The sequence below is a fragment of the Brachypodium distachyon genome, chromosome 1 (genome assembly GCF_000005505.3).
Source record: "Brachypodium distachyon strain Bd21 chromosome 1, Brachypodium_distachyon_v3.0, whole genome shotgun sequence".
NCBI classification, from domain to species: domain Eukaryota; kingdom Viridiplantae; phylum Streptophyta; class Magnoliopsida; order Poales; family Poaceae; genus Brachypodium; species Brachypodium distachyon.
In genome coordinates, this window is record NC_016131.3 from 30766443 (window position 1) to 30904524 (window position 138082).

Below are 138082 nucleotides of genomic sequence, written 5' to 3' on the forward strand. Positions count from 1 at the left end.
TGCCGACGCACCACGCTTCAATTCTTCCTCCTCGCTGCCGTCAGGATTGGGGTCTTTCTTCCTGTATCGGAATGCTTTGCATACTGGACAGCTGTGCATGTCTTTGTAGTCGCCCTTGTATATGATGCAGTCCAGCGGACAAGCATGATATCTGATGACCTCTAACCCGAGGGGGCATGTAACTTTCTTCGCCTCGTACGTGTTCTTAGGCAACTTGTTGCCCGGAGGAAGTACCGTACGTAGGTAACTCAGAATCTCTGTGAATCCCGAGTCCACGATGTTGTATATTGCCTTTATACGCAAAAGCTCGAGCGTTACTTCTAGCACACTGTTATCCACGCCGGCATTTTCATATAACGGTGTCTCGGCATCCTCCCTTAGCTTCTCGAACTTACGAGACACCCTCTCATCCTCGGGGTCATCCAACTGATTCTGCAGATGCTGATCGTCCAGCATTTCAACCATCCTACTGGTTGGAACGTACTGTACTGGATCCTCGCCACGGTATGCTTTTTCACCAGGCTGGTCATCAGACTCCATGTTTTCCATCTCAATGCCGTCATCGATTTCAATGCCATCCTCCCCGTGAGAAGTCCACCTTGAATAACCAGACACAAATCCCCGCATGAGCAAGTGCATCTCGACATCCTCTAGCTCGTACAGCTTGATGTTCCGACATCTCACACAGGGACAACACATCTTATCACCCCCTTTCCTATGCATATCTTCCACGCCGACATCGACAAAAGTCTTCAGCCGCTCTATCCACTCAACACGTAACCTGTCCTCGTACATCCAAGCACGGCCCATCGAGCTACAACACAATTTTTTGAAGAAAATAAACAAATCAGCTTGATCGACAAAAATGGAAAATTTCGGCATGACCTTTGCTAAAAAAATATCATTTTGCACTACGAAATTCGATGCCTGCATCAAAAACAAATTACCCCACCCACATCGGCACGACGGCCGGTATCACATCACATACATAAAAAATACACGGCACGAAGGCCGGTGTCAACACACATTTAATATGCTTAACATGCACGTACACCGGTCCCGAGGTTAAGCTTAACCCTAGGGCTAACCCCCAGGGGTTAAGCTCCCGCATAAGCAGCTAGAGAGAGAGCTGCAGAGAGAGAGAGAGCTAGAGAGAGAGGGAGCTCATCGGAGCAAAATTAAAACGAGAGAGAGAGAGGGATCCGGGAGGGAGGGCCCTCACTAGGGTGAGGGGGATCTCCAGAGACAGCGGGGGCAGCCCGGGAGAGCCGTCAGAGAGAGATCGGGGCCGAATTTCCTGCCAGCGGACACGGCGCCATTAATGGAGATTTTGCCAAATTGGAGAAGAAGAAGCGGAGGAATAAGGGAGAGAAAGAAGAAGGAGATGGGGGGAGAGCTACCTTCGAGCCGCTGCCATCGATTTTGGCAGGGCTTCGCCGTCGGTGAGGAGCAGAGCCGCAGCTGACCCAAGACAGACGCGCGAGCTCGAACAGCTTCGGGCTCACACAGTGCTTATATATAGGAAGGTCACCAGTGACGGGTGTACGGATAAACCGCCACTGGAAACCTCCAGCGGCGGGCGGAAAAATAAACCACCACTGGAGGCGTCACCAGTGGCGGGTAACATTAGGCCCGCCACTGATGCTCTCCCACTAGTTTCCCCTGTTTAGTCCCACCTCGCTAGTTTATAGGAGTTCCGACCAGCATAAAAGGGATTCCGCCGTCCCACCTACCGGTGGTTACTACTCAGTGCTCAGTGCGTTTCCCGTTCCGGTTGAGTTCTAAACGAGTGATCGGGCGGTGCTTAAGGGGTTCAGGGAAGGGCACTGAGACTGAGTAGTACCATCATGTATCGAGTGGTCTACTAGTGACGGGTTTTTTTTACGGCCGCCACTGGTGATTGTTAGGGTTTCCATGGTCATTTTCAGTGGCGGTGAGTTGTTTCAGAACAATATTCACCGCCACTGGTGGCGCTCGTGGATGCCTCGAGAGGCCTCCAGTGGCGGTGTGTTTTTTGGTCCGTTTTAACCGTCACTGGAGGAGAATCACGGATGGGGTTTTCTGTAGTAGTGTTACAGCCAGCAGCAGACTATAACTATTAATCTTGTGATGGCTGTAGCTGACATGGCACAACCTTATAGCCATTAGTGGGCTACATTATTAATCATGCTCTAAACACAGGACAGCTAGGGAGGGATTTGGAGAAGACCCACGATTTTATATGTCACAAAAGCAGGGGAAAGTTCTGCCGGAGAAGATCAAATCAATGCGGCGCAAGTTACTGGGGCTAGAAGTACTAAAATGAATGTCCTTTGACTCTCTCTAGGCAATTTCCAATGTGTGACGTCATACGCCTCAAAAACCTCACGTGCATGCATGCTGAGTTTTCTTTTGAAAAACTCACACGAATGTCGGCATGTGTTGCATTTTCTTTACGCTCTTGTCTGACGACAGTCAAACATGTTAGCCTTTTGGTCATGTTCCATTCAGGGCAGAAGTCCTTTATAAAGCACGTGCTCTTATTTCGTCTTGAGGTATGGACAGTTCTTAAAATTACAAAGTTTCTTCTAGATGCAGCGTATATATTGTAGTGTGCAAAACCTGCAAATTTCCATGAAAAACTGGCTACTTTTTCGTTCACAAAAGAATTTCGCAGCCATAATATAAAGGTCTCTTCTTTCTATGAGCTACAAAATGATCGAGAGTGTCTATTTCTAAGTCAAATGATAAATTCTAATTTACAAGTTGACAATGCTACTGTTGATTCTCTATCCAACAGAATTTGAGTAAATGGACTAGACATTGAAGACATTGTGTGTAACTTGGTCAACCTAGAAACTATCTCCAAAAATTCAATATCACTAGGTGAATTAAAAATAGTAAAACATATTTGAAGTTTTTTTGCATCTTAAGCATTTTTACTACATGACATTTATGAAAAGAAAACCCTAGAATACCCAAAATTTCAGAGTGGCTCCAAACAAGACCAGAGCAGGAGTTGTTAGCGAAAACCCGTTTTGCAATTTGGTGGCATCTAACCTAGGCATACCTCAGGCCGGGCCAGGTTTTGGGTCATATGCTTGGCAAAAACCGGTAGTAAAATGCCAAGCCCAAACCCACTTCAAGGCCAGAAAATAGCTTTCATCAGTTCAAAAAATAATTAAATAATATTTGACCGGGTCAATTTTTTAATAATATCTGCCTCTACAAAAAATGAATTAATTATTGCAAGTTTTGGACAGAAATCTGGAGCCCCAGCCCAGCCCGGGCTTTCAGGACGGGCCTTCGAGGCCTGGTTGCCCAGGGCACAGGTCGAGGTCATTTTAATCACCAAGAATTAGGACAGGGTTGCGGAAATAAAATAAGGTAGTGTATCCATCCGCACGCGTAGTCGGTACCACCTTGCTTTCTCGTACTGCCTGTTCTTCCGGCCGAAGAAGCTTTGTCTCACTCCATCAGTACGGGATAAACCCATATCCTTCCTTCCTACTGCGGCGCCGCCCTCACTGTCAGATTGTCAGATAGTAGACCCTTCTCTTCTGACTGAGCCAGGCAGGCAGGCCTCTCTGCCACAAGAATCTGCTCGCAGTTCCCGAAATGAATTAACCCCGATGTTTTCAAATGGGGCATGTTGTACACATATGGTGGCCTACGTACGTACACTTGTCCATCAGTTTCGTACCGTAGGTTCCAGTAGTAGAGAATAAGTAATCATGAGCCAGCACTAATCCCTTGCTTGATCATATTAGGGGCGGAATTAATGGAGAGAGACAGGAGAGATGAGGACAAATGAAAGATGAGAGTCATAGAACGCCCAAAAAAGAAAGAAAAATGAGGCTTTGCTAGCTAAGCTCCAGACTTCGAACTCTCTTTGTTTTTCTTTCCTGTTTGTGTCTCAACTTGGAGTACTCGCTTGGAAATTAATTAACCTCTTAATAATATTCTTAATTTGCGTACTTATATTAGTTGCACCTCCATCCGTATGTGTGTATGTATCTGTCTGTATGATACATATCCTGAAGAAGAAGAAGTACTATCCTTCCAAGGAATGGTTTTTGCTTTGAAAAGAGGGTACTACCAACCACACGATCCGAAAGCAAAAGGAATTCGCAAAAGGAAACTAGGAAAGGAACAGAACAAGAGTACAGCATCTGGTTACTCTAGCTAATTGAGCAGCACTGGAGATTAAATTAACATGACGATCCTTTTGATCTTCAGTTTTTCACCATTATCATCAGTAACACAACCTGTAAACACAGACAGGACCCTAGTGATCCGTCGATTTCCCAGGAAGACGCAGATCTATCCGCGGGCGACTACTACAACTCAACCATGCATGATCGTACCCTTGATTCGATCATACTATCGCTCCCCCATCTAACTTAAACTCTAAGAAAAGCTAGCCCTGGTTTTATTAACCGGAGCGAGATCCCGACGACGACAGACTAGCAGAACAGAAGACGCGACTTAACAACGAAGGCAGCATTAAGACGACGACGACGCGCGACCGATCCTCAAGCCCTGAAGCAGGCGGCGATGTGGGAGTGGAGGTTCCCGGAGGAGCCGCCGCCATGGCCGGAGCCGCCGAGGCCGCCGGAGCCGCCGCCGAGGTGGGAGGAGATGATGCGCTGGGCGCGGCGGAAGTTGTCGACGCCGCAGGGGATGGTGATGGCGCCCTGCTGCTCGAATCCGTACTCCTCCTCGGCCGCCTTGAGCAGCGCCACGAACAGCGGGTGCTTCAGGTACCCCACGGGCACCACGAACCTCTCCTCCTCCTCCCCGGGCCCAACAACCCTCACCGCCATGCACCCTTTCGGCGGCATCCCCCCGCCGCCGCTCGACCCCGCCGTCGACGACTGCTGCTTCCTCAGCAGGTGCTTTGCACCCATGTATAGGTCCAACCAACAAACACGCCTAATTTCTAGCTGCTAGTCAAAATTGGGCCGGCCGGACGGACGGCGAGAGGACCACGGAACGGCTGCTATATACTAGGCCCGCTTCATGGTGATCGAGATCGAAGAGCCTTGGGGATGCGTGCTTAATTGGCTTTGTTTGGGGTTCGGGCTATACGGCGCCTGAGGCTCTAGATAGCAGCTACTACCCTGGCTCTGTGTGTGTGTGTGTTTGCCGGGACCGGGAGGAAGGGAAGCGCGTGGTATATGAGGAGGGGGGATGGACTGCTGCCTTTTGTTGCCATCCGGGGACTATTAATTATTATCCTCTTTTTTCTTTCTTTTTTTTCGATTTTGTTTTTTCGGTATCTAGAAAAAAATATTTTTGCTGCTCATCAATGTTGCATGCACAGCGCCGCATCAGGATTCAGGCAGATGAATCTTGCTAATCAATTTCCTTCATTGATGATTTACCCCGGCCGTGTTAATTTACGTCCTGTTTTGTGTCGATTTTGTAGATCTTCAGAAACTGAGCTTCTCCTTCCCGTTTCTTCCCACAAATAAGCCCCCCGGTTCTTTCTAAAGATAGCCAATTCCTCATTTGTGTTATTTATTTAGTACTCCCGGTGTCTTTGAGTAGAGAGTGAAAGAGAGCGAGAGGGCAGCAGCTGGCGTGCATGATTATACCGTGTGTTGCACTGCATGGTCTTAAATTCTGGCGATGCTGCAGCTACGGATCTACAGTGTAGAGCTCTAGATGCTGGCTCTATCAACGGCACGCAATTCATTTGATGTTTGTCCGTGGCACGAAGCGCGGCCACAGAAATGGTAAACTAGAAAACTTGGAATATACTGCATGTAGTAGGAAGCGTCTTCCTCGGGCATTGGCTTCGATCGACTGCATGGCCGATGCACTTGCCAAGTGTACTTGTTAATTTTCGCATTGAAGAACACAATGTCCATATTGTTATCGTTGCGCCAACAGTCAACACGAAAACCACGTGGTTTGGAAATTTCACTTTGAGAACATTGATTTTCTTTTTCTCTTCCAAAGCATAGATTGCTCTGTTCTTTCTGACTAGAAGGCGCGAACATTTTTCACGTGTAGATTGTTCATATTTCTAATCACATTTCGGTATCTATGCATGTCTATATGCACATACATAGTTATACTGGAAAGTTTGACCAGCCGTATAATACAAAATATGAACGTCTACGGTGCCAAATGATCCTTAGAATTAGATCATTACATTTTCATTAGTTTGGAGGGCTAACTATGAACCCTACATGCACATTGTACTCGCTTTCCCATGTCATCGCCATCGATCAAATACGACATGCTGAGAAGTATGCTGTCTCTAGAAAACGACACCATTCTAAATAGGAAGGGGGTGATGCAAGTGCATCGCTTGCCCAAATATTATTGGGCGTGACTACAATATGACCATTCAACGAGGCAACCTATGCCTTGGCCACCTTCCATGTCACCCTACTCGTTTCCGCTAACCATCATGTGCATGAACACGAACAAAACGACAACATGGAGAGTGGTTGCGCCGAAAGACACTAGCTATTCTGAACTTATGCGTAGGAGATTTAGGAAAGTTTATTTTGGAACAATCATGTTGGACCCACCGATCCATCGCCAGCATCGGACGCGTGGGAGGCGATTGATCTGATATGATCATGGGTGAATGATGAGCTTGCCACCGCATGTTATCCTCCCACACCCGTTATAAATAGATTGCCTATCTCGCACCATTTCCGTTATCGTCTCTCTATCGTGTTTCGCCCTCTCTCGCTTGCCTCCTCCTCTTCCTCCTCCAATCACCACCACCCCAGAAAGAGCTCACGGAGCTTGTTTCCATAGCCTCACTATGCACATGGAGTTGGAGGTCCAACAGCAAATTCACTCATCGTCGAGCTCGGGAGAGACGGTGAACGAGTGGACGGAGTCGGGCTAGCTTGTTGTGGCAGGGCTCTATCGCACCGGATTCATCGCATCCGAGCACGAGTTGACAAGGTTGGTGCTCCAAAATGGATGTTGACATGTAAAAGGTTGGAGTTGATGAGGATGCATTCCACCTGGAGCAAACATGTGCCGCCCGTGCGGTGCGGCTGTGCGAGATAGAGATGGAGATCTCTCTCGGGCGGGGGCTCCAAGGGGGGCGGCTCGATCGCGGCTTCTTCTGCCAAAAACGGACGCGGCGCCCGTGTCATTTGTGCTCCGTACATGTTGTCGCGGAGCTTGATCGTGGGTTTTGCTTTGGTCATCATCGTCTGGCCTCGTCCGGAAATCGTGCGGGGGTTGAATTGAGCGGTGGGCGGTGGCCGATGAGGGGTCAAAGCTGCTTTCGTTGGCGTAGCACGTAGCAGAAATGATTAAATGGATCGGTCAGACGCCACGTATGCCATGTTTGCAGTTCGGCGTCTAGGAAGTTCTGGTTGGTCCTGTAATAATGAGCCCCTGTTCTTCGGCTCAATCGGCAGTTCAAGTTACAGAGGCGCGCGTGTACCACACGACCCGTGTAAATTTTCGTAAGTGCGCGTGCAAAACTCCAACGGTCCTTTTTTTATCTCACATAATTCACACGTTCATTGAGTAATACTTGGTCAAAGGTTCGATCAAAGAAAACAAAATACACATTCATCAGAGCCGAAGAATCTCGGTTCGGTGAAAAGAGAGAAAGACCTTGTATCGATCTTGTTCTTGTCCTTTGTTCTTCTCGAGATTCTTCGTGCTCTGACGAATGACGAATGAAGAATGATCTTGGATTATTATTTTTCATGTCGCGTGGATTGTTTCGACAATTTTGCTTCAACATGCTGCGATTATTTTTGGAGTGGTGCTTTCGCGTTGCAGAGTGTTTTTCTATCGTTGCATACGAGATGACAAGGGCGGCGCTTCAAGTTAAACGAATGACGACAGAGTAAATTAAGGTTAGCGTTTCACGATTATTATTTCCATGTCGCACGGATTGTTTCGGCGTTCTTGCTTAAACATGTTGCGATTATTCTTGGAGTCTTACACGAAAGGGTGTGTTAAAGTTGCGAGGGCGTCTTTCTGTCGTTGCATACGTTCGATTTCCATGTTGCGATTTGCTTTTTTTTGGATGACGTTCCATTTTCTCAACATGATGGGGATTTGTTATGCGCGAATTAACTTAAATCATTGCAAAACACTCTTGCAAATATTTTTTTTGACGGGGCCGGCTGCAGCGAGGAGAGTTACATCAGTGAAGTATGTGTGTCTGTCTAAAAGCACAATGATTGCCATATTTTGTTCTCGTTGAGACGATCAGAACAGAAGCTGCAGAAGAAGTACCATAGTGCCCTTGGAACACACGTGTGTCCTCGGGAGCAACGCTGGCACGCAGGCGCGCAAATCCAAGATCCAACCACCAACGGTACCGCCGCAGACGCGAGAGAGAGCGGTGCGGTGTTGGCACCGCTGACCGAACTACGTACCGGAACACGACGCACGATACGTACAAGGATTCATTCCACCTGGAGCACACGTGTGCCGCGCGTGCGGTGCGGCGGTGCGAGATAGAGATGGAGATCTCTCTCGGGCGGGGGCTCCAAGGGGGGCGGCTCGATCGCGGCTTCTTCTGCCAAAAACGGACGCGGCGCCCGTGTCATTTGTGCTCCGTACGTGTTGTCGCGGAGCTTGATCGTGGGTTTTGCTTTGGTCATCGTTGTCTGGCCTCGTCCGGAAATCGTGCGGGGGTTGAATTGAGCGGTGGGCGGTGGCCGATGAGGGGTCAAAGCTGCTTTCGTTGGCGTAGCACGTAGCAGAAATGATTAAATGGATCGGTCAGACGCCACGTATGCCATGTTTGCAGTTCGGCGTCTAGGAAGTTCTGGTTGGTCCTGTAATAATGAGCCCCTGTTCTTCGGCTCAATCTGCAGTTCAAGTTAGAGAGGCGCGCGTGTACCACACTACCCGTGTAAATTTTCGTATGTGCGCGTGCAAAACTCCAACGGTCCTTTTTTATCTCACATAATTCACACGTTCATCGAGTAATACTTGGTCAAAAGTTCGATAAAAAAACAAAATACACATTCATCAGAGCCGAAGAATCTCGGTTCGGTGAAAAGAGAGAACCTGGTATCGATCTTGTTCTTTTCCTAGAAGTCATTCATCGTTCGTCAGAGCGCGAAGAATCTCGAGAAGAACAAAGGACAAGAAGGACGTAAAGGGAGAAAATGACGCACGTCACGCACGTCTGTTATGTCCCGACACAAACAAGACGGCACTTGCATTTTAGCAGTGTTTGAACTGCGCACTCCAACCACCAGTATTTCCATAGATTTGTCGTAGAGGTCTATAGGAGTACCTTTTATGGGTTTAGGCTCTCCTTTTGCCAATAATTGACGTACAATATCAAGGTCTGGAGACTCTGGACGCCGGCTAGCATAATAGATTCGATGGGTATGGATATAGTTGTACAAGCATGCACTCGGTTCTGCCGGCCGAAAAGAAACGGAAGACTGTCCCGGTCTGATTGTCTCAACGGAAACAAAAAATACTATGTTGAATCCTGATTTTGCAGAATAGAACTATGTTGTTTGATAATAAAAAATGTGTTTGCTTACAAAAGAATTGACCTACAGAAATTCTCGCTAATTTACCCCCTTGAGTTTTCAGTTAAAATGTCATTGACCTACAGATAGGCTAGATTGAATTTTCTCCAGGGCTGTCCCCCCTCCTTCAATGATGTATCAAAGGACAGAGTACAGGAAGGACAACAAGAATCCTGGGCTGTACTGCAGGGGCAGCTACACCAAAAACCATCAGGTATGGTCCTGGGTCACTCACAATCACTTTGCTTTGCTTTGGCCCAATAATTCAGCCAAAGTTAGCCGCGGAAAGAAACAAAGCAGCAGCTAAGGTTTTCGCTGGTGGGTGCTTGTGCTAGTCAAACATCCAGCCCCTCCCTCATGTGCCTCCATTATTACAAAGGAAATTTGTCAACAACAGAAAAGAAAAATTCTCTCCCGGATAGGGACTTTGAAACTGTGTAGTATGCTAAATTACAGTTATAATGTGAAAGTTCAATTGTCAACCCCGCTCCTCGTCTCGTTGCTAAATTTGTCCAGCACAGGAAGCTCGATGCAGATGCCACAATAGTTCTCTCTTCTAATTAACTACTCCGTATCTAAAAGGACAGGAAGCACATTTTGGTTTTGCTTTGTGCCTTTGTATTCTGGAAAAACATTGCGGTTTTGCTTCCTCCTCCAAAGAGTACTACTCACTAATGAACAGTTTTGCAGAAGTTTTATTATTTGGTCAAAAACAAATTATATTGTCGGAGAAACAAGGAATACTGAAACTGTAATGTCCATGTCCACGTGCTAAATTCGGGGGAAATCCTTGGGCTTAATCTGAAAGACTTCAGAAGAGAGAAAGGTTGCGATCAGATAACAAATGGAAGGAAGGAAAGATCAATCTAATAATGAGAAGGACTAAGCATGGAACGAGACTTGGCCTTCCATTTTTCCTTTAAGTTTGCACTTTGAGAATAATTGCAGCTGGGAAAGCAAAAGCTCCCAGCCATCCATCTGCCAAGTGCTGGTAGCAGTAGACAATGCTACTGCAGCTGCATCATGGCTGTCTGCCTAAGAGTAAGATAGCTTAGCTCTCATGCAACAACGACAAGCCTTTACTACACCGATCCGTAGCCCATAATTCAGTGATGAGAAGAACAAACACGCTTACGCCTCGTGGATCTTCGATTCGGTTTATCTGGGGAAGATCTCTTATGCTGCCAAAGGTGAATGATTGGGGCACTTTGGGTGATAGGTTTTATAGGGACAGTGTATGCAACACTGACTGACTGATGAAACACTGCTGCTGTGTATGCTGAACAGTTATGATTTTTTTTGTATGGAGATACTACAGTCTATAGGCGATGCTGCAAGATGGATTGATGGATACATCACGAATGTTTTAATCGAGTATTCGAGTGTTGTGGTATCTTTGTACTCCGTAGTTCATGGTTCAGATGTGCTGAGGGTTCTAAACCTGAAACAAAAGATCGATCGACTGGGCCTGGGCCAGGGCCCTCGGGGAACACTCGATCCGCGTTGCGCAGCGGGCTAAGAAGGAGCTGACAGGATTTGGTCCGCGGCCGAATCATGTGAAGGCCGAAATCCCCTAAACAAAACGTGAAGGCCGAAATAGGCCGAGCACAGACTTTACTAGCAGGAATAAGGGCTGTTTCGGCTTTCAAAACATTGTGCAACGCTCGCAGCGTGGGGATGTCAAACACATAGCCCGCCTTTTGTATTTTGACAGGACACATAGCCCGCTGATCGAACTTCTAACCATGAAAATCAGCCCAACAGTCTTCCTCCCGTAAAAAAAAAAAAATCCCCGCAGCCTTCACCAAGATTTTGGCAACCCATGTTTGTTTTGGCAAGAAAACGTCGGTCCTGCATGTGAGTGGCAGGCTGACCCTAAAATCTTGCCTTCCTTCTGTCCGTGCTGTTGCCAAGAAAAGAGAGATCGTGAGAGAGCAGCAGCACAGCAGCGAAGAGAAGTTGAGTTGCAGATTCCTGCCGCGGCAGAAAAACCTGCTGCTCCAACTGGTTTTGCTCTGAGCTAAGCTTGGCTTAATTCTTTGCATACACCGTACATTATATATGGTTCTCATAATCGGTTTTCTTTATGAACAGAGTGAAAAAAAAATTCTACTGAGTTGCAGGAACACCCGCCGTCGAAATTTAGGAGATTCCGGGGGAAGGAAAAAAAAAACCAGTATTGCAATCCACGATGCACAGTCCACACCGTCCGTGCCATGCATGCATTGGTTGGGCCCAAACCAGCTGGCATGCATATGCAGAAGCCAGCAGGCATCGCACTGTTCCCTCTTGAATGACATGAAGGCCGGGCGCTGGGCGCCGGATCGTGCAAGACGCGATCGATGCGTGGATATGGAAGCTGCTTTGGCTCTTCTCTTGTCTTCTCTTCTGGCACCCGGGCTGCATGGCTGCATGGCTGCATGAACACTCACGTCAAGACATCGATGGCCGAGCGAGCTAGATTCTCCACGATCCTACGGCCACCGGCTAGCTGAGCGGCTTGCCTGCTTCTACTCCTGCTAGCGGCCGGCCGGCCGTCTGCATGCCCGTACGTTCCCCAGATGAGACTTGAGAATTGCGTGTGAAAGAATTAATTAAATAGATAAAAAATTCTCCGTAGAGTCGTAGACGACCTAGCTAGGCTGACGTACGTGTACGTATATACGTGCACAGCAGTCCTCTAGCTTGTTGCTTGTGTACCACGTACTGCTGCACGTCAAGGTATGCGTGTACCGTGTACGTGAAAAGGAAAAGGTTTAGCATTACCGTTTGTGTAGGCCGGCGTTTAGCTCTCTCGCACACACTCACACATGCATGTACCTGCAGACACTTGCCCTAACCTGCATGGTGATTTGACCAGTCAATGGCACCCTCATGAAAAGGTGAAAGATTCTGACTAGTCAATGTGTCCCGACTCTGGAAGCGAAATACACTATTTTCTTGTCGCCACATGATATGGTAAATGTACGTATTTGTTGCCAAGCGCAATTTACTCCCTGCCAACAAAACCACGACAAGAATTTTGTATGAGAAGTAGTTTCGAGAGTAGTTTTGTCATGGGTGTTCCATTTCGTGGCCATGCTGACGTGGGCATTGCGTGGAATTTGCTAAATTTATTGTTTTTGCTGGACTTCAATTTTATAGAGATTATAAATTGGTACTCCGTCCATTCTAAATTACTTGCCTGCAAAAAAAATTACTACTTTAAACAGAAATAACCGAGAAATTTCCTGATTTCAAGCAAATTTATATTCTTTCTGAACTGATAAAAACATAAATGTTTGACCATCAAATATTTTAAAAAGGACGAGTATTATTTTCAAATGGAGGGGGTGCTAGCTATATATCTACTGTATATGTATTTATCTGCAGCTCATATACAAAATACCGATTTTTTTTTCACGAAACTATATGTGGATGAAGTATAAATGTACAAGTATGCAGCGTAAACACTAATTCTCATATATTCAGACCGTACGTCCTGCAAGAACCAGGGGGTGCCCCTCTCTTTCCTGCAGACACATCACACAATACTAGCGCTATATAGACCTACAGTGTTCTGCCTCATCACATTGCAATAGAACCAGATCAGAACTACAAAAAGGAGGCGAATCCGTAAAACTTTAATTTACTCCTCCCTCAAAGATAATAGACCAATTTTAAGAGAGCGATCAAGAGGAAATGAAGGAGTAGTAACTCATCAGGGTAATTAAGTATAGTTAACAGAACGTGTAACATAACAAGAGAATCTTTAGGAGTTTGGGTGGGCATTGGAAACAACATTCTGCGTGTAGCTTATATGTACAAGCTAGCTGACCAAAGGATGAGCATCTTAGCACAAAAAATAATAGGAGTAGTACTCTTACCAAGCTAGCTAGAGAGTGCAATGGCTTGAAATAGCAAACAAAGTCCGAGCTGTGTGCTCCACATCAAGCTAGGCCGCACCAACATCAATGTATACATATGCATTGGCATGCCAAAACAGAAGACTTGAATAATCTTAACTGTTCCACGTACGCATATAGTCGGGAGGTACTATTCTGGGTGAGTTCTGACATGCATATGCTCCAATTTAATACAGATGTTCAAAAAAAATCAGACTCCCTTTTCTGGAGTGGTACTGGTACTGCATTTCATGTTCCAGTGATTAACTGGGCCAATTCTGAATCATCGGTACCAGTCTTGCTGGTAGCTCATCAAGGATATATATTTTGAATAATTGAGTGAAGTAAAGTCTCACGAACTACTTTCATGATTATAGTGTGGCTCTACAAGATTAAAACAATATACCCAACAAAACCTCATTATCTTAATTGATTCATTGTGTGTGACAATCATGATCTTCTAATATCAATTCCTTGACTTGAACCAGTTTTACAAGATGAATTACTAGTTGAAAGATCAATCAATCAATGGAAGTGCATTTACCATTCGCACATATTTGAATATGACTAACTAATACCAGTGCAGAATTTTCTTGCAAGAATACTGCCAACAATGCATCATCTCGAGAGCATGGAAAAGATTGTTACAAAAAAAATTAATTGCACATTGCTAATAGGGAAGCGCTGTCTTAGATCTAGTCCACGTATATAACAGCAAACATATGCATGGATGTATGGATATTCTTTTCGTTCACGGTGATTGTGTTTCAGATGGTTTCTGCTGAGAAAACTAATCGTGGACAAATTCATAGAGGGCACATACATGTATATATGCGAGTATGCTCATCTTAATCCTCCCAGGAACGGTGAGAAACATGTAAACACATGACAATCAAATTAAGGCACAGACGAAAGCTATTCCAAAGAAAACATAGTATATCTATCCTTAAATCGAAAAATAGGACATATATATTCGGGCTATACGGATTAGAACCGTAGACCTCCTCGATAAAACATATCAAGCAGATTATCATCGAAGAATGAAAGTTAAAACAAGAAAACGTGAAGGAATTAGAAGTTATAAACATGAAAACTTACTGGAAAAGGCAGATGACCGAAAGAAATAAAGGGACGATGATCAGATGATGACAACTTTTCACCCAACCCTCTCATCAGAGGCTAATTATTGCAGAGGAAAGAGAAAGAAGGGGAAGAGATCCCCAGTGTGAGGAGAAGCTGTGATAAGTGTGCAACTGCACAACCATGCAGTCATGCTCCCTCATCATTACACCAATCTGCATCTCATGCAACATGCAGTTCTTTCTATATGCCACCCAAAAAGATCCATTAATTCGCCCAAACAAACAGAAAATTACCCGAATAACAGAAAATTAAGGAGATACAGAGATTAATCGGCTAGCTCACCCACAGGTCAGATTTGGAAGAAGGCAAAAGGAGAATCCTGGCGGAGGCAGAGATCATGGGAGCCCTTGTATTTGGGGGGAATGAAGCCTGGTCCGAGATCTACACACATACGTCTACTCTCTTCATCCCCCTTCTCAGAACTCTTCTTGGATCGATCGATCGATCTTCTCTCGATCCAATCAAAGCTAGAGAGATTGAGGAGGGGGGGATAGAGAGAGGCATAGAAATAAAGAGAACCCCGAGCCAGACAACATTCCCCTCAAAACGAAAAAGGCTCCCTCTCTAGCCAACTTTTCGCCATCTCTCATCTTCCTGCTGATACTACCTGCCCCTCTCTCTCATCCTCCTTTCTTTTCTCTTACTTTTTCTGGCCTTTTGGAGCGTGTGACTGAGTGGATGGAAGAGGGCAGGGGAGGAGAGGGGAGAAGGGTATATATGGAGGAGTGGCTCCCAAAGAAGAAGGGCTGGGCCGGGAGAGGGAGAGGCCCCCCATGAGCCACGGCTGGTTTCCGGGGCAGGGAGAGAGTTGTCCGAAGGAAGCGGGGTGGCGCTAGGTGGGGAAGAAGAGGAGGAGCTTTTAATTCGGAGAGTATTAATGGTGGACCCTCTGTCCACAAGAATTGCTAGCCTCACCTACCCACCATTGCCTTGCCTACCATCTCTAGTCCTCTTCTGGCTACACACATGGCAAATTTGATATTTTGGTGTGCCAAAACATGGATGCAAATTCATGTGTCTCCCTGCAGACATTCGGTTTCCACCCTAATAACCCCACTGCTCGGGTATGTATATATATAAGGTCCATGTGTATTCCTGTATCATCAATTTGACTAACGAAATATGTGTTAGATTAAAAAAGAGTTTTTAATGACATATTGTACTTTTTTTGGGGGGGTATGTGTCCCTTTTTATTAAGAACGGGCAGAAGCATTGCCTTTTCATTAAGAAGAGAGCAATAAACATTTACAGAGAGGTGACGTTTAAATTGGTAACTTAAAAATGCGCATGGGCCTTAAGTACCCGGACAGAGGGAGTACCCGTTTAAAATAAAAATAAATATTCGTGTATCTAGATCAGGCAACAGCTTGGAAGCTATACCTTTACACAATATATGTTGGTCTCGTCTTTGTAGCCAATCCTACAGTGACATGCGCTCCTTTAAAATTTTGCCAAAACACCAGGATGAATATTGAATTGGTCACATTAAAATACCACCATTTTTTCCAAGATTTTGATGCTACTCTGCACCTTTTTCCTCCTGTGAAGTTCGAATATTGTGTTAGGCCTGAAAATCGTAGCATCGTGTTTCGCCGGTTCAATCTGGAACACTATGTCAAAAATCACGAGCAATTGGACACTTGTACCTTCTTGAAAGATCAAGTACGTCATAGATGGGGGATGAATGTGACTAGTTTTAAGTTTTCTTCAAAAATAAAGACTGAAGACAGTCACAGTACTTCAACAACAGAGATTTTACTTAGCAAATTTTAGAGTTGCAGCGGAATGAAGAAAGATTAACAATTTAAGCAGTAGCAATGAAGACAAGAACAATAAGAACAGAGTTACTTCAGCAGAAAGTATGAGATTGAGGAACGATATCATCAGAACACGAAGAGACGGGAATTTGTTTTTCGAAGTTCAGATTGTTGGCACAATCCTACGTCTCCGTTGAGGGGGCTGAGTCACACAAGACTCGCGGACACACAAGTCCACCCAATTCTCCTGAGCTAAGACCAAAGTCTCGCCCAGTTACTCGTGGTAGATCTTGAGGTGATCTCCGGACCTTCACAGACTGGTTGATGATAAATCACAAGCTTCGATTTTTTTTCAACACTGACTCTTAGCCGTCTAGGTGATGCCAATCACCAAGAGTAACAAGCTTCAAGTGTTCAGCTAGAGAGGGCATCTCATTCTTCACGCTCAGTTCAGCTCTAAGGGTTTCTCAGGTGTACTTCAAAACATTTCCTTGGGGATCACCACCGAACCCATTCGGGGTGGGTCGTCTTACATAGCCTTGGCCACGGCCGATCTAGCCGTTGTGACCCGTTAGATAAAGTGATCCCTGAGACTCCAGCTCACACTTTATCTCTTTGTCTCACAACGGTTGGATTATGTGGTCAAAACGTAAAGCGACAAGAGTTTTTCAAACACATTTGAAATCAGAGTGAAGACTTCACGCGAAAGTTTATGTGAAACCTGAAATGCTTCATTCTTCACTCCGACGAAAAACACTCATACAAAAATGATTTTTGACTAAGCTGAACATGAAGAATAGGTTTCACCTGAACCAGCTCCACACTTCAAACCCCCCTTAATAGTACGGCGTTCCTATACTCAAGTGAAGAAAACGCTACGGAAAGACCTATGAAGAAAGCTACGCTTCACATTCTTCTCCGTTCTTCACTGAGTTCTTCATACTTCAAGCCGGTACCTGTACTTGAATTTTTAGGGGTCGTCGACGCTGGTTAAACCAACTATTCTGAAGAACTTAAACCTTAAACACTCCGTGTAACTCATTAGTTCCTCAATCATATTGTCATCATTCATCAAAACCCATACAGGGACAAGGTTTCCCTTTCACTTCTTATTCTTTGAAATCTCTGTGTAGATTTTTGTCCGTACGATTGATATTCAAATATTTCAAACAATGACATCAGATTCTAGAGGCAGCAAAGACCAGATTAGAAAATCCAGTTCGTTCTCTAGACAAAGACCACTCTTTAGACCCCCTCAAATTGATATGCGCCATTCATTTCTAGGTAAGATATGATCATCGATTGTGCAGGCTAACATATATGGACTTTGCACTTGTATAAATAAGGAAGTAAATTATAGCATCATTGAATTAAGGAAATAAATTATAGTGTCATTAAAGTAAGAAAGCAAACAAGGCAAGTCATAACAATGCTAACAGAACTGATCATAACAGACCAATGCTAAAATTGGTGTGCATTTTGTTAAATTCCAGTACTGGTTTACCTTCTGCTCACTCCGTTGCACAAAACACTTTATATAGATTTGTGCACTTAGACCAATGAATTGAGTAGTACTTCCTCCGTTACTAAATACTTGCCATTTTTTAGTGCAAACTTGAACTAAAACAACGACAAGTATTTAGAAACCGAAGGATTACTTTTCCTCATAAAATTGTACGCATTTGCATGCTATGGATTAATAATATATTTTAGATTAAAAAATTATATGAAGTGTTTTGTGTAACGAGGGGTACAACGAACAATGTATTGAGTAGAAGTAGTACTTTTCCTCATCACATTGCACGCATTTGCAGGCAATGAGTTAATGATGTATGTTAGATTAAAAAGTTGTGAAAACAAAAACGTAAACGAAACAAAAGACGATCCAATTCATTCCGAGAAAATAACAAAAGTAGTGGAGTGCGTACTCACATGAGCCTAGAGCTGCAAGTTTGTGACCCTTAGGGTACCCTCTGACCCTGCTTAGTTCAAACAAATGAACTAGTTTTTCAAAAAGTTGTGTCATTTTAAAAATTTAGTTTCTTTCGTTGAACTAAAGAGGCTCAAAGGACACCCTGAGTGTCACCATGTTGCACCTCTAATGGGCCACATCCACATGCATGTTTTGATTCGTTTTGGTTTATCCACATGAAGTTGCATTGATTCATCGTGACAGCTACTGTAGCAATGTATTCCGACATTGACGGACCACCAATAATATCTTGTGATCATTGATCAATATATAAACCAACTTAATTGAATCGCTTCCTTTCTTTGATTCTATATACTATACGTATACGGCCGTTTATCGGGACAAACATTTTTTTTCCAAACCAGCCCGCCGTGTTTTGAAACTCCCTTCACAAGTGTGAATTGTGAAGTATACAGATCGATTTGAATCAGCCCCGCCGATTACGTGATTCAACATTTTTCTTTACAGACGATCGAGTCTACATCAAACCTAAGCTAGCTACGGAGTAGATGCGTATATATGGTCACATGAATGTCTTCGATCCTGAGCGCCACGCTACGAAACAGTAAAGATTTGTAAAAAGGCATCTTTATGTACTAGCCTTTTCCAAGTCTATCTAAAAGTCGCCCTACTAGAAATTTCAAGTTTCAGTGCCCATGCCTACCCTACCCCACCTGTCTGCGTTCCTAGATAAAGACCATAAAGAAAGCAGGGGGAGGAAAAGGAACATGCACCCACGACGACACTCGGAAAGCTGGGCCTTTCTCTTGCTCCAACTTTTCATCCATCGCTCCCTGTCTGTCTTGTCAGACACTCGCTTAAATGCTGAGTTTATGATGAAAGACATGATTGAGAGAGAGAGAGGTGTGTGTGTGTCAGGTGTGGGCCCCGGCCTGGATGGAAAGAAAGAAAGAAGACGAGGTAAAAGACAGGACAGGACGGGGCAGGGGAGGCTGGCCATGGCCGCTTTGCTCTGCCACTGCATGTTTATCGCAAAAACGTACTCGTAGCAACGCAGACAAGCAAAGTGCCAGGGAAAGGGGACACGAAAGGAGAGCAATTTCTCTGCATGATAGTAATGCAGATGCACAGCACAAAGACGCGCAGCCCATGCACGTCCCCCGTGCCCGTGGCACACATATTGCTCCTTCTACGTACCCCCCCCCCCCCCCCCCCTGCTTGCGCCCACAGGCCGGCATGCGTATCCTTTCCCGGCTCTTGCCCTGCATGCCGCTCAGCGCTCAATCTAAGCCAACATGCCATGCATGTATGCGTCCGTCTCTTTTTCAGATTCGTTCCTTTGCCGTGAATCGGCACCCGGCGATCATTTCTCTCCGGTCGGCTAGCGGCTACCGCTGCGTGCTGCCTGCGATTATTAACAGCGGTTTGCTTGAAACGTGTATGCATGGCTGCAGGGCCTTTCTGGTCAGAGCCGCACAGTGTTGTGATTCAGCAAATGCACATGTGTAATGTATAATGCTTTGGCTGCATGCAGGCAAGCCATGTCATGCATGGCCGGCCGGCCGGCCGGCAGTGTCATAGATCGAATCTTGCCGCAAGAAGGATGCATGCATGCAACTATGCAAGATGGATGCGTGCACGGATTGAGTAATGGCAAGCCCGCTTTTTTTACATGACCGCCGGTGGCTGTATTGACAGTACCTTTCAGTATTCCAAGCTTATTCTCAAAAAAAAAAGTATTCCAAGCTTAGGCCTCTTCGCATGCGCGCGTGTAGAAGAAGCCCGGCTAGTTGTGTTGCCGCTTGGGCCTCAGAGGCTAAGAGCATGGCCATGGGCTGTTTTCAAGCGTTGGGCTTAGTCCGGAGGAGGAGTAAGATCAGAGCTGCCGGAGAATTGGGCTGGCCAGAACGTGGGTCTGGGCCACGTAGCACTGATCTGTCCTACCTAGTTACGGCTTCGGTGTTTCGAGTATGATATTTGCAATTCGGTCTATGAATAAATATAAAATTGTTAAGATGTAATATACGGAGCATGAATTAAGAGACATTGGTATAAGCCCTAAATGAATTTTTACCGGTCATGAAAGGGAACATCAGAACGGATTGCAAACAAATGAGAAAAGATGTTGCATGGGATTAATACCGCAGGAATCGATGGAACCGTTGTAAAGATATTAAAGAACCGGTGATGTTTTCACTAAATCGAGTCCTCACCTTTGAGTGCAGCTTCACGGGCGCACCTGGTTGCTGTACCTTTGAAGCGTGGGATCCCATTCCCATCACGTCTGCCGAAGAAAAGTCGCGAGCAAAAGAAACTCGGAGCAAGTGACATCCTAGTCAAACACACAAGGAGAAAAGGAAAGGCAACAATTAATCCACCCCCGTCGAGAGAAAAGACCCAATCCAATCCATTTCTTCTTCTTTTCCTTTTTCCCAAAACAACATTCTACAGCAAGGCCGGTGCACGGCACAGCGCAACAGCTACCAGAAGCACCCGCAGGGACCAAACCCTTGCGCAAGCCACAAGGCCGAACGAAGAGACCAACCCAGCTGAACCCGACCGCCTCCTAAAATCCCAATCCCTTCGTCTCCCTTCATCCCTTTCCTCACGAACGAATCGAATCACCCCTCCTCCTCCTCCTCTTCCACCGCGAATCCCGAGCCCTCTCTCCCTTCGCCCGCAAGCAACGGCCGGAGGGGGTGTGCGTGCGGGCGGGAGATGAGGTCGACGGACTCGCCGAGGTTCGTGCAGGAGCTGGTGCTCTACGCGGCCAGCGCCGCGCTCAGCTGCCTCGTCCTCTTCGCGGGCCTCCGCCAGCTCGACCCCAACCGCGAGTCCTCCAAGAAGGCGCTCCAGCAGAAGAAGGAGATCGCCAAGCGCCTCGGCAGGCCGCTCGTCCAGACCACCCCCTACGAGGTATGCATACCCGAGACCCAATCCCAGGTCAATCCAATCCGACCCCCTCTAGCGCCCTAATTTCGAATTGATGTGTCGCGTCGCAGGATGTGATTGCGTGCGATGTCATCAACCCCGACGAGATCAACGTCGAGTTCGACTCCGTCGGCGGCCTCGACGAGGTCAAGCAGGCGCTCTACGAGCTCGTCATCCTGCCCCTGCGCCGCCCCGAGCTCTTCGCCTTCGGCAAGCTCCTCTCCCCGCAGAAAGGGGTGCTCCTCTACGGCCCGCCCGGCACCGGCAAGACCATGCTGGCCAAAGCCATAGCCAAGGAGTCGGGCGCCGTCTTCATCAACCTCAGGGTATCCAATCTCATGAGCAAGTGGTTCGGTGACGCCCAGAAGCTTGGTAAGCGTCCCACACAATGTTGTACCGGGCTAATCCTCTTGCTAACGGTTTCCTGGAACTTTCAAGTTTGCTCCGTGTATGTCTGATCTAAAGATGCTGATATTGTGAAACTATGCCAGTGGCCGCCGTTTTTAGTCTCGCTCACAAGCTCCAGCCCGCTATCATCTTCATCGATGAGGTTGATAGTTTTTTGGGGCAGCGACGCAATACAGACCATGAAGCTATGACTAATATGAAGACAGAGTTCATGTCACTATGGGATGGTTTCACCACCGACCGTGAGTACCCTCCCTTTTTCTGTTCTGGCACGGTACATTTGTATATTACATAGTATTTGACACGCATACTATGAAAAGTAGCCGTATCTTAGGAAGCCTATGAGCATAGCATTTGTTACGCAGATAACAATTCAACACATGTCCCATCTTAGGGTTTTACATGACCACATGTCTGTCTGAAATTTCCTTATCGAAACTACTATTAATATATTAATGTCCGACAAAAGGTATTCTAATATTTCTAGTGTGAACATATGTATTCTAATATTCTAATATTTACTCCCGTGTTCAGTTCAGCTCAGTACTTAGTCTGACACATGCCGGTCTGAGGATTTGCATGGTTTCATCGCAATCAAGTATTTACTTTAACAAATTTACCTCGTAAAAGCGTGTATGGTTTAAAAATTGATCATTCTGCCATTCAAATGTTTTCATTTTGTGGTATTAGAAATATGTGCAAATTTACTTGCATGTTCGGTTGAACTTGGTTCCACACATTCCCATCTGAGGATTACATCATAGTTACCTGATTCGCAATTCTTTTGGTTTGCGATTCGCAATTCACTACCTCATACAAATCGGATTTGTTCGGGGCTATACCAGATCGGGTTCGCGGTTCACCACATGCAACTATATATACAGTATAACTGCAATAAAAAGAACAAATTTATTGTTTGCTAAACAAACAACTAACAGATGTAAAAGTGCCTAAGTCTAAATTGTAAAATAAATAAATAGCCCAAGCATTATTGGGCCAGAACAGCCTGACCAGCCAACATATTACATACAACTGGCACAATCCTGGACCACACACGTGCAATTGCACCCCGCTGCTAAACGCTGTTGCGGCGCCATGGCTGCCATCAAGGCTGCAGCCGTCTCCCCTTCACCACTTCTTCCTCCCAGGCTGCCTCCCCGTACACCCATCGCCGCAACTCTAGTTTCCTCTCTGCAAGAACCACCAGCTGCAGCCTGCTTATCCGGGAGGTGGTTTCCAGCACTGATGCTTCTGCTGCAGCCTGGGCGAGGAGACTCCCGTCCTGCTGACTCGTGTATTCCTCGCATACATAAATACTCGGCGTGGCAGAGGGCCGAGCCAACTCCAACAATGACCAAAACCATGTGTGTGGTGAGATTGGTTCTGTTTTGGATTCGCCTTGATTTGACGAATTGGGGGAGCAAAGTCACGGCGACCGGTAGCGAATTCGTACCCGGAAATGGTTTGAACAATCTAGATCGGGGTTCGGCGTCTCTTGTAACGAATCCTGTAACTATAGGTTACACATGATAGTACCCCATGAAAGCATGTATAGATGTATTGGCACAATCTAATTTTGATCGCTCACACCATGTGAATGTTTTTGCTTGTGTCATTAGAGTTTATATGCTAATTTACCATAAATACTGTGTCCCAATGGGGGAAGATGACTTCACACTAGCTGTATGCTTCATTCCCTGTATAACATTAGTTTTACTGCCTAATTTTGTTCTGTTCTGTTACGCTGCCGGATATGTTTATTAATGCCAACAATTTTCGTAGATTTTCAAGTATGCTTTATAACATTTGGCTCTATAGAAAGTTTCTGTATCTGTAACCGCCATTTTGCACATCATATTATTCCTGGACCTTACACCTCTGTTCGGACATCTCTAGTTAAAAAATTAGATAGCAGTTGCACGTTATGTGACAAAGGTATAGTTGTAAGAATAAAAATGAGCAGATAGGAGTCTGTTAAGTGTTTTTGTGCACATGTACTTAATGTATTGATGTGGCTAGTGTTGTTGCTCTGAACTGCCTATATTGATATGTATCTGATCTGTGATGCTAACTGCAAGCTATGGTAGTATGGCAATAGCATGTTTGCAAATTATATTTATCTGTGATGCTAACTGCAAGACAGTATCAGATACAGAAAGGATGCTGTAAACTTAAGAGAAAATAAACTACTCCCTCCGACCCATATTACTTGTCGAAATATTACATGTATCTAGACGCTTTTTAAACATAGATACATCCATATTTGGACAAATTTGAGACAAGTAATATGGGTTGGAGGGAGTAATAAAAAAGTAGTTTGGTTGATACTAATTTCTCATGTCTAAAATGGACATGAGATGGAAACGATTGTATCAAACAAACTTGCTGTGGTGCCCAGTTGGTTACATTGTACATCCAACTTACTATGAACAAAGTTCCTTACATAGTACTGAGCATCTTATGATTTATTTTTTATGGTTATGTAGAGAATGCTCGTGTGATGGTGCTTGCTGCTACAAACAGACCTTCTGAGCTAGATGAGGCCATTCTCAGGCGCTTTACGCAGATATTTGAAATTGGGGTTCCTGTTAGGGTTGAAAGAAGCAAGATACTTCAGGTTATATTGAAGGGAGAAAATATCGAGCCTAACATTGACTACGATTATATTGCCAGTTTGTGCGAGGGCTTTACTGGATCAGACATCCTAGAACTGTGCAAGCAGGCTGCATTCTACCCTATCAGGGAGATCTTGAACAGCGAAAAAGATGGGAGGAGAGCAGATGTGAGTATTGAGTAGTCCTCTATACGTCAATTAACTTCCCTTGGGCAATTTTTATATTTTGCTAATATCTACCAGAAGCATGGCATTTTTGGTGACCTGTGCTGTTAATTATCTACTCCCTCCAATCCATAATAAGTGTCTCATACTTAGTGCAACTTTGTACTAAATCTGAGACACTTATTATGGATCGAGGGAGTATTATATAATGCCAGACATGAACATCAGTTAAAATATTTAGTTGATATCTGTTAGGAATTCTGGCATTTATCTTTGGATAGTAACTCTGTAGCCATTAAAATAATTCTTCTTTACATATTGGTCCTAATGTTTTGTTTGTGATTGCTGGCTCAGAGTCCAAGACCCTTGAAGCAATCAGATTTGGAGAAAGCTTTGTCAACATCTAGGAAGGGAAAGAAGACTGCAAGCGGTACAATGTCAGGTCTACAGTCTCCTGTGTGGATTCGGCCATCAGATCCTGAAGATGACCAGGTACAGAATGCAATTTCTGAGATATCTAAGCTGATGTCTCGCATAGTTCAGAACAGTCAGTCGGAACCTCAAGAGCCATCTTCTCCTTAATCTAAAACCAGAAGGTTTTCGTTTTGCTAGATCTCGTGAAAAATCTGCAGTGGAGTAAGCGCTGGCATTACACCAATATCGTTAGGTTTTCTTACGCAGCATGCAAGATTCAGCATATGTATTGATTCAGTTAGCGTCATGGGGCTGCTCTGGTTTTTGAAGTTCCTGCAGCGGACAAGCTTGCACTGATGTCTAATTTTTATCTTGTGTGTCAAAGCATCAGAATTCTATCGTTATGTAGAAATAGTTGCCTATTCACCTTGTAATATCTTTTGAAGTTTGACTGCTGTAGCCTGTAGCAGCTGTAGGTCAGACAATACATAATGAAGAAATGAGCATCGTTCCATGGTTCACAAACACAATATTTCTTCTCATTCATATTGCCTGACTATTTACACTATATCTGTATTGATTGATATATTTTTTCTCAATGTGAGAGAGAACATTTCTCTCCTTGACGAAAGTGAGCAGTTCAGCTCAACATAAAGTAGCCAAGTGAGGAAGAAACGCTTCTGTCAAATCGATAATCGATGAATGAATTCACCATCCATGACATCCATGAGCTAGGACGAGCAAGAAGAACACCTGCTTGGTGTCTTCATGGCGCTGGTTTCCATCATGGACAGCTCTTGGGATAGCGACAGCCTCGTGCCCTTGAGCATCAGCTCGCCATCTCCTCCCGCACCCCCGTCGTCCACCTCCAGCGGTCTCCTGGACACGGCAGCATGAATCTCCTCAAGCAATCCCAGGAAAGCCGCCTCAACGTTATCCCCGCTAAGCGCAGACGCCTCGTAGAAGAAGAGCCCTTGCTCCTCAGCAAAGGCAGTCGCCTCCTCGACATCCACCGCCCGGCGTCCTACCGCCGCAACGGCAAGGTCGGCCTTGTTGCCGATGAGCACGACGACGATGGACTTATCGGCGTGGGCGCGGAGCTCGGCGACCCAGCGCGCGGCGTGCTCGAAGGAGTCCCGGCGCGTGACGTCGTAGACGAGCATGGCGCCGAGCGCGCCGCGGTAGTAGGCGCTGGTGACGGCCCGGTACCGCTCCTGGCCGGCGGTGTCCCAGATCTGGGCCTTGACGCGCTTGCCGGCGAGGAGAACGGTGCGGGTCTGGAACTCGATGCCGATGGTGGACTTGGAGTCGAGGCAGAACTCGTCCCGAGTGAAGCGCCCCAGCAGCTGCGTCTTCCCCACCCCGGAATCGCCGATCACCACCACCTTGAACACGTAGTCCTCCTCCATCGATCACCTGCAATTGCCAAAGGGGCTCTGCTGATGATGCTGGCTTGGTTTGGCTAGCTAAGTTAACTAGCACTAGCTGCACCTGTGACTTACGATCAGTGGTGGCATGCATCATCCTGGGGTACAACATATAAATAAGTTGGTGGTGACATGGGAAAGAGGGAGTGGTTGGGAGCAGAGGTTGCTTTGCTTGCTCTTGCATTGCTGTGCTAGCTCCTCCTGCCTGCCATCAGAGGTGCTGGTACTGATATTTTGTATATGTATTTTACTTTAAGGGTTATTTTCATATGGAGGGTGCTTTGGTTAACTGGAGCACTTGTGGTGATGAAAGGGAGGTCACAAATGATCCCTTGTCTCGTACAGGTCAGGCACCCCCGTGTCTCTTTTGGCACTCATTGTAGAGTACAGAGTACGCAGCACGAACACGTCTCAGACAAGCAGATTTGGTTTCTCTTTCGAAGATCAATATGGCTTTTCTCTCATGCATCGGTATCTATCAGTATTCACGAAAGTTGATTCGCCAGAATTTAAGGCGCCACGTTACTTCAATATTCTAAAATCCGTATAAGGCCATCCATGCGTGTCCACTCATCCGTTCATATCCAATTAATACTAGTAGTTGCTTTTGATAGGAAAGGACTTCGATGTGAAAACAATTACGGCGTGTCACCATGTGGCTATACAACACATCTTTAGCGGTTGAGGCTTGTCATAGAAAAACACCAGAATTGCAGGAAAGCTGGGACGATGTAAAGAAATCACCAGCAGTCAGCAGATGTCTTCACGGGCCTGATCCGAGAGTCCAATGCCACCCGGTGCTTAATTAACCTGATCACGGTCGACCACGCAGGGATGATCGAGCGATGGACGATACGTAAGTCTGCGTTGGCATGATTAATCCAAATGCCAAGTTGTACTTGTACAATCCTTTTTCTTTTCGAAACTAATCTGTACAATCCCTCAACTGCTCCTGCTCCCTAGCAAACAGTGCAGCAGCTGCCTGATTGGCGTATAAGTCTCGTCTTGTTTAATGTTTCAGTTGGTCTTGTACGCAACGGCTCAAGTATATGACAAGGCCGGCATTATCCATGCATAATGCCATAATGGGGCTAATGCGACGCGCAAAACAATAATTGTTTGTTTTAGTTGTGAGTACTCACTATCCAGAGAGAGACCCCTGGGTTCCGAGTTTGACTTTGTTGAACAGGATATGGACAGACATCTGGACGGCGTCAACAAATTTTAGGCATATTTGGAATCAAAAGAATTCTAAAACATAAGAATGGAAAAGATGGAATAGAATACCATGACATGACAGTGTCCTGCAGTGATTGAAAACAGAGATCATTAATAGAAGTTCTCTGGTTGCACCATAGAAAAAATATAAGTAGTACTGTACATAAAAACCAGTGTATACCACGGTTGTTATCAAAGGATTTTTTTTTTTCCAAAAAGTAAGAGCCCATGCTAGAATTCTTATGAGATTGGGTATGACAAAGCAACCAATAGAAATTTTGACGAATAATGTCTTTCGAGCCAAAAGTATCTATACAAAATTTCCTATGAGGAAAAATTCTACAAAATGTTGCGAACCGGTCAGTTCCTTGCGGTGGAACCATCACACCTTGGTTCAAATTCAAGTCATAAACTTGGCATGAGTGGTCGCATTTTCTTGAATTTATTTCAGGATTTAACTAGCAATGTTGCTTCAGTGGAAGTGATGTATCACTCAACTACAAGATGTGCATCATGGTGTGACGAGGACATTCCCTAGTCCTTTATTATCAACTCCAATTGATGATGTTGCTGCACAAGACAAGCCCGATGAAGTAGACTTGAGCCAATAACAAGAGCACGTGCAAAGCTACTTGAACAACAGGCGAACTCACTCTTAATTGAATCTGATGTTTTAATTGATGAGAGCTTTATACTACCTAAGTCTATGCATTTATGTATGATCAGATTTGAAGATTCAAGTATTGCACGTAGAGGAGGAGAGTTGCAGCAAGATCCACTGCTGTTGATTTCCAATATCAAGAAGAGCACGAGGGAGGAGAGGGAGGCCGGCGCACCACATGAAGAGGAGGAAATCAACCAGTAATAGAAGTTGTCGTGGCTGATGCTAGGACAAGTCATACGACACGTCAAACATGTCTAAGGCATCAGCGCACGTCGAGGAGCATGTCACACACATAGAGCTGCCTACGACAAGGTTTATTTGCCTAAGTGTGAGTTGGACCTGTGTGCTCATAGTTGGGCTGAACCCAACATTTTGGGTCAGTTTGTATTAAGTTTGGGTTGAACCAAGTTCGAGTCCAAGACCTTCTAGGTTGCTGGACGTCCACCACCTCTATATAAGTTGAGGGGTGCCCACGATTAGGGTTAGACCACGTTTAGATTATTCAGAACATTTCGTTGAACTGCTACAAGCATTCATCTGAATATTCCTCTTTGATTCGATCATGCATTTATCTTCACCACTTTGTTGCGATCTGGTGTTTTTGCTACTGAAGATTCAAGTGCTATCTATTGTTCCACTGGGAATTGGTAGATTGCAGAACCGCTTCGTGGTCGGCGGCTACGTGCGCAAGCGTGTGGTGTTGCGAATATCAAATAGGGTTGAGAATTGTTGCATTGGCAGCAAGAGACCAGCCAGAGATTCGTCAGCGTCTCGCGAGTTATCATCCATCCACAACGAGCTCAACAAGAAGATCGGCCCACCCCTTATCATCTTGGTATCAGATTTCTAGCGTTTACTCGGTGAGCGAATTCCATCCCATAGATTAGTTTTATTTTCGTCCGATACAGAAAGAGCCAAAAAAATATTAGGATTAGATTTTTGCCATAGCCTAGTTTCATCGGTTCATCTAGTTCTTGTGCTGGTCGTAGTCCTTCCTTTGTGTAACTTTATCTTCCTGTCGTAGATAGGTTAGGGTTTGTTTCGTGGAGTCCTTGTTCTAGTTGGAGTCGACGAGATCTATACTGCTTTCGTCCACGTCAAGTTGCAGTTTGAGTCCTTTTTCAAATCCGAGTTGAGTTAGTTTCCTACTCGAGATCGTTTTGTTCCAATCCGAATCAGCTTAGAGATCGTTTTCCTTTTCCTTTTCCGTTTGTTAACCCTAGACACAACATTTCTAACATAGAAGTGTAGGAACCTTCCCACGTGACTAGCATATTTGTGCTCTACGGGCTGCTCTTTGCTTTACCTTTATACAAGTTTGCTTCCCATACCAATCCGATCTATAAGTTGATCTGAGTCCGGAAAGTTCGGCCGCAAGGAAAGAGGAGAGGGACAGCAAAAAAAAAAGGTCTGGAACCCTCTCCAAATTTTTTTCGAGCCTATACTGATACACTTTCGAGATTGTTTTTAGCCATCCGCCGTTGTAGCGGGAAAATTTTGAGCAGAAACGTGGCCGAAATCTGTGCTACGAATTTGCTGTTTTGAGTTGTTCTACCTACTAGTTGGAGCAATCTTGTGCCCGGATACTTTGAGCTTTGCTAGCGTCTCTTCTAGTGCATTTGCAACACGAGCGTTACTCCGACATATATCATAATTCTCAGCTCGTTCTTTTGGTTGCTTTTGCCCCATTTATCTTTGTGTGTGTGTTTTCGGTGAGTTGTGTGTCATACGATCAGCACTTGGATTTATGAATTGGTGTTGTTAGATATACTCACCAAACTCCACCATATACCCTGGTTTGTCGTGTGATAATCTCTCTCTTGGTATTTGCTTCATGACATCCGAGCACGTTCTGCCCATACACCGGTGAATGAGGATCTGGAGTATCGTGTTTACTAAAAAAAATATCTACAAAATTCCTTCAATCCAAATCCAAAGAGGCCCTTAAGCTGGAAACCGTAAGCCATCGAGCGAGCCAGGATTCATATATACAACTCGTAACGAAGCATAGGAATAGGAGAAATACGTGCAGGCAGCAGGTAGGCAGGCACCAGTACTAGTAGGCGCGGGCGCGGGCGGGGCCGCTGGAGGAGGAAGGGCGCAGGACGAGCAGGTGGTCGCAGATGGCGGCGAACTCGGCCATGACCTCGGCGACCAAGCCGGCCTTGCCCTTCCGAACCAGCATCCGCACCAGCGCCCCCACCCTCGCGTCGAACACCTCCTCCTCCGGATCATGCCGCCCGCGACCGCGACCGCGAGGTGCTTGGAGGAGGAGGGCGCGCGCGTGGCGGGAAGCGCCGAGCAGCGTGCCGGCGCGGATGGACGCGTCGGCCAGCGCGGCCGCATATCCCGTGGCGGCGCGGGTGCTGCTGCTTCTGCTGCTGAACTGCGCCGGGAGGGACGCCGGAGCAGCGGAGGATGATGACGAGCGAGCGGGTGCCCTGGGCCGGGGCGCGGCTGTGGCGGTTAGGCGGGCGGAGATGGAGGAGGGAGGCGGGTGCCTGAGGTGGAGCGCGCGGTGGTGGTGAGGTGGCGGCGGCGGGAAGGAGGGGAGCGGCGCCCCGTGGTGCAGGGAGACGGCCGCGTCCATGGCAGCAGATCAGATGTGGCACCGCGCGCTTGGTGGGAAACCAACGAGTGGTTGTTTTGAGCCGGGCGCGTGCTCCCGGAGTGGATTGGATTGGACTGGACTGGACTGGGAATTTCGGTGGGTGGACGGGTGGAGTCGACGAGGCGGACACGGCACGACGGCCCACGGACTGGACAGAACCGCGGCCCACGTATGGTCCAGAGCGGAAAGGGCCGCCGTTTTCCTTCTTTTCCTGGCGGGTTCAGTTCATCCGGGCCGTTTTTCCACGCAGCTCTCGTTAGCCGTGACAGCTACGGCACTGGACTCCCTTTTCCTCCTCTCCCTGCTCCCTTGAAAAAAGGAAGCGTTTCTCCGTTTGGTGGTAAGTTGTCTTAAAATTATCAGACGGAGATACGAACTCCGACCACCCGTGTCAGCCACCACGAAAAGGAAAAGGAAAAGGATACAGCAAAATGGCGGGCAAGTGACCCAAGTGTAACAGAGACACACACAAGCTTGTTTGCTGACCCGGAAGGTCGCGTGCAGCTCCAGAGAGGATCCTCCACGTACTCCCCCACCTGAAGTTTTCAGGGGATCGGATCGTTTTGCACCGTGCGTTTGCTCTGCACGACTGCACGTCTATATATTCAGTTCAGGGAGCCATAGCCAAGTGGTGGTCAGTAATAAAAAAGTACTACTTGATCACTGCAGCCAGCCTGCAGGGTCTGTCAACCAGATCACTGATCAGGCCTGACCCATTTTTATAAATCAACCGATGCTGCATCGGGGGCCCCTCTCCACAGGGTCACACGTACGATTGCTTGATTCGATTCGATTCCAGCCAACAGGTTCCATCACTCTCCACTCCCACCACCCATGGTTTTCGCCTCAAGCCTCGTATATAACGCTGGTTTGGCTTGGTCCGTTAGCTAGCTGCCACCGTCTACCAAACAATTAAGCGTGCATAGAAACAAGCACGCATCGCTCACCATCTTCCCTGGTCTCCTCCTACTCCCCACCCCAAGAAGAAAGAAAGAAAGAAAACAGCCATGAAAGAGGTCGCCTCCACGGCAGCGTTGGCAGTGGAGGAGGAAGAGGAGCGGTACGTGAAGGTGGCGTCGAGGTTCTTCCGGGTGAAGCCGGCGGCCGGCGAGACCCGTCCCCGGCGCCACCACTACCTCGACTCCTGCTTCCTCTGCAAGAACTGCATCCTCCGCAGCCGCGACATCTTCATGTACAAGTAGGCGACAATTACTCACGGATTGATTCCTTCCTTCATCTTTCTTTCTTTCTTTCTTTTTTCTACGGGGAGATCACGGCTGATTCCTTAGCGGCGTGGCTGATTTGTGTTTTCCCGTGCGCAGAGGGGACGCGGCGTTCTGCAGCGAGGAGTGCAGGCAGGAGCAGATCGACATGGACGACGCGCTCCACGCGGTGGCGCGCCGGCACAGCCGCCGCCTCCTGAAAAGCGAGCCGGCTGGCACGGCGGCGGTGGCGGCGTCGAGGCCGCCGGCGATGATGCACCGCCGCCCGACCATCGCCAACCTCGGCGCCGCGCGCACTCCGGTGGCCGCCAGCTAGCTAGCTTGACGGCGTGCAGCTGCGCACCATGGATGCTAAAAATGAACTGATCGGCGTAGCGGCGATTCGGTCAAGTACTAGCAAAGAGGGGAGAGATGTATGATAAAGACTCGAGAGCTTTAGTTCAACGGGTGTTTAAGGTACACAAGTTATGATGATCGGGCGACATGTACAAGGTTAAGAAAAGGGAAATCTCCCATGTTATTGCCGCCCGGGAGTCAGTGTGGAAGTAGATCATCAGCTGTGCATATATACGATCGATCTGGTTGGCACACCTCCCAGATTCGAGTTGGATTTGAGTGTGTGTTCTTGACAATGGTTGCTGCCTAAAAGAGTGTCGTCATTCCGACTTCCAAGCATGCACGACACACTTTTCTGAGCTTGTGTTGAAGCTTCAAGTTTGGTCGTGTCGGACTTCACTTCAAATGTTCCGTCTATCTTTTGCTTCCTTTTACTTTCATATGGATAATTTTGGAATCCGCCAGATATTTAAAGCAGCGAGGAATTCATGATGCTGAGACATTAAAAAGAAGGTCCAACGACAATTCATGATGCCATGACATTAAAAAGAAGTTCCAACAACAACTTGTCAAGTGGCTATCGTATAAATGCTATGTATATACGTTTTCATTTGGAATGAAGCAAATCACATGAAATTTTTTGTATACAACCAGCAGCATTCTTTAGATCCTATAGGAGGTTTGCAACCTCCGTTCCTAAATGTAAAAAGTCTTAACTTTGTCTTAAGCCAAGACATGGTGGAGTTTTCTTTTTTGACATCTCTGCCAGCATAATGCATCAGTCTGCAACAAGACATGTAGGAAAACAAAACTAACAGACATGAATGATCGTGCTACTTGCACACAACCAAGCGCGCCAATTGGCAATCTATTTTCTACGACCCAAATTAACAAACTTATCACGCACCAGCAGGAATCAGTTACTTAAGATATTCTTGGAGCTGATGATTGACGAGAATGATCACACACAGAAGAAAAAATAAATGAACAAATAAGCGATAAATATAAGGCGTTGAAGGCTGATTCAGTTTTACCCCCAAAAAAAGGGTACAAGAATCCATCATGATCTCATCCATATTTCCAAATCCAACGGGCCATTAACAATTTTACACGCAATCAAATAAAATAACGTGTCTACTTGAGATGTTCCAAGAGCTGGAGTGTGACTGCCAGCAGAGGGCAAGTCATGGGCCCTCCATGACCTCTAGCTAGTTCACCAGCCTGAGAATGACTGGAGAGCCTATCAAATTTGGAGCAAACGCTTGCAAATGAGATGAATAATGAGAGTGCACATCAGTACAGAAAGAGAGAGAACTAGAAAGAAAAGAGATCCTTCTGTTTGATAGCAAAGTGCACTTTATTCTAACCTTCTCTTGTGTAGTAGTAGTTGATCTTATCACCCCAAGAGAGGGACTTATCAGTGCTCTCCATTTGGTGGCAGCCCCATTCTAAAGTTCTACTCTTTCTTTTCCTTTTTTTGCGCCACATTCTAAAGTTCTACTGGTACCGTGGAAGGGTACAAGTTATAAATTGTGTGATCCACTGTTTCCTTCTATACAGACAAATTGTTATGATCCTATAGTAGTTTATCTAATTCCAACATACATATTATGCTCTCTTTGTTACTTGCCAAGAGTACATTTAATACTATGAGGAGACAGCCATGTGCAAGATTTTCGAAAAGGTACGGTGATATCATGAATAGATTGAATAAAAGATAAATCAAAAACGGATCAAAAAAGAAACAAATAAAAGCAGAGAAAGAAATAGACAATCACGCGCATTCAGGATCATGACAGGGTATGCAAAAGACAAAAGGGTACACAAAAAGAGCACGATAGTTCTCTATTCTACAGCAATATCCAATTGTAACCCTGTCCTGTTCCTCTCCAACCTGGAGTGAACGATAATAAGAACCAATCCTTTCAGTCAGAATGGTAGACTTTAGACATGGCCAGCTGTTTTGATTTGATGAAAAGTGCATCTAGTCAAATCATAGAATTATTATTTAGCAACCATAAGGTGGATTGCTACACAAATGGTCATTTCCTTGAATGCTAGGACCAATAGAGACTAAAGTGAATAAGCAATACAGATATCAGATAGTTCATTCCCTGTTTACAGTAGATTTTATAAACCTAAGGCCAGGTTTGGAAGAGAGACCTTTGAAGAAACAAATGTTTCCTTCAACGCCTTCTCAAATAGACAATATGCATCTACTCCTCTTGCCTCCTCCTAGTCAACCAGCTACTAACAACACTGGTCGATTTGCATCCGACGGTCCATATATTTGTGGCATACTCACCCATGTTAAAGCATGCTGACACAAAACAGATCAGCAAGAAAGATGCCAAAAGATACTTCACGTGTAAGCTTTAGAATGGAACTTCAAAGCTCGACCAGCTAAACAGAAAACTGACTTGCAAGAATGAATTATGGCGTGAAAATGACGCACACTTGGGTGCGGTGCGGTTCAAGAGAAAAATGATTTATTGCCCTGCGAGTGGCATCTTTTTTCAAAGGGCTCAAAGCACACAGAGAAAGACTACAGATATTTCAAAAAGATCCCAGCCGGTAGATGGTTCAAATCAAAATCATCCTTGCTCGTGCAGGCAGTCACAAACAAAAATGAAAAATCACGGAAACGAAAACTCGCCATGACAGCATATTGTCATCAAGTTTTTCGGAAGATGAGGTAAGCCAAAGCCATATGATCAAACTGGCAGAACCAGGAGTTCATTAATTTCATGGTGTGTAAATCTGATCATGGTCAGCAGTACAATGCATCGGTAATTCTGGTACACCTGAAGAGAGCATGTACAACATTTTTATACATGGCAAGAAAAGGTTTTGATGACCCATACCAAACTGTAGCATAATTCATTTGCATTAAAATAGCCACAAAAAGGAAACGTACTAAACACAAGTGTACTAGTTGCTTAGATCTTCATTTGACAATGCCACTACTTGGTAAACTCTGCTAATAGCTGACCTCGTATTTATGATGACCCTTTTTGTTCTTGACATTGTAGATCTGGATTTGTAAACATCACAAAAAATCACACAATTAGTCCTCCAGTACAGTCAGGTTGATTACAATTTGTACCACTTGCGGGAACAACACTGACGCATGATGAATAAGCCGGAATCATAAGTATGCTTAGAAACTCTTGATTACCAAGTTCTTGTCTTGAACAACACTCCTATACCAAACTTAATTTCCTCTGTGATTAATATTATCAACAAACTTTAGCTGTTTTCTGCAATATAAAACACAAAGCCATATTTGCTGCTTGTGGTCTTCATAGTCCACCCCGCTCGCAAATGCTAAAAACAAACAACTAAATTCACCATCGAAAAAGAAATTGGTTACAGCAACTAACTCATCACTAACATAACTGACTGCTTACTGTCTTACTGGATGAGATAACCCGTGGCTGAATAGACATGCCAATTTCACCGCCTTCCCTTTCTTTTGAAATACTACCATCAATCAATGTGTTTACAACTTCACATTCAAGTAGCTTATTATCTAAAAAGATCCAGAATTTCAATTAAAAAACTGACCCAAAATGTTGGTCCGGTGTCATTATTGAAAAGCATTCGCTAGGGAGCAAAAGTCCCTTTTAAGCCCATCTACCGTAGATTGTTTTTAAGTGCGAGAGTGTAAAATTAAACCATATGTAGTACAGATGTATACAAGCAGCATAATACCCAGCCTCAGAGACAGGAAACTGCGATCTAACAACGGAACTCCCAAAATGCTACAGGCACTGATGAGGCACAAATTTCTCGAGCGGGGCAGGCCTTTTACTCAACGAAAAAGAACAAGATCACACATACCACACTAGCGTTTGGATGGAGTGTGGGAGTCAGGAGACGCAGCAGAGCCAGTCGAAGAGCTGTTGCGGAGGTCGTCAATGATGCCACCAAGCTCGCGCCTGGCAGACTCCCTCCCAAACATGAAGCCGTACCTGCAGCACGGGAGATGGGGAATCTTGAAACCCTATGAACATATATTCGACTGGGGAATGCTACAGCTACATCTGATTACGTATTACCAGCAGGAGACGGCTGAGAAGACTCCTGCAGCCGCCACCGTCTGCAGCAGCGTTAGCTTCTTCGCCGCCATCTTTCGCTAGGATTCGGTACCGTAGGGAGTTTGTCAGCAGCAGCTAGCTGCGGTGCGCAAACCCTGGCCCAGACCCCGGTAAACCCTGGCTTCGTGGTCCCAGAAGCTTCGTCTAGGAGCACCGGGCACCGGCGGCGGCGAGAGTCGACGAAGGAAGGGGAGGTTCCTGGAGGCGGAAGCACAGGAGCAGGTACAAGGGGATCCAGTATTCTTCTTTCCGTAGAGTGGAGTGGGCCAGTTCTCGAACACCAAAGATACTGGGCCGGATCGACATTTTGAGCCAAGCCATATGCGTCACGTGAAGTTTTTATTTTTTTTAACACGAGCGTCACGTGAAGCTTGGAGAGCTTTCCACCATTTTTCACCGTGTTAGGGCCTTTTTAGATTGTACGCCCTGATTTTAAAAAGAATTTTGGAAGATTCTAATTCTTAGGATTTTTTTAAAATAACTATTTGGATCATAAGAATGGAGTTATAAGAATTCTATGAAATCCATTTCTTTGGTCTTAATTTCATATAAATTCTACAATGAGCTCAATCTCAATTTTTTTCCTTTAAAATTTCCAAAGCATATTATCTCTTTACTCTTCTCCCCTAATTATTGTAAAATTTGTATGTTTATTTTCTGTGCACCATCCAAAAACACCACTATTCAAATTTCTGTGTTTCAGATCCTACAGAAATTCAATGTGCATGTCATTCTAATTCTCTGTTTTTTTTATTGCCACGTTTTCTAATCCTGCAATCCAAAGAAGTGCTTAGTTTGGCATCGAGGAGTTTGGGAGGAGGTTTTTTTTTTCAATTGGGCTATTTTAGCAACAAAAAATATATCCCTACCAAGCAGCAAAGAAATACTAACAGAACCGGTTGCTTCATGCTCATTGCGTCATACTCCATCTCATGTAATATTTCGACGAAAATTATGAAACGGACAGGGTATAATATATTCACCGTCATTGTCCGTATGGTATGGACAATTGTGCATAACCAAACTTTTTAAACTAGTTTTACAGCCTTCATTCCGTCAGATCTCTCTGCAACTCTCACTCTGCCAATATCTCCTCTTTGTGTCCTCCGAATGAATCACTGCTACTAGCATTCAGCCTGTCATCCTGCAGCCATCGTCCAGGTTCCGTCACCCCCTAGCCGCCGCCGGAGGAGCCGCCTCCATCTTGAGCACCCTTTCGAGCTCCTCCGCGACCTCCGCCATGCCAGGCCGCTCCTTGGGGTTCTTGACAAGGCACCGGTCGGCGAGCCTGGCCACGTCACGGGCGGCCCCCGCCGGGTACCGCCCCCCGAGGCGCGGGTCCATGATGGACCTGAAGCTGTCCCCGTCCGGCGGGTGGCGGCGCACCCATCCCAGCAGCTTCTGCTCGTCCGCCGGCCGGCTCCGCTCCACGGACCGCCGCCCCGTGAGGATCTCGTACAGCACCACCCCGAACCCCCACACGTCGCTCTTCACCGTCAGGTGCCCCGTCTCGATGTAGTCCGGCGCCGCGTACCCCTGCGTCCCCACCACCTGCCATTCATTCATTCATTCATTCACCATGGAGCTTTGCTTTGTTGCCAGATTTCGTTGTAACAATTGATGGAGAGATATAGAATACAGACCGCGGTGGAGACGTGTGTTCTTCCTTCCGTTGGCCCTTCCCTGGCCAGCCCGAAATCCGACAGCTTGGGCTTGAAATCGGCGTCCAGCAGCACGTTGGACGCCTTGAAATCCCTGTATATCACCTGCCAGGCTAAACCACCACGGATCAAGATCCTTGAAAAAACCCTGCCATTCTTGAACGATGTCAGTGCAGAGCAGAGAGTTTCAGACGGAACCTGGACTTCTTGGACTCCTTGGTGGAGGTAATCGAGGCCGCGGGCGGCGCCGATCATGACCTGCAGCCTGGTTCGCCAGGGGAGCGGGGGGTGGGCTCGGCTGAAGAGATGGTCGTCCAGGGTCTTGTTGGGCATGAACTCGTACACCAGCAGCCTGTGCTTGCCTTCTTCTGAATCCACGGCGCAGTAGCCGATGAGCCTCACCAGGTTCGGGTGCTCCAGAACGCCCAGGAACTGGACTTCGGCGAGCCACTGCTTATGCCCCTGAAAATGATCGAGAAAAAAAAATCCATCCACAACTTTGATTAAGCTACTGAATCTGTCGATTGTTTGTTACTAGTACTGTACATTTGTTTTTTTTCCCCTTGCAAAGCCGATGAAATCTTTTTGCAGTGATTGTGAGTTCTACAGTTTAATAGTTTGACTTGTGATGTGATGATATGCGATTCGTTAATTGAAGTTGACACGAGTGGATGTCCTTGTCCCGGCGAATTTGTGTATTCTCATTCCAAGATTTTTCATGGAGCTCCAAAGTTTTTTCACTGCAATCACAAAGGACTATAGTGGAGTATACTACTAAAGAATCTGGTCTGGCTTTTCGATGAATTCTGACCTGCAGGCTGCGCTGGTTGAGGCGCTTGACGGCGAGGACGACCCGGCCGCCGGCGCCGGCGGAGCGGAAGAAGGCGCGGTAGACGGAGCCGAAGCCGCCCTCGCCGACCTTGAGCGCGCGGCTGAAGCCGTTGGTGGCGCTGCCGAGCTCCTCCAGCCCGAACACACGAAGCCGCTGCGCGCCCCTCTCCTCCGACAGCTCCTGTATGCTCCTCGTCGGCGTCGACGCCGACGAAGCCTTGCTCTTCGTCTCCCCGCCCGACGACGTGGGCGCCGGCGACTCGGTGCCGCTAGCAGGCCGCTTCCGCGGCTCCTTCTGCTTCTTCTTGCCGGCGCTCGTGAAGGCGAAGCACCCCATCGAACCCCGGTCCCGAATTCAGCAAAAAGGCTTTCGTCAGGGAGGAGCTAGATGCCTAGATGTCCATGGAGTGAACGCGAAGCGATTCAAGAACCGGCTAAGATGAAGAAACAGAGGACAGACGAGGAAGAACACTGGCAGGGAATATTTTGGAATGGATCAAAAAGAGAAGTGGGTTGAATTTTGACAAAGAGTCAAAGACAACCAAAGGTGCATGGGAACACGCTCACATATGTATGACGGACGCCGTGAGATCACATAAAAATCGCCGGAAATCGTGTGAGGAATGAGGAATCAGGAGAGGGGGCGGCAGGCAGCCCTCGTGGCGCAGCGTTGGTTAAAAGCCCGGTTGGTGTGCAAATGCCGAAGATATATATACGCGCGCACACACACGGACACGGCAGCTCGTACTCAGTTCAGTCAGCGAAGGGGTGGGGCGATGGAGGAATTATGGGCCTTTTCATCTTCTTTTTTGACCAAACAAGAAGAAGATTGCTCAAACTTGCAAGAATGACTCATGCCTCTGCTCGGCTGGCCCTCCACGGAGAAGGGAAACGATATTTTCGGCGGGAAAGCAGAAAAAAATTATGTGACGTGCTGCATGCTCCAAAAGACGAAACAAGTGGTCATTTTAGTCGTGTGTGACGAGAGTCAACGTTTCCTTTGGGCCTTTTTAGTTTGGTCAAATCACAAGAAGGTTTTCCTATCGGTGGATGCACGTTTCACTGCTGAGGCAGTCAAACCTTTTTTTTTTTGACAGCAGGTGGGGCAGTCAAACTAGTTTGTTGATTTGATCCGAAGGAAAGAACTCATGGATCAGTACTAGCGGCTGTGCATGGCTCGATCGTCAAAAGAAAAATGCGAGCAAACTGTGTGGTTCTGTGAGAAGCTAATCGGTCTGAGAAGAGATCCAGACAAGTCTGTCCCCTTCAAATGATGCCTCTTCCTGGAGGCTCGTGACGGCAACGGGATGCTCGCCTGGCTGGCTGGCTCATCATGGCTCCGTCGTTGATCAAGCGACGGATCGATGGCTGTGATTAACCTCAGGTGGGAGCAGGCTGCAAATACAAGAAGTTTTTATCGTTTACAAAAAAAAACATCTTCCGAAAATAGTTTTTTTTTGTCATTTTCTTCTCAGGTATGCTACCGTGTTTTTTACTCCTCTGTCCGGGATTAAGTGACGTTGATTTGTAAAAGAGTCTATACAATTTCATATCACTTGTTTTGAAACGGAGAGAGTACTATTTTCAAATTTAAATATCACACGGGCTAAAGGTTTTTCGCCTAGAACTCTTCTACGCCCTAGGTTTAATTCACAAAAACTCGATATGATGATGCTCATTTTTTTTATGCTCACTTGGTTGGGGAATGGATGTATAATCCCATCATTTGGGTTCGGTTCCTCACTTCTTATTTATATCGTAGCGGTTTTCCGTACAATTTTCTTTCAAAAAACAAATAGATTGTAATACAGCGTAATGTTTATAGAGAGTGAACAAACAAGGGTAAAGATAAGGCTTGATCCAGCAGCGGATGCGAGACCACGACACCATACGCGAGAGTAGTTGATCCGACTGCGACCTGTCAGAGGTGAGCAGCGGCGAGAGGATGGAGTTCAGTGAATCGAGAATTTAAGAAAAACACGAACTCCCTTTGTTTCAAACTAGTTGTAATGCAGCATTTTAGAGACAAAACAAACAAAAGGGACAAAATACTACTTGCTCTACCTTTTCGTATTTTCCATGCAATTTGTTGCATTTTCACCCAATATCTGCTTAGCCCAACCTCTCTCTATCCAATAGGATTGTAATATTAAAATCGTTTGCATTTGAAAAATCTAAATAACTTGCAAATCCTGCATGTACAATTAATTTGAAATAAAGAAAATACTATTGAAATATGCACGTTTAGGCATTTTCTTCTCTTTCTGCTACTCGACTGCGTCGTCATATCGAGTTGATGTTAATGTCAGGGTGTCCCTGGCATTGCACACCCTGTGTTGTCTTGTCTGTCTGTCCTAAACTCGTCGCAAATCATTGCATCCACCCATGCTATTTAAGAAAAAGGAAAAAAAAAGAAAAGAGAGAGGAAAAAATTAGACCATCTCACCGTTAATTCAGTGGTATTATTTTGCTTGGCACACAAATAAAAATATAGTTCTTTTTTCTAGTGTTAATTGCTGCAGAATTAACATTAGTTGGCAGATTACCCGCTTACCAATGGTCGGTGAACCTTCCGAGGGATAGGCTAAATTCGACGATGACACCATTGTAATATATAAATCGGCAAGTGCCCGCTGGAAGCACTAATGTATTATATTTTATTTTTGTCTTAGGTTGCTACAAATTACCAATAAAAGCATCGAGTTAAGTTAATTGCACATGCGATACATAAACTTGGCACGGTCGATCTAAAAAATAAACTTGGTACCTGCAAAAAAAAAAAAACTTGGCACGCGATAACAGTTTGATCCATCGACTTGCTAAATGTATGGACTAGTCCTTAATGTAGCAACGCGCGGGCACACCTGCTAGTCTTGATTAACGTTCGTCTTGGTCCAAAATGACCCATCTCGGCCTAAATCCGTTGACGTGGCTAAAATTGAAAGGGAGGAGGTCGAGGGTTTGGTCTTGGGACGGAGCCGGCCTACAATCTCATGTGTCATGGAACCGCGTCGTTGTCTTACGGTTGATCCTGCAATGAATGACTTATGGTGAGTTTCTCTCCGGCCTCTTTGTCTACCACTTATGCTTTGTGCCTTTTTGACATCAAAACAAGTAACCGGGAGAGAAAGCATCAGCCGCATAACCCTCGACGTCCTCTTCGGCTCCGTCGGTAATTGATTTGATCTCCCCTCCTTCCCCAAAATGTATCAGACTCTCCTTCCGCATACACTTTCTACTCAGGCATGTTTCTGTTATAAGCAAGGGCAAGTTTGTTGTGAGCTTAGGATCTAGCAAGATCATGCATATGTACAACTCTTGTTCATCAATGAGGATTCATTGATCATCATAGCTAGCTTTTTATTTTTTGTTATGGTATAAGCAAGGCATTGTCATTCATATTAGTTAGCTATTCATCAATAAACATGTCTGGGAAACCATAACCTAATTTTTTTTGTTTCTGACTGTACTTCCATTTCTTGTTTTATGTGCATTCTTATTAGCTTCTCTATATGCAGATAATGGTGAGCTATGACTTGAATTGTTCTGAACAACAGAATTTTCTTGTTGTAATCTATATTACACTCATCATACATGAAACCTGCAACCATGACGGAGATTTTAAGTTCTAAGTTTGCTTTTTGTCTTGTATTTTGGTAAAAATATTTCTTCTCTGCGTATGGCGGTGATTTGCATAGCTGGTTGATCCTTTCCTTTTGCTGGGCTATTGGAGCTTTCTAATTTCAAGCAAGTTGATGACACATAATCCACACACTCATACCACAAATGATCTGATTTAGTTTAGTGAACATCAGTTGTCAAAGCACATTTGAATTCTGGTCTCTGAATTTAAAAAATTAGTAGTACTGGTTACTTTTATTTGATTCCTGTCTGTTAGCTTTCTGTGGTGCTACCATGTTAAGTAACTATACCAAATTTATCAAATGTAATAAGCAGAACCTGATATGTCATTATCAAATTTCATGTCTCCTATATGTGGCATCTTCAGCATCAGCATTCCCATGGACAGATAATGTTTGGGCTTACCTGCTGGTCCTGGTGCAATGGTAAGCTATATGGGATTAATTTCCTCCTGTTTAATTGTTATTGCCTCATATGGCATTTGTGTGTTGTTGCCGTGTTATATTTATTTTCAGATCGTTCTAGGGAGGCTTTATTTCCTCTGATGATGATTTATTTTGTCTCATGAAAGGCATGAGGGTTGGTTCCAATTCTGATGAAGGTTCGCATATTAGGATCCGCAGACGAACTCATCTTTTGTTGTCTTAAGTTTTCCAGTTTGCTATGTTTAAAGTCAATGGCATTTGATATTTTAAAAGTTTGGTCGCTAAATACATGTGAAGTATAGGGTGTTGCATAAAATTATCATTATTACATCTTTTTTTCAATAAGTTGGTAACTGGAGATGCAGATGCAGTTGTCTTCGCGGTTCATTGAAACAAATTGCGTATCGTTGCTCATCGCCTATAAGACACATCAAGTTCGGTAAAACCACCCTAATTCCCTAAATCAAATATTGTTACCGTTTCTGTGATTTCAAAATATCATATCTTCGCTTCTCTCATTTTATATTGAATCTCATACATGCTGTCGTCTGTTGGCGGCACCTGTTGGCTAAATGTTTTGAAATAAGCATGAAGACTCATCCTCATGCACCTGCACTCACCTAGCCTTAGAATCTTCTTATGTTCTCTATTGCCTGCCTAGAAAAGCAGCTTCTGTCTATTATATCATAATGTGCAGCAGCGCACTTGGCGAAATATCTCTTTTGGTGCCAATGCTTATCTATCGAAATACATTAATTACTGCCCTTCAGTTCGTTTGGTCCTCTGTAATAAACCAGCAACCTAGAAGAAAGGGAACAGACGTGACTGCATGTCTGCATGCATGCATGTCTGCATGCATGCCTGTTATTAATGAGCAAGCAAAACAATCAATCCATCCAATGAATCTATGCCTCTTGACCACTTAATCTTTTATATTTTATGTTTCATGAAGTCTGCTGCCGTGCTTTGCCAATGAATACTCATTTGCGCTCAGGTGGTGCGCCCCAGCGATTTATGTTCTTGCATCAGGTCAAGCCCAATGCCATAGCCTTAGTTATATGTTTTTTAGTGTCTTCAACAACTCTGGTTGTTGTTGCCCCTGTTTATTTGCTAATTAGCTTGCAGTCTGGGACACCTGGTATCCAATGATCTAACCAGATGGGTTGATCTTCCATCTCCCATATCTAGAGCTTTCTTTCCATTTAAAAATGCTTGCCATACATGTGAGTTGCCCCTCTTTTACGCGTTCATAAAATCTGAATTGTGGTAGTATTGATGCGAGTACAAAGAGATTCTTCCAAGGCTTTTCTTTTATAAAAGTGCATTCTGCATTGACAGGGAATGGCAATATCGAACTATCCAGTCAGTTTATTACTCCTATATGGATTTCTACAGTTTTGCAAGATAGCATAACACCAAGAGATTGTGTTCTTCTTTGATTTTTGAATAAAAAATTACATGTGTTCCATGCCTTTATTAACATGTGTTCCTGGAATACATGAAGGAGATATGATTGCATTTGTCTTCAAGGTTCATTGAAACAAACTGCGCCTCATTACTCACCGCCTATAAGGCACATCAAGTTCAGTAAAACCACCATATCTTCTTGCCATTCATTTCATGTATATTTGCTGTTCAGAATGTTATATGTTCCCCTGTTTCATTTTCCTTTGAATTTCATACAGGATTGCCGCTGCCGTCGACCTAAATTGCCTGCATGTGTTACATGAAGGCTGAAGACTCGTCCTGATGCAGCTAGCAAAAATTAGATGCTTCTCTAATGCTTCTCTATCAAAATAGAGTCTCGCTATCCTTCGATTTGTTGGTTCTCTGTAATTTAACTGCAATCTACAGGACATGGAACAAATGTGCCTCCATGAATGTCCTATGTTGGTAGGCTGTCCAACTCTACCTCTTAGGCATGTAATCCTTTTTACCACCATGCAATTGCCCATGAACACTCATTTGTGCTCAGGCGCACGCAAGGGCGTGCCCCAGCCCCTAGTCTATGATCAAGGACATGGCGTACTAGATGATGGGTTTCAAAGCTCAATCCGACGTCAGGTTAACGGGCCGGGTCGGGTTTCAATTCGACGTGGCACCAGACAGCAGGCTCCACATGGCAGGAAAACTGTCAAACATGCCTAAACATCATATTTGGGTAAAGTGAGACAATTTGCTCGAAGAATTGTGGTTTTGCGAGCAGATTACCGAAATCTGTGGCTCCGTGAGAAGGCTGCCCCAATAACCGTGGTTCTGTGAAATTTACTCTTTTTTTATGAAGCTCTTCAAAGGTTGCACTTGACTTTGTTTCTCCGAAAAATGTACATGAGTGCATCCGGCTCATGGAAGAACTCTGTCCACTTCCAAAAAAACATAGTGTGAATGAAGATAGGCGAGAGGTTTGCTAATATTCTTAAAAGAAGGAAGAATTCTTGTTGTATGTGTATAAAAATAGTTATCTTCTTCCAAAAAATCAGGCGTAGTTCAAACTGGGGTTGAAACTCAACTGAATTTCCTATATTAGCTTTGGCCCGCACCCGAGGTGCACGCACATGCCTCTTTGGTAGCATGAGTCACGTATAACCTGGCATTTGGCTCGGATCCAAAAATTGTGCGGATCGACCATTTTTTCGATATGAGTTCGGCTTGTCCACAAAGGGACACCCGCAATACAAGTCAATCTGCATAAATACTGAGCCAGGTTTACCACCCTTGGCAATCTCTCACTCCCGATCCGCCTCCATCTCTCGTTCACCGCTCTCCTCCCCCGAGCTCTCACCACAATTGTCTGTTCGAATGACGAAAGTTCCTAGGGCCATGAGTTCATCAAGCTGTCCGCAAGCTCGCGCTGGCCTTCTTCTGCCTGCCCATCCGCCCTATCCGACCACTTGTTGGTGGAGGTGAGTTCATCGTGCCTTTTGGCGTGCGAGATCTCCTCTGATTTGCCATGTTTCTTTTAGGCCGTATCAGGAAAATTTAAAAATTTGGTGGGTAATGGGGATAGGGTTTGTCAACCTTGTTTTCTACAAACATCCAATCTATAACTCAATAAACAAAGTTGAAAAGCCGAATACACTAAAGCAAAAACCAACCACAAAGATCTTCGCTAAACTAAAGGTCATAAACTAAACTAAAAGATACTCCTTCCCATTCATAATAACTGTCGCAGATTTAGTACAATTGTACTAAGTTAGTACAAAATATGAGACACCTTATTATGTATCCAAGGGAGTACAAAAATTAACACAAGAGATGTTCTTGATCGCAAAATGAAAAATGCACGAGAGTGTTTTGTTTAGGGGAATGATAAAATCAGGCACAATTCCATTCAAAACAAATCTCAGGCCCTAGGGTTGTTTTTTTTACCGCGTGAGGGCCGGCGGGGTAATTTTCGATTCTTTTCCATCGATCGATCTCCAAAAATTTTCAAACGCGTTCCCGCGAAACGGGAAGCAGCCGCAAATATTTACCTCTCCATTATTACCTTCCGCGGTGAACATTGCGCCCCGTCCGATTCGCTGACAGCGCGGGTCCCTCCAGCACGACTTACCGCTTGAGCCCCGATCGCCCACGGGATCCCAGGGGCCGCTCACTGACGCGTGGGCCCCGTGCCGCGGTATAAAGAACCGGACACCTCTGTTCATTGAGTCCAGACCAGAGGAACCGACCCTCGGGCAAACCGACTTCTGTTCTCTTCTCCGGCGAATCCTCTTCCGATTCCGGCCAGCCGCCGCCGCCGGGATGCAGCCGAAGAGTGGGAGGGGAAGGCGGCCCAAGGACCCGGCCGCCGACGCCGAGGTGAGCAGCTAATTCGCTAATTAGGTCGTCTCCCCTCCCCTTTGAGGCGAGCTCCCCCCAAAGCCTCTCAAGTCGCCACGGGAACGAAGGGAGCTATGCCGGGTGATTTTGTTCCTCGGTGCTACTCGTAATCGAGCGAATTTCCCGGTTGCTGCTTCCCGTGTTCGCTTTGCTGGTTGTGTGAGCGTGAGGTGTTCGCTTGTTTTTGGCAGTGAGTTGGAGAGGCAGTAATGGGGGATATCTTCGTGGTTCTGAGGTCGAATTTCCAAACGCCGTGCTCCTTTTGCTTCGGCGTTATTCGGAATCGAGCGATTGCTTTGGTTTTAGGGGTTCCGGAGGTTCTGTGGCTGTGGAATTTCTCGGGCGGCCAGGCCAGCCTCCCCGCTAGGGTTCGGTGGATTGGGGGACGCTCAATTTGTTTTTAACAACTTGCTATTGGGAAGTAATCCGAATTTTGAACAAATGTTAAGTGAATTCCCCTGTTTCTCAAAGCAATTTTTCTTCTTTCAGACCAGCTTGCTATGATTTATCTGAAATGCTTTAATGGTTGTTGGTTGTGGCGGCAGGAGAACGGTGAGAAGGAGTTCGGGGAGGAGATACCGCAGGCTTCTGGTGTGGTGGTCAGTACTCAGTAGTCCCCACGAACTTTTCTTCTCGTTCTGAAACACCTTGCACTGTTTTTCTTCTTCTGAAAATGCTTAGTCATTGTTTTGTTGTGGTTGCAGGAGAATGATGAGAACAAGGAAGAGGAGATACCGCAGGCTTCTTCCGAGGTCAGTATTACTATTTCCCTGCCTGTTTTTGCTTACATGAACTTCTTTTCCTTCTGAAAGAGTCTGCGCTGAGATTTCTGAAAATGCTTAATCGTTGTTGGTCGTGGGTTGCAGGAGCACGGTGAGAACAAGGGCACCGAAGAGATGCCACAGGCTTCTTCTGAGGTCCGTATTTTCTTGCATGCAGTTTGTTTTTGAAAACGACAATCGTCAAGGCTTTTCACCCTTGTGCTGCGTTTTGCATTCCAGGAGAATGGCGCAGATGAGAGAACTGAGGCCTCAAAACCCACAAGAAAGCGCAGGGGGGATCCTCTTGCTGACCCCTCTTCTCTTGAGATTATGACCAGGCAACTTAGGACGAGGCGCAGCGCTCCGGTGATAGATGTGCCTGTGCCTAATCCCAAGCCTAAGGTGAAAGTTCTTACCTGTCTTGCTGATGCTACCATCTCTTCAGTTATCAGAATTCAGGAGTGGTGGATGAATGGTCAGGACTATATGTGCTTATGTATGCTTTATTCATAAGAAAATGTTGGGTTGTTTGTGCGTTCTTCCTATAACTGGGAGATGCGTATTCCACACTTTTATTCACTTCCTATATATGTACAATCGAAGCAGAACGGGCAATATATACGCTTCAAGCCTTACATTTCAGAGTACCTGCTTGAATTGTAGCCTTTACCCCCAATATTTGACTGCATTATATAGTTCGTCTGTTGCTGGAATTTGCAGAATACAAAAAGGATGGATGGAACTTCAACCATGTGTCATCAATGCCAGAGGAAGGACAAAGGAAGAGTTGTACGTTGTCTAGGGTGCAAACAGAAAAAATCTAGGAGGAGATACTGTGTGCCATGCATGACTCGCTGGTTGGTGCCCTTCTAAAAACATTTATGTTGATCACATGATTTGGTTACATTTGCCTGCCTGTTTATGTACAGTGATAGCTCTTTTGTTTGTGTGATCTCTTATTTTGTAGTACTCCCCTTTCAGTCACCATCCCTTATATCATTTTACATTGATGTGTTTGTTATCAAAATGGTCACTCCCTTGCGTCCTGAACAGGTATCCTCAATTAACAGAAGATAACTTTGTGAATAATTGTCCATTTTGTCGCAATAATTGCAACTGCAAGACTTGTCTGCGGAGAAACATAATAGAGAAGGTATGCCTTATCTTTTGGGCTTCATTGCTAATTTGTTTCCTAGCTGCAGGGTGTTTCATACTCCTCTGCCTTTATAGACTTGCACAATACCTGAAGCAACATGAAGGGGCAAGTAACATACATTGTTATTGCTCTAAAATCATGTTTTCACTATAGTCCGGTGTATAATCAAAACTGTTTTTTTGGTGTGTGTGATGAGCTGTCAGGAGTTCTGCTCATTCATTAAGATCAGAAATTGTTAGCCACTAAGAATAAGAGCACACAATTAAATTCTATGTTAATTTTCTCATGGTCTAACCCCCTTCCCCCTAAATTTGTTCCACAGGTTGACAATTGGATCCCTAACAAAGATACAACTAAATTCTCTCTCCTGCACATTTTTTACTCCCTTGGCTGAAAGACTTTCACCGCGAGCAGATGCTGGAGAAAAGTGTTGAAGCCACACTTAGAGGTATTATTATCGGGTTGCTGATTTGCTACCTTTTGAATATCTATCGCAAGAAGATTGTGCTTTCAGATGTTAGCTCAGTCTCTGATGCAAACCATTGAGCATTACTTCCTCTCTTCTATTAAACATGTACTAAATTTTGTAAAAATTATACTACTATCTTTTTGTGTGGTAAATCAACATAGTTTTGTGCATTTTTGTTGTCCATTTTTTCAAATTTTTTTTGACTGCACACACTGCAGGATCTCCTGTGATCCATTTAGGAATGGAGTAGCACTCTATTGCATCTGATATTCCTAATTTTTCTTCTATGACAGGCATTGACACGTGCGGCGTGAGGGTTCCTCAAGCTAATGTTGATAAAGATGAGCGCATATACTGGTTAGTCTTGCTTTGCTTATGACGTGTGCTAATTATCTGTTCCTTTGTGTCTAATTCATAGTTTTCTTGAACAGCGACAACTGCAGGACATCTATTGTTGATTTTCACAGAAGCTGCAGTAAATGCTCCTATGATCTCTGCCTCAGTTGCTGCCAGGAGGTTCGTCAAGGTCTTACTTCTGGGTGTGGTACTGCAAGTGACATGGTCCTTAGGAAACCTGTGGTAGAAGGCAAGAAGGATTTGCAAAAAGGTAGTGATCATGATATTGTTGTAAGTGAAAGGTCTTCTTATGGGCAAAGTTGCATGCTGAGTGATAATACAGTGCCTGTTGAGGCCAGTGCTCCTAGTTTGAAACAATGGAGATTAGATAGCAATGGAAGCATACAATGCCCGCCAAATGCATTTGGTGGTTGTGGAGATTCTGTGCTTGAACTTAAGTGCTTGTTGGAGGAGAATCTTATTCCTGACTTACTGGAGAAAGCCGACTCAGTGGTCAACAAGGAAACAGTGCTGGAGGTGGGAAGTTCAAAATGTTCTTGTTTTGCTGACTCTGGTGAGATGATCAATGGAATGTCGCGGAAATTGGCCTATAGAGAGAACTCCAGTGATAACTACATGTATTGCCCAACTGCTAGAGATGTTCAAAATGGAGACTTGGATCATTTTCAGGAGCACTGGTTGAAGGGTCAGCCTGTTATTGTTCGCAATGTGCTTGAGTTAACTTCTGGGTTGAGTTGGGAACCAATGGTAATGTGGCGGGCCTTACGAGAAAAGAAAGACAAGGACGAGTATGAGCGGCTGGCAGTTACAGCTCTTGAATGCCTGACTTGGTTTGAGGTAACTGACATCATGATGGTTATTGATTTTCTAATAGCGTTTCTATAAGCTATGAGTGACAAAACCGTGGTGGAGGATGACTAGGTGCATAGATCTTCTAAATTCATAAGACCCTGAGATGCAGAGTATCTTTAAAAAAAGTAGATAAGTATCTTCCACAATCATTAAATAGGTGCTTCTGTTTCTCTCGTGATTTTCTTGAATGTGGCTTGTTTCCTTTTGCCATGTCTATATAACAGCATAAATGTATTATATTTGAATATTTTGCTCAATTCTTGTTCTTGTTAGTTGTTTCAACTTAGGTATTCACATCGCCTGAGTTTCAATGAATATGCAATTTTTTTGGGTGCTTTGACACCAAAACAGTATTCTCATGTACTACAGGATTAGTGTTCCCCCCAAGTCAATACCTGGGTTACGTAGGGGGCTCTGTGGTTACCTCTACTGAAATCAATTTCCTATGTTGCTCTTACCAAAGGATCATTTTTATTCTGAAATGAATGATTCGCAAGACTACTGCTGATTTCATCTAACCCCTATGCAGGTTGACGTAAACATTCACAAGTTTTTTGAAGGGTATTCCCGTGGAGCTATTGGTCCACAGAATTTGCCCTTGTTACTTAAACTTAAAGATTGGCCACAACATAGCTCATTCGAGGAGCGACTGCCACGGCATGGTGCTGAATTCATGTCTGCGTTGCCATTTCGTGTATATACAGATCATACATCTGGCCCACTTAATCTGGCAGTGAAGCTTCCAAAAGAGGTTATAAAGCCAGACCTTGGTCCAAAGACTTATATTGCTTATGGTGTGTCCCAAGAACTGGGAATTGGTGATTCTGTTACGAAGCTTCATTGTGACATGTCTGATGCGGTAAATAACTGGAGATTCTTATGCTTCCTGCAGTCCATATATGCAAATTTATTTGATCAACACCTTGTTCATTTTGAACCTGAAATTGACATGATTAACTTTCCTTGCATAGTATTTCCACACCTGTACCTTGAAGTTAAGGTAGAAATGAGACTTGAAAGTCAACCTCGTGTGCCCACCACCACAGTCTGTTGAGTTAGATACTGCATGATGATATTGATTGCCTATAGAAGCTTTAGTAGGTTTAGTTTTAGTTTTCTCCTGAATACCAAAGAGGTCTCGTTTGGTAGCTTTAGCGTTTGTTTTTTCTCGTGGAAGGCAGATTGCGTGGGTGCTGGCTGCATTCAATTTTGCATGCAAACGTGTGGGCGGCCGTGCATGTGTGGTGCTGGGCCGATGCATGCCCATGCATGCAATTGAGAGCCTTATGTTTAGGGCCTTAATACTGTTAGCGACAGTCTTAACTAGCGCTAGGGGCAGGTGGGCCTTGATTATTCCTGATCTGACTCTTTTGTGGGGAAAATAGAAAAAAAAACTAAAATGACTTGTAAATTGGGAAGGAGGGAGTAACTGTTTGTGCGCTTGAGATTGCTCTTGTTGTTCAATCTACGCTGCATCCCTTGATTTCTATTTTTATGCTAGCCATAGTAGCTCACAATGTTCGACTGGTTATTGTTGACCATTTATCCATAGTAAGCACTTCTGTTGGAAAAACTGAGAAACCATTAATCAAAATTGTGAAGGTGTATTTGCCACATTCTTCACTCAGTTGCATTGTTGCACTATACCCCTGATTTTAAGTCTTTGTATAACCTTCTGCTTTCTTTGTTCAATTTTACAAATTACTCTGTTTTTCCTATTGTACAAACAGGTCAATATCCTTACACATACTGATGAAATAAAGCTCAAAACACAAAGGATTACAGCAGTTCAGAAAAAGAAAGAGAGCCTGACCATGCATAAAGGCAGTGGAAATCTCCAAGCTTCATGAACAGATCCTGATTGCGACATGTCGATGCCTCTCAGCAAATCAACCAAGGTGGCAATACCTGAAGGATTTGGACATGGCTCAAGCATTACACAGCCAGTGCCAGATGTTTTACAGGAGCAGGAAGGTGACGTAGTAGCTGATGAAGCTGAAGGAAACTTGACTGTGAATGGCCAATCATCCATTCAAGGTAATACAGATCCTATGGATATGAATGGAATCGAGAAGGAGAAAGCAGAAAAAAAATTCTGTGATATGAATGGAATCGAGAAGGTTGGTAATGGATCCAGCAGTGACTATAAAAGTGAACCTCCTAATGATGTAGAAGGAACATCTGAACCTACTGGTCCTCGAACACGCCGCAAGCGACACTCAATGAAGGAATTAAATGAAACAAGCACAGAAAGTGAGGTAGCAGATGAAGCTGAAACACGCCGCAAGCGACGCAAGCTACGCTCAACAGAGGAATTAAATGAAACAAGTACGGGGGGTGAGGTGCCTGAAATTGACATAACTCTAGAGACAAAAGATGATGACCCATTCATAGAGGAAAACCAGCCAGAGGGTGGTGCATTGTGGGATATATTTCGATGAGAAGATGTCAGCAAACTACATGATTATCTAATGAAGCATTCGGATGAGTTTAAGCATTACAATTATGAACCAGTGAAGCAGGTGATTAGCTCTATTTACTATCTGACTATGGAATGCAATATGACATCTTATTCTTATGTTCCATAACTCTCATATCTTGGCAGGTTGCTCATCCTATTCATGATCAATGCTTTTATCTAACAAATGAGCACAAGAGAAAGCTTAAAGAAGAATATGGTCAGTTAAAAATATTGATGTCTTTTGGAATATGCATCTTTTCTCGGTGATTTATTTGCTGGTTTTTATCCACTGCATATGCAGGAATTGAGCCCTGGACATTTGAACAGAAGCTTGGTGATGCGGTCTTTATCCCTGCAGGATGCCCCCACCAAGTTAGAAATTTGAAGGTATCATGTGACAGACACTAAATCAGCTGTCCATTTCCATTCCTTTAGTCCTGTCTCATGGTTTAAACTCATTGCTATCATCGGTGCCATTTCTCTTTTTATGAACCTCTTCTTTTACTATTGGGCAGTCATGTATAAAGGTTGCACTTGACTTTGTTTCTCCGGAAAATGTAAATGAGTGCATCAGGCTGACGAAGAATTCTGTTTGCTTCCAAAAGGACATAGGGTGAATGAAGACAAGCTAGAGGTATACTAATATTCTTTTTAGACTCCTGTTTTATGTATATAAATATCCTCCCACTATTTGTTTATGCAATTGCTTATTGTGATTGCATATTAGATTATTCTTGTTCGTACCATGTCGCTTGTGATAGCTCCAGAACTGCTACATTTCTCTTTTGACATTCTTTTCTAATTCGGTGTGAATCTATGAATCTGAATTGCCAGGTTAAGAAGATGGCTCTTTATGCACTGAAAGAAACAATTCGGGATGTAACAAAAACTAATGGCAATGAAAGGTCAGTGCCAACAACTCTCTGAATCGTCTCAACCTGCTACTGCTTTGTGATTATCTTCCTATCTTAATTGTGCTAATGGGTACTCGCTCCAGTTTGCTTATGTTCAGAGGCCATGTATTAACCCCCTATTATATCTGATTCGGGCAAACTTTTTTTTACTTAACGTTTATAATCTCAATACTGTTTTGTTAAACTTAGCAATGTTGGTTTGGTTTATTTGCATACCTACTTTTTTTAGGTACAAAATTTATGCTGCATAAGTGGTAATAATTGTCAAGTGATGTTGTATTAGTGATTGTGTGTATCCTTTACGCAATGCAATATGCTATACATGAAATCTCTATCTGAAGTCTCAGCAGATAAGTAATGCTACGTCAGTGTGTACTGCTAACAGTCTTTTTTGAAAATGAATTAAAGGGAACTCCAATTGCCTGTTCATTATTCTGCAGAACTGTGGTGCTTGATGCTGTTAGAATATATTCTCAAAGCATTCTAGCAGCTCCTTTGCTGATCCAGGCTGGATACTTGAGAATTTGCTTTATAATATGCTGCATGTCATGATTTGGCGAGATTTCATTTCATCTATGTCTAGGTAGGTTAAGTTTGATTTATGCAACTCTCTAGTAACATATGCATATGTGATTGTGTGTTTGCTTAAAAAACGTTTGGGTTTTGCCATAAATAATGATATCGTTATTTTCTTTACCAGCAATAATGATCTCGGAAATGGAAGAGCACAGAAAAAACCCAGCTCACGCGGTGTCTCCCAGAAGGAAAAAAGAAAGCTTGCAGAAATGGGGAAGCACGAAACACAACCAGCTGAGCCCATGTCAACCATGCCATAGGCGGCACCACCCGCTTCCTCTAGATTTTGCTGTCATCGTCGCCTGTCCGCCCGATGATTTCTGTGGCGGCCTGTTTTGGTTTAGCTCCACTGTCCATATGTTCGACAAGATATATTTGTTGGTAACATTTGGAAGGAGCACGGATAACTAGAGAATCCTGTACTTAGACCACAGAACAAGCCAGGCAGCTGATGTTCCAGCTTTCTCAGGACATATCTTCACCTGAGATATCTACTGAAAGAGCTTTGTTGTAGCTGTTGTATCTGGTGTTCCTTTTGATGGTGCCGTACTGATGATTACCTGTAGCTGTAGGGCTGTGAAATTGAAAGGGCTCTCCGCTGACTTGGCTGCAGTTTGCCTGTAAATTACCTTTGTGGTAGTGGTGGTGGTATTTTGCATGTAGTCTGAAGACAGGTTGCTGTAACTTGTAAGCTGGTATTTTAAAGATGGAAGCATGGTGTTGACCTCTATCACTCTGGTATTATCAGGTTGGCTGTTAATTGGTAAATCCTTGCATGTGTTTGAGTTCATCCATCCTCCTCAATGTACTGGTCCCTTCATCATTTGCCCGTTTGCGCCGTACGTGTGTACTTGTTTTAATTTCCCCACTTATTGGTTTTAGGAGAAATTGTGTGCTCTTCTCCCCTGGCTTACCTGAACATTGTTTGTCTATACCTATTTTGTTTCTGTTCCACGTCTCTTGTGCATATATCATCTAAATAAGCAGATTGTATCTTCCATGTCATTGCAGTTCTAACGTCAATATTCATGGCACAAACAAAAGGAAAAGAAAAACTGTTTTTTTTCTTTTAAATTAACTGTTTGCTTGAGCTATCTAACCACACGTTTTGTTTTGAGATCCCGAAAAGATTGAGAGCTCAGATGTCCCGGGCTACCCCTTGGGTACAAATCTAAATATTTGAAATCTACAATTCATTCAAATTTAATTCTAAAAGCACAACATCATGCATGTTGCAATTTAAGCCTTTTTTTCTTTTCTTTTGAGTAGCATTATTCGCGGGAAGTGAAGGATTGGAAACAATATTAAGTTATCAACTGGTATACCGCAGCTGAAGCTGAGGAATGTTTCATCATCCACACTACATGATGAACAAAATGACAATCCATAACACGTTATGTTGCAATTCTAGCATCAAATTGGTATACATTGTTGAAAATCTTATCAATTAGCATGAGTTCACATCATGTTATCCTCCACTTCACACAAGAAAACTTGATTTAGTTTGCAAAAAAAAACTCTCAGGCACTTCCCATGCTTTCAATCGGAGCTCTCTTGAGGTAGGCGTAGTGGGGTCCAAGAGGTTCGCAGGTGGATGAAGCTAGAGCCACCAGAGCAAAATTCCCGAACACATTTGGTAAACAAAAATGACAGCTCTCAAGCAAAATAGGCCAGCTCTCGTGAAAATGCTCGAATACTTGCAAATTCGACGGGTATTTAAAATTTCACTCAAAATGGGCCTTGCTTCTAGTTCAAATGTTTTACTCCGCGATTTACCCCAAGCGGCCACCACCCGAAAACTCCCTCACCGTCCCGAAAAAAAAAGGAAGTAAATCGCTAGGTTTTATCTCCGAACCCCACACGGCCACCACCGAGCTCGCGGTTGCCGCCCCTCTTTCTGCTCCACGTCCATCCCTCCCCCGCGGAATCCAGCTTCTGCCCCTGGCAGTGGTCCTCCCGTGCACCGGTTTCCCCCCTTCCCCGCCCGGCGTCGAGTCCTCGTGCCCCGTCGCCCCCCACCTGCTCCTTCCCCGACGACACCACGAGCCAAGGTGAGCCCGTGCTCTCCCCCTCTCTCCCTCTCTGACTCTCCCTCCAATTTTTTTAGAGGAACGTGTAATGATACTTACATAAGCATTGGCGGAGGACATACAAATTTTGAGGTAGGGACGTGTAATGATACTTACGTGTAATAAATATTTTTCTAAGTTTGCAAAATATATTTCAATAAATTTGTTTTCAGACTTTTTAGGAGACATTTTTTTATTGTTACATCTTATGATATATCATATAGTGATATTTATTTTAATTATTAATTTTCATCATATTATATGCCAAATCAACCATAATCGAAAGATCATAATACAAATATCTATACATAAAATATACGGCAATTATTATGATTTGTAAAAGCAGTTCTTCGGTGGGGTGAGCAGAGATTAACAACTCAAATCTGTATAAGAGTAAAACTATAGTTATATTTTGATTACAAAGATATTTTCATACATACTGACTTAAAAATATCAAGTAGATTTTTTGCTAATAAACAACACCCTTTCTCCATAGTTCGAGAGATATGCTATCTTATGAAAAATAGCTACACGATCTGAAACATAGTTTGTGAGTCTGTCAAAATCAGAACTCATAAAACAATAATACACCACGTGGACATCAACAGTAGATAGCCAAAATAACTAAGAGTGCAGAAGTTGCGTCTCCCGAAGAACCCGTCTTTGCGGGCTATATTGTCGTCGATTGCGCAAAGTCACGTTGGAACGCCACACACACCACCTCACACGGGCGTTGAAGACTGGCTGCCGATGTAGGGGACAATTGACCCGTCGTCACTGCCTCCTACGACGTCTTTCTCAGACCCCATCCAAATGCATAGCTTGGCAAGTCATCGCCATCGCTGCCTCAGAGTTAAATTAGTTGAAAATTTGCAGATTTATTTTATATAAAGACGCAAATGGAAAATCTAAAGGACCAAACAAATGTACATCTAGCAACGATTTAATAATTTGTCTTAAAATTAATCCGAATAGAAGTAACTTGATGCAATGGTTACGTCATCCAACACAAGCTTGTCCTTCCTTCGTCTTAAACATTACGAGTAATCATGTTACTTTCATTTGCTCCTTGGGTAGTTTGCCCATGGCCCGAGCGCGGCCCGGTGAAGCCCGCCGGGCAGGCCCGAAAATGCAACCTCCAGGCACTGGAGCGGCACCAAGCCCGGTCGAGCCGGCCCGGGCCCGTTAAGGCCCCGCGGGCCTCGGGAAAGCCCTTGGGCACCGACCACCAGCCCAGGCAGCCCAATAGCCTTTTTTTGTCCGTGCCAGCGAGAAATTGGGTCAAAAGGTGGGCTGGTGTGTATTCTGGCACAAGTGCGAATGTGGTCAGCGCCGGGCTTGGACAAAAAGATCGAAGTTCGATAAAGTTATTAAATGCTCGCTAATTCGATTCATTAACTAAAGAACCAAACATGACTTTCTTTTGAGATCGTTAAGCTTAACGATCTGAACGAGCGAGCTCGGCGAGCGCTCGTTAAGCTCGTTAGCGAGCTCGTCTCGTACATCACTTGCGAGTGGTTACTGAAACTTATTTTGCTGTTGGAATTGAGTTGTTATTTCTCTTTTGTTGTGTTATATTTCCAATCTTTATAGCCTTGTTTAACTTTTGATATATTTTGTCTGCTACCAAAATTTATCCCAAACGAATAGGTAATGCCCAAAAATTTAGATCAATGACATCTATTATCTTAACGAGTTTTTAACGAGCTTAACGAGCGCTCGCGAGCTCTTAACGAACCGAGCCGAACAATGGTCTCAAATCGTTAACGATAATGATCTTAACGTACCGCGCTCTTAACGAACCGAGCGTGCTCGTTAGTCAGCCCTTACTCAGCGCTTGCAGGGGAGGTATCGGGTCTGAACCTGCTAGCCCCCGTATTTTTACTCCCACGAGATGAGTGCAGCATTTAGATTAAAAAAAAAGAAGTTAATCGGGCCGTGCCATGCCAGCCCGACGGGCCTGGGGTGAGGCTCAGTCTAGGCACAAACGGGCAAGTCCGCCGGGCTTCCGGGCTTTTCAGAAAAGCCCGGCCCGATAGCCACCTGTACGAGCGACCCAGCCCCCTCGCTCCGCGGATCTTCTTCCTCCTGGCGCGAGCGCCGCCACTCATCACGCTGCCGTGTGCCCGAGCCCCCTAGCTCGTCTTCCTCCTTGCTCGAGCGCCTCCACCGCAGGTTAATCTCCCCTTCGATTCTCTCGCTCCCGACCGTTTCCCCTCCCTTCACCCCACGAACGGATTCCGCCCTTTAGATCCCGGTTTCATAATCTTCCCCAATTCGTAACTGAGGCAAAAATCAAGGTAGGGCGGCCTACTGGGTCCTCCGCCATTGTACGTAAGGCAAACAAAGGTCACCAATCACCTAAATCGTAGCATCTCGGTTGCTGGTTTGGAAAATTAAGACTGCAGAAGGCCAAACGGGTGTTCAAATTTTCATTGCAATATCGTGCCGTGGCCAAATTAGATTAGATGGTGTCCCAGCAGTTACCTGATTTTCGCTCAGATTCGTGAAATCGTGATTCGTCACTTCTCTATTTTATCATAGGTGATGCATTGCTGCTGCCTTTTGAAGCTGCGATGTTTATCTTCGGTGGTTTCTCGCAGGTCTAAATAGTTTTCTTGGAAACCGTAGCGGTGCTTGGACATGATTGATGACGAGGCTGACTTGGCCAACATCGCGGATGCCCTGGAAGAAGATGTGCAAGCCGCTGCAAAGTTTCGTCCCAAGCCTCGGGCCAAGTCCCGAAAGCCATCCATGGCATCCAGATCTCAATTGCCCAATCCTCGTGTGGAAAAACCCGATGAGAAGGTCGAGGCATCAAACCAGGATAATTTGTCTCAAGAAATAACGCCGTCGACCCTCCCTGCCAGCGAAATTACTGGTGCTGCAGCAGCAGCTTCCGAGGGTGGTTTTGGCACACTTTCTGATGATGTGTCGACAGTCTCTGCTGTAGGTAGAGTTTCTCCAAGTGAAGACCGCAGTCACGATCTGTCTGAAGTGCATACGCACCAAGGAAACTTGGTGGTTTCAGATAGCCAAGCATCATCCTCCCATTTAGGTGGCAAGACAATTGATGATTTGGCTGATTTTGAAGGTCTGTGTGACTCAAATGCTGAACAGGAAAGGGTTGCAAAGTTCAAGCCAAAGAATCAGCTGAAACTCAGCAAGGCAGCATCCAAGTCACGGAAGGTGGACCAAAAGGCGGTAGCTTCCACTATAGACGTGGCCTCACAAAGTAAAGATACTAATCAAGCTCGTACAGATCAAGAACCTGTACATACCTCAGATTCTCAAACATCTTTGGGAACCAGTAATAGTGTAGTTGACAATTTAGCTGACCAGGAGAGCATCCTTGAGGAACCTGTTCAAGAGGAAACGGTTGCAAAAATAGTCTCTGAATCGCGAGGTAGGTCTTCACTCAGGGTTGTTGGTACTTTGTAGCAGTGATAATTCTACTGAAGCTAATATAAAGGCCAATATTTTTACTTTAGATGTGGTATCTCAAGATGCAAGAATTGACAGCCCTGATGAAGTCCTCACCAGTGATATACATCCAAAACCTAGAGATCAAGAAGCCATTGCAGTTCCAGACTCTTGGCCACCACAGGTTAGTGGGTAACAAAAGGTTCAGTAAAAATATCCATTATAATTTCGAATAACTGCTCAAATAGTGTATACCTTAGGCTTGTCATTTGATTGCTTTTAGGACGATACTAACATTGATTTAGACTCTCAAGAGGAGCTTATAAATCATCACATTGATGATACTCAACAGATCGTTGAAGAACCCTCAGGTTGGTGCTTATTTACTTCTGGAACTTCTTTTCCACGTTGCATCTTGTAGTCCAAAGAAATGGCATTGACCTCTTTATTGGCTCATTAGTGTGTTTTTCTGGAGTTTTGAAAAAAGTCCTTAAAGTAAATGAGACTCAAGCTAATCCTATTAGAGAAAATTGACACAGTACCACTACGTGAAACTTATGATTCCAAAATACCACTCAAAAAAGGTAACTCTCCAAATACCACTACAACTCAGTTTTTTGGTTCCAGGATACCACCACCGTTACATCCCGTTAGTCAAACTGTCAAAACCATCGTCAGTTTTTAACTTATACCGAAATTACCCTCCGGTTGGCCTAAAAAAAATAAAATTCTGCCCTAACACCTTCCTGCAGCGCGGTCGCCGGCTCCTCCCATAATGCCCCGCCCGCTCCCACGCCACACCGCCGCCGGCTGCGCCATCGGCTCCCCCGACCCCGCGCAGCTCGCCCCCGCCGCTGGACTGCCGCAAGCCGACCCTCCCGCCACTGAGCTCGCCGACAGGCACCACCACGAGGCCAGCAGCAGCCGTTTTCCTCCCACGACCAGCAGCAGCAGCTCTCGTCCTCCTCGGTTCCTCGGTAATGGCTGCTTGTTTCCCTAAGTCACTGAGTATGTCAACCCTGCTTGTAGCTACTGAAATGTTGTTGTATTCAGCTGATTTTTGTTGTTCAAACGATGTCCAAATTAGGACTGAAATGCTGTCCTAATTTGTATTGAAGTGCTGCCCAAATATTTTCTGAAATCTCGAGAGAATCTGGACATATATGCTGTTCAAGTTTGAAGAGGTAAGGGTATATTTTGGCTCCTTTAGTGGCTGTTAGAGACCGTTAGTCAATAGTGGCATTTTGGGTTGAAAAACTGAGTTGTAGTGCTATTTTGGAGAGCTAGGTTTTTTGAGTGGTATTTTGGAATCACAAGTTTCACATAGTGGTATTGTGTCAATTTTCTCATCCTATTATAAACCCATGCTTATTGTTTTCTACTATCAGTTTAAGATTTTCTCACCAAATTCTGAGTGATATTAATGGGGCTACCTGGCATTACTTTCATTCAGATCGGACCAGACCGCATGAGTTGTTGACTGCTTTATTATTTTGTATAGCTTTGGCCAGCTTTCCTGGTACTTATCTTCTCACGAGGAACAAACATATATCTCTGTTACAGCTGAAGCAACTGCTAAATTTCAACCGAATGTTAAAAGGAAAAAGGGCAAAGGTAAATCAGTAACGTTTATTCTACCGAATGCTTCTGACGGGGTGGCTCCTGCTGATACCAGTTCCGAATGGAGCAACATCAACCATTATTGTAATGACTTAGGGGCGGACGAAAGTTTGAACAACTTGCTTGAGCAAACAGCTCAAAAGGTAAGTTTTTGCTGAAATTTGCACCTTTGACTAGAGAAATTTGCAATGTCTCTACTCTTACATTATTCTTTTTCCAGCATTCTCTTGCTGAAAGACAACACTCAAATGATCAGGAATGTACTAACAGGGAGAGCCAGTACCATGAGGGGGGACCATCAGATCATGCTGTTGAAAAACAACCAGATTTATCTATGAATCTAAGAAGCAGGAAAAAAGTCCTGAAAGTTGGGATGTCTGAGCACACCACTGATAATAATTTTGATGAAGACTACGTCGAACCTTTAGCAGCCGAACAAGATAATGATAGTGGCGAAGAGTACATTGCTGGAGGAAAGCTGAAGGTCAGGAGAAAGTCAAGGGCGAAAGATACAAATAAAGAACCTTTGAGGGGTTCCAAGCGCACCTCGAAGGATTCCACTGTAGAAGAATCACAACAGCAGAAGCTTCAGAAAGAAAAAGGTGAAGTAACACCACGGGGTCGTAAGAGAGCCTCAAAAGATACATTGGCAGAACAGCCTGCAAAGAAGCTTGCTCACAGAATTCGTCAAAAAAGAACAAAAGGTATCGAGCCAAAATAACTAAGCCAACAACTTTACATAATATAAGCTCGTAACTCTTGTATTTTTGGTCTTTGTTGTTTTAGAATTCAGAACTTTATTGGAAAAACCTGATCATGAGATAGATCGCATGAAGCTAAGTGTGACGCATCTCAGGTTGTTACAAGAAGCGAGAGAGCGAATTAAGGTGAGTTTTGATGATGTGCATTTGGTAATTTTATGTGTGAAAGAGTTCTTATGCTGTTAGCTCATGATTTTTTTTTGGGCTCTTCCTAGAGTAAAACAATTCCGTCAGGCCCATCCTACTCTAATCAAAGGTCTGTTTTTTTGTTTCACTTCAAATATTGTACACATATTTTTTTTCTCTGTATAATGTTTAGCCATATCTTATTTTCGATCCTGATATTTTAGGTAAATGTAGTAAAATACCGATGGCAATAATGCTATGGATTGATTTTGCAAACTTTCTATTTTATTATGGGGATACTTAAACTTTTCAGATAGATTATTTGAACATAGCATTGTTGCTGTAGTTGTTTGGTTCCAGCATCTAGATTTGCATTTTTCTTTTTGATGGGCTGGCTGCTATGCTATAGCTATACAACTTCAATCACGTTGTTACTGACTTTTTCCCTGCCGTGTTCTTTGTTGGTGTGTTTTCTTTTGTTTATGCAAAGCAGCTCCCAGTTTGGAGATACGGATGATTTTGATCCTTTTGGAGAGTATGATAACGGGAGAACAGAGAATCACATGTTTGAAAATACCAAACTTAATTATCATTCATACATGAACAAACAAACACGAGCCAAATGGTCAAAAACTGACACTGACTTATTTTACCAGGTATTTAAGAAATCAACCACTCAGGCATTCATTTCAATGTTTTTGTGGCTTCCTTATCTGTTGGTGACATTTCAAATTGTTTTTTATCTATTTATTCTGGTCTAGGGTCTTCAACAGTTTGGTAGTGACTTCGCCATGATACAACAACTATTCCCTGACAAGACCCGCGATCAGGTGAGGCAAAAGTTTAAAACCGAGGAGAAAAAGCATCCAATGCAAGTTCACGACGCTATCCTACATCGCTCGAGAGGTAAGAAGTTGCTCCATGAGTGGTCCAGACCTAAATTTGCGACTTTGCTCAAATTAATGCTTCTGTTTTACAAAACTGTACGCAGATAATTCATATTTAAAACAAGTGATAAAAAACCTCAACATCGAAGATTTGCCGATAGGCATCAACAAAAGTACGCATAAACAAGAGGACACATCGAATGAAGTAAACCCTGGAAACGAGGTATTTCTGATAAATGACAACTGTTTATTATGTTTGTGATAATTCCATTAAACCTCGCTTTATTTTTCTGTTTTAAAGAATATGCTGGATGATATCATCGACGGCGAGGAAGAGAATGACCCGAATTGGTCGGATAAAGGGCAGGGCACGCAGGTGGGGTCAGAGGTCGAGGAAGCGGGGGAGCCTGTTTCTTCTGCAAAAGCTGATCCCGACCTTGATGTGTTTGATTGGTACTAGCCCGGCAACCAATCGTGGTAACATCGATTCGTGCTCTCATGATTCTGCCAATACTGTGATCTAGAGACATACAATTTCCCTTGTGAAATTTTTTTTTGGCTCACGGGATTGCTTAGATAACTGATGCAAACTGTACATTAACCAGGCCGAATACAATTTTGTTGTACTCTTGCTTCTATGATGTCTAGAACCAGAACATATGGGTATAGTAGTGTGATTTTCTTGATGCATCATAAAACAGCCATGTTGTGTCATCCTCTTAGCCGAGGAACTTAAAGACAAGTTCTGGTCAGATCATCTGAAGGACGTGAAATCTTGCTGCTGTGCTCAATATGTGTCAGCATTAAGAGCTTATCAGAGGCTAAAATGTGGGTCAACATTTGGTTTCAAGGCCTGGGTCACTCCAAAACGATAGGCCCATTATGACCAACCACCAGCCATCATCAGGCCAAAATGTGACTCAGAGTCACCATCTTTCTTTCTCTCTTTTTTTTTTACATCCTCAGAGTCACCATCTTGGCTTGAATTGATTTTTTTTTCCCAATAGACTGGCGCCTGGACTGGTTAATTGCGATGGTTGGATGGATGTTTACAGCCAGTAGTAGTAGATAGATTGCTTTGCTTTGCTTGCCTTTTGAGTCTTGAGTTCTTGACCTTGCCGCGTGGATCCATCGAGATCGATCAATACTGGCCGTCCAAATAAGTACGGAGTACGTATGTATGTATACGTACGTCGAGATCGAAGGCGACGTACGGTTAAATTCCTTCTTGGTAAAAGACGTGTAGATCGATGGATCCTGTGTGCGATTTCCAGCGGTTAACATCTCTGATGACATGACAGAAGCAAGCAGCCAATGATAGCATATATGTGTGTCCATTCACCGGGAGCTACGCTACCGTATATACGGCCGGCAACTGGTCGCCAATTTATGTCATTTCATCGTAACAAAAAAAAATACAACTTTGACCGATAATTACTAGATGGTACTAGTACGATATTCTTATGACAAAACATGGTACCATGTATTGAATTTTCTTTTTTTGATTATATCGGTTTTTAAGAGATGTACTCCCTCCGATCCATAAGTGTCGTCATTTTGCACTAAATTAGTATAAAGTTTGTAAGTGGACGACACTTTTTATGAATCGGAGGTAGTAGTATGTTTTAAGAGACGGTGCTATCGCCTTTTTTTTTCGGGATCTGTGTACATGTATGTAGTGGAGTGTGTTTACATATATACCTCATTCTTGCAGTAAGTACTACGGAGTACTCCATAGTTTTTTCCCCCGAAAAGAATGGATTCCTCCCGGCCTTTGCATCCATAGTCGAGCCCGTTGACATGTACATATGTTATCTTGGTAGTTAAAAACAGAAAAGAAAAGAAAAGAAAAGCGAGATGACATTGAAAGGTAAAGAGAAAAAGAACAAGAAAAAGTTGTAGAGGACTTTTTTTTTATCTTGAGACGGTACAGAATAAAAATACAGAATAGAGAGGAGCTGGGATGACTTGGTCGTCGTCTACGTATCACCATGGGGATCCCCAACACGGCAGCACGTTGACGTGGTCGAGCCAGGAGCTCTACCGGTGACACGTCACCGTCCAAGTGGCTGACACACGCACGCATGCCACCGTCCAAGTGGCTGACACACGCACGCATGCCACGATGGCTTATCCGACGGCTGCGATACGTCCATGTGGCGAATCGGACGGTGGATCGTTTTTCTTTTTGCTAGGTGCTGCGGCTGATCCAGGGCGCCTGACCACGACCAGACCGGGCACGCAGCTGAGCACGTTAATTCTTAATTCCTTCCTTTGTGCAACAAATTGACTTGTCACCAGCTTAATTTGCCCCCAAATTATGGTTGTTCATTTCCTGTTGGACCAAGTTTTTAATTAAGCAAAAGTTGTTGCTGCTATTTTTTTTAATGATATGTTGAGCCGTTGGCTTAAGCAGTTGGCAGTTGTGCGCGACAGTTAACACTGGTAGCCGATGATAGTATTTATTTGTTTGTTTGTGTGTGTGTGTTAATTAGTGGATCCAAACACTTGTAACAACAGGAGGACATGAGACAAGCTAATGTTGTGTTTTTCTTTGTCTTGTTGCTATCGGATGTTAGCCACGTGGTGCTCTTTTCTTAATTTTGCATCATCACTGACCTGTCTTTCACGGGTCTATCATCCCAAGGTACACAAATACGTTGCTCTCATCTGGGATTCACAAATGGAGTGCTTAGCGAGTACCATATATACGCTGTAGCTGCTTGCTAGGGAGCAAAAAAGAAGAAGAAAATCTCAAATTAACACATCCTCCTTGCATCTCCGGATGGCAATTGGTGCATCTCCTTGTAATGTGGGCCTAAGTTGTCATACACTCAAATTGAACAAACCCTAGGTAGAAATAGCATCCCCTGACCATAAATTTTGCTCGAACCACCATGAAATTTGATTCCTCTTTTGGTGTCATCATGTCTGTAGATCCAGGTGTGCGAGACCACCTTGTTTGCGAGATCGGCCGTGTCCAGGCGGGGTCTGGTATTCTTTCCTTTTTTTTGCGACAGATGCCGGGTTCGATGTATGTCGAGTGGTAGCTCGGCAAGGATGAGGTATTGCCAGGCCCGAACTCGATGAGCCCGAGTGCCATCCCTACTTGTTATGCCGTTGCAAACTTTTCTCAAATACGAAACCAACAATATACATTCATAGCACGTAATTAACATTGTTTCAGTTCTTGGTGAAAGATAAGCCTCGATCGGAACACATTGACGCTGTTTTTCGGGAAAAAAAAGGAGCGAGTATATACTTATCATCCTTTTGGCAGGTTTCAAAAGGTTGTGCTTTGCGGCAACCAAATCTTGCAGATCGCAATAACTATCAGCAAGAAATGATATAGGAAAAAGGCAGAAATGTGGATTAGGAAAAAGGGAAAAAAAGGGAAAAATGTACACCAAATCCACCTATTAGTGGCAGCCAACCAAGTCAGCCCCTTCTCCTCCCCACTGGAGGCAGGGTTGTTTTCTCAGACAAGTAAGGCGTCTGCGTGCCCATGACCTGCTGATGTATCCAAGTTCCCAACCTCATCTCCACAGGCTCCACCCAGACAAATGAGAATGCAAAGCCCAGTTGACCATAGTGTGCAGTGCTCGCTTCCCGGCGATAGGTAGGAACGCGGTATCACCGGCCAGCAACAGCATTAGCTAGAATGAGAGCGTCAGAGCATGTGAGGAATGGGGTGACTCAGCCTTCTCTCAGCGATGTCACATAGGATAAAATCTGTTGTGGAAGAAAGAGAAACGAAAAAAACCACAAGCCTTCTCTTAATTAAGAGATGATCTCTTCACAAGAATAATAAGGCAAAGATAAGACAAATTTACCATTGTACTAGATTTCACTTTTTATTAGCATTTATTTAGTTAATTTTATTCATCTAAACATTAATTCTAAAATAGAACCCTAAGAAATAACCCATTGTATAACATGTTTTGTTGTCTTTTCTATTGACGTGGAATGCTTAAGATAAGACAGTCTTATCAACCATTGTACGTTCTGGCTTGATCTCGGCAGTCTTGTAGTCTCGTTGACCATGCAATGAGATGCATTTAATCTGTGGAAACGCACAAACATGATGAAGTGATCAAGTGGGTGGACAACTGGTGCCGCCGTGGTGGGTTCCAACGAGGACAAAGACCGGCCTATCCATCGCCGTTTCTGCTTAATCTTTCCAGCAGAGCACGCGAATTTCAAAGGCTGGCACTTTCTTCTTGTCCTATCCTTTGTTTTCTCTGAACTTATTTGCTAAACAAATTTGGCCTTCTCAAGGCTACTTGGCTGGAACAGGAACAGGTACCAAAACCATGTGGATTAAGTGCCGGCTGCTCAGTGCTTTTTGACGGGAAAGGGCACACAATTGGAGCACCATGAACTGGGAAAGGTACAAGTGATCCAGAACTCCATATAAGGTAAGAGTGACCAGGTTCTTGGGAGTCATTAGTCATTACCAAGATTGACTGCACAGCAGTTAAGCACAAGCTAATATTCTATCTGCAATTCAAGTATGTGTCAAATCCATAGCTTCATATGTCGTGTCAGTCTTAGCGAGCTGATGGCTTTTGTACACATGTGAATGAATGTTCACAGAGGAAATGTTTTTTGCAAAAACAAATTAACCTCAACCTGCTTTCTTGTCAGGAGAATAAGAACATACAATTTTACAGTGTGTTTGGTTTGGTACATGGATTCCTGTGGGTGTGGCGTTACAAGTTTACAACACCACACACGAAACAAAGTTTACAACAATACGCCCAAAATAATACTTCACGCGACTGCAGAAGGCGCCTCATCAATTTTCTTTTTTACAGATGTGCGAAACTCACTTGTTCTCTACAATACTCAATAGCCTTCTGCTAACCGGTGGAGCGAGTCCGGGAATGTCAGGAATGTCCTTGTTATGTGGGTTTACAATCTGCAATGTAACACTACAGTCGTCAAAAGGGCACAGTAAAACCAGAACACCAAGACAAAAAGAAAATCCCTGTTGCTGTAATACAAGTTGTTTCTAGTTTATTTCATAGCCAATGTGCAATGCACTCCCCATTAAGGCAGTGTAACAACTAGTCATTCTGAAGAAGACACAAATATTCATGCACCAACAGTTGTTTGGCTGATATCTATCGTTATGGTGTCTCACTGTCTCGTCCTGAACTAGTGTATGAAAAGTATTTTAGTCCACAAACAACGGCCATGGAAACCATGATATGGGCAGTTTACCCAAGGATGGATAACTCAAGAAATAAATGGTTGCCTGATCTACTCCCTCCGTCCACAAATAAGTGTACTTTCGGGTTTTGTCCTAAGTCAAATATTTTTAGATTTGACCAACTTTGTTGAAAAGAGTAGCAACACATATGAAAAGCACAGGTGTGGAAGTTTGTGTTCCACACAGCCTAGCGATGGCAACCATGAACCACTAAATCAGGCCACTTCATCCCCGTAGACCACAATAATAACATACTGTTTGAGCAAGAATTCATCCCACTTTGACTTCTGTAAACCTCATATCAAACCAAAAACGCCAAAAGGCAAGGAAGTAGTAATTTAACTATGCAGGTCGCTGAAGAATTTAAGCACTCACCTTAACAATGATTACAGCTATGACTCCGATTACAATGAGAAAAAGCAAGGCCATGATGCAACGATCAGTTGCAACCTGTATTATTTAAGAAAAGTGACAGTAAATAAAAGCGGAGCTGATAAACAGAAAAAAAAAATGAAATTTGAGAGCGGTACTTACCTGCCTACCAATTTCTTTCACCAATTTTGATGCCTTTTTCAAGGAGAAATGGATCGAATCAAGCTCATTAACAACCCTGCTCATTTGCTCCGTCTGATCAGGAAATAACCAGTAGTTAGCTCTGGTATGTCCAGGTTAGACAACATAACAGAATGATTGACTGCTTCTGAGAATCAGAAGGGACGCCTTGCCTGTGCTTTAAGAGCAGCTGCAGTTTCTGTACCCACATTGATCGTCTCTTGGACGGTCTACAAAAAATGACAACCGATCAGTTTTGGAAGTAGTAGTAAATTATGAATGCAAGAGCACTGCCATTCAGATAAGACTTTTAAGGGTTCTGTTCCAACAAGTTGTTTCATATCAGTTAAAGCAATTAAAAGTATAAATGCTGAGGAGTCAAGAAATAGTCTCATCCCCACACTCAGAACATAACTGTCCAACAGGTGACCACTCCTTTGCTAATAACGTTGTCTATATCTAGATGAATATCTAACTGCATGAGAAAAACTTCCTAGTGGATAGCAAGACCAACATAACAGTAGAGCACATATGGTGCTATTGTCCAGGACGAATGAAGAGAAACAACGGGGCGTTCATTTCGTAACTAGTCAGCACATAGCAACTTAATAGTATAACAATCCTGCAACCTAGCAGGACAACTTTTGTATAAGAGCAAGCAACAATGCAATGGTAGTCACTGTGAGCAACAATGCAACTTTTGTATAGAAAACCAGTTAACAAATGATCACGTAGTGGTTATTTTTATGCATTTTCTTTCGGAGGTAGATAGGCCCACTCAAAGAAAGTAAACTAAACACAGCTAAATATATACTGTGTGGATCTACCACAAATGACACCATGCACATTACAAGATATAAATATCAGCAGTAATGAAATTTAGATACAGGTGAAACACACAACCAGACTGCTTCCAGTTAATTAACAGACAATGTAGACAACCAAGCCAAATATCAAAATAATATGGCATATTGTACTACACAGAGATGTGAGTAGTTAGGTTCACTTCATCATTTATATAAAAAGAATACAAGATCGGGTCAAGTTGCCTGATGAGAATATATAAGAGCTTTGATATTTGAGAGCTCATACATAAAAAGAGAGGACTGACTGTTAAATTGCACACATATTTCATAAAAGGCCTCTTACAAATATCGATGTATAATTCAAATTTACATGCAGAATGTGATTCCAATAAGGCTGAACTGCTGACCCAACGTGAATCCAAAAAGGTACCAACAGGACAAAGCTAACCTGCTTAGATCGTGCGAGAGCCTGATCAGTCTCATCCATTAGATGGCCTCCATGGTCCATCAGCTGCTGGTTTGACATATCTAAAAAAGGGATAAATGGAGGGTTCAATAATCTAACAGATTTACAAATCCACATTGGACATGTCACAGAATTTGTTTTCCTTTAGCGCATTGATTAACCATGTATAAGATCAAAAAGAAGGAAAGTTTGTAGCCTTCGATCCTGAAAGAGATCATTCTATCACGATTTTGCATGCAGGGCCTATAACGTTGCAACTTACTTGATGCTAACATGGCATTTTCTTCACCAAATCCATCTTCAACGCTTGGACCATCAAAAAGATCAACTCGCTTGTTTTCGCTTGCATGTCTGCACTCCAAACAATATTTATATGTATCATGAGATGCTAAACGAGATAGATGAAAGATACTCCAAAGTTTACAAGCAATTATAGTGCACAAGTGGGTAAGACTAGGACCAATCATTGTGGGTGCAGAATATAGTACAAGCCAAAGACATTATCAGGACCAATCATATAGGTAGAAACTAACTGTTTCTTTAGAGCAACATAAGAGTTCAACTCCTTGATCTGCAAAATTGGACAACTCCAGTTAGTCATGTTTAGTGGAAGTTGCGGAATCACAAAAGGAATGCTGTTTAAATAAATTCGCAGGGCCAATGAGTTTCCGTAACAGTACCAGTGACTGCTTTTTATCATTCAGCGCTTTAGCAGTCTCTTGATCAGTACGGCCTGCCTCATCTTTGACAACTCGTTCAAAGTCTTTGATAAGTCTAGAAAAGTGCATACAATGATCAAAATGTGTTAAGATTCCAAAATAAGAGCCACATCTCTACTCTGGCAAGTGCAACGCAGCGTCAACTGTTTCTCAATTCCAAACAGTCTTTATAAAGAAGTGCTCCTACGCTGTATGATGTAGAAGGAAAAGAAGGATGGATAACCTTTTGCAATCTCGCATCTTGTCAGTAAGCTCTTCGAGCTGTCTGCTCCGGCGGTTGGCATCCTTGATCTTGTCAAGCTTTTGGAACCCATTTCTGCAGCAAACATCAACCAGTTCACCCCTCCTTTCTTAGGCACCTATACTATAATTTTTCTTCTTCCGAAGATCAGCAAATGGAGGTCTGGGGACCTCAAAGAAAGCTTTTCCAGAGGTCAACAATTCGATCTCCATACACCATATCGCAGAAAGCGAAGGAGACTCTACCGGGCACAGCACCAGAGCACGCCCAAATCCGAACAGAAAAAAAAAAAACGAAAATCGCTCGAGCTTACTGCAATGTGCGGAAGATATCGGCGATCTGTCCGTCGATCTCCGCGAGCTCCTCGTTGACCGACGCCAAATCCATCCCCTCCTCCGGGACAAACACGCCGGCAGTCTAGCCCCGCTGGGGGACCAAAAAATCCGAAACAAAATGGATCCGCGAGGACCAATCCAAACTAAACCCCCACAAAAGCCGATCGATGGGGACCCCGTCCCCACCCCAGTGCTGATGCAGCGGGGTCTAGTGGGCTCGCCGCGCGTCGCAGATCCGGGAGGGATCGATCCCCACGCCGGTGACGGTGGTCGGGTGGTGGCCTCCGACAGGCTCGGTCGGAGGGAGACGCGGCGCTCTTGTTTTTTTGGCCTTTTTGTTTTTGTTTGGTTTCGCTTTGCGCTTTCGGTATCTTCCTCCGCTCCTTGTTGGATCCGACCTTTTCCGAGTTCCGGCCGGCACCACCGTTCCTTGTCCGCCCGATCTATATCCGACGCTGCACATTGGAATCAGTTCGACATTTTCCAGCGACAGGAGACCAGATGCTACTAGTAGTTCTTTACCATGCAAATTTCAGCTGAATTTTAATTCAAAGTTTACGTTGCATACTTGCATTTGTGGTGTGTGAATTTGGTCGTGTTTGACTCGGCAATGTCCTAGCTAGGAGAATGAACGTGCATGGTTGTTGGGACGTACCAATCCAACCTAGCACGAGCACAAATGAAGATTTCTGAAATTCAGTCATTGTGTTGGTCACTGGATCACAGCTAATTAAAAGGGCCGCATGCGAGCAGTTGGCAGAGGAGGACCGGGGTGCATGTTTGTGTCTACTGCTCCGTGGTATTCAGATCACTCACTCATGTTGTCTGCTACTCCTTCCATCTCATACTAAGGTTGTGTTTGTTTGCGCTTTACAGCTGCAGATTTCACGGTTGCAGATTACAAAATCAGCTGTAGCTGCCATCTGCAGCTAGAAGGTTGTGAAATGTGTTGAAATGACCCTATAAATGCTGAATTTGCCATTTTAACGACAAACAACACGTTTAAGAGTTATTTTGGCTACTGATGACCAACTTTGCACTGGAGGTTGAAGTTGTCTGATGTCTATTTGACACGTTTAAGAGTTATTTTGGTTACTGATGACCAACACATTCAGATTTATTCTCGCTTGCACTTTTCTTTGAGCAAGTGTTGGCATTTCACACAGGTATTGGAGTCTTCATCTAAACAAGTATACATCAACACAAAAATAGAGGAGAGCATTTGGACTAAATCATCAAATGACAGTGAGTTGTTTTAGAGAATGCCACCTAATTTCACAGGATCTACACATCACAAAGCATACACTATATTCCTAAAAAATAAAGCATACATTATACCTAGCAGCAGCAATACACAATCAGTATTCAATAACAATTTCAGAGAATTTACATCACCAATTTGCTGGACATGAGAGAAAAAAAAAGATCAGAAAGAAGAGGGAGCAGTGCAGTGCGTGCGTGCTTCGCGGCTGCGACTAGAGGAGGGGAGGGGAGCAGCGGCAGCCGGAGTTGGGGCGGGAGCGGCGTGACCGGAGTAAGGGAGGGTCGTGAGGACTATGGCGGCCAGAGGAGGGGAGGGTAGTGGAGGCGGCCGGAGTTGGAGGCAGACGGGGTGGGAACAGGGCGCAGCGGAAGCTCGGTGAGGTGGTGTTCGGGCGTTGGCGTCGGTGGCAGGCCACGTCGCAAAGGAGGAGGTCTGTGAGTCGCCTACATAGACGGCAGAGACGAGGGCGTGCTGGCGTGGTAGAGGTCGGGGACGGAGACGGTGAAAGATCGGTATGGTCGACTAGAGGGGGGGTGAATAGGAGACTAACAAATTTTAGCTTTTCTTTTTCAATTCTTGAAAGATACAAACACTTAATCTTAGGGTTATCTAAATTCTCTAGAGTAAATGCAACCCTAGAATGAAATGCAATAGCCGAAGCAACAATACATATAACAAAAATGTAAAGAGGAAATGATACCACACGTGGAGACAAAGATTTCACCGGAGTTCCACCTATTGGGATTGGTGTACGTCTCCGTTTGGAGGAGTGCTCTACCACAAAGGTAGAGACGCCACGAAGGCTCACTCTATTCTTCAACTCACCACACCACAAAGGTGGGATGAGCTCTCACAACACCACAAAGGTGAGGTGAGTTCCACTAATGGCTTCCTTGAGGACGAACGCCGAACCCTTACAAACTTGACCGGGGCAAACTCCACACTTCAATAGGAGGCTTCCAATCCAAGCCTCAAGCTCCTCGCACCAAGGGAGAGCTCGAGGTGACCGCTTCTGTCTAGGGTTCCAACAACCCAAGAGAAACGAAATCCACAAAGAAAATAAGGAGAATCAACTTTTTGACTTGGTGAAACCCTAGGGCAAGATCTTCTCCTCCAATTTTCAAAGAATCAAGAGTAGGGAGTGGCTAGGGAGGGAGATCTTGAAGATTTAAGCTTGAGGTGTTCTTGAATGGTGTTGGGGTGTTCTTGGCTGTGGAAACGGTCTATTGGCTCGTTGGGGACGAAGGGGTACTTATATGGGATCCCAAAAATCGAGCCGTTATGCACTGCGCTGGGATAGGCCGGAACTTCCGGCTGACCGAAAGTTCCAGTTATTCGCCGGAAGTTCCGCATATTCCTCCGGGACTAACAGAGAGCACTCGGAGGTTCGGGCGGAAGTTCACCCAGAACTTCCGCCGCTTGGAATCCAAAACAGCCAGAACACTTCCTGAAATGTGTTTTTCAACTCACACCTTTTTGGGTAGGGTGCAATTTGGTGTAGATGTGTACGTGAAATTGATTCGCCCGTTACCTTCCCTTGTGGATCCCCTCTTAATAGTACGGATGTCTTACGACTCAAATCAACCGAAAAAGCCGCTAAACACCGCTACGCTTCTTTCCTTTTTAGGGGTCCACAACTCATCTTGTGTCGAGTTCTTTATAAACCTGAAATACATAGCACAAGATAAGATCATCACACGTGTTGTCATCACCACCAAAACTACTTAGGGAGAACTGCCCTTTCAGGCGGTGGGTGCTGGGAGGAAAGGACCTTAGGGTGGATCCATTTCATAGGACACCAGAGGGCGGTGGCGTCGGCGAGGGGAGATCGAGAGGCGGCGGCGGTGCTGTTCCGCTCGGGATGGGGAGGGATGAGGCCGTTGAGATGGGGGAGTGGGGAAAAAAAGGAACAAAACGTTTTGTGGCAGTTTTGATGTTGTATGGGATTTGGTGGGAGGGTATTCCGGTAAAAATAGAAGTTGGAAGCTGTAGCTGCTGCGGGAAGCAGCGAAATCGTAGATTCTTGCTCGCAATAGGGTTTCGTGGAGCGCTCCATCGAAGCAGCTGGTAGAAGTTGGCCCGAAAACACCTGTTTGTTTGGGCTCCAGCTTCCACAGCCCAGAAGCTGTTGGAGCAGCTGCTGGCAGCCCAAACAAACAGACCCTAAGTGTCTCAAATTTTTCCAAACATGGATTTATCTATAACTAAAAAACGTCTGGATACATGTAATATTTTGACACTTAATATGGGACGGAAGGAGTATTTGTTGGGTTATCTCGAAGGCTACAAATCATGAAAAGAAAATTGATTAAAAAAAAAACAATTGATCTTGTTTGTGTTCTGCTTGTGCATTTTTAAAATATTGGGCAAATCTTCAAAATCAGGGGGCAAGGTCCGGAAAGGGCCAGGAAGCTGCAACAAGAGGCGCTGCAGACATATGAGAGGAGATCCTAGCAAGCGTCCTCATCACTGATGCTACCTGATGTATTGCGAATGTATTGGCAGGTGCCGCGAAAACTGGTGATTTGCTTGCTAGGCCCTGAGATTTGTTCTGGCTTCGGGGAAGTCGAGGGGGTAGACACTCATTCGAGTTGATGAAAAGTTATATGTTGTGAGGCGGGTTATGCTGACGTCTGATTACGCTCACTTTATAGAAGAGAGCTAGTTGGCGGACGACCGTGCTGGACGGACGAATTCCGACCGGTGTGAACGCGGTCGTTCCAGTCAGCCACCACGAAGGAGGAAAGTTGTCGCCGCTGTTGACCTGCCGCCGGCACAAGGCAACCGGCTGTCTCTCGCCACCGCGTCCGGCACACTACCTCGCTGCACCGCCTTGCTCCGGCCGCCACCACCGCGGTCTGCCGCCGCCCCCAGCCATCCCTCGAAGCACATCATCTTCTCCGTCGCCGGCCAGCCCCTCCCCCCTAACCCTAAGCGGGTCATCCAAACTTCCCTCGTTGGCTTGTCACCTCCTCGCCTCCGCCGTCGCCGCCGCGACCCGTCGCTCTGGCTCGACCTCCGCCTCGCCTTCGCCCTCGCCGATGCGGCCTGCCGTGCCGTTGCTGGCTCCGGCCCGGCCACGACTCGCCTATGCCGTCGCCGCCGCGGCTGCCAACGGCGCCGCCGGCTCCGACTCGGTGTCCCGTCTTCCGCGTCGGCCGCCTCATCGCTTCGATGAGAGATGATCAGCAGCGAAAGAGAGACGAAGGGATTTGGATTGGAAAGAAGAGATAAGGTAGTTGGAGATAATTTCGGGTGGGGCCCACCGGTATTTGTTTGCAACAACTTCGTCCGCGCGGAACGGTTCGGGCGCGTAAGCGCCAAAGCCTGTTTGCTTTATTACCTGAACTTCGTACTCGTAGCTTAGTTTTGTGTATTCAAAACTTAAGTTGCATGTTCCGCTGCTTTTAATTGAATCTGGTCATGTTCATTTGAGCGTTTTTAAAACAATTGGTAGAGGAAGCCTTGTAATTTTTCAAAATTATACTATGCATCTAGAAGATTCGTTCCGTCGCCCTTTCTGCCATCCAACATCAAATGACAGCAATTCTAGCACTAACACGGTAGCTTAGAAAAAATTAAACTTCTGGTGATGCTTAAATTACAAAGAAAAGATATCTCGTAAGTATAATAATTGGAGAAAAATATGTCTCGTATATCTGGGCCGTTGAAGGGCCGTGCAGTGCAGCTGATCATGCCGTCCTCATCGGACCATCGACGGGCTGGGCAGACGTGCAGCTGATCATCCCGTCCCCAGAATATCCCCAGCCACCCAAACCCCATCGTCAAAGCGGCGCCGAAGAACTCAGAAGCCATCCGGCCCGGCCACGCCATGAATCACCTCCTGCTCCCCTCCCCGCTCCCTCTCCTCCTCCACCGCCCCTCCAGCTCCAAGCCTCTCCTCCTCCCGCACACCCTCCACCGCCGCCACTTCACCCCCAAAGCCGCACCGGACGGCAACTCCGGCGACAGCCCCACGGCCGCCGCGCCCGAGCCCACCACGGACGCCGCACCCTCTGCCGCGCCCGCGTCCAGCTCCAAGCCCACCAACGTCAAGGACCGCCTCCGGTCCAGGAACCAGTCCCGCCGCGTGCAGGACGCGTACCCCGTGGAGGTGAGGATGATGAAGGGCAAGGAGAAGAGGAACGATTCCGCGGGGCCGAGGAGGGAGAAGCCGCAGGCGCAGCGGCGGAGGAAGGAGTGGGACGAGATGAGCCTGGGCGAGAAGGCCCTGGAGCTGTACGTCGGCGAGAAGGGCGCGCTCTTCTGGCTCAACAAGTTCGCCTACGCCTCCATCTTCATCATGGCCGGCGCCTGGATCCTGTTCCGCTTCGTCGGCCCCGCCACCGGGCTCTACCAACTCGACGCGCCGCCGCTGGCGCCCACGGACGTCTTGCGTGGCTCGTAGAGACTAGAGAGAGCGTCGTTTCGAGTGCCCCCCTAGCTTTCTAGATAGATAGTGCGGCGGATAAGGGGATGGATGGATCAGCGAAGAAGAGGACTAATTGTGTCTCAATTAGCTTTCATGAGCTGCTCTTATGCTGATGTGATTATGAACTTACCATGGATCGATGAATGTATGATTTCCCTGCGCAGTTTTGGGTTCGATCTTTTGGTGGCAATTGTGTATGTAATGTAAGTAGGGTACCGTGCATCCTGAGTTCCTCTGAATAATTTATACAGTTTTACATACCGTGCAGCTCTGTTTCGTTTTCCGGAGTTTATAAGCAAGTTTGCCAGTAGATTGAGAGGCCTGACCCTACCATTCGATCGATCAGTGTTCAGTTCAGTTCGGATATAACGGCTATATACACAAAAGGAATCAGTCGGTTAGCAATCGAGCAGGAGACGGAATGAATGGATCAGGACAAGGACTGCGCGACGGGGGATGTGGAGAGGATGCCGGAGAGGAGGCCGACGATGAGCGCGCTGTTGTACGTGGTGGCCTCGTTCTGCATCACGTTGTCCCGCTTGTCCACGAAGGAGTCGTTCCTGAAGGGACCCCCGACGAGCGCCCCCGTGGCCACGTTCGGGTTGGGCTCCGGCGACTCCAGCCACTCCTGCCCGCCGCAGCCCGTGTCCACGTCCGCCGGGATCGACGCGCCGCGGTGGTGCACCTGCTGCGGGTAGCTGTCGCCGTACCCGACCAGGTAGCTCACCTTCATCGGGTTCTCCCCCAGCACGTAGTCGGCCTGGCCATGCCAAGCGAGAACGATCAGCACATGTTCAGGTTATAGCCATTAGCCATTTCTCTGCTCAATCTCTGAAGGCAGACAGGAGTGTTTAATTCGTTACCTGGGACTTGGCGAACTTGCGCAGATCGGCCGGCGAGAAGGTCTGGCTGCCGCAGCTGAGCTCCGTCTTCCCGGAGGTCAGCATGTAGTCGCTGTAAACGGCGGCGAGGAAGGCGGAGGCCACCGGGTGCTGAAGCGAGTTCCAGTCGGCTACATACAGCAACCCCCCTGAAATCGTGTTGCAAAGCCATGCCAATTATACTTCGTTACTCCATCCATAGCTTTTACAATAACTTGGTAAGAAGATACGGAGTACATTACAGTTTCAGTTAATACATACCTTCTGTTCTGGGAGCGGCAGTCTCAGAGTCCGGCAGGAGAATGCACATGACGGCGTCGGCGGTCTGCTTGTACGACTCAACCCCATCAAGACTATCTTGCTCAATGCCAGATCCTTGCGAGGCAAAGAAGCTCACCCTTGACAAAAGAACCTATGAAATGCCGCAGAAAATTTCCACTTCAGATTTCAGAACGAACAACCGAGTTTCAGGAATCTCAAGTCCGGGCCTAGCTATCGTTGTTTGTACCTGGGTGCCCGGGCGCTTGTCGTCCCAGCTGAAATACCTGGGGTTGCCGAGGTCGGCGAACTCCTGGCCGTTCTCGCCGGTGGCGTAGGAGAGGTAGCTGCCGTTGCCGGTGGCGTGGAAGAGCCAGCCGGCGGCCCAGAGGAGCTCGTCCTGGTACGTGGTGGAGTTGTAGTAGGCGCTGAGCTTGGGGAAGGTGTGGGTGTAGGATCCCCTGTGCCGGTCGGCGAAGGCGAAGAGCTGCTCGGCGTGCCGGAGCAGGGACGAGGAGTAGGTCCCGTCGATGGGCTTGTACACCAGCGACGCGGCCGCCATGGCCGCCGCGGTCTCGGCGGCCACGTCGCTCCCGGGGGACTTGGCGGTGATCTTGGTCAGCGGCCGCTTCTCCGACATCGTCTCCGGCCTCTCCCAGCACTTGTGGTCAGCTTCAGGGTCGCCTACCTGATGAATGCAAACATCATCATATTCATAGCCCTATTCCGGTTTCAGAATTCGGTTCTGGTGACATTGTACAAATGCATTTTGATTTTGGGGCTAGTTTTCCTCACGTTTTTGCAGAATCGTGGCCAAATGAACGTTCTAATGCTTTGGATTAACATCTTTGTGTATTACATTTATAAATAAAAACACTAACGTTTGTATCAGCAAAGGTCCCATGGTCTAGTGGTTAGGACATTGGACTCTGAATCCAGTAACCCGAGTTCAAGTCTCGGTGGGACCTAATATTTTGCTGCCCGCTCAATATTTTCATTTTTGTCGCTTCAGGAAACAAGAACTCTAAACATGATGATGTATTGATGTGGACCAAAATTTCTTTGCAGGAGGATCACCAGAATTTTGCTGCCCCGTTCAATATTTCTCTGTTTCGCTTCTGGAGTAATAAAAACACGATGATGTGGACCAAAATTTCCTTTGCAGGATGATCACCTGAATGTAGAGCTCATCGTCGGAGGGGTGCGCGTTGAGGAGGTAATCCATGATCCAGCGCAGCGCGTCCAGGGCGGAGTCCCGCTGCCTGGCGGCGCGCATGGCGCCGCCGTACTCGAGCACGGACCACGACAGCATGGTGGCCGTGAACGCCATGGGGAAGCCGAACTTGATGTGGTCGCCGGCGTCGTACATCCCCTTGGACAGGTCCAGCCCGGCCTCCTGCCCGTCGTCCACCGCCGAGTCCCCCCTCCACGGGATCTCGTTCTTCACCAGCTTCCCGGCTATATAATTCAGAAGAGAAATTCCATTCAGATGAATGATGAACACACGCGAAAATCGCGAAGAATTGGATTGGATCATGTGCGTACATTTCTGGACCTGGAAGAACTGGAGGGCGACGGCGAGGGCCTCGGCGTACTTGGGGTCGACGGAGCCCGGCACGCCGCCGCCGCCGTTCTTGTGGCGGACGAACACGACGGCCGCCGTGATGCCGAGCGCCACCAGCGTCAGCACCAGGAGCCAGCAGCAGCACCGCACGGATTGCGCCATTATCGGTGATCGCTCTCTCCCGCCCGCGCGGACGGAATCAGCAGCGGCGGCTCGATGATCCCCCACGGTGGATCGGTGGTCGCACCATGAAGAAATCAACGGATTATAATTGGGAAAGCGTGTCGAACTGACTAATTAACCGCGCGCCCCTGCGCTGCGCGCAAAAACGGCGAGGGGATTAACCGACAGCGGGCGCAGACGTGCCGCCGGTGACGGGAAGGAAGGAAAGGAGGGAAGTTAGAGGCTGGCCACGACCGTCTCCATCATCAGTTTTGCTGACACGTGTGATGGTTCTGTTTTCTACGGGTGCAGTTTTCGCGATGCCTTGTTGTAGATGGAGCAGTTGCAAGGAGGCTGGCTCTAAACTGATGTCCCAGTGCAAAAGGTCGATGAAGAAAAAAACCATGGCAATAATGGATGGAAATTCAAAGATACAAGCCAAAAGAAATTCGCAAAATCGATTAGTACAACGTTATATAAAAAGAAGAAGATAAAAGAAGTACTGCTGTTCGATAAAATAATACCTACTTTCTTATTTTGCACCACACAGTTTTGGCACAAATATTTGCATTTACTCCCTTACATTTATATGTACTCCCTCCGATTCTTTTGTCATAATTTGTACTACTCACGACAAGAATTTAGGATCGGAGGTAATACCATCTAGCACAAAGAATTTGTCAAATATACTTTAAATAGCATAAATCCATAGATCGGCCATAAAATTTTGCTTGTTGGACTACATTGTGTTCAATTTATATACACACGGTACCTTTGGTGGAAACTTGGTGAGATTCGTAAGTCGGTTTTTGTTCTTTGTAAGCATATGTTCGTGGAGTGTGTGCATGTGTGAAAGGACATCTTATCCCCTAAGTGGGTTTTGGTGTAAATGACATCATGTGTAGGTATTTAACCATGTGTGCTAAGTGAGTGAACAGGTTTTAATTTGACAAGATCATCAAAGCATATGTGGTGTATTGGCTACAAGGATGAAGGATGAATAAGGCGGTACATTTAAATTTGTGTTATTTTACCTTCTTTGAGTCATAGGAAAGCCGTACTATTAAGGGGGATCATGTGATGAACTTCAATTGGATTTACGTCTCCTTTACACATCCCTAATTCATATACTTACCCCTACAAACAGCCACAACAATGTCTAGTTCAATTCCAAACATAATTCCTATTGAAACATATCTTTTGTGCTGTTTCTGTGAAGGTCGGAAGCCTGCCAGAGGTTCCGGGCGTCCTCCGGATGCGATCTGTGCTGGCCGGAATCCGGACGGCCCTCCGGGCATTCCTCCGGATGGGTCCAGTAGCTTCTGGACTCACCCGGAGGCTCCTCCGGAAGCCACCCGGAATCCGAACTGTACAGGCTTCTTTCGGAGGAATTCCGGGCAGTGCACTTTAGCACCAACGGGCAGATTTCTGGGTGGACCTTTAAATAGGCCCCACCCTTCTTCTTTGTGGGTGCCTTCTTCCCCACTCGAGCCGAGCCTAATCCCAAGCTTCTCCATTGTTGCCCAAAGCTCAAAAGCTCAAATAGCTCCCATTCCCTCGCTCAAATCGAATCAATCCTTTGAGGGAAAAGAGAGAGGAGCCTTCCACCAAAGGGATTCGTCCCTCTTGGAGTTCATCACTTGATTTGTTACTCTTGGAGTTGTGGGGACTCCTAGACGGTTGGAGTCACCTCGGAAGCATTTATTCTCCGTGGATTTGCCCCGTGAAGTTTGTGAAGGTCCGGTGGCCACCTCAAAGCCAACCACTTAGTGATTGAGCTCCTACTTTGGTGTGGGAGGCTCAAGGAGATTGGGTGTGCCCTCTCACGGCTATTAGGGATACCTATCGTGGTTCCCTCATCCCTCCAACGGTGACTAGCTTCCTCCCAAGGAAGTGAACATCGGGAAAAATCCGTGTCTCCTTTGAGCCCTTCGGTTACTCCTTTACCCGAGCTTAATTACTTTGTGTTTGTTCTTGTTGCTTGTTTATATTGCATCATATAGGTTGTTTCACTTAGTTGCATTTAGAAAACCTTTATATTCCGCTACGCCTAAATTGCTAAAAATAAGTGAAAATTTGTAGTTGCCTATTCACCCCCCCCCCTCTAGTCAACATCTCGATCCTCTCAATGTGGTGATTTATGTACAACTTAATTTATTTTCAAAGCTAAATAAAAGGTGATCAATTACCTTTCCTGCTTATCAAGTTTAGAGTTGATAGTTGTCCGTTCATTTTTTTTCTCAACCCTAACAACTTCAGTCCATGCAAACCACCTAGTTGGACCAGAAAGACATAACCTTTCCTTTCCCTGTCTTCTACTGAGGTTCATTTGCCCTGCAGTCTACATGAGGCTCGTAGTTCAAATCTAACAAACCATATCATCAGACTTTTGTCGTGTTTGGCTATAATGCGACTATCATGTTACTTTTACATGTAAAAATTCTTTTATCAATAATTTCGTAGCAAAGGACGTACACCGTGCTAGTTTGAGACAAAGCACCGAAGGGAACAATCTTGGCTTGAAGAGCATGAAGGGCGTTTTGGCTACACCTAAAGAAAGGAAAAGAAGCCATGCTCGATCAAGAAAATCAAGTCCTGCGTCGAGTTTTTATGTAAGTTTGATCAAATTTAAGAAATTTAACTTAGAAGATAGAGAATCTTATATTTAGGAACAAAGGTAGTACAATTCTTATGACTACGTGGATAATACGAGGTTTGATGGAAGTCATTCATTTGGGTGGATATCAAAGCCTTGAACGCACTTGTTTGGTAATCAATATCTAGAGGAGTTGGGGATTGTGAATCACCGGCGAATGCAAATCATTGTGACCACAAGTGTTGTTCATGAAGCAAACAGGTATCATAACTAGACAATGTGATCAAGTCTAATGTGAATGGTGCGATGTCTAGATCAATGGGCAAGGGAGCAACTTATGTACTTTGTCGTGATCATTTATGCGCCTTCCTGGAAGCTTCGACACATGATTCCCAATGTTGTAAATCCTATAACTCTAGAGTTATGGTATGTGGCAAAGCTTTGATTCTTGCGGGCTTGCAACATACTTACATAAGATTGTGTTTGCCACTAATTGTGTGGTGGAAATCCAAAAACATTATGTATGAAACGAGAGGTACATACTAGGTCTTTATTCTCTAGATCAATGTTCGACACCAAGAATACTTATTTTGTTCAGAAAACAAGTGCATTTTCAAGTCTTCAAGTCCATGACACCGCTAACACGTCTATAGGCCTACCAAGAGTGTTATGTGTGGATTTCTTATTTTGTTCAGAAAACAAGTGTGCGTATCTTCTTGAGAATTGAGATTGCACTTGTGTATACATCACATTTGAATGGATAAAGCAATCTTGCCCTAAATAATAGAAAAATCCTCCCACTGATCCATAATAAGGTTACAAAATGTTGTACTAAATCCCGACACTTATTATGAATAGGAGGAAGTACCAAAAAACTTTTATTAAAAAAATTCATCAGGAAAGAAAAACATTTTCTTTTCTAACCAAACAAAACGAAAAATAGAAGAAAGCAAAGCAAAAGCCAATCAATTCGGTCGGAGAAGGGGATAGCCGGGAGGTGGGGAAAGGCAAGAAGAGAAGAGACGTGGCCACCGAACGCGAGCGAGCGAAGCAGTAGAAGAGAAAGCAGCCCACCCCCAAAGGCGAATAGAGCAGCTCAACGGAGCCCGTACGGTTCGCCGCCGCCGGCCTCCTCCTCCTCGGCTGCGATCCGAAGGTACGCCCGGACGCCCCCACCCCCAAATCCCCTGTACTTCTGCGCAAATAGAATTTATATTTCCCCCTGTCAAATTGGGCGGTAGATCCATCTTTAGCCCAATCAGAAATTCAGAATGTTTTCTGGTCCCCCAAATTTTAGGGCTTCCATGGAGGATGCCCCTGACCAGAGCGGCCTGCCGGTTGGGGAGTGCGAATGGAGGGAGGAGCTGAGGCAGCAGCAGTCCCAGGTCGAGGCGCTGCGCGAAAGGCTTGTGGAGGTGAAGGTTGGGATGAGGCGCTCCGAGGACGATTCCGGCCGGGAGCTTGACCACCTGTGCCGCAGGGTGAAGACCATCGCCACCCTGCTGGCTTACCTCAAATCCAAGGCGCGGATCATGGCGATACCACACCTCGCGCACACGTCGTGCGGGATTAGGAACCAGGACGGCGTGGGGTTCGTCGACCGGCATGGGGTGCCGCTGGCTGACTGGTCCAAGGTTGCTGAGTCTGCTTCCTGTGGTGGAGGTTTGGATGACAGATCGGTGGTAGAGGGTAGCGGCGCTCCCAAGCATGGTGATGCAAATGAGGGGGATGGAGATGTCGATGACATTCTGAAGTCCATCCGTGTGGTGACCGACGTCATGGAGTCTCTTGTGAAGAGAGTGATTATGGCTGAATCTGAAACTGCTAATGAGAAGGAAAAGGTGAGAATTGGGTTGGAAGAGATCAGGAGGAAGACCATACAGGTTGAGTCCATGTCGGTGAAAGTCGAGGAGATGGAGAAATTTGCAGTGGGTACAAACGGTATGCTGAATGAGATGAGGCAGCGGGTTGAAGATATGGTGTTGGAGACCACTCGACAGAGGCAGCGTGCTGCTGAAAATGAGCAGGAGCTTAGTCGTGTGAAGAACGACTTTGAGTCTCTCAGAACTTATGTCAGCACACTTGTTAGTGTCAGAGAAACTCTTCTTTCGTCGGAGAAGCAATTCGAAACAATGGAGAAGCTTTTTGACAGGTACTTTCACAATTCTCATGCTGTTTCTAGCACTTACTTTTTGTATAAGTTGATTGGAATGGGTTAATTTTGCTCTGAAAACTTTGTAAAGTTTGGTAAAGGAAACTTCAAGAAAATGTCGGATGAAGGAAGATTAGAAGTAGTTCATTTCAACCTCCCAATCGGCCAATCCTGAACAAAGCAGCCATAGCTTTTTAGATAATGGAAGAGAGAACTACCCTGGACTCTGCAAAAGCAGACACACTAGCCATTCTCATGTCTTCCTTCCTAAATTATAAGTCATATAGCTTTTGTCCTAAGTCACACTTTTATAAGTTTAACCAACTGTATAGACAAATATTAACATCTACAATACCAAATCAATATCAATAGATCTATCATAAAATATGTTCGGAGTGTATCTATTTGGTATTGTAGATGTTGATATTTTGTTTTATAAACTTGGTCAAACTTAAAAAGTTTAGTTAGGACAAAAATCAGAAATGACTTATATTTTGTGAAGTAGGGAGTGCGTGTTATGATATGCTTCTGCTGTTGCATGGTTTGTACTTTGATGATTAGTGACCATAAAGTCCTGGTACAGTTCAGTAAAACTCACAATATGCTGTGATGTGTGAGTTACTATAACCATGCTGATGATCTTAACAATATAAATTAATATATTCAGTCAACGAAACAAACTTCTCTTCCTGGATATTTAACCCCCAACTACCCCCAGTAAAACCATTTTTTTTCCAGCAGGGTATATGATTTTAATATGTTTTGTAGCATTTGTTGGATTCTTCTGACCAGTTCCAATCTACTTTTGACTAAATGGGCTCTGCCTTATGTACAGACTATAGGGCATCCCACATATATTCTGTTCTAAATTAGCACATAAAGTTATATGGCATCTTCAGGGGCTTCCCTCTCTATCACATATTATCATCAGTTTCTTCACCCACTTCATCATTTGTTAGGGATTTGGGTGATGGGATAACTAATGCTTGTTCTGAATCCAGTTCACTACCATGTAACCTTTGATTAAAATTGTCATACGGCAGATTTTACTTTTATGTTATCGTATAGACGATTCTCATCGAACATTTAATTTCCTGTTGCCATCAAATGTTTGAGGTCGATTCAATTACTTCTCACTTGAGACGGCAGTTCTGTACTTTGATCATAATGGACATTTAGAGTCGCGAGAAGATGCAGATATAGACCTGATTTTCTGCTGATCTGCACTTGCTCCAAATTGCAGCTGCTGCTTCTTCCTGATCCTGTCAGGTCTTTTAGTTCCATATTTGTCATTTTATCATTAATCTTTGTACTGCTTGTATGGCCTTCAAAGTGGAACGTCTACCCAAGGAAATGCCCATGAGCTGTGAAACTATACGGAACCACATTCTAGGGGAGAAACAGATAATTCATATACCTCATCCATTGTCCTCCCCCTACTTCCTCCTTCTGGTGTCTACTTGATACATGTGTAGTCAGCATATAATAGTCATAGAATAATAGAGCGAAGTTTGCTGGTAAATTATACAGGTAGCTCATTTAGCTTAGGTCTTTTTGTATGCAGCTGGCAGTGCAATTGAGGGTTAGTACTCGCTTTGGTTTGTGAGTTTTCAGACTTTCTTCCCTTCTAAAAAAGGGCCAACTCTGTAAATAAGATCCACTCTTGATTTAAACGAATAGGCAGTGTTCCTCCCACCCTTTGCTTGTACTGGTGGGTAACCTTTTTTTTACCTGGGAAATGGTCTAGTATGTACTGTTCAGCAAGCATCGAGTCTGTTGTCTATCACCAATACAGTGCTTCTCATGTTTGTGCACAGACTAGTCGCGAGGACTAACCAGCTGGAGACTGAGAAAGCACAAAAAGAGGCTGAAGTCCAGAAGGTGATGGAGGAAAATGTGAGGCTACGGGCCATGGTTGATAAGAAGGACGCGCAGCTCCAGGCGATGAGTGAGCAGTGCAAGTTCATGGCACTGAACCATCCAAACTAGGGGGAGTTACACCGGAGGAACCTGCACTTGTCCAACTGATGTCACTTACAAATTACAGTTACGTCGCCGTGATAGCGAAAAGCAAAATCCCCGGACATTGCAAAGTATCCGATGATGTTCTCAAGTTCCAGGGTCTGTGGTTCGTGGTTCGAAACACAGTTGTTTACTTTAGGTGTTTGGTGTGTTGAAATTGCAACCCTGACATCTTGTATCCCGAAGCGTGTGTAATATCTGGGCGCATTTGCCCAGGTTCGTAAATCCATTGAATTGTATAAGTATAACCATAGTTTCATTGGTCTGCCTGAACTCCTATTCGGCTGCCGTTTCACTGTGGCGCTGGTAAAATTTCATGACTGAAATGTTGGCTTATAGTAGTAGTAGTACACATTTCTATCCAGTTCCGTAAATCCGTTGGATTGTATAGCTGCAGTTTCATTGGTCTGCCTGAACTCTGATTGCTTCATCTGCTCTATTCTCTTCTTCGCTTTCAACTGCTTAGCGTATTGTGTTCGCCCTGCATGTTTTCACTTGTTCGATCGGAGCCGAGCAGATAGCCCCCCCACTCGTCAGAGGATTTACGATGCGGATCACGATCCCCTGGCACGGAAATGAATGCAACAACCAAAAAAAGCCCGAGGAAAAAGAACGGAAAACCCAACGCAGCAGGTAAGGACGACGCCGGCTTCGGCCTCACTCTGCAAAGCCGTGGACCTCGTGGGAGGCAAGGCAACTCTCTACTAGTAGTAGCCTCGCCACGCCCAGCCCCTGCAAAAACCCACCCGCCCAAGACGACCCTTACCACCTCCTCCTCCTGATCCGATCTGAGCCGGCCATGGCGGTTAGGGTTTGGCTCTCCGCCATCCTCCTCGCCTTCCTCCTCGCCGCTTCCCCTTTCGCACAAGGTAACGACGCCACATCCCCCATCCCTGCCCCCGCCCCTCTCGATCTCCGCCAGTTAGATCCGCTCTTCCCTCTCGCGCTCCCGATAATTCTGCGGCGGTGCAGCGGTAGATCTGTCGGTCTCGAGCCTCCGCGGTGCGGGGATGGTACCGATCGGGCTCTCCAGGGGACGTTGTTGCGCCGGAGCTGGCTGGATTTAGAGCGAGCGGGATTAGATCGGTGCGCTCGTCGGGGTTTAGCGGCGTTGGTGGGATGCGGCGGTTGTGCGGTCTTGGGTGCGTCGGGCCGAGGCTTGAGACTAGTTGGTTGGCAGGGGTCTTGGGCGAAATTTACAGGAGGACACTATTTTGAGTGCCTGTTTTTTCTGTGTTTGCATGCTGGGAAATTAGCAGCTTCTGAAATGCTCCGAGTTCTCATTATTTTGTGGCCAGCATCGGTAGATTGGTGTAATAGACTTTTTTTAACCACGCTAAAATGGTGTAACTATACTGTTGACTGTTGAAGGATAGATTAATTGATCGGTGTTATTTTTTTACCGTGGTAAAATGTTGTAACTATGCTGTTGGCTGTTGAAGGATAGATTAATTGGCTAAAATCACTGTCCCAGCGAGCAGTTTAAGAATTGGGATATATTAGTTTGATTGTGTTTGTAAAAGGAAATTGAAGTCAAAAGCATGACTTATAAAAAGTTCCTATTCTTAAGCCCTCTCATTTTTTGCACACTATCCTGTTTTTAGTGAAATGCCTTACAGTAGATGCTTCAAGTAGTTTTTGACATTTTGTTGCTCACCTTATTGGATAATTTCTATTGGTGAAGAATCTGATATCTTGTTATCTGCCCTAATATTGCTAGCTTTGCTGCATGCATAAATTTCTGCAATCACCTAGCATACAAATATACAGTTGATTTTTCTTTATGGATATGTACAAGTGATAATTTCATTCTTTCCTGCCACATTTCATCTTGACTGATTTATATTACTTCTGTTCCTGCAGTCGGGAGAGCCCAGTCGGAGGAAGATGATGCTATGGCTGAAGTTGTCGAAGGTGCTGATCTTGGAATTGTGGGTGATGACACTCCAGTTTCCAGTGATGGACCTTTAAGCCCGGCTTCTGGTGTGGAAACAGTATGTGTCTTCCCCAAAAATGCTGGCAAAAGTAAGTAGTACCATGCACTTTTGTTGAACCTTTTTTTCTTCATCAATCACTCATAAGAATTGTACTCATATTATCATTTCTAAGCTATTGCAAGTATGTATCATGATGTTCAATACGAGCCTGTACATTCGTCTGTCATGATACTTTCAAAGATGATAAACTACGTAATTTTATTCATCTGAAAAGAATCCATGAATATCTGTAGACTTTGCAGTATACATTTAATATTTGCATGAGAGAATGCGAAAATACTTAATATGCTGTAGAGTAACATTTTTTGTTGAAAATCTGCGTTATATCCTGACTTCAGTATTCAAGAATTTGTTCATTTTATTTTATTGTTGGTTGCAGTTGTACCAGCAGGTGAAGAAACTGAGCTATTGGTTGGCCTGCAAAATGAGGGTAATTCCAGTTCTTTTCTCTGGCACTTGCAGTTGCTAGCCTAGGAATTGTGGTGGGCGTGGGATACCTCCATTTAGCTATTTAGTGGAGGTTCTTTTCATAATTTCATCCGTGCACATGTGGGCTGTCAGCTGTTTACTTTATGTGTAGTAACTAATTGCAAGTTAATCCATCTTTGGTTGGTATCATCTACATTCAGTTGGTATGTAGTGTATGAGATTGTTGAGTAGTTCAGTACCTCAGTTTTCTGTCATCCTACCTTGTATATTGCTAACTAAATACATGTGCATTACTACAGATAAAAACAAATTCTACTTCTTGCTATAGAAAATTAGACCACAAAAAACCACAATTACATGACAGTAGCATTTGCTTGTATTTTGTTTCCCAATTTCGGTTTCAAACAAAATAACCATTGCATCAGAAGGTGGATTTTTTTATGACATAAGGCGGACTTGGTGGACTGCCACCACTGATTCACTCTTTTATAGGAGTAAGAATAAAGACTACAGCATTACTCTTATGTAAACTGCCATGTTTGTGATAACATCAAATTTTGCTGGACTCAATATTTTATCAGCTTGTTAGTGTTCCTATTGACTGGGCTCACAACCTTCTTGTACATCGTGTTAACAGGTGAATCAACTCTGAATGTTGTTGCTGTCCATTCAACTCTGCATCTTCCTTATGATCATCGTATGTACGGCCAAAACCTTACAGTTCAGGTTAGCGATTGTATGAGTTTTGTTGCTTTTATATCATATGTACTAGCTGAAGTGACTGAAACCTGCGTTTAGTGGATGGATGCACCATCCAACTGTCCTACTCATCCATCATTTACTTACTTCTTATTGCCAAGAAATATTTTTTTACCTGTGTAATGCTGAGAAATAGTTGTAGCCTTGTAGGTACTTTGTTGATTTTTCTTCAGATCACTGTTTTCCTTGTTCACATGCATTAATGGACATTTTCCTCTTGAATTTATATTGATTGGACAAAAAGATAGAGCTCGTTCAGGAGGAAGTTGTATAGATGTGTGGTGAGGTGCAGGGTCGGAGGGAGCAAGGGTAGTAGGAAAATGTGGATCCTACTAATTCTGAAACTATTTTATGTGATATACGTGATCTATCCGTTTTTGTATTGGCCGTGAAATGAATGGAGGGGCAGGCTGCAGGAGCAAATGCTAGAGCTAGTGTCTGGCAATTCTGGGGGTGGGGGTGGATGCGTAAGAAAAAGTGACGACCTGCTGTTAAATAAGCATCTGGGGGGGGGGGGGGGGGATTCATGTGTGATGCCTCCAACCCCCATAAGGAAAAATCATTCATGTGTTGGGACACCTCCAGAAATTGCGGGTTTTGTTTCCTGAGATACAGGTGGCAAGTTAGAAAAGATATATGTTTGTTGCTACATGCTTTTGGAAGATTTCATGTTTTTTTCTTGCAGAACTTCTTCAATGCATCAGTCCCTGTCTCTGTGCAAGCAACCTTTCCCTATACATTTGCCGTGAGCAAGTTCTTGCAGGTTTCACCACAATCTCATTCTTTTCATTACCTCTGAAACTGAAAACTGAAGATGCTCCTTTGTTATTTCCTGGATATCTGATGCCTGTGTCCTTGCAGCCTGGGGCATATGATCTTGTTGGTTACATAGTATATGAGATCGACCAGCACCCCTATCAGAACGTCTTCTACAACGGCACCATTGAGGTTGTTGAGGTTGGAGGCCTACTGAGTGTTGAGTCTGTCTTCCTTATTACCCTTGGAATTGCACTTCTTGGTCTCCTAGGATTGTGGGCTTATGGACAAGTGCAACAGCTCTCGAAGGTAATTATCTTTTTGACAGTGATATGCTTTGCTGAACTGGACTTTGAAATTTGTACATTTGCACTCCCTTCTGTTTCCATTTTTCTTTTTGTGAGAACCACTTTCTGTGACTGTTGACCTGAATCCTCTTAAGATCCAGTAGCTGCCAGATTGTAAGCGGTGAACACCATAACAGTTTCTTAGTCCTGGTGTCACCAGATATTCATTGCAGAAAGGCTTAAAGTAATATATGAACAAAAGTTGTACACATGCTGGGAGGCTAAGTCTTGGGTTATGTATTTATTCTCACCAAATTGCTTGTGTGCTGTAGAAAACAAAGAAGGCCCCCAAGGTGGAACTGGGAACTGGAACAACTGATGCCAACATGGATGAGTGGCTGGAGGTATCTTTCTACACACCACTAATATCTTTGTCCAGCCAAGTCTGGCGCCGAATATTAAGAACATAATATCAATTCATTGTCTTGCAGGGTACTGCTTTTGCAAAGGGCAAATCCAAGAAAAACAAATAGATTCAAGGTTGCTGAGCCTAGTTAATCCTTTAAGGATCTAGAATGAGACAATTGAGGATAGGCCTTGAAAAGTAACTTGTCAGAATGATAGATGAGAATGCAGAGGTGTTTGAATTAGTCCTGTGGCTGCAAATCTTGTTGACACCATTTTCGACCTTGTTGTGTACTTTACATGAAAGTTCTCTTGAATCACAATTTTGTTGAAGGTATATGTTATCGATGGGATTTCTGATCTTAGAGCTGCATGATTTCATCTGTGTATTTATCATTATCGCATTATCCCGTTGTCATGGAGGACGAGATATTTGTTTTTCCTATGTTTTCAACTATTCTTTATCAAATAGAATCAACCAGCGTATGAATGCATTTTATCTCATAAAAGTTTGGATATATATTCTAAAAGTGATTGGTAGCTGTGTTGCCCTTGTGCGCAGTTTTTTTCCAATTTTTTTTGAGCGATTCTTAATTTTTAGGCTTGCATCCGGATCGCCACAAATCACGTCAGTGGAGCACATTTCCTAATTATGTACACTACAAATTCAACCAGCGTATAGATGTAACGTTGCTTGAGAAATAAAGCTGGCTCGTTGAGTATAAAAAAAAGGGAGAGAATGTTGTTACACCACATTTGTTAAACCTGGAGTCAGGTGAGATTTAGCTCGTCTGATTTCCGAAATGTACAATGGTTTTCGGTAGGTCCGCTGGGAGCTTGCTGAATCGAAACAAAACCTGGATGGTAGAGTGCCTAATTCTGACGAAGAAAGAAGGGTCAGTGTTTGCCTGGCCTTGCGCTTGGCAAATAATTCCATTTCTATTGGTGAGGAACGTATGGAGCGCAACATGGTGGACAGCATTGTATGTTTGATTTATTTATTTTTTGAAAGAATGGTGCTACGTTTTATTTGCAAAACTGCTGAAGATGTTGCTGCGGACCTCCGGGCACCCGATGGGTACGGGTATGGTAGAGCCATACCCGTGACCCAGCGATCCGACCCTCAACTGTTACCTGTACCCATACCCGTGGTCGGGTATGAAATTTTCCCATACCCGCCACCCGCCACGGGTACGGATAACCGCGGGTATTTTTATCCGACCCGCCAAGCAGCAACATTCTGAAATCAGCAACATTCTGCAATAGCAATAAGCAGCATTCAGCACTTCAGCAGCAGCAGAATAACAGCAGGATAAACAGCATGCAAACAGCAGCATTCAGCAGCATTACAGCAGCAAAAACAGCAGGATAAACAGCAGCATTACAGCAACAAAACAGCAGCAAAACAACAGGTAAACAGCAACACAAATAGCTAAGATTTCAGCGACATAAACATCCAAGTAGCACGCATACAACACAAGGACGTAGCACGGTAGTAGCATAAACATCAGCTTACAACAGCTCAGCTGCAAAGTCTCCAACATCAATAGTTTCACAAGTTCATAAATCATAACTCAATCAGCTAACAAAAAGACGTAAAGCAAATGTTCAAGGACGTAACAACGCAGCTCCAACTCCAAGCCTCCAACATCAATGGTTCCACAACTCAATCAGCCAAGTCCTAGTAATAAATCAAAGAATGACAAAACATGAGTATGTAATTACTAAATAGGCTCACAAAAGTCGTATTTGAAGCATAAATACTAACCTGATTTCCTTCTTGGATGTCTTGAAGACAAGTCCAGAAATTTGTTTCACTTGTATGAGCATCTACAACAGATTTTATACATGAATAAAGACAAATTGTTAGTACCATGAAAGTGAAGAGAAGTGTTAAGTAATTGCATTATTTGCTCACCTTTTAATTTGTTCCTAAGCCAATCTTGAGAGCACATCAATGTTTCAAGCATAAGAGAGGTGAGGCGGCTCCTATGTTCATTGACTATTCTGCCACTTGTACTAAATGTAGATTCAGAAGCAACAGTTGTTATTGGGATAGCAAATATATCTTTTGCAACCTTCCTTAATGTTGGATATCGTGTGCCAGCAACTTCAAGTGTGCTAGCAACATCCTTTGAGTACAGGTTTTCAGATGCTCCTTCAAGTGTGTAGTGCCACTCTTCGATGTTGCAATAAGTTGCTTGTGACAATAGTTGCAGATGGCCTTCCACTCTCCATTGATGTTCTTCTTTTCCATCTCTTTCTAGACCTTAGAAGTTAGCCTACGCTTGGTTGCAGGAGTTATGTCCTTAACATCATCTTCATCTTCATCCGAAATGACCACACGTTCTCCATCTTCATTCACCGATTCAGATTGACCATCTTGTAAGGCTTGGCTATTGCAGCTTGTAACACTTGCAATTTTGAGACTAGAAATAGCAGCATAAATAAATCTCATTCATTCCATGATTCAGATTTCAGAAATTCATGCATATCAAGTATAAATAAGGGCATAATATGAAACAACTAGCTAGACATTCATGCATACACTACACAGGCCATACAAAAGTTCAATAAACCAACTACTGCCACTACAATAAGACAACTAGCTTAATATTAAATAGGAGCTTGCACAATTACACATTATCAAAAAATCAGAACATGTGAACAAAATACCACAATTACTGGATTACACAGTACAAAACAACTAATTTTCATTCACAAAATTTTCAGAAATTTGCTCACCATGTAACTTTGCCTTTCCCCTTGTCGCTGTCCACCTTCCCCTTCCCCTTGTCGCTGTTCTTGGCATCGCTTGCGCCACCAAGTGGGCTAGGGCGCTTCTTTGGTCTAGCCCTGGCCACCACGCCGGCAGGTTGCAAACGCGGTGGAGCTGACATGCTGGAGCCGCCACGTTGCACCTTGGTCGAGTTGGGACGAACACCAAGTAGATACCCCAATCGCTTCCCTGATCCAGGTGGTGGCAGTGGCACCGGCGGCCGAGGGACAGAGGAGGAAGGTGCATCTGGGGAAGGGCTTGCTGTCGGCGATGTACTCGGGGTCGGGGTGAATACTGAAAGGGCATTTCAATCCTTAAGTGTTTTGGTGTTAATGACAACATGACTCGTGGACTAACCGTGTGCTCGAGTGTTTCAGATTTGAGATCATATGGCACAAGATGGTTCGTTGCCCTCAAAAAGGAAAGAAGCGTAGCGGTGTTTAGCAGCTTTTTATTTATATTGAGTCGTAGGAACTCCGTACTATTAAGAGGGAGTCCACATGGGAAGGTAATGGGCGAATCAACTTCACGTACACAAACTACCATATTTGCACCCACATAAAGCCTACCCGTGCGAGAGAGAGCCACCCAAAGTCTAACTGTGTTGCCAGGTCTGTTCCAGGCCCAGAACTTCCGGCCTACCTCCGTGATGCTACTGGAATTCATTTGTGTTTTCCGAGGTATGACCAGAACTTACTCCCCTGACAGACTTAGTGCATAACAGTTAGATTTCGGGACCCCCATAAATAGTCATCCCCTATCTCGGGATGAACTTATCCGAACCCCAACTCTCTCCACACCATTTCTAAAGCTTCAAAGTACTATATCTCCCTCCATAGAGCCCCCCCCCCCCTTGTTAATTCTTTGAGGATTGGAGGAGGAGATCTAGATCTAGGGTTTCACCAAAGGAAATGGTTGATTCCCCTTGTTTCCTTTGTGGATTTTGTTACTCTTTGGATTTTGGGATCCCTAGCCGGAAGGTGTCTCTTCAAGGCCTCCAATTTTGTGAGGAGGTGCTTGAGGATTCGGGAAGGAGCCTCCAATTAAGTTGTGTAGTTGTGCCCTTCTCCTTGTTTGTAAGGGTTCGGTGTTCGCCCTCAAAGAAGCCACTAGTGGAACTCACCTCACCTTTGTGGTGTTGTGAGAGCTCATCCCACCTTTGTGGTGTGGTGAGTTGGAAAATAGAATGAGCCTTTGTGGCGCCTCTATCTTTGTGATAGAGCACTTCTCCAAACGGAGACGTACACCGACCCCAATAGGTGGAACTCCGGTGAAATCTTCGTCTCCCCGTGTGGTATCATTCTTGCCCCTTTACTTACTCGCAAAGCTTAATTGTTTATCTTGTGTTTCGGCTAGTGCTTCGGCTATCGCATCATACTAGGGGTGTTCATCATTTAGATGTTTTAGTGAACCCTTGTATTGATGCTTGTATCCTTAAAAGTGAAAAGAAAAAGTAAAATTGTTAGTCGCCTATTCACCCCCCCTCTAGTTGACCATACCGATCTTTCAAATACCTCGTGATTTCTGAGGTCAAAGGGCTCCGGCGAGGGGCTTGGAGTCGGCGTTGGAGTCGTGTGGTCGCTCTTGCCGTCGCATCCGGAGCCGTCGCCGGTGTCGCTGCCTTTGAGCTCGAAGTCGATGTCCATGTCGGACTGGAGGAGGGAGGAGGCGGCTCGCCGGTCAGCCGGTCGCGGAGGGAGCAGTGAGGGAGGTGGGCGCGGGGCTTCGGCGGAGGGAGCTGTGGCCCGTGGAGGAGGGAGAAGGTGAGGCGACGGTGGACGGGGAGGAGGCGGGGCGACGGTCGACGGACGACTGGCCCTGGCGGCGGCGGAGGGAAGAGGAGGGTGGAGGGAGGAGGCGGCCGCAGCCCGCCCGCGGGGGCGCATGGCGTCTGGTGGAGGATTTAGGGTTAGGTCTGGAGAGTGGAGATTTCGGGATTATATATCAATGTTATTGGGTTGGGCCTAGGCAAGATTTACTGGGCTTTTGAAGTGGGCTATCTATGCAGGTGTGGGTATACGGATTCGGGTACCCCAATACCATACCCGTACCCGCCAAACCCGTCGGGTACAGGATTTTACCAATTACATACCCGCGGATATTTTTTTTTACCATACCCGTATCTTAAACGGATACATACCCGTCGGGTATGCGGGTATCGGGTACCCATTGCCATCCGGATGCGGACCTACTCTCCTAGCCTAGAACTCTAGAAGCAGCAAAGATTAAGAGAAGATTAAAAAACGAGGCAACATCTAAACATGGCACCCTCTGGATCCCGGTGCTGTTGAAGTGAGCGATGATGACAGCCTTTAGAGGGACTAGCTAAATACGCATGTGATGTTACGGATAAAATAAGAGAAATTGAACTATTTGTTATAGATAAATTAAACTAAGAACTCGTATTATATATTTTAAAGACACCAGGTACTAATTTTATCCTAACTAGTATACCGTCCGTCGTTGCCACGGATTTTTAAACATAAACGCCATACACTAACAAATAGATCATGAAAACTTCTTACTACTCTTGCTAATTAGCAGAGAAGAGAAACAGTACCGATCCGGAGGCTCGTGCGCAGGAAAACAGTGCAGCAGTTGATTTGGTGGCGCGCGTGCGGATTTGAGGTCGGGCTCAACATCTCGCGCGCGTCAGGGATGGACGAAGCGACTTTTTCTTTCGGACTCTGGTTCGGTGGGCCGGCCAGACCGATCACCCCAATCAGGCTGGGCCCAGGTCGAAGCCCAAATCGCGCGACGGACGACGACCGACGAAGGAAACACTAATTCCTAAAAGAGAAACATTACCGATCCGGAGGCTCGTGGGGGCCACTGGAGCGTGCGGGGAGGCAGTGCAGCAGCGGATTTGGCGGCGCGCGTGCGGATTTGAGGTCGGGCTCAGTATCTCGCGTGTGTCAGGGACAGACGAGATTTTTTCTTTCGGAATCGTGGTTCGATGGGCCGGCCAGACCGATCCCCCAATTGGGCTGGGCCCGGTCCGAAGCCCAAATCGCGCGACGGACGACGACCGATGAAACACTATTCCCTTTATTATTAGTTGTAGATTTTGTGGCAAACATCATTACCATCCTTGCAATAGAATTATTGTTTAGTTTATTCTATATTTTTTATAATACAAGGAACTGAGGAGTTGACATATCGCTGGCCACAGATGTTTGTCAGGGAGCGTCTGTAGTCGTTGAGACACATGGCGAACTCAGCATATATCATGTCAGGGCCAGATGACGCTCCAAGCCTCCAACCAATGGCTTGTTGTAGCGAGGCTCTCTCGCTTGCTTTTGATCCGAAACTGCGCTCAATCCGGGTTACATCAAACTGCGCACGTTGGTCAGGATAATAACGGTTTCATAGCGGGAGAAACGCGTGTTCTTTTCCGGTCTTGTTTTGCTTCGAACGTCAGGAGTCCAATGAATGCCTAAAAAAAGGCGCACTCCTGAATCGTAGATTTTCCACTGTACCCACTTTCACAAACTTGACAACAGGAGGGAGATCCTGTAAAAGCCAACCTTGAGAAAACCGACGAAATTTCTTCATCCGGTTGGGTCTTGGATGCATACTTTCATGCTCTGCCCTTCCCACTTGTTCGTTAGGTCGTTCCGCCTCGAATTTGAGGCACGGAGTCACGTACAGGTTCTTATTGCTGTTTAATTCTTTAGACACGCCGTGACGGTATACTTTTAACATTTTAGCATCTTTAATCCGTAACAGAAAGCAAACAAAAATATTCGAAGTAACTGAAGGAAGCACAATTAGAAAGCTAGGATTTCTGAAAACAAAACGAAAGATCAATGACTGTTATTTTAAGACCCTCTAACGAAAACAACGAAGAAAACCAAAGATAATCACGCAAATATTTTCTCGAGTAGTGGGGAGAAGAGATGCATCAGAGTCATGGAAGTAGAGCAACACGGCTTGCTTCGGAAAGCCAGCTTCTGCTCCTTAAGCAGGATATGCAAGTCGTCATCTGCATCAACTCGCCTTCTCTCCCACAAATAAACATGCGAAACAAAAACAACCTCAAGTTGAATCGGAGAAAAGAAACGCAAGTGGGCACACGCAAGTAGGCGATTACAAAATGGAGATTGGAAAATCCATGGCGAAACCAATTCTCCACAGAAGAGAGAAACAAGTTGCTGATAAAAAATTAGGGGAAGAGAGAGACAATGGGCGAACAGGTGACGGCGGCGGCGAGAGGCATTGTGGGGGCGGTATTTATTGACGAGGGGGTGCGTGCTAGGGTTTAGCGGGTGCCTCTCCCACCCGTTCGATCTGCGAGGCCTAGCGGCTGAGATTGCATCTGTAGTTCTGTACTGATTACACGCGCTTGTATGACGCGCCAGCCGCCTCTCGCGTCGGCGAATATCATGCGGGTTTCCGCAAAACTTAACATTCTCCTTTAAAAAAAACTTAACATTCTCAACAGGAGAGCTCATTTGGCTCACATATGGCTGGCATTAAATTGCACACACGAATTCAGTACGAAATTCATAAACTCGCACATATACCCTTTTTTTAACAATCTAAAATTATTAATCAAGGGAGAAATTTCAAGCTTTGACAATATCAGGTAATATTTCATCAGGGGTCGTAGAAAACAAAGGAACATCAGGAACATTCCTCCGGCTAAACTGAGAAAAAGATGTGCTCCTTTGTTCGCCGGTCGATCTTCACAACGCCACGACACCAGGGAAGTGCCAGGATTTCTTTTGACTGTTTGGTAACACCAAGCCCATCCAACTTGTTAGTTTCAGTTGCGTTTAGGTGTCTGACGACATTCGTGCCGTCAACTTCCGGAGTGAAGGGCGGGTTCAGCCGTTCAGGTGTCCCTAGCTAGACGCAGCCCCTGATAGCAGGCAGCAGCTTCGGCTTCACGGGTATTGCCCAAATTTTGCGGAACATCGTAGGCCGCTAGAACAATGCGCATGTTTACACTTATATCTAACCCCAGTTCTCCTCTAAAAGGCATAATCACTTTGGATTTGCATTTTATTCTACAAAACCACGTGACAGACAAACATGATTTTTGAATTTGAAATTCAAGTTCAACTAAATGAAATTCAATCAGTTATTTTATTTCTATCATAAAATGAAATGATGGTTGCCGAATGAGCCATGGGAGAAATAACCTTCACAGAGGGGGTTGGGCTTGTTAGCGGCATGACGCCATACATTGAGTGATTTTGTATGATGATTTATTTTTAGAGTAAAAGGCTTCCACTCTGTTTCGTTTCGGCTTGAAATGAACAAATTACAATTTAATCTCCTGTACAGTGCAGCTCAGCCATCCGGCACAAAAACAAAAATACGGAACCAAAACAACATTTTTTTTAAGGAAAACAATAAAACAGCTCTACAGAGCACAAAACGCGACGGTGCTGATATCAATGAAAATACTGCACTACGAAGCACATCACCAATGGCGAACGCAGCGATTCTACCGTCACCGGTACCTGCCAGCGTCCTCCAGCTCCATCCGCATGTCCGTTACCTCGAACCGCACGTGCGCTCTCCGGGCACGAATCTCATGGCGAAATTGGGCGGTCGGCCGCTCACTGCTACATACCGGCGCCGCTAGAAAACATTATGCCCAATCTTGGCTCCATCAGTCTGGCCGTGGTTGTAGTTCTCTGTTTTTTCTTCAAGTGAACCTCGGAGTCTCCATCACTTTCACCTCCAACAGCAACAAACATCTGTTCAAGCGACCGGCATCTTCTTTCTCTTCAGTAGTTCAGCAGCCGCCACCAGAACATCCGCAAATTTAACCACGTACAGCACCAGAAAAATATGTCATTCCGGAGCTACCAAATACTCCCTCCGTTAGATAATTCTTGTCTCAAATTTTACCTAAAAATGGATGTATCTATTCCTAAAAAACGTCTAGATACATGTAATATTTCGACAAGAATTATAAAACGGGGGAAGTATTCCACAGCATAGCTGCCGATACCATATTAGCAAGCGCGTGTTTTCTACTCCGTCTGTGGAACAGAGGTACTGTAGTGTATTACTTAACCAGCGTGAGGGCACCACCTCATAGTTCTTTAACATGAAAAATTAAGCATCAAGGTATCTCAGCTCACGCTAACTGAATAACATTAAAATCTACTGGAGCATGTTTGATGCTAGGGTATAATCAAGGTTATGAAGTTGTAATTTTTTTCCGAGAAAACACAAAGCTGAAAATACATTGATGGAAATGTATCTGCCCGTTAGGGCTTGTAGTTGCATCACAACAACTGCTCCTTTAAATTGATGATCCACCTGCTAGGGTTTATTCTAGAAAAAAAAATGCATTGATGGAAACAATGTAATTAGAAGACCAGGCCGACACAACGGAACATTCGAAACAAGACCACAATCATCAGCCGTTAGACAAACACACAACCGGTGCCACCAAACATCACAGCTGAAGTGGTAATGATCAACTAAGTGAAACAACTTTAACAGAATTTAAAAACGTTACCAATCTTTAGAAAGAAATGGTAACAAGGTGATCAGTTCACTTGTTCATCATGACGGGCAATGGAGCATTGATTTTTATGCAGACAAGTACTTGAGATCTTTCGATTTCACACTCATAATGTCATAGATATCAGCAAACATGGTTCACCTGCAGCAAACTTCCCAATTTAGAAAGATAATTCAACGACCATTATCCATATATACAAGCTACTCTACAAGACAGGGAGAACTGGATTGCTAATTATCCCCCAAACCACCACTGGCAGCATGGGTGTAATGACCCAACGATGCTGCTTTGCTTCGGTGTATTGTACATGATTTACTTGCCAAATAGAAGCACTCCCACCCTATGGGTTCTACTGACTGATCAGGCAGCTTCCTTGCTCCTCGCTTGTCGCACAAAAGTTGAGGACTACAGGTTACAATCAGAGCATTGCATGTCGCGTACATATTTGAGGCCTGCATGTTACAAACAGAGCACGCAAGCCACATGGGTAGAGATGCTGCCTAAACAGAGAAGATACACGTTAATCAAGGGTTGCACTTCTGCGACAAAAGAAGCATGAATAAAAATCAATGAGAAAAGTTTGATCTTAAGAACATCACCCGCATTGGCTATCTCGTCTGAGAGCAACCATCACTGCAGAGCTTCTTGAAATTCTGGCATTCGTCAACCAGGAAGTCGCTGTAAATTTGTTGAAGAAATATTGGATTAGATTCTGGAAATCACTGTAGCTGCAAGACAGCTGGCATGCAGACTTACTAGATACGTTCAACCATTTCTGTCGGATCCCATCTAGGGCTCCAGGGATAGTCATTTATAGGATGTGATGTAATAGGTATCCCTTGGGAATTACAGTGCTGCAGAGGAATCAGGAATGAGAATGTTGCTGCCCAAAGAGCGAAAAGAATAACAGACGAAGTTACTTGTACCACCCATCCCGATCTATATGCAAAAAACAATAAGAGCATACAAGACCTTTGTAAATCAGAAATAGCCATTAAGCGGTAAGTGCACAGTTAATAAATACCTGAGAACTCTGCAACGTCAGGATAGGTTGCTGTTTTGGGAATTGAAGGGGGATCGCAAAGTGAACCTGCATAACATTGTGTTTCAAGTCACTGATTAGTTGTCAATCAACAAATACAAGTATATATAAGTGCACGAGATAAAAGAATGGAAAGATGTCAAAATAATAATGTATATAAAGCATTATTTATTTACTAACGGGTGACATAAAAAGGTAGGAATAGGCAATGTAGGAAGAAATGTACAAATGATGTTTCACATTCTACAACATTTCATTGTTTTCGGATGTAGTTGTGGTTCCATGTGCACGATTTTACATTGTAAATGTACCATATGCATGATTTTATTTTGTAAATGTAACCCAGCAATCTTTGAGTTAACAGTTTGGGTTTGTGTGTTGGTCGTTCTGATTTGATGAGTTGAAAGCCGGTGGTTAGAGTTAAAGGTCAGGATTTCACAACTTACAATTTTGTGACTATTTAAGTACTCTTAAAACGTGGTTGTTTTGTCAGTTAAAGAGAGTGGATTTTTGGCCTGTACATTCAATGGCTTGTACTATCTGGCCGTCCAGTGTTGTTCCAAGATCCGTGCCTCGGCATGTCAGGTGAGAGGAGCGGCCGGCCTACAACCGGCTAGGGGCAGATGCTACAAGCCGTATGTCCTGTCTCCCGCGCGAATCCGACTACGACCTAATACCTATAGAAGTGTCCACGACATGTTCTCACAGTGAATTCGAGGGTCCCACCACCGCCCCGCTCCATCGCTTCCGGCACAGGCTAATTCGGCTCCAGGAAAAATTCCACGGACAGCCGCCACTCCCCTCCCCCCTGCACAATCCCGCTAGCTTGCTTCTCCAGCCGCCGTTCCTTCTGAAACAGAGGAGGCGGATCAGTTTCGACTTCGCCCACGCCGGTGATGCACTGATAAATCTTTTCTACAGTCGGCATCTCCTTGTCCCCAACTCATGCCCGAAGTTGTGTGAGCGTTTTTGTTCTTTCTGTGTCCTACAGGAAAATGGTGGAGGAGGCGGATGGACCAGACGCGCGGGCCAGATGGAGCTGCTGGAGCCTTTGTTGATGCGGCCGACCCATCCGGATCCATCTGTGGGCTGGACACTGCGGATGGCCAGCTGAGCTGTCCCGCCGGTGACAACGGCACTGGCAATGGAGTAGCTGCTGAGCAGGAAAATGACAGCGGCCGTGATGGGAGACCGGGGGCTCGGCACGGGCGGACGGCATGTTCCCGATGCAGCAGACCTGATCCATTTCGCCGACATTGGGGGCGCTCACCGGGGTCGGTGGCTGGGCGAAAGGCATGCTAAGTGGTGATGGAGCCAGCGAAGATGCTCAGCCACCGGGTTCACAGCAGATCGGCTCCCCTGTGCGAGCCACCTCCCTCCGCGTCGCTGCCACCTCCTCCTCCGGCTCTCAAATCTGAATCCAGCCGTCACGCCTTCTTTGTCTGCGCAAGCTGCCGCCTCCCTCCACGCGTTGCTGGCCTCAACGGACGACAACAGCTGCTGGAAGAGGAGTTCCGGCGAGGAGGGCGTACCGGCGGTCGCCGCCGACGACAACGAGCGAGGGGCTTGATGAAGCATCACGACGACAAGACTGAAGCAAATGCTCAGCAGGCTGGGAACGCACCATGAGATCAGTGAGTGCGCTGACGATCTGCAGGTTTGATATGGATGCGGATTAGGTCGTTAGCTTCAATGAGTTCAAAACCATGATGGATTCGTATCAGATTGGTTCTTGGTGATGGAAGAAATGGATAGGATTGGGTCGTTAGCTTCAATGAATTCAAAACTAAGTTCTTGGCAAGCATTGAATCCAATTCATTCTCCAACTGGATGCACAACCGTTTCTATTTGCTTTTTCCCCCTAAGTTATTGGCACGCGTTGGATCCAGCTCGAACTCAGGACGAACTGTCTCAGTTCTTGGGTCTTTTTCTCTTCTCTTTTTTCCTCAAGTTCCTGCTGTACAGTAGAAATCTTCCAGTCCACCAAATGATGTTCTTGGTGTAACTGTGGTTTTCTCCCCGTCGATCTTGCATGAGCATACAGGATGTTCTCGATCAATTAAGTAATGTTTCTTTGCTAAGATCTGATGGTTTGTTTGCTTGGTGAAGAATAGTACTCATACCCAGTTTCCCAGTGGCAGAAACGAACAGGATGGGTCAAAACAGACCAAATCACAAATTTATACACATTCTCCATCTGTCCCTGTGCTAGTTAACAACGAGAACAAGCCGAAGAAGGCAGATCGATCCTAGCTAGGAACAGGGGGTAGGGGGAAGATTGATTAGTCGATCGATCGACTCGGCCGTTGTCGTCGTCGATCAGGCCGCGACCGGCCGCTCGATCGACCGATCACGTGGGGGACGCCGAGGAAGTCGAGCGCGGGCCTGGCCATGACGGTGATGAACTCGTGGAAGCTAATGACGTCGTCCCTGTCTGCGTCGGTCTCCCACATCGTGGCCGTCAGCTCTCAGAACGTGAGCGGCTGGCCGATCCAGGCCATGGACCGTGCCAACTCCGGCATTGAGATGTACCCGTTCCCGTCGCGACCAAAGGAGCGGAACACCTCAAGGAGTGCCCGTTCCCAAATTTGCCTCCTATCCATAAACAAGAAAAACGGTATCGAAGTTGGCCTAGACCACCCTCCAGGTGATGCTTGAGCTCGCGCGGTCGAGCTGCGCTTTGCCGGCGCGTGCGAGCATGCTGGACTCGGAAGATGGTGGCTGCTTCTCTCGTTTCCCCGAGGCCGCATAGCTGACTTGACGCCTCGCGGCTGCGGCTAAACCGCTTGGTCAGCTCTTGTAACAAGTGCCACGCGCTCCGCCTTGAGCAGTTGAGCTCCTGCTCCTGTGAGAACGACAACAACAAGTGTGATGGGTTTGGCAAATTGACCGGGACCAAACAAAGACAGCACAGACACGGCATGACTCCTCACGTCAGATCCGATGGAAGCGCTGTTCGGCCGACGACGATGGAAGGGAGACCGTGGAAGGAGGCAGAAATGCTGGGAATCACGGGCGTCGCCTGCTAGCTCCGTGTTGGACCAATTTCAAGTTTTTTCGGGGTAGATGGGGGCACATGTGGTAAGAGGGGGGGGGGGGGGGAGCGGCAGAGGCGCTAGAGTCCGGCGGCGGGGGTGAAGGCTCCGGTAGCGTCGGGGTCGGCGTCCATGGTTGAGCTCCGAAAAAAATGGGGGCAAGGGATAGATTGCTCGATGCGGGCTCTGTGGTGTGGGTGGGAGGTGGAGTCAGTGATAATCTGTCGCAGGATTCGGTGAAACAAGACCGACCAGTGTGATTGTAGGCTTTATTTGGTCATAGGCTTTAAGCCCTCTTACACCCATCTAGTTTAAAGTTGGATTCTTTTTCCCTCTTCGTCATTAACTCCAGAGACAGTGGCACCCGCCTGCTGGCCATGACGCTGCCCCTGGAGACAAGGGGGACAGAGGTGCGGAGTGGGCAAGGCAGCAAAGCACACAACGGGCCCCTTCTTTTGGGCTTCTAGGCCAGCTTATAGGTTTCAGGCAGCTGAAGCCCAAAAGAAGGGAAAATTTCCCACGAGCTGTCCGGTGAAGGCCATCTGAAATCACGTGTAAACGGAGCTGCCACGAGAAACTGCTTGAGACCGGCACTACAGCGAACCGTTATTATGCGTGAAATGCCACCGCGCCAAGCCAACACCCTCCCCCTGCCCCGACTCGTCCCCCGCCCGCTTGCGCTACTTCGCTAGGGTTGGGGCCCCATCTCCTCTCCGGTCTCCGGCGGCCGCCCCTCGTCTCCTCTCCGGCCGCCGCCCCCATCATCTCCCCTGGATCTGCCGCGGCCTCCCCCTATCTGCCCCGCAACCGATGCGTGCGCTCCCCCCACCCCGCGCATCTCCACGGATCCGCGGCCCTCCCTCTTCCCTCTGGTCGCCGCTGCACTCCCCGTCACCCCGCTCTCCACCTCGACCCGACGGATTCGCCCGGGATCCGCCGCCATCGTCGACCGTCGCCGTGGCCTCTGGCGCCGAGCTCCTCGCGTGCGACTGTGCCCCGACGGCGCCGGCCGGCGTCGGCAGATGCAACAGCATCTTCTTCAGGCAGCAACAGGTACGAGAGCCCGCAGATCGCTTCTTCTTCTCCCTGAATCTTGCCTTCCAGAGAACCCTGCTCCTCCTTTTTTGAGCCCAGCAACCCAGCAACCGAGGTGTTCGTCAGTCCAGCGGCCGAGGTGTTCGTCCCCAACTTATTCATTTGATGTTTCCTGTGTTGTATGTGTAGATTGGTTGCTCTGTGTATGCGTGAGCAAGATCGATGTGTAGACAGTTTCCTTGTGTATTCAGAGATGCTTGTTTGGAGACCAAGATTTCAGTTCTTTGTGTATTTGGAGATGAAGATTTCAGTTCTTTGTGTATTTGCACAGAAATGATTCTTACGTTCACAAAGTGTAATAATCCATGTGGCACGTCGATTTTTTGTGGAAGTATATGAACAAGGTCCAAAATAATGTTATTAACAACGAAATAATACAGTTGGTGTCAAGGGGCATTACGGGAAACACGGATACGACTCTGAGCCGGCGTATCCGTATCGGATACTGTATGGATACGGCGATACGCCCGGATACTCCCCGATACGTATTTTGCCCATATTGGATAATTTTTCGATTTAAAAATAAAATAAAAATATCCGATACGCGAGGGATACCTCCCGATACTTGTGGGATACAGGAAACTAAACACTAGAAGCCCACCGGCCATCGGTCTATCCTACCCATCTCCCTTCTCTGTTCAGATCAAATGGCTGATTGATTTCTTGAATTCTCTTCTCTGGTTCCCTTCTCTGCCCAGGTCAGCCACAGCAAGAAGAGTGCCAACTTCAATTAGGAGCCAGAGCACCGTAGGAACTGGGCACGAATCTGGCAATGCAGTACAATTTTTGGCTGCTTCTCATATAAAAATCTTTACTTTTTGTATTTTTTATTATTTAACATATATATAGAAACGTATCCCCGTATCTATGTTTTTCAAAAATTGACGTATCGGGGTATCCCCGTATCTATGTGCTTCCTAGAGACTATTCCTTTCCAAACCAGACAAAAAGTTGCATTTCTAGAAGCTGAAAAGAAGGGGGGCAATAACAGCTTCTCAGGCTTCCTGTGGCAGCAGCTTCCCCCAGAAATTCAGCTTAAGCTGGTTTCTGGAGAAGCTCCAGCCGAAAAGAAGGGTGTTACAGCGGCTCAGATGGCAGGTCGGAGCACACACAAGCAGGTCTCCCGCTTGCTCATTTACTAGCAGTCCCAAAGGCCCAAACACAAAATTGCAGACAGCTATGTGTAAATGCGGAATACATATCCAGAATGATAAAGCCTAATTATTTTTGGCAGAAAAATAGAAAAAAAACGGTGGTCTAAGGAGAAACCCCACGCCACGTTTCATTAAGGAGGGTGAGGCACCCAGAAATGTGACTCCCACAAACCTGGCGTGGCTAACCATATCAACCTTTGCTCGGTCACTTGGCAGACAGATAATGAAATATATGCAATCTTTGATTTCCTTATTAGCTCTACGCAATGGTGACATGGAGAAAAAGCTAGTTTTACACATGTTCTGACATACCAGAAAAGTGAAAATCCCTGAAATGGAAAGGACTGTAGCTTTCCTGCAAAAGATCTGGTGCATAAACAGGCTTGTTAAACAACATGGTAAAATCTGCAATAATGAAAGATAAACAATGACAAGAAAGTACCGCATCAGCCTCCAATGGTCTCCCAAAAGTAGGAGCTAGGGCCTCAATGAAACGTCTTCTTGAACCAATTGAAGCTGATGCCTCCACAACCTTTGATATAGCATATAGACATAAGTAACAACAAATCAAACAGTGCCACTAACATTATGCTAAAAATGATGCTTGTTTAACCAATTAAATGGTTCAACGGCAGTGAAGTTCCAAGATTCTAGTGAATTTCAACATGCTTGAATGCATGAAAAGTTGCATGTTATATATACCCAAGTATGCCGGTTAATAAAAGGTTGAAATGTAAAAGGCAGTGAAGTTTCAAGATTCTAGTGAATTTCAACATGCTTGAATACATGAAAAGTTGCATGTTGTATATACCCAAGTATGTCGGTTAATAAAAGGTTGAAGTGTAAAAGGTACAATAAGGTCAAAGTTCACTTGCTTAGAGTTACCGTCTCAACAATATCATAAGACCTACTAAGTAATTTCCTGGTTACTTTTCTGTCCATGGTCCTGTTTTTCAAAATGATATAGCAAGAATCAAACCTTCAAAAGTGCTCACATATTTTATGTATCCCTACTAGAATATCACACTCAATATGAATGGCATAAACAACAACATCAGCAAGAAGAATAATCAGTTAAATCAAGACAATTATCACTAAAATGCACAGGCCCATTTACCTGGATTTGAAGATTTTCTTCTAGACGAGGAATATACTCGGCCATGCACCTTCATATATTTAGAACAAGAAAGAGATCATCAGTGCCAAAGTGATGTTGCTTCTTTCAGTGCAAACGTATATAGGGGATGATATCACCCATGTGTGGTCTGTTTGAACATATAACATGCAACAAGAGAAAGCCACCATTTAGCCATTTTGGAGTGTGGCGAGGTGACTTACATTCCATCTATCCATGTAGGGAGCTTGAAACCATCCACTGAGAAAAATGATTTCAGATCAGGGGTTGAGATTAGTTTCAGTCGTGGTGCAGGAGGAACAGAAGGGTAACTTCTGCTAACTGGAAATATGGCCTGTAAAATAAACCCGCAGTCCATATAAATATACAAGAGAAGTCCTAAGTTCCATCAGATAATACAAATTACAAAACATTGTAGTGAACAGTGATGTCTGAAACTAAATATATTGTTTATGGTGCAACGTGATTTATCAGCTGATATCTGCAAAGTTTTTGAATATGTTAGCCTCTTTGTTTGAAAAGGGTCCTTGACAAATGATAATTAGATCATATACTTCCAATTTACCACTTGACTGAAATCCCACAACAAGGCAACACACTCTCTGAAGAGAATATCTTGATTCACTGGATTGGAAAAATGCAGGATTGCCATGTCGTGGCCACTTGAATCCCTACAGGATTTTGTTTGCATCAAAGTTTGTTTGATTGCACTTGCACCATAGGAAAAACAAAGGATTTCTTCCAAGAGGTTGGAGTGGATGGAAAGTTTCCTATGAAATGTACTCCCTCCGATCCATATTAATCGTCTCAAATTTGTCCAAATATGAATGCATCTATGCCTAAAAAGTGTCTAGATACATGTAATATTTCGACAATTAATATGGATCAGAGGGAGTAGTACAAATCAAACGACCAACATAGGAAAAATTCCTAAGCTATTCAACCCACCAAAATTCCTACGAAATCCCTTTGAATCAAAGGAGGTTTCGAAACTCTTGATGCCTTTCTTTTACAAGGTAATATGCTGATCCATTTACATGTCATCTAATCATACAATGCTCTGATAATCATAAGATTCAATAATTGACTAGAGCAGAAGGTAATAATAACAGTAACCTTCACAAGATTTTGTGCGCGGCTACCTTAGTTGGAGAACATGCAGATTATCTTTGTTACAAAGATGTAGAAATTACTAATCAAGAATAAAAGATATGACAGAGTGTTATGTATGTGCCTGTAAATGGCCTGCAACAACCTAAGGACCCCGATTGTTAGTTCCTAGCTTAGGAGTTCTCATGATCTTTAGGGTTAGTGGCTATATTAGGTGTTTTATCTCTATCCTTCAGATTTGGTAGCAAGGACTGGCTCTATATTAGGAGCAATATACATCTGTTTCAAATTAAGCAAGAAGTAGACAATCTATTCAAAGCACATTCTTATCTTCCCCGCATTCATGAATCAGGCCTTACGGCTCCTATCCTATCACACTTCATAACACCAAGCGGAAATCAATAATGTAGTCCCACATTTTCTGTTGGAGCCTCTCCTACAGATTTTCCTCAAAAATTGTTGTAGTCTCACAAATGCAGTATCAGCAGGGCATAACCAACTGAAATTTTGCCGACATATAAAATTTCTCAATTATCATCATCAATACTGATGTTATCATACATGTCCAGGTCTGTAGGTAAGGAGTGGCTTTGGAGTTAGAGGTTAACCTGCAGATGGATCTTTTGAGGAAATTTCCAAGGGCATCCAGGCACCAGTTTGGTGAAGTCTAAATCCAGAAGCGGGACAGCAAATTTCACCTCATCTGGCTGTAAAAGAGTATGACAAATACAAGATGAGAAAAAACATCAACTTCTACAGAAGAAAATGGTTATGGCAATTGTAAACTTACCCTATCAGTCAAGGATACCATGCAGACTTCAATTCCCTGTTTGAACACACATATTGGAGGAGTCATTACTCAGCCAATTGAATTTTAGCGATTAAGCTAGCCGAGGAAAGGAACTGGTAATAAGCTGATCAAGTGGCTCAATCTTCGTCTTATTACTATAATCATGTCTATTTTTCTCTATATTAAATACCACAACATATTAAGTATACTTTCTAGTTACTTCCTACATTTACATATGCAGCACATCAACTCAATTGTTTCAATGCCACAAACACCAAATGTGGCACATAGGGCATTTACCTCCTTAGCAAGAACTGTGCTTAATTCAAACTTCAGTCTTGCATCATCCACCTCGGCAACCCGCTTCTTTTGGTATTCGATGTATAATAGCCTGCAGAAAATTAGGCAGACAGAAAATGATTTAGTAGCGAGCTATACACATAACCAAACAGTACAATCTCCACTCTCCAGTATGTTTTGTGCACCAACAATTTGCACATATGACATATCATGATACCATTATTTCAGCTGAACAACTTCGCTGACACTCCAATTCCGTCTACCATGGCAGTACATAAACGTCAGGGGTGGAGTGAAAAATGCTGGACCAACCAAATGCAAGCCAAATCACCATCAAGTTGTTGACCTTTGTTTCGGATTGCTTCACAGTTCATTCAGCTGAATGCCCTTCTTTTATTAAGTTACTAGGGAAAATTGAGATCAGTTTGTTCATGTGTATAGTCATGCATGCTTAGGAGAGAAAGAAATAAATATGTGCAAAAGGGATAAACTAGCATGAAATCTACCGATATGTTTGAAAATAATAATAATGGTGATGTCTAATGGACTAGATGGAGTACATTTTCAGCTCATATGTAATGTGTACTGTATGATTATACTAGATTCCTCGTGCTATATAAAGAAACAGAGCAGCAGCATTTCAGTACTTCCATCACTATTCCATTACCTTCACATGGATTAGATCGAAGAGGATAAGTGCCACATAAAAAACTTATGAATTTAGCGCGACCTTAGTTGTGCAAAATTTAAGTTTTCAACTTAAACCCGCCTATGTCCAATTTGTGGCTCCACCCCTGCATATCATCTCATGTTCACAACTCCCATTTCCTACTTATTGTAGTTCAATCAATTCACGTGCAAAGAAATTAGACATAACAGTAATGATCGCATATTAGCGTAGAGAAAAAGGGAAGCAAAGGAACCTTACCGGAGCTCCTTTACGAGACACATGAGGCCCCGAGGGTCGCGGAAATCCCATTGTGCCAAGCAGCTCTTGTCCCCATTCCCGGTGTCGTCATAATCGACCAGCGGCTGGAACCCCTCATCATCCGGTCCGAACAGCACATCAGGAGCCACCTTCGGGTACATCGCATTGTACATGAAATCCCCTGTGAAACTACAATCAGAGCCACGAAACCAGGAGCCGAGCCCTAAATCACTACATCCAACAATCGGGTGAGGTGCGTGTTACAGTAGACGTAGTCGAGGCAGAAGGGGATGGCGAGGGTGAAGCGGTCGGCGTAGCGGCGGTTGCGGCAGCCGGACCAGATCTGACCCACCTGCTGGTGATCATGGAGAGACGGATTAGGGGAGGAGATGGAAAGGGGGAGCAGTACTGGGGACAGCCCTACGCACCTTGACGGGGAGAGTGGAGTCGGAGAGGAGGAAGTTGAGCTGCGCGTCGACGAGGGGCGCGAGCGGGGCGGCAGATGAGGAGGCGGGTGCGGCGGAGTAGGTGGACGGAGCCATCGCCGGCGGCGGGTGTGGTTGGATTCGAGACTCCTGGTGTCTCCCTTCGCACTTCGCTTGTCTTTTGGTTTACATGGGGAATTTCAATGATCTGCTCCGAAATAGGACTTCGACAGTTTGTGCAAATTTGACATGCCATTGTTTAATTTTGAAATGACCTAATATTGCGCACTAGTGTTCCTGCTTCGACGTCTCGGGCTAAAACTAAACATGCCAACTGTTAATGTTATAAGGGTTTGGTCGACATTTTTATGAGGCATCCTTTTGAGACCATAGGATATAGGATATTTATGTGGGGGTGGGAGTGGTGGTGGGGGGGAGCTATTTGGCGGAGTTCCGCCCCGGGCGGACGATTTCCGATCAGGTGGATGTGAGGATTCAAGGTTGGATGAAGGAGGAGACTCGCCTTGACCCGCCGGCCGGCTCTGGCCCAGCCGGTTGTCTTCCGTCCCCCGCGGTCGGTGCGATCCCGCGACGCCTCGTCGCCCCGCCCTGCCGATCCGTCGTCGCCACGGCCATCCCCCTATGCCCGGAAATCGTAGTTCTTCTCCGGCGTCGGGGACACCCCCCGCCCCCCAACCCTAAGTTTAGGTCGTCGAGGATTGGCTCGCCTCCGCCGTCACCTGCTCGCCTCCGCTGTCACAGCCACGACGTCGGATCCGACTCGCCGTCTCCTCCGCGGGCGGCCGCGGCGTCGCCGGCTCCGGCACCGGCTCGGACTCGCTTACACCGCTCAGGAGGAAGGGGAGGGAAGCGCGTCGCCTGGGAAGGAGAGAAATCGGGAGGGACGACGAACGAAACGGGCAAGGGGAGAAATCGGGAGAGATGGGAACGTGGGAAAAGAAAGAGGTGGGGCCCACGGTGGATTTTTTGCAGGTGAAATTAACCGCGCCGCGCGGTGAGGCGCTAAAAAGGGAATCCGGGATTTATCATCTGATGCATGTGATCTTTCCGAGGTGTCAGTCGTCGTTGACATGGTACAACTCCGTTCCCTCTTCTTGCTAGCGCCCTGCCATGCCTCCCTATGACTGGAAACAACCTTTAATGTTCCCTTGAAGATTATTTTTTTCATTTGGTCTTTGAGGGGTTTTCTGCAAAACATGTTTGCTTATTCATTAGACTGCGGTGTGAATCGATCATGTTGATTGTGGGCTTTCTTTTGCCCTTTTTTCTCCCTCACATGATGGTGTTGAGTTGCATAGCTCCTGAGTCACTCCATCTCTACTTTGTTCTTGATGACCCAAATGTGCTTTCTTGGCCAGCAACGTCCCCTCCCTCCAGCTTACTTTTTTTTTGGGTGTGATTTTGAGGTAAAGAGTCGCTTGTTTTTGCTTTGACCAAACCAATTTTGCAAAAAAAATAACTGAAAAAAAATGGAGAAACAACGTTGGCAGAGAGCAGCTCTCTACCTGTAAGGTGGCAGGAGAGCTTAATGTAACCAGGCCAGCGTCCAACCAAGTCGGTCCAAGTTTGATGTGTCCATGTGCGAAGGGCAATTAGATAACTTATTTTTGTAGAAAACCCTCTGTAGAAGAAACTCTCAAACGACACACTAACAACGACGAGGCATTTTAGACCAACCATAGAGAAAATAATCAACAACCCTTATAGCGAAGGATCAATGTCATTATGGAGTGAGGGAGAAGTAAATACACAACTATTTTTTTCCTTTCAAATTTAAGGGCACGTTCGGTTTGCAGGATTTTGAAAACATAGGAATAGTAAAAGTGGAGGATTGGAATACCATGCACATTGCAATCCATAGGATTTTAAAATGAGATCTCACCTAATGTTTAGAATCCATAGGAATTGGGCCAATTTGGACACATTCCTTAGGAATCTAGCATGTCCATTCCTATGAAAAGAATGCTACACATAGAAAAAAAAATCCTAAGGGTTGAAATCATGTATAAATCGTTTAAGAATCCTGCAAACCGAATGAGCCCTAAAGTTTTCTCTGATTGTTGGTATTGAAAGAACCAAAGTTTGAATTCTTAGAGAAATCACATATCTCTGTTGAGGTGCCAAACTACAAAGGGCGAAGGCCCGACTCTCTTTTAAACAATTTCCTCTCAAGGATGCCCTTGTGTCTCCCTTGATTCCATCTCGGTGATTCTTTTATTTTTGGAGACTAATCCTAGCATTCACAAGAAGTTATTTGGGCTCTCCAAGACAAAAATAAGCTCATCAAATGCTTGTAGACGAACTCAATGCTTGCTTGCCCAAGAATTTTAGGTCTCACCGAAAGTCCAAATCTTTCTCGCATGGATTCAACCTTCGGGGCAGAGGAAGGTGTGAGAGGCTATTCTAAGGCAGAATCCGAAATTGTCAAAGAGTTGGTTTTTGTCCTCACTTTGAGTATATATAGAACAAGCCATACTATTAAGTGGAGTTTTAAGAGCCAAGCTAGTCTGTGAAGATTTCATTTTTCTCATGCTCAACTTAGAAAAAAAATGTAAATCTTCAGTGCTGAGGATTGCACTCGGGTGCTCTAGTTGGTCCTGAGTGCTGAGGACTTGCCCGTGTTTTCAAAAGAATCTGAAAATGGGAAAGTTGTTTTTTAGATGGACCGGTCAAAATTATACGTTACAAGATGACCGTTGGCAAGTGAGTAAACTTGAGTTTTCGGTTATGTCTGGAGCTCCAAGGTTTGCCTCCACTCCTCAGTGGAGATGCAACGGTTACGTAACGCCTAGTTTTTCAGGCCCGGCTATGTAAGCCGACCGACCCCTTGCCATTCAATGGTCCCGAAGATGATTTTCTGAGCAAAATATTTAGAGCTTAGTTGAGCCTGAAAAAAATGAGATCCCCCACCTAACGAAAGTTGAAGACTTGTTACTTTTGGTGTCTGGCAGCACCTAAGTGGCTAGGCGTCGGTTGAAGAGCTTCCAATGTGTGGAATTGTCTCAACCAGTGTGTGAAGGCTTGAAGATCGCCTGAAGATTTATCATGAGTAGCTGGACGAGACTCTGGTCTTAGCTCAGGAGGATTGGACGGACTTGTGTGTCTGCGAATCTTGTGTGATTCAGCCCCCTTGATGGAGATGTAGTTGTACCAGCAATGTGAACCTCGGAAAACAAATCCTCACATCTTGTGTCCGGGGGATACCCTTCCTCAGTTGTATTCATTGCAGTAATCACTTATTGTTTTTCTTCAATTACTGTTTGCTTCTTTCTGAGTATTACTTTCGTTGGTTACTTTGTAGTTTCTGTCAGGGCCGTCCCTGAGGGGGTGTAGAAGGTGCTTCAGCACCGGGCCCCATAAATTCAGGAGCCCCCAAGTTGGCCAGACATCTCATATATACTTTGTTCAGAAGAAATAATTCCAACGGCTCAGTCCGTTAGTGAAAGATCGATATGGTCGGCTAAGGGGGGGGGGGGTGTACGCGGAGATGAAAATTTCACCGAAGTTCCACCCATTGGGGTCGGTGTACGTTGATATGAGTTCCACTAGTGGCTTCTTTGGGGACGAAGTCCAAACCCTTAAAGAATTGACCGGGGCTAGCTCCACAACTAAATTGGAGGCTCCCAATCCAATCCCCGAGCTCCTCAACACCAAGTGAGAGCTCAAGGCAACCGCTTCCGTCTAGGGTTCCCAACAACCCAAGAGAAACGAAATCCACAAAGCAAACAAGGGGAATCAACCTTTTTTTTGGCTTGGTGAAACCCTAGATCTCAATTCTTCTCCTCCAAATCTCAAAGTATTGGCTTGGGGGATCAACTATGGAGGGAGATCGAGGGAAATGAAGTTCTTGTGTTCATGAGGAGAGATAGAGATGCTGTTTTTGTTGGAGATATGCCCTAGAGGCAATCATGTGATGATGTTATTTCCTATGTATTCATGAGTTATTGTTATTGTCCTTGAACATCATCACTGATATGTATCAATAAATACGTGATTTGTTTGTGAGACTATGTATTCTATGATGTTGTTCTAATGGTCCCTAGTCATTGAGGTTATGCGGACACATAATCTAGACTAGCAATGTGAATCAGTATGATGACTATGTTTCACAAGTCATAGGGCAAGGTGTTGCCGACTGATAGCATGGACTCGACAATGAGATTGTTGAGTCGGACAGACCCGCACTGAGACACAACGAGATGATTGTCATTTGTTAGTCTCAAGTACGATGTATATGCCAGTCCTAGACCTGAGGTCATCGTATGAGCTTGGGATGTGAATCGGCCTACTTAGGGGTTGCCAAACGCTACTCCGTAACTGGGTGGTTATAAAGGTAGCTTTCGGGTTTGCTGAGAAGCATACTGCGAGTCATGGTTGATCAAGATGGGATTTGCCCCTCCTGTTCGGAGAGATATCTCTGGGCCCTCTCGAGTGATCAGATTCGGAAAGCATGGCCATGCGACTTGGGTTAAGTGTTAACCCGTTCGGGAATCTGTATCACAGGAACGAGAAGAGACTCGAGCTATCCACAAGGATGACACGCACTCGCCTTGAGCTCGACACACATATCGCGAGGCAAAAGGAATGTTGCATATGACATTGTATGGTTCGTCAATATACCTTGTGGTTACTCGGGAGTTGGCACGTGCTGCTAGGCGCCGCTACCAACTATCGACTTGAGTCGGTGCCAGTGGACGAGTAAGGTGTTACTCGGGCCCGCAGTCCGAGCTCGTAGTCGTGGCCGACTGACCGCGAACCTGAAGGGTCACACGCTTAAGGGGTGGGAACCGAGTTGGATCGGATCCAACTCGTATCGGGCTTGGACTCCTAATGGGCCTCAAGTGTTGAGCCCACTAGGGACGTCTATATAAGTGGAGGAGACCAACCCGTCTAGGGTAAACCCTAGTTGAGACGCGAGTTAGACTCGGCCGTCGCACCTCCACGCCCAAAGCCTTGCGATCGGATCTAGCAGTCCGCCGCACGGAGTTCCTCCCTGTACGTGTGGATACCTCGGAGGCGCTGCACCTGCGGCGGTTGGACGAACTGTTCGTGGGATCGGCGAGGAGGAGCAGGCTGTTCGACTACTCGGCATCGACGCGCTACATCGACTCTACTTCCGCTACGGGTCTGCGCGTCTAGTGGTAATCTCGTGATCCATTATCTACAGCATTGATCCGGGCGGAAGCGGTAGAAAATTTTATTTTGTGCTAGCGTAGCATACCGCGTTCCCCAACAGTTTTTGGCTAAGGCTCGGGCAAAAGACCCGTTGGGGACGAAGGGGTATTTATATGGGGTTTCCAAAATCAAACCGTTATGCACTGCGCAGTGACAGGCCAAAACTTCCGCTTAGGAGCCGGAACTTCCGCATATTCCCAGAAGTTCCGCATTTTTCTCCGATTCTTACCGAGAGCAACCGAAGGTTGGCCACCTGGACTGCAGACAGATCACAACAAGTTTAATTTTGTTCCTTCTCTCTCACCCTCATTTTGGAATAGGCTTTTTAGTGGGTGCAATTTGTGTAGTTGTGTACGCGAAATTGATTCATCCATTGCCTTCCTTTGTGGATTCCCTCTTAATAGTACGGATGTCCTATGACTCAAATCAACAAAAAAAGCCGCTAACATCGCTACGCTTCTTAGCATCTTGAGGGTCCACACCATCGTCTTGTGCCAATTTCTTTATAAAAAGCATGCTAATTGGTGAAGACCCATCGGGTTGCGGGTACCCATTGCCATTCGATTTTGCCGTTGACGCAGTCGGTTTTTCTCGTCGCTGCCATAACTGTTTCTTCTAACACGATAAACTTATACATTTTTTGGAAACACAATAAATGTTCCCCTAAAAAACACAATAAACGTATAATTATCCTATTGATTATATAGTAGTACCTTCCTACTCTAAAAGCCTTATCCTATTGATTGTATAGTAGTAACTTCCTACGCTTAAAACCTTCCTTGAGTGCGATCCATCCGAATAAATTGTAGGCACATTTCCTCAAAAAAGAAAAAAAAACAGGCACATTTCCATTATAAATAGCAATGTCGTCAAAGCTATTGGCTCAGGCCAGACAAGCAGGTTAAGCTCTTCCTACGACTGTTACCTTCACAACCAACGATACCCCTGCACTTCCCAGATAACCTCAGGATGAGGCCCTTCTTCTCCACGATGCTGCTAGCTCTCGCCCTTGTGCTACTCTGCTCAGGTATGCCGAATGTCCATATATACTTTACTTACGTACTATACGTAGGCAGAAGTAATAACACATGTTCAGTTTAATCCCTAGCCATCTTCTCATATGCCTTGTTTCTTTCTTCGTGGTTCCATAGGCGTGGCGACGAAGGCAGCGATAGCAAAGGAAGGGGATGGTGCCAGGGTGGTACCCATGGACTGCAAGGTGCTCCCGCCCAAAGCCGGCGCCTGTGACCCTAAGAAATGCTATGACGACTGCTCAAACGCCTTCGGCAGAGGTATCGCGGTGGGGGAGTGTGTTGCCGGGGGATGCCAGTGCACCTACTGTCTTCCATCTCGTGGTCCTCGAAGCTGAACAAAGAAAACCGCCTAGGTGTATGACTCTTGCAATTGTCTGCAAAATAAATCCTCATTTTTAATTTACCGTACCACTTGGTACGGTCAACATAGACTACTCCTCCATGTACTCCATCTGTCCGAGCACTATGATCATGCGTATTTGCATCAAGATACTTACCATTTTCAAGGATAACTCAAAAAGAGCTGCAGGATCGTATGCTGGTCGTCTAGCAATCGGAGAGTTATTTTTATAATTCCTCTATTTGTTTCTTTCTTTTCTTCGTGTGTGGCCCCTCACCATTTATATATATTGCCTATCTCCATGCTCCAATCTGAACTTTTATGCAAAGGGTGGCAGAACATGAGACAACAGAAAATAAGTGGAACATTCAGGCCCGGGAGAAACTAGGACTCATTGTTCTTAGTATATCAAAATGATACTCACTCCGATTCATAATAAGTGTTTATTTAGACTTATTACAATTTTGTATTAAATTAGTACAAAAACTAAGACACTTATTATGTATCGGAGGGAGTAATATGCATGTATTTATCAATGTTTGATGCATATGTCCTAGATGATGATATTTGATAAAACCAAAAATAATTACTAATCGAAAACTAGATCATAAACTTAAATATTACGCGTTCAAGGGTTAATCCTGTCCACGGTAATTTTGTATGCATCTGGCCGGACGGCCCGCGAGACGGCGAAGCCACACGCAAAGACATATGGGAATTGATGAACTATGTCCGCTTGAGTTCGTCTGGCTCGAATGTCGATCGGCACGGGAATGGAATGCAAAGAGTTGGAAACAACGAGTAGGACACGTGATACAACAAATCAGCAAATATGGAGCCACAAAGGTGGATATTAAGTTGGAAACAGAAGAAAATTTTGTTTACGAGATTGCTACGGAGCTGTCGCCTGTATCAGACATAAAGGTGGTCCAACTGCATGTTGCGTATGTCACCTAGCTGGTTTAGAGGTTTGTGACTAGCATTGTTTCGTTCTTGCATGCGGGTCGGAGGGTCATCTCCTGCAGTCCATTTTTGTGTAGTTTTTTTTTATTTATTTATACCTTCGATTCATTTTTTTATTGTTTTTTCTTGTTGGCGTCGTATTTCCTGCATCCGGCCAAGCTCAAGCATCCCTGCATCCGCGCTCTTAGCCGACAAAATTTCACCTGCAATTTTTTTAGAATCGTGAATTTTTGAAATCGCACATCAAATTTCACCTGCAATTTTTTGTAATTTTTAAAATCGCGCATAAAACTTTTCCTGCAATTTTTTAGAACCGTGCATAAACTTTCACCTGTAATTTTTAGAATCACGCATAAAGTTTCACCAGCAATTTTTAGAATCGTGCATAAAGTTGATGTTCAAATAATACTTATAATTGCACGTAAAATAGTCTGGATGATTGAAAGGGAATCATGTGCCTCCGTATGGGTCTTGATAATTAATGACAATTTGGTTAAAGGAGCAATGTGCAAATTAAATATTTCAGATACTTTGTCCCATGGATGAAGAGTTTCATCAAGCAGTGGTGAACCCTCAAAATTGAAGAAAATATGAAGGCTTGAACACCAATGCTAAGGCCCGTTTGCTTGGCGTTCCAGAGCAGCTTTCTACATAAAAAAGTTGAAGCCCAACCGAAAAACCAATTTTTGTTATATGGGTTAAAGCACGTGGAGGAAGTACTTTCAGGGCTTCCCGAGAAACCCACGTCTGCTGCTCCAAAATAGTTGGTGAAATTTACCTGGGAGATGCCACCGCCTAGTGAGTCAAGCCCGTTATTTCTCTCTCCCCGTGTCTATTCTCAGCATCTCGCTCGATCCCATCGTCATCGCGAGCGGTGCCGGGACGGCTACCTCTGCGCACCCCGCCTGGTCCGTCGTGACAGTGAAACGAGCCGCACGGCCTGCGCTTGTACTAGTTCTGATATGACCGGGGTGGTCCGATCTTCCCATGAAATTGATACATGGTGATCATGACCATATCAAGTTTTTACTTAGTGCTCTCCCAATTTCAAAATACATCTCGTATATATTTGTGTACTTGGACCAATGCAATTCTCGTTTCTAGTGCATAACCACTCATATTAGGTTAATACTAAATGGATGTGAGTAGTTATTGACCGGATGCTGGTACTAAGAGAAAATGAGCTGTATTGTAGAATTTCCTAGAAAAATTTATACACGTTGTATTTTGGAACAGAGAGAGTACTCCCTCCATTTCACAAAGAATGGCATGCACGCACGCACTTCAAGATTTTGTTTTGACCGACAATTAGACTAATGATTTGAGGCTTATGTGTTACATAAATTATATTATTGGATTCGTATTTCAAAAACTTTTTCAACGATATAAAATAAGTAACATATAATCTACATACAATTGGTCTAATTATTGGTCAAAGTTCGACCTCGAAAAGTATGGACGCCATTCTTTGTGAAATGGAGGGAGTATTAGCTCCTGATCCATTGATCCATGTGATTAACCACCGCATTGATAGCATTGATGTGCCAGCTTAGCTCGTACTGCTGCTACCGCACGTATGGATGGATCCAATTTTTTTTTTCTTGCACACATGCCTTGGGGTGAACGTGCTACACCATCGATTGGCGAGAGGACGTTCCAAATTCGAACATGAACACCATGCGCAATAGAATTGCCTACTATTTGTAATCTCCTGACAAAGATAGACTATTAAATATTTTAGTAATATGAACAACACTTGTCTATATGAACTGCTGATTTTTTATTATTTTTAGTGTGCACATTTATGCATTTACATATGTGTGTTGCTTGCTATATAGTATCGTTTTAGCAACATAGGGACATTTCAGGTATTTTCTTAGTTCCCAGCTACTCCATAGCTATGTTGCCAAACGGCCAACCTTGGTCACAGCCGCTTCCCCACTACAACAGCTTTGGTAGTTTAGCCAATCCACAGTCGCTTCTGTCACAGCCGCAGCCTAAACAAACAGGACCTTACGTGTAGCTTAAGGATGTTTCCTAGTTTATCCGTAAGGATTTTTCCTCACTTTAAGTATATATAGGATAAGCCATACTATTAATAGTCCCGTCTTAGAAAAAAAACTGAAGCAGAAGTGCCTATCTCCATGCTCTAATTTGAACTTTTATGCAAAGGGTGGCAGAACATGAGACAACACAAATAAGTGGAACATTCATGCCCGAACCTGAGATTTCAGGGGCCGGACGAAACTAGGACTCATTGTTCTTGGTATATCAAAATGATACTCGCTTCATAATAAATGTTTTAGACTTATTACAATTTTATACTAAATTAGTACAAAATCTGATACACATATTATGGATCGGAGGGAGTAATTAATCAACGTTGGATGGGGCGGAGCTACAGTAATGCCTGGGGATGCAAGCCATACCCATGATTTTTGCCCATAATTTTTGCCAAAAATAAATAAGTACATATGCATGTATGTACCACACAGAAATAGAAAAAGAAATGTTATGCATTCCTAGCTCTCACTTCCCCAATATCAAAGCTGGGACGTCCTGGCTGACTGGCTCCTGGTCATTCAGGGCCTTTGTAAATTAATCTACTTTTCCGGTTTGCCCAGTTGGCTGTTCGGTGCGAAGCAGGCAGGCAGCGACCCATCGGTTTCGCATCTCGCCTGGTGAACACGCACACACAAGCGGCCAGCTGGCGAGCTTCTATTCTTCTCGATCCTTGTTGTAAAATTCCGTGTTAATGTAGTCATGTGAAAAAAAATGACTGAACTGTGTATACCCATTTTGAAAATCCTGGCTCCGCGACTGGTTGGATGCATATGTCCTAGATGATGATATTTGAGAAAACCAAAAATAATTACTAATCAAAAACTAGATCATAAACTTAAATATTACGCGTTCAAGGCTTAATCTTGTCCACGGTAATTTTGTATGCATCTGGACGGCCCAGCCACACGCAAAGACATATGGGAATTGATGAACTATGTCCGCTTGAGTTCGTCTGGCTCGAATGTCGATCGGCACGGGAATGGAATGCAAAGAGTTGGAAACAACGAGTAGGACACGTGATACAACAAATCAGCAAATATGGAGCCACAAAGGTGGATATTAAGTTGGAAACAGAAGAATTTTTTTTTAAGAGATTGCTACGGAGCAGTCGTCTGTATCAGACATAAAGGTGGTCCAACTACTGCATGTTGCCTACGTCACCTAGCTGGTTTAGAGGTTTGTGATTAGCATTGTTTCGTTCTTGCATGCGGGTCGGAGGTTCATCTCCTGCAGTCCATTTTTGTGTTGTTTCTTTTGTTGTTTTTTGTTTTTATTTATACCTTTGATTTATTTTTTTTATTGTTTTTCCTTATTGGCGTCGTATCTCTTGCATCCGGCAGGCTCATGCATCCCTGCATCCGTGCGCTCTCAGCCACAAAATTTCACTTTTAATTTTTAGAATCGTGAATTTTTGAAATCGCACATCAAATTTCACCTGTATTTTTCTGTAATTTTTAAAATCGCGCATAAATTTCACCTGCAATTTTTTAGAATCGTGCATAAACTTTCACCTGCAATTTTTAGATCGCCCATAAAATTTCACTTGCAATTTTTAGAACTGCGCATAAAGTTGATGCTCAAATAATACTTATAATTGCACGTAAAAATTTATATACGCATGTGCATACACACTATTATACATGAAGCGTATCTGGATAAAATTGCGACACGAGACGGAGAAAGTATGATTTAGGCAAGTTCTTGATGCTGTCTTGTTGCTGCGTTGTTACTTGTTCGTCCTCGATGGACCTTCGCTTTCACACAACGAAATTGCTATAGCAGGCAACAATTTTTTCTTTGTGACAAAAGCAGCTGATTTCTCGGCCGTCCGTTTGTTCATCGAGATTCATGTTTTTCTTGGCTAGTCTTTTTTGTTTTTTTGCCCCTGACCACTTCCCTACTTTTGTTATTCATTAACACAATTGGTTGTGCTGCTAAAAAAACACAATTGGTTGTAAATCTTTGCGGGCCAAGAAAAATGATGTCAAAAAACCAAAATCATCTCTTCTCGCGTAGGAGAGACAAAACGAAGCGAACCAACTGTAATACATCAACATATTTTTTAAGGAAGTTACAAAAACTGATGTTTTTACCAACACTTATATAACATTTTTCTTCTACGCTACAGAATATGAAATCTATATTTAATTCACAACTTAAGAAAAAAATGAATAGTATATTCAAGATATATTCACTCCAAGGGCCTATATGTCTATGAATTAGAGGATTCTATTGCAAGGGCCTCTATGACTTAAGGACTTGTATGAATTTTGGAGAATTCTATTCCTCACGAATTTTCTTAAAGTTTGACAATATAAAAAAATGTACCAACATCTACAACTCTAAATTAGTTATATTAAATCTTTCATGATATATCTTTGTGGTATACTTATTTGATATTTTGGACGTTGGTAGATTTTTTTTTTAGAAACTTGTTGGTCAAACTTTAAGAAGTTTGATATGGACAAAATTAGAACATCTTATATTCAGGGAAAATCATAAACTCCTCCGTCCCGTTCTGATAGGCACTTTCCTTTTTCATCATCCAGGATTAACGAGGGGACTCCCGTGAGCTAAGAGCGATTTTGCCCCTTGACGCAATCAGTTACTTGCTTGCTGGCCGCCATGCTGTTTCTTTAACACAAAACTAAAATGTGTATACTTTTGGAAACACAATAACGTGTAATTATAATACAGATCAGATAGTAGTACGCTACTTAAAAGCCTTCCATGATTACAATCCATCCGAATCAGCCAAGTAAAATGCTTCCAAAACTGCACGCACATTTCTCCTTTATAAGAAGGCACGCCAAAGCAATTGGCTCTTCATCACAGGCCACGCAAGGCAGTCAGCTCTTCCTACGACTGTTACCTTCACCATCCAGCACTTCCCAAACAACCTCAGGATGAGGTCGTTCTACACGATGCTGCTGGCCCTCGCCCTTGTGCTGCTCTGCTCAGGTATGCCGGCCGGATGTCCGTATATAATTATCAGTTTAGTTCTTAGCCATCTTCTCATACGCCTTTGTTTCTTTGTTCGTGGATCCATCCAATAGACGTGGCGACGAAGGTAGCGATGGCAAAGGAAGGAGATAGTGCCAGGGCGGTACCCTTGGACTGCAAGGTGCTCCCGCCCATACCTGGCGCTTGTAACGGCCCGAAATGCAATGAGGACTGCTCAGGCGCCATAGGCGGACGTATCTCCGTGGGAGAGTGTACACCCAAGGGATGCCAGTGCACATACTGTCTGCCGCCTAGTGGTCCTCGCAGCTGAACAAAGAAAACAGTTTAGGCTGATTTCTGCTTAATTAGGTGTATGTCTCTTGCAATTGTCTGAAAAATAATCCCCCCCCCCCCCCCCCCCCATTCTTTTGGTAACCATACCATTTGGTAGGGTGTTAACAGATGACTGATCCTCCCTGTACTCCATCTTCAGAATACTATGATCAGGCGTATTTGTATCAAGGTACTTACTTACCATTTTCAAGGATAACTGAAAAAGAGCTGCAGGCTCCTATGCGGATCTAGTAATCGGAGCGTTATTTTCATTATAAATCTTCTATTGGACTCTCTTTTTTCTTTGTGTGTGGACCCTCACCATTTATATATTTTGCCTACGTGCATGATCAAAGTTGAATTTTTATGCAAAGGGTGGCAGATCATGAGACAACCGGCCGTAAGTAAGTGGAACACTGAAGATTGGAGATACAGTTACAACTAAAAAGTCCATTAAAAAGATAAAAGAGTGTTGGTGCGAGACACATTTGTAACCCTGACGACATAATAGTGTCACAATTACAAAGTCCTAGCTAGTGCTTGGACGGTCAGTGACTCAGTGTTAAGGTATTTTTTTTTACCAAGAATTACTCCATCGACGTGTGACTTATGTGATACAAATCATTATCATAAACAAGTATTTTTTTTTTGTTTAAAAAAAACAAGTATTTTTTTATATGAATGCAATGATATCTAATTTATTTCAAAAAATATATATACTTATAGACTAATTCTTGGTCAAAAGTTGTGTCAAAGGAAACAATATACATCCTAATTTAAGGAACAGAAAGAGTATGTTATTATTACTACCGCTAATCTTATCTCTTCATTTTGCCGTTAATGATTAACTACCGCTAGTCATATCTCTTCCTACTGGTTTATGCATATCTCAAAGTTTGGTCATTCCGAAACACCAAGATAGTTTTTTAAGCACACCTTATCACTCTCATAAAGTGCCATGTCAATTGTGTTAGGACTGAAGTGCTCTGATATCTAGGACCCACATATTTAAGTTACACTTTAACCACAAATCTCTTACTGTTTGATAAATTTGAAGTCATCTCATTGTAGAGCAAAAGTAATATGTTAACAAGAACCATGGCTTGGCCATGTTTTGTAGGGCTCAGAAAAATATTAGTTTGCCAAGAAGAGCACAAAAGTTAAGATATATCAATTCTGGAAACATCATGTTAACATACTGAAATCTTGATAACAGGGGTTTCATGTTGTCTTCCTTCTCATTAGCCCATCTCTTTATCTCAAAATCAAGTGTTACAGGTTCAGAAAAATATATCGCAGAACTTCAACTACAGTATTTGAAGGACACACGGCCAGATAGTGCTTAAGACAGGAGCTCACTGTAATTGTATGCCTGCATTATTCAGATTGACGGTGAGATATTCATGATCAGATGACAATCTGTAAGAGCAACAGTGAGTAAATTAAATGTCATTTCTGTGGTGCAAAGAGCTAAGTACAAGTCATTCAAACAAAACTATCTTATAAACCAAGATTCTAAATCATAATCTATCCCACATGTTTTCACGTTTCGTGAGGTGAAAACCGACTGCAAATATCATCGGCATTTGAACTATATTTAGCACAGATTAAACCATCTTATGAACCAATAAGTGCTCTAGCTAGTTCACTACAAGACTCAAATCCTAGAGCTAAATTGCATTGCATCTTTCCGGGGCGTCGCCTGGATGCCTACAGCTGACGCTGTCATTCGCCGGCGAGCCGCACATGTGCTTCTGCTTATCTGCAGTCAAACTTTCTCAAGAGTGAAACCATGTTGCTGTACATGTATGATCTGAAGTGGACTTGCCCTTAAGAAACAAAAAATGTCATACATAACAGGTTCTGTATTGATTCCATGAGATGAATGGAGAAGAGAACCAAATGTCGCTCTCTGTAAAGTAGAGGTAGAAACACCAACAGAGGAAGGTGAAATAAAACAAATGATACTTCTCATTCATGTATTACAGTTGCATATCTATCCTTACAGAAGCCACCATCAAAAGAAATAAAATAATCTTGTCCCAAAATAAAAACCACGTACAGAGGAAGAAGAAATAAAGCAGACCATTTTCTCCTTGATATTTGCATATTTTTAATACAAGGTAAGCAATACTCCATTGATGATATTAATCAGCTCCGCCCAGTTTGACAGTACTCCAAACATATCAAGCTATATAAAATGTCGGTTCTGATAATCTTGCACACAGTGTCTCATCTGATAAATTTTAGAAGTAGATGCCTTAGTATCACCTTTTATATACAAAAATATCAAGTGATTTTTCCGCAACCAGGTCCATACAAAAAAAAAATACAAACTACTATATGTGCTAATAAATGTAGAACACGAAGAGAAACATATCAAACCAGATCATAACTTACAAAAATATGAAGGTTAGCCTCATACACAATCTCCATCTTTCAAGCAGCTATCCTTTCAAGGCATACAACAATAGCAGCAATAATCTTGAAAAAAAATACTCTGGAAACAAATAATGATAATATAAAGAGACAGATGTCATTAATACTCATTTATCACAAAGTTAGCTGGCCTATGAAAATTATCCATCTTTTAGATCCTAGAATTACATCAGACATGTACCAACAATCAGGACCTATAGCGGATAGCGGAAACATTCGATGCTTCTAAAAATTGAAGAGACAACTTCCAAGTAGTTAATCATCTCTTCGAGTGGAGGCCTTGGGAATCCCTGGATAACAACCTGCTGTGAAGAAGACCATAATTCCAATATGGTATTGTACGTGTGACTTCGCATGCTAAACAACTATACTATACTCGATTCTTCGGATGCTTCCATAATGACAGTCTATAAGCATTCAGAAAAGGTGGATCACCTCGTTGTGCTGCGTCTGGCTGGTGCCTGTTGACCCACCGCTTGCCGCCATGGGGTACCCACCGCCGCCACCGTCGTACCTGTCAAACTTCTCCTGCACGCAGGAGCGAAAGGAGCAAACAAATCAGACAAAACAGAGTAATCCTGTAATCGAGAAGGTGGAGAAAGCCCTCAATTACCCTAACGTCGTTGATGTACCGAGCCATCAGGGCGTCCGCTCAGTGGGCCCACTTGTGTGTCTCGCCGCCGGCGCCCTAGCCCCAGTACTCGTGGAGGAGACGCCCCTGCCGGAGGAGAACGCCCCATCATCATCGGCATGGGGAGCGGAAGAGGCAGAGCACACGGGGTTGGCTCGATCCAGACCCGAGAGAAAGAAGAGACTGGTGGGGGAGAGTTGAGGAGGAGGAGCGATGCCGGAGAGAAAGTTGCGGAGGAGGAGAGGCCGCACCTGATCCAAGGCGAAGAAGAAGGGAAGCAGGGGCAGGCGGCTCTGATCCAAGGCGACCGGCTCAGGTGCGACTGCGAGAAGGGAGGCGGCTTTGATCGGGCTAGGCAGCGTGGGGCGGCTCTGCGTCCGGCGGCACAGAGTTGGGCTGGAGCTAGGGTTACACGTGACGCGTGGATCGAAGAAGCTTTCCGGAGGTTTTTTTCCTTCCGTGCGGGGTTCCGTTTTTTTTCGTGTTTTCCTTCCGTCCGGGGGGTTCCGGTTTTTTTCGTCTGCGTCGGGGACTCGAGGGTGGGGAGATCGCAGTTGGGGTGACGGACGGACGAACATACCTACCCAACTTGAAATTAAGCACTAGTAAAGATACAGGGAGGGAAGATCTTAGTCGTGCCCTATGCCCTATGATGTACGCACGTCCACCCAACCTTGTCAATGCAACTTGATGCCGTCTTGCTGCTGCGATTGTTTGTCCTTGACAGATCTTTGTGCCGGCACCTTTGAATTTTAACACAATCGATTGAAAATATTTGCAGGCGAAGAAAAATGCTGCCAAAAAAAAATCATCTCTTCTCAGGTAAGAGAGACAAAATGAAGAGAACTCCAACTATAATACATAAATGAATTTTTTTTAAGAAAGATACAATAACTTATGTTTTTACCAACAGTTATACAACATATTTCTACCATGCCACAGAATATTAAATCCATATTTAATTGATTCACAACTTAAGAAAGAAAAACAAATGTGAATAGTATGTTCAATATATGTTCACTCCAATGCCCCCTGTGATTCGAATGACTTGTATGAATTTTGGAGGATTCCATTCCTTATGAATCTTCTCTGTATAGCTTGTTTGATTAGGATTGCCTAGGGGCCAGTCGGTTGAGAAATCATATTTCTCAGCGTGTGTGCGGTTATTTAAGGGGCCAATAAACATATGAACAAAAGGCCTGAGTCCACTCCACCCCGTATGTGAACTACATCAGTTGATCGCAAAATCGTAGGTAACTCCTCCCATCTGTGATTTATGATATCTCTTATTCGATTTCACGCTTTGTTTTCTCCATCGGTCGTCGACTCGCATATCGCTCAGCTCACCTTGGTGTTGCCGCCTATCATCCAGCTGCAACCCTTCCAACTCCTAAATAAATTAAGAATTCCATATCGCAGCAGTTCAAGGTTCGTTTGCTTGTGTTGGTTAATTCATCAAACTTTGGTTATGATGTATTTTCTAATTTTGGAACCCCATTTTGCGTTTCTATAACCGGAGCTTCAAATTAATTCTTAGATACAGCCTCGTGCTACGACACTACTATATATAGCTAACCACCATACAGCTCTAAAGAAACTACTTCCTCCGGTCCAAAATAAGTGTATTGGTTTTGAACTAAGCCTACTTCAAACCTGGTTCAAAACTGCGACACTTATTTTAGATTGGAGGTAGTATAATTTTACCGAACCTTATTTAATTTCTTTATAGGGATATCTCTCAACAAGCAATATTATAACTGGAAACCATAGGCGTGGTTTGTAAGTTTTCTCTCCTGGACTCCAAGACTATTGTTTTATGTTTTACATGTGATGTGTGGCTCAACTTGTGAATGCTGAATTGATCATTACTAACTCCGTGTATTTCACATACATACACGCAAAAAAAAACTCCGTACGTGTATTTCTAGACCGACAATTTAACCAATGTAACATGGGTTTTATATCACAAGTTATATTATTAGAAACTTTGAATGTTCTATTTTCTGATGATATAACTTTAATTTGTGATATACAATTTGAGTCTGGATTTTGCACTTGTACGTTTACACACATGATTGTCCGCTCGTTGCCTCTTTGAGATTCATGCAAAGTTACATCAAATTTAATTACACCAGTCATGATCTAGAGTTATACATTGGCCATTTGTACCGAAACGGAGGAAGTGGTCAACTTTGGAACAAAGAGGGGCTTATCCCGTAGAGGTGCATGTACATATCCGATTACAACACAATACTGTCTCCTTGATTAGTTGCATTCTTATCCAAATAGCTCATTAACAACTAGACACACCACGGAAGCTAACTTGGGGAAATCTACCTGATGATATACAATACTTTATATCTAGGATACTATTAAAGAAGCTCATCTAAATCTGCGAATTTAAATGCTTCCAAAAATTCAGATATAGGATTGATTCAACCATTAGCTTAGCATCCCAGCAGCAGTATATATACTAGCTAGCTCTGCAACCCTTCGATAATTCGTTCTTTCTTTTTGTGAGAAAAAGTTATCAAGCAAACCTAGGATGAGGCCATTCCACGGGATCCTGCTTGTCATCGCCCTTGCGGTGATCTCCTCTGGTAGTACAGCTCTATGTATATGCAGATGCACTTTCTCTATCGGTTCTCCATATATATACATCTTGCTAATCAATTTGTGTCTTTGTATGCTTGGGTGGATCCGATCCGGAGATGTGGTGGCAAGGGAGGTGGCGACGGCAAACGGCGGCGGCGGCGGCGGCAAGAGTTCCGTCGGCTGCATGGCGCTCCTGGCCTCACCTGACAAATGTGAGCCCAAACGGTGTTCCTTGATCTGCCGGGAAAGAATTGCCCCGCCTTTCATCGTGGAAGGCCACTGCGTTCCTGGTGGATGCCTGTGCAAGTATTGCGTGCCACCTGCCCTGGCTGCCCAACCTTCTAATCTTTGAAGCTGAAGAGCACATATTGTTTGCTTTTTTCTCCTTTCATAAACAATTAATAACGGGGCGGTGTTGTTCGAGCCTTGGGCCTAGTTAAGATTCATAGAATACATGACAATTGATACCATTTTTTTCGTTGAGATAAGGTCCAAGATGAGTTCAGTTGCCGCCCCAAAAGGCAGCGCCCAACGTGAGGAACAGATTGCTGACTGTCTCGACTTGCAGTGTTTTGTGGCTAAACTAAGGATCTGCGGTTAAAGTTCCAAAGAAAAAGTTATAGCCTGGATCCTTTGTTTCCCTTATCAATTTAGTGGGGTACTCCTACTATTCTACTCACTCCGATGCATAACTTGGATTTAGTATACACTTCTGATTCTATAGGCCCCCTCTCACGCGCGAGAAAACACAAGACTAGTACCCGGTACCCCTTCGGTTGCAAGAGCAGTTTTGTAATTATCACGACCGTACAACCCAGCGTATGGCCCTCGAGGGTTGTACGCGTCTGTATTCGTAGGAGTCGACGTGTATATGTACTCGCACGACATACGCCCGTTATGGAATAAGAAAACCCACGTCATCTGCATCGACTATTTTCTCGAGATATGTGCCCTGCCTCCGGAGTGTCGACGCAGATCTATGTCGATCGGAAAGGTCGAAAGATGGCGAGGTGGAGTCGGGTCACGGACGACAACGAGTGCCGGACAAGAGTGCAGATGGAGTGCCACAAGATTTTTTGGAAACCGCCGGCCAGGAATGTCTATCGCGAGGGTGATTCGTGGCATAGAGGCATAGATTGTGCCGTTCCTGTATTTTTTTTTCTTTTTTCAATTACCTGGACACCGTACACAAATAGGTACTGATGGAGTATGCGGCTACATGATTATTGGGACCCGATGACTTTGGGGTGGGGGGTGTGTGTATTGAATAACGTCTCTTTAGTATAACACAAAGCAACTAGAGTACTCCTACTGATCTAGTCCCTCCGATACATAATAAGTGTCTTGGATTTGGTATAAGATGGAGCGAGTACATGGTTCATCCCAAAAAAATACTCACACCGTTTCTAAATTCTGGTCGTGGTTTTAAATCAAGCAACGGAGGAAGGAGTACACGTGAGATGGCTACAAGAAAAATATCTGACATGTGGAAACGTGTCCAGGGAGCAGAGTATTCCACTAACGCGGAGGCGGTGCCACTAGCGTGATATACCCGTATCGTGCCAGCCACTCGTTTTCCACTGGCCATCCAATTAGTTCACTTTGTGTTATATTAGAGACAGTTAATTAACAGAAGAAAAAGTACCGTTTGTGTCAGACCAACTTTTTTTACTTTTCTTCTCTCTACTTGTGTCAGTCACTTTTTAATCTTCTTCTCTCCTTTGTGTCAGTCACTTTTTATCTTTTTCTCTCTTCTTTGTGTCAGTCACTTACACTTTCACGTAAAGTCCAAGCAATTTTTCTTTTTCTCACTTTTTTCTATAATATTTTTGTTTCTTTTGTACATAAAATTTTAAGTACCTTATCAATTTTACACGTGACGGAATTACTCAATTTCAAGTATGTCATCAATTTTATGTACCTCGTCAATTTAAGTACCCTATATACAATACTCATTGATAACTACGAGAACAATCAAAAGTACTAAGTACTTTCGAAACCATAGTACCTCATTAATTTTTAGTACATAGCAAATACAACAAGGTACATGTCAAGTACATTAGGATAGTTACAATATATTATCAATTTTGTATCCTCAACAATTTTAAGTACCTTCTTAATTTGATGTACATCGAGGTACATGTCAAGTACATGACAATAACTTATCAATTTGTGATATGAAATCCTTGTACATCAATCCATGCAAAAATGAATACATGACAAGTACCTTCTCAAATTGATGTACATCACTAAAAATGCACATTAATATGCATCAAACAAATCACAACATAAGCATCATCAAAAATTAACAATTAGTACAGTGCCTAAAGCATCAAAAACAAACAACAATATGTGGATCAAACAAAAATCATAGTACAAGCATCGTCAAAACCTAATACCTTGTCATGTACCCATGGTACATATTAATCTTATTGCGTACATTAGCACGTCAAATAAGATACCTGCCTAAAGCATCAAGAAACAATTACAACACACGATGAGTACCTCCTGAATCACACTGACGCTAACCCAATGGTACATCATAACCCAGTGGTACATCACAGAAAAAGAAGAAATACACCTTCGAACTCAAAACAAGTTCATGATAGGAAGAAAAAAAACTCAATATGTCTAGGAAAGGAACTTTGATCTACTCCACCTGCAAATCAATAGAGAACAGAAGGTACAAATCAATAGAAAATCAAAGTACCTGAAATCAAGCCACAAATCAATAAAAATCAAGCCACAGAAGCTGCAAATCAAAGTAGCTCTAACCAATCGGTGACAGGACCCTGTTCCGCCGTGGGAAGCAGCGGGTGCTATGAGCGTGCAGCGACGGCGGCCAAGGCCAGACCTAGGGAGGCGCGCGAGGAAGCATGGGGTACGGTCGCCGGCGCCGATGGGCGGCCATGGTGGCCCATGCCATGGCGGCAGTGAGGCAGGGGCGACGGGCGGCCATGGAGGCCCATACCATGGCAGCCCGGGGTGGCAACGCAAGGGAGGCGCGTGAGGAAGCAGGGGGTGTTGATAAATTAGGTAATTTCGATGAATATTTAATCCAGAAAGGCAGTGTGTAAAACATGTAGCACATTATATCATGCAAACTAGACAAATTAAATAGCAACGCACAGCAATAAAACTCATCTAATTTCACGCATGAATAATAGAACTACTAATCAAAATCAACAAGAAAGAGCAGATTACGTATGGTGCTGTGCTCTTTTCTTGTGTTTGTTTGTTGAGGTCGGTGACGAGTCCGGTGGCGTCGATGTTCACGCCAGCTGCAGCTGCAGCCTTGACTACTTCCTGAGCAGCGGCCAGTGCCTGCGCTTGCGCCTGTGCAGCAGCAGTTGCCTGGGCTTGGAGTTGGGCAGCCTGCTGCTGTGCTTGGAGTTGTGCAGCCTGCTGCTGTTGAGCTAAAGCGGTAGCCTGAGCCGCGGGATCTCCGAGGTCGTCGGCCATTGGTGATGAAGATGCCGACGAAACAGAGACGTGAAGAAGCAAGCAGTCGCGTGAGAACGCTCCCCAAAAACCTTATCGACCGTCTCCCGGGCAGGATCTTGAAGGTCGGGGTTCCGGAGGCCTGCTCTCCCGGCGATCTGTGCACGCAGTCGACGGGATGGAGCAGCAGTTGGCAGCGAACAACGAGATTGGATCGTGGGCGTGACGGCTAGGGTTGTGGCGTCGTTCGTCCGGAGGCCGGGGTAGTCTTATTATATAGCTTACGCGTCCGCAACGGATTCCGACTGTCAAAAAGATAAGCACGTCCCGGCACGGCTCGAACTCGATCCACGAAACGCGGCGCGCGCGCGCGTCGTGACGAGGCGAGGCAAGCGGAGGAGGAGGAGGAGCGCGCGTAGGAATTTTCCTTGCTCACTTGCTCAAAAGGTGAGAACCAACATACCTTATATATTGGTCCAACTCCCCCTAAACTAGCAATGTGAGACTATTTCCACTTTCTCATCCCACTACATGAATGGGCTTTTGAGATTTTCCAGGAATTAATTTCAGATTGGACCTTGGGACTAACCCAAAATTCCAACAGGGGATACGGTCGCCGGCCGCTGCTGCCGCGAGTTGATCGGGATTCGGGGGACGAGATGGGAGAGAGAGCCCGATAGAGAGAGGACTGCGAGAGAGAGGAGAGAGATGGCCAGATGGGAGAGAGATGTGCAGAGATTACTCTCACCGAAAGAAAAATTAAAAAATAAAAGTGAACAGGTGTGTGCCGTAGGTGTAGATGAAGATTACGGATACGGGGAGGTTTGGCAGTATTCGACTAGCTGGCTAAAGTGACAAGTTCAGCGCGTGGCAGATGGGAACCTGGGAAAGAAGCTCCGACCCACGTACCCCTGTCGGGTCAGATGCTGACGCGTGTATATTGACTTGATCGAGCATGGGTCTTACCCGGTGCCTGCATATTCTGCCTTTCATGTCTACCGTGTACTGCAAAAATGTCTGAATTTCATCTTCAGTTATAAATTGTAAAACTTCACAACTCCAGAAAACCAGGCACACATATACAGCTAATTTTATTACCGCGTACTTTTAGATGTGTATAATACTATGTGCGTACTATGCTTCTTCACCTTTGATTAAAGAACAAAAGAAAGAAACAATCGTGAATACTTAGTTCAAAAAAAAAGCTACTACCAAATACACGTGGCCATTTCCAGCATGCATCCTACACACATGTCATGATGCCAAGATTCATCGTACGTCATCGACCCCCCGAAGTCCCGGGCTTTTATAGCACGCCCGCTGCCCCCCTAATGCCCGTCGCCGGGGCTGGGCCCAGAGTTCTTGATCCCGCGGAGCATGTCGACGCCGATGAACAACTTGTGGCCAGCACCCTCAACGGCGCCAACCATCGTCTGGATCACATCGGCCGTCGCCGGCGGTGATTTCACCGCTCTCGCACCATCTCCTTCCTCTTCCGACACCGCCGTAAGCGGCCTCGTGCCGCTCACGGCCGCCGCGGTAGCAAGAACCAGGCACGCCACCACGAGAAGAGCTCTCAGCTTGGCAGCCATTCTTGAGATTCTGTGGTTGAACGACTGTAATGTGTAGTATGTTGCAGCTGAGCACGTGTGTGTCAGTAATGTTCTGATGCACTCTGTTTGGAGCTCTGGGGTTTATATACAGGGAGCTGGGATCGACCGAAAGCACTGGAGGAGTGTCTAGGCTTTGACCGTTGGAGTGGCCGGAGGCGTTGGAAGTTTGAAACCAGCGGCCCAACGAAGCGTGCGCCTGAGGCGGAAGCGTCGTGGAAGCGTCCACACCGGCCGGCCAGCCAGTACGAGGAGCCATGTGTGCTTTAGAATTCTAGCGTGGAAGTTACAACAGCGAGAAATTTTTGCGCGAGGAAGTGGACTTTGAATTCTGAAAGTCACGGACGGCGACGTCAAGGAGGAATCGGTAAAAATTTCATAGGTACGCTGTGAAGAAGAAATGCATTGACAATTTGTGCCTAAACCACGTACGTTAAATTAGATTTTTGTGGTTCCATGGTCCGAATGCATCTGAAGAATCGTCACGTGTAAATTAATTAAGGTTGGACGGACGGATGGATGCATATACGTGCTCTCTGATCCGGTTCCTGGTCTCTCCTGGCCAGCGCACCTGCGTGATTCTGCCCTTGGCGTTCCGCGCGAGCAATATACGTCGTCGTTGGGTGATCTCTAACGTGTTAAGAGACGAAGACTGTCCTGCACGTGCGAGTCAAACAAAACGACGGCTAACTGTCTGACGTATATGCATAGGTACGCTGCAAAGAAAAGAAAATCAACATACACGATCTGACATTCTTTTTTTCTTTTTTCCTGGCATTCATCCAAGGAAGAACAAATACGCATGTCTACTTCGGATCGAATCGACTGATCCGGCGGTGATCATGTAACGCATTTCGCTTCCCCATCATCATGGTTACATCTCTATTAGAGCAAAGTGTTGAAGTATAAGTAAATTGCATATCACTTTTCATTAGATCAGTCTTTTGGTTGCGTTGGTGAGCGCATGAAGCTCTTCAGAAAGTATTTTTTTCGTCGCTTCCCTAGCCCAAGTCCAAGCAATATTTTTGTGATAAATGTGGCTCAGTCCCGAGTTCACCATCGTGGGTGGTTCTCGGTCCCAAAACGACATGTTGGCCTCCACGTTAGCAAAGTAACTTTAGTAACCCTAGGAAAATCACCACTACTTCGCTGCTTGATCTGCCATCACTACTCCTCGTATCCCCAACTAATCATGCTTTTACCCGCAAAATAAACTAATCATGCTCTGGCGGCGGTGACAACGCCAACCTCCGGACTCCGGAGTGGTCGAGGTGCAATAGTAGGGAAGGAGCTTGGTGTGGCGGTTGGAAACACGCGGTGTTATCAGGAATATTTGTAGCACTACCGAGGATAGATTGTGCTCCCTCGACCGCCCCCACCTGTCATTCCTGACCTCGGCCCACATGTCAGCTAAGTCGACCCCCGCCCCCACCTGTCATTCCTGGTGTCGGCCCCACATGTAAGCTCATCCGACCGTCCACACCCGTCATGCCGCACCCTTTCCCGCATGTAAGGACACCAGACCCGTTAAGCCCCTGCCCGCTTGCGCTGCATCCTCGTCGTCCCACACGTCAGAACACCGCTTTGGCCCCACCTGTCAGCGCTGCCCGCAGCCCACCTGTCGGAAGCAAACAGTCAAAGGGGCTTGACTGTTAGGAAGTGCTCCGTGAGGGCATTTGCGAGGAATTGCCGAAGGGGGCAGGGGTAGAAGCGAGCACAATTATGAGGCTTGGGTATTTCTGAGTACAACAAAGGAAGGAGGGGCACATAAATAAAAAAAACCTAAAACATTTGTCAAATACATACACGCGGCTTCCCTTGGAAGGTAAGAACACACACCCAAATATGTGGATTTGGTATGGATATGCGATGTACTGTTCTTCGCTCGAACTGTTTTTTCTCCCAATTTTTCTATTTCAATATTATTCTTTTAGTCAATTTTGTATAGATGTATGATAGTACACTTCACACATTACCACATTTTTGTGTCTCGGATTTCTCACATGATCGGCTCATCCAATCGATGTCATAATCGCTTCCAACCAACTCGGCGAGACGAACCTAGCCATGGTTTCAGATTTCTCAAATGACTCAGGCTTTAAAAAGTCAACTTTTGGTCAACTATGTCGCCTCATCCGATGAACCATATAGTCGCTTCCAACCAACTCGGCAACACGAACCTAGCCATGGTTTCGGATTTCTCACATGACTCACGGTTTAAAAAGTCAACTTTCGGTCAACTCCATCGGCTCATCCGATCCACCTTATTGCCGCTTCCGACCAACTCGGCGAGACGAACTTAGCCATGGTTTCGAATTTTCACATGACTCACAGTTTAAAAATTCAACTTTCGATCAACTACATCAGCTCATCCGATCCAGCTTATAGTCGCTTCCGACCAACTCGGCGAGATAGACCTGGTCATGGTCTCGGATTTCTCACATGACTCAGGATTTAAAAAGTCAACTTTTGGCCAACTCCATTAGTCGCTTCCGACCAACTCGGTCACGACGACGAGATCACGAGGATGCGTTTTTTTCTCACGGCGATAGGACGAGATGCTATCAATCTATTGCGATGCTGATTGGCAGGCCCAAACCTAGCCCGATCAAGATTTTTTTTTGCGAGAATCAAGATTATTATTTTCTCGTGAAAAAAACAGGTTGCACGATAAAAAATATAAATGCCCCTACTAATTGACGTTACTAATTCCTTCCTCTAGTATCAAAAGGTACCGTAAAAAACCTCAAAAATAAACTTGTCTGAAAAAACAATTGTCGAAGTTGCATGGT

The 138082-nt window shown here is 44.9% G+C and overlaps 14 protein-coding genes, 3 long non-coding RNA genes, 2 other non-coding genes and 1 pseudogene across 28 annotated transcripts; 9 read left to right on the forward strand and 11 right to left on the reverse strand.

The window, feature by feature from the left end:
• Positions 1–4168: 4168 nt before the first annotated feature.
• On the reverse strand, positions 4169–5187 carry LOC100836621 (auxin-responsive protein SAUR32). The gene has a single exon (XM_010229165.3). It carries the CDS (start codon positions 4887–4889, stop codon positions 4515–4517), a length of 375 nt encoding a protein of 124 aa, XP_010227467.1. The 5' UTR covers positions 4890–5187; the 3' UTR covers positions 4169–4514.
• Positions 5188–14831: 9644 nt separating this feature from the next.
• On the reverse strand, positions 14832–15075 carry MIR166B (microRNA MIR166b). Its single transcript, NR_126868.1, has one exon. It is a non-coding gene; the product is annotated as a microRNA MIR166b (primary transcript).
• A 5584-nt stretch (positions 15076–20659) lies between these two features.
• LOC100836934 (ATPase family AAA domain-containing protein 1) lies at positions 20660–25270 on the forward strand. 2 transcript variants are annotated; one of them, XM_003563517.4, is made up of 6 exons: positions 20660–21112; positions 21199–21499; positions 21619–21777; positions 24022–24317; positions 24669–24806; positions 24927–25270. In XM_003563517.4, the coding sequence occupies exons 1-6, from the start codon at positions 20915–20917 to the stop codon at positions 24933–24935; spliced, it is 1101 nt and encodes a 366-aa protein (XP_003563565.1). In that variant the 5' UTR covers positions 20660–20914; the 3' UTR covers positions 24936–25270. The 2 variants fall into 2 exon arrangements, with proteins under 2 accessions (XP_003563565.1, XP_010227470.1); XM_010229168.3 differs by having other exon boundaries at positions 24669–25270.
• LOC100836823 (ras-related protein RABA3) lies at positions 25246–26462 on the reverse strand. Of its 2 annotated transcripts, none has more exons than XM_024462239.1 (2): positions 26220–26462; positions 25246–26144 (listed from the first exon to the last, which is right to left on the reverse strand). In XM_024462239.1, the coding sequence occupies exon 2, from the start codon at positions 26135–26137 to the stop codon at positions 25460–25462; it is 678 nt and encodes a 225-aa protein (XP_024318007.1). In that variant the 5' UTR covers positions 26138–26144; positions 26220–26462; the 3' UTR covers positions 25246–25459. The 2 variants fall into 2 exon arrangements, with proteins under 2 accessions (XP_024318007.1, XP_010227468.1); XM_010229166.3 differs by having other exon boundaries at positions 26231–26460.
• Positions 26463–29843: 3381 nt separating this feature from the next.
• LOC100837131 lies at positions 29844–30716 on the reverse strand. Its single transcript, XM_003560502.4, has one exon. The coding sequence runs from the start codon at positions 30625–30627 to the stop codon at positions 30094–30096; it is 534 nt and encodes a 177-aa protein (XP_003560550.1). The 5' UTR covers positions 30628–30716; the 3' UTR covers positions 29844–30093.
• A 613-nt stretch (positions 30717–31329) lies between these two features.
• Positions 31330–32624, forward strand: LOC100837238. Its single transcript, XM_003563518.4, has 2 exons — positions 31330–31846; positions 31971–32624. Exons 1-2 carry the CDS (start codon positions 31656–31658, stop codon positions 32185–32187), a joined length of 408 nt encoding a protein of 135 aa, XP_003563566.1. The 5' UTR covers positions 31330–31655; the 3' UTR covers positions 32188–32624.
• A 2292-nt stretch (positions 32625–34916) lies between these two features.
• LOC100837547 lies at positions 34917–36583 on the reverse strand. Its single transcript, XM_003563519.4, has 3 exons — positions 36269–36583; positions 36051–36181; positions 34917–35241 (listed from the first exon to the last, which is right to left on the reverse strand). Exons 1-2 carry the CDS (start codon positions 36337–36339, stop codon positions 36055–36057), a joined length of 198 nt encoding a protein of 65 aa, XP_003563567.1. The 5' UTR covers positions 36340–36583; the 3' UTR covers positions 34917–35241; positions 36051–36054.
• A 627-nt stretch (positions 36584–37210) lies between these two features.
• On the reverse strand, positions 37211–39554 carry LOC100837440 (probable serine/threonine-protein kinase PBL19). Of its 2 annotated transcripts, none has more exons than XM_024457724.1 (5): positions 39367–39554; positions 38780–39191; positions 38167–38430; positions 37951–38073; positions 37211–37858 (listed from the first exon to the last, which is right to left on the reverse strand). In XM_024457724.1, the coding sequence occupies exons 2-5, from the start codon at positions 39134–39136 to the stop codon at positions 37475–37477; spliced, it is 1128 nt and encodes a 375-aa protein (XP_024313492.1). In that variant the 5' UTR covers positions 39137–39191; positions 39367–39554; the 3' UTR covers positions 37211–37474. The 2 variants fall into 2 exon arrangements, with proteins under 2 accessions (XP_024313492.1, XP_024313491.1); XM_024457723.1 differs by having other exon boundaries at positions 38780–39270; positions 39367–39552.
• Positions 39555–46525: 6971 nt separating this feature from the next.
• LOC100837742 lies at positions 46526–55022 on the forward strand (annotated as a pseudogene).
• A 3319-nt stretch (positions 55023–58341) lies between these two features.
• On the forward strand, positions 58342–63857 carry LOC104581510. 3 transcript variants are annotated; one of them, XM_010229172.3, is made up of 13 exons: positions 58342–58478; positions 58907–59709; positions 59795–59910; positions 60010–60097; positions 60479–60703; positions 61290–61489; positions 61603–62050; positions 62133–62233; positions 62323–62363; positions 62727–62889; positions 62995–63139; positions 63225–63343; positions 63422–63857. In XM_010229172.3, exons 2-13 carry the CDS (start codon positions 58947–58949, stop codon positions 63578–63580), a joined length of 2568 nt encoding a protein of 855 aa, XP_010227474.1. In that variant the 5' UTR covers positions 58342–58478; positions 58907–58946; the 3' UTR covers positions 63581–63857. The 3 variants fall into 3 exon arrangements, with proteins under 3 accessions (XP_010227474.1, XP_010227473.1, XP_010227475.1); XM_010229171.3 differs by having other exon boundaries at positions 61567–62050; positions 63422–63818; XM_010229173.3 differs by lacking the exon at positions 60479–60703 and having other exon boundaries at positions 61567–62050; positions 63422–63818.
• A 3842-nt stretch (positions 63858–67699) lies between these two features.
• Positions 67700–71829, reverse strand: LOC100838158 (novel plant SNARE 11). Its single transcript, XM_003563521.4, has 10 exons — positions 71433–71829; positions 71102–71194; positions 70840–70933; positions 70693–70730; positions 70422–70510; positions 70142–70221; positions 69061–69117; positions 68870–68962; positions 68711–68785; positions 67700–68041 (listed from the first exon to the last, which is right to left on the reverse strand). Exons 1-10 carry the CDS (start codon positions 71504–71506, stop codon positions 67949–67951), a joined length of 786 nt encoding a protein of 261 aa, XP_003563569.1. The 5' UTR covers positions 71507–71829; the 3' UTR covers positions 67700–67948.
• A 4600-nt stretch (positions 71830–76429) lies between these two features.
• On the forward strand, positions 76430–77410 carry LOC100838763. Its single transcript, XM_003563523.4, has one exon. The coding sequence runs from the start codon at positions 76551–76553 to the stop codon at positions 77124–77126; it is 576 nt and encodes a 191-aa protein (XP_003563571.1). The 5' UTR covers positions 76430–76550; the 3' UTR covers positions 77127–77410.
• Positions 77411–77458: 48 nt separating this feature from the next.
• LOC100837854 (endoglucanase 18) lies at positions 77459–80355 on the reverse strand. The gene is made up of 6 exons (XM_003563520.4): positions 79835–80355; positions 79464–79747; positions 78540–78977; positions 78293–78443; positions 78014–78180; positions 77459–77910 (listed from the first exon to the last, which is right to left on the reverse strand). The coding sequence occupies exons 1-6, from the start codon at positions 80013–80015 to the stop codon at positions 77581–77583; spliced, it is 1551 nt and encodes a 516-aa protein (XP_003563568.1). The 5' UTR covers positions 80016–80355; the 3' UTR covers positions 77459–77580.
• Positions 79186–79257, forward strand: TRNAQ-CUG. Its single transcript has one exon. It is a non-coding gene; the product is annotated as a tRNA-Gln (tRNA).
• A 3213-nt stretch (positions 80356–83568) lies between the features above and the next one.
• Positions 83569–87166, forward strand: LOC100838451. The gene is made up of 3 exons (XM_003563522.4): positions 83569–83767; positions 83909–84763; positions 86581–87166. Exons 2-3 carry the CDS (start codon positions 83916–83918, stop codon positions 86750–86752), a joined length of 1020 nt encoding a protein of 339 aa, XP_003563570.1. The 5' UTR covers positions 83569–83767; positions 83909–83915; the 3' UTR covers positions 86753–87166.
• A 268-nt stretch (positions 87167–87434) lies between these two features.
• On the forward strand, positions 87435–91783 carry LOC100839584 (translocon-associated protein subunit alpha). Its single transcript, XM_003563525.4, has 8 exons — positions 87435–87654; positions 88649–88810; positions 89162–89212; positions 89849–89937; positions 90656–90733; positions 90832–91035; positions 91346–91417; positions 91505–91783. Exons 1-8 carry the CDS (start codon positions 87585–87587, stop codon positions 91544–91546), a joined length of 768 nt encoding a protein of 255 aa, XP_003563573.1. The 5' UTR covers positions 87435–87584; the 3' UTR covers positions 91547–91783.
• A 1299-nt stretch (positions 91784–93082) lies between these two features.
• LOC112270175 lies at positions 93083–93511 on the reverse strand. Its single transcript, XR_002962560.1, has 3 exons — positions 93337–93511; positions 93187–93206; positions 93083–93099 (listed from the first exon to the last, which is right to left on the reverse strand). It is a non-coding gene; the product is annotated as an uncharacterized LOC112270175 (long non-coding RNA).
• Positions 93512–100721: 7210 nt separating this feature from the next.
• LOC100839893 (BRISC and BRCA1-A complex member 2) lies at positions 100722–111932 on the reverse strand. 3 transcript variants are annotated; one of them, XM_014897716.2, is made up of 14 exons: positions 111705–111932; positions 111541–111631; positions 111277–111457; positions 110349–110439; positions 110049–110084; positions 109867–109965; positions 108352–108482; positions 108131–108179; positions 107456–107545; positions 107326–107379; positions 101712–101777; positions 101444–101541; positions 101287–101365; positions 100722–101183 (listed from the first exon to the last, which is right to left on the reverse strand). In XM_014897716.2, exons 1-13 carry the CDS (start codon positions 111816–111818, stop codon positions 101296–101298), a joined length of 1170 nt encoding a protein of 389 aa, XP_014753202.1. In that variant the 5' UTR covers positions 111819–111932; the 3' UTR covers positions 100722–101183; positions 101287–101295. The 3 variants fall into 3 exon arrangements, with proteins under 3 accessions (XP_014753202.1, XP_010227476.1, XP_014753203.1); XM_010229174.3 differs by having other exon boundaries at positions 100722–101187; positions 111705–111931; XM_014897717.2 differs by having other exon boundaries at positions 100722–101187; positions 111541–111628; positions 111705–111930.
• Positions 111933–117791: 5859 nt separating this feature from the next.
• Positions 117792–118443, forward strand: LOC112270176. Its single transcript, XR_002962561.1, has 2 exons — positions 117792–117924; positions 118049–118443. It is a non-coding gene; the product is annotated as an uncharacterized LOC112270176 (long non-coding RNA).
• A 7250-nt stretch (positions 118444–125693) lies between these two features.
• On the reverse strand, positions 125694–128120 carry LOC112270125. 3 transcript variants are annotated; one of them, XR_002962480.1, is made up of 5 exons: positions 127896–128120; positions 127627–127731; positions 127449–127541; positions 126975–127315; positions 125694–125946 (listed from the first exon to the last, which is right to left on the reverse strand). It is a non-coding gene; the product is annotated as an uncharacterized LOC112270125 (long non-coding RNA). The 3 variants fall into 3 exon arrangements; XR_002962481.1 differs by lacking the exon at positions 125694–125946 and adding an exon at positions 126004–126336; XR_002962479.1 differs by lacking the exon at positions 125694–125946 and having other exon boundaries at positions 126009–127315; positions 127896–128114.
• Between the last annotated feature and the right edge of the window lie 9962 nt (positions 128121–138082).

Excerpts from the sequence above, each read along its gene's own strand:
- LOC100837238 (XM_003563518.4), top strand. The coding sequence starts at position 31,656 with ATGAAAGAGGTCGCCTCCACGGCAGCGTTGGCAGTGGAGGAGGAAGAG. Across the intron at positions 31,847-31,970 it reads CGCGACATCTTCATGTACAA|AGGGGACGCGGCGTTCTGCA; the intron begins GTAGGCGACAAT and ends TCCCGTGCGCAG.
- LOC100837131 (XM_003560502.4), bottom strand. The coding sequence starts at position 30,627 with ATGGACGCGGCCGTCTCCCTGCACCACGGGGCGCCGCTCCCCTCCTTC.
- LOC100837854 (XM_003563520.4), bottom strand. The coding sequence starts at position 80,015 with ATGGCGCAATCCGTGCGGTGCTGCTGCTGGCTCCTGGTGCTGACGCTG. Across the intron at positions 79,748-79,834 it reads GTTCTTCCAGGTCCAGAAAT|CCGGGAAGCTGGTGAAGAAC; the intron begins GTACGCACATGA and ends TGAATTATATAG. Across the intron at positions 77,911-78,013 it reads GCAAGTTCGCCAAGTCCCAG|GCCGACTACGTGCTGGGGGA; the intron begins GTAACGAATTAA and ends TGGCATGGCCAG.
- LOC100836934 (XM_010229168.3), top strand. The coding sequence starts at position 20,915 with ATGAGGTCGACGGACTCGCCGAGGTTCGTGCAGGAGCTGGTGCTCTAC. Across the intron at positions 21,500-21,618 it reads CGGTGACGCCCAGAAGCTTG|TGGCCGCCGTTTTTAGTCTC; the intron begins GTAAGCGTCCCA and ends AAACTATGCCAG. Across the intron at positions 24,318-24,668 it reads AAGATGGGAGGAGAGCAGAT|AGTCCAAGACCCTTGAAGCA; the intron begins GTGAGTATTGAG and ends TTGCTGGCTCAG.
- LOC100837440 (XM_024457724.1), bottom strand. The coding sequence starts at position 39,136 with ATGGGGTGCTTCGCCTTCACGAGCGCCGGCAAGAAGAAGCAGAAGGAG. Across the intron at positions 38,431-38,779 it reads TCAACCAGCGCAGCCTGCAG|GGGCATAAGCAGTGGCTCGC; the intron begins GTCAGAATTCAT and ends GATCATTTTCAG. Across the intron at positions 37,859-37,950 it reads GAACACACGTCTCCACCGCG|GTGGTGGGGACGCAGGGGTA; the intron begins GTCTGTATTCTA and ends AATGAATGGCAG.
- LOC100837547 (XM_003563519.4), bottom strand. The coding sequence starts at position 36,339 with ATGGCGGCGAAGAAGCTAACGCTGCTGCAGACGGTGGCGGCTGCAGGA. Across the intron at positions 36,182-36,268 it reads TTCTCAGCCGTCTCCTGCTG|GTACGGCTTCATGTTTGGGA; the intron begins GTAATACGTAAT and ends CCCGTGCTGCAG.
- LOC100839584 (XM_003563525.4), top strand. The coding sequence starts at position 87,585 with ATGGCGGTTAGGGTTTGGCTCTCCGCCATCCTCCTCGCCTTCCTCCTC. Across the intron at positions 89,938-90,655 it reads GCCAAAACCTTACAGTTCAG|AACTTCTTCAATGCATCAGT; the intron begins GTTAGCGATTGT and ends TTTTTCTTGCAG. Across the intron at positions 90,734-90,831 it reads CCGTGAGCAAGTTCTTGCAG|CCTGGGGCATATGATCTTGT; the intron begins GTTTCACCACAA and ends GTGTCCTTGCAG.
- LOC100838763 (XM_003563523.4), top strand. The coding sequence starts at position 76,551 with ATGAATCACCTCCTGCTCCCCTCCCCGCTCCCTCTCCTCCTCCACCGC.
- LOC100836621 (XM_010229165.3), bottom strand. The coding sequence starts at position 4,889 with ATGGGTGCAAAGCACCTGCTGAGGAAGCAGCAGTCGTCGACGGCGGGG.
- LOC100836823 (XM_024462239.1), bottom strand. The coding sequence starts at position 26,137 with ATGGAGGAGGACTACGTGTTCAAGGTGGTGGTGATCGGCGATTCCGGG.
- LOC100838158 (XM_003563521.4), bottom strand. The coding sequence starts at position 71,506 with ATGGATTTGGCGTCGGTCAACGAGGAGCTCGCGGAGATCGACGGACAG. Across the intron at positions 69,118-70,141 it reads CTCTCGCACGATCTAAGCAG|ACCGTCCAAGAGACGATCAA; the intron begins GTTAGCTTTGTC and ends CATTTTTTGTAG. Across the intron at positions 68,963-69,060 it reads CAGCTGCTCTTAAAGCACAG|ACGGAGCAAATGAGCAGGGT; the intron begins GCAAGGCGTCCC and ends TTTCCTGATCAG.
- LOC104581510 (XM_010229171.3), top strand. The coding sequence starts at position 58,947 with ATGATTGATGACGAGGCTGACTTGGCCAACATCGCGGATGCCCTGGAA. Across the intron at positions 63,140-63,224 it reads TATCCTACATCGCTCGAGAG|ATAATTCATATTTAAAACAA; the intron begins GTAAGAAGTTGC and ends AACTGTACGCAG. Across the intron at positions 63,344-63,421 it reads AAGTAAACCCTGGAAACGAG|AATATGCTGGATGATATCAT; the intron begins GTATTTCTGATA and ends TCTGTTTTAAAG.
- LOC100838451 (XM_003563522.4), top strand. The coding sequence starts at position 83,916 with ATGGAGGATGCCCCTGACCAGAGCGGCCTGCCGGTTGGGGAGTGCGAA. Across the intron at positions 84,764-86,580 it reads ATGGAGAAGCTTTTTGACAG|ACTAGTCGCGAGGACTAACC; the intron begins GTACTTTCACAA and ends GTTTGTGCACAG.
- LOC100839893 (XM_014897716.2), bottom strand. The coding sequence starts at position 111,818 with ATGGCTCCGTCCACCTACTCCGCCGCACCCGCCTCCTCATCTGCCGCC. Across the intron at positions 111,458-111,540 it reads CTGCCTCGACTACGTCTACT|GGGATTTCATGTACAATGCG; the intron begins GTAACACGCACC and ends GTAGTTTCACAG. Across the intron at positions 101,542-101,711 it reads TGACGTTGCAGAGTTCTCAG|CACTGTAATTCCCAAGGGAT; the intron begins GTATTTATTAAC and ends ATTCCTCTGCAG.